The 144179-nt window shown below is 46.2% G+C and overlaps 1 protein-coding gene and 1 long non-coding RNA gene across 3 annotated transcripts; both read left to right on the top strand.

Moving 5' to 3' along the window:
- The first annotated feature begins 46167 nt into the window (after nucleotides 1-46167).
- LOC120381215 (small nuclear ribonucleoprotein Sm D1-like) lies at nucleotides 46168-46600 on the top strand. The gene has a single exon (XM_039499356.1). The coding sequence runs from the start codon at nucleotides 46168-46170 to the stop codon at nucleotides 46525-46527; it is 360 nt and encodes a 119-aa protein (XP_039355290.1). The 3' UTR covers nucleotides 46528-46600.
- A 10518-nt stretch (nucleotides 46601-57118) lies between these two features.
- Nucleotides 57119-128249, top strand: LOC120381131. 2 transcript variants are annotated; one of them, XR_005587944.1, is made up of 6 exons: nucleotides 57119-57249; nucleotides 119045-119146; nucleotides 123122-123228; nucleotides 125617-125703; nucleotides 126250-126912; nucleotides 128135-128249. It is a non-coding gene; the product is annotated as an uncharacterized LOC120381131 (long non-coding RNA). The 2 variants fall into 2 exon arrangements; XR_005587945.1 differs by lacking the exon at nucleotides 57119-57249 and adding an exon at nucleotides 113737-113873.
- Nucleotides 128250-144179: the final 15930 nt, after the last annotated feature.

The following is a 144179-nucleotide window of genomic DNA, read 5'->3' as shown; positions in this document are numbered from 1 at the left end:
AGGTGCTGCTCTCCTTATGTCTGATCAGTGGCTGCCCATATAGTCCAAGGTGTGTATAACAGTCCTATCCCCTCCCACTGGTCATCAGCAGCTTTTGAATCCAGGACCTTCAGCCCTATACGGAGCGAGTTAAGGTAGTGACTCCATTAGCTGGTAGCAGTAGCAAGCTTTTATCCTTAAGTAGGGCAGCCACATTAGTGAGGGGCACAGCACACCCTTTGACAGTGTCACGTGTACAACTGTGTGCCTAATTTGAACATACAATTACCTTGCTTCTGTATGTAAATTAGGTAGTTTGTATATGCCAGGGACCAGAATTAGCTATTCACATGCTCATTTGGTATGTACAATCATAATAATTGCGTGCCCCACAAATTAGGTACACAATTGTGCATGTGAAATTGAACCTCTAGGCCTATAACATATAATATTTTTGCAGATGTTTCTGATTTCTATATTAACTATTGGTACAGCTTTTGTAGCCTACAGTTTTGTCAAATCTGCTTGGTAAATTTCTGAAGAAAACTGATCTGTTATCAGTGCACTTTGAGGATAATCAATTGAACTCAGAATATGCATTAAAATGAAAAACTTCACCAGGATCAGTCAGAAAGAGGACATTAACCAAAACCTGCACTGACTCTTAGAACCTACTTCTTGCTTTTAAAGCACATGGTCTTGCCCAAACTCCTTCCACAATCTGCGCTGATGATGACAGTGAGATTGTCAGAAGTAAGTGTTTGGAAGGACAGAGGACCACCAGCATAAAACAACCTTTATTTTATGTTGTTGAAGTGATTTTAATGTTGGTGGAAAAGTGCCAGAGAAAATGGTGCTGCAGACTGAACTGTAGCCATCGTAGTAAGTATTTATATTGTGGGAGCTCTCAAAGATCCCAAAACAGAACTGGCCCTGTTCTGCTGGGTGCTATACAAACATATAAAAGAGGCAATCCTTGCCCTAAAGGGTTTATAGGTACAGCAAAAAAAGTGGCAGTGAAACCTTCCCCTGCATTATTCTCTGCTATGTCCCTTTGTGAATCACAGAGATTATTACACTGAGTAATATGGGAAAGGAAGAATGAAAAAGGAAGTCAGGGAAAGGACAGGAGAGGGCAGTGGTGGCACTTTCCCTGCAGCAGAGAAGTTGCTGAGATCTAACTGGAGTCAGACACTGTACCCAGGGTAGTAGGATTTCTGAATAATCAGTGATTCCAAGGTTGATAACAAGCCGCTCCCCAGTAATAGCCATGATTCCACAAGGACAGTGAGCAGTTCCGTGTGCCAGGTACTCACCTCTTGCTGTCCCAGCCTGCTCAGTGGAGCCTGGCTTTTCCGATCTGTTAAACACACCAGCTGCACTTCTCAAATTACAAACATTAGCAGCAGTGATTAACAACAAGAATGGAGAGTTTTGTCTCACACTACACAACAGAAAACATCAGGTCCCTGGTTTCCTCCTACTCTGCTTTTTTTGATGAGCTATTGGGAAGAAGATCAGAAGAGCAGGAAACATTGAACATTCAGAAGGAAGGTAATAAAGGCCCCAAAGTGTTACAGACTGGAGCTGAAGTAAGAGGGAAGTAGGATTAAGTAACAAACTTGTGGTGGGGAGATGGGTATTGGAGAGAGGGAAGTGGATGTAGGTGCAAAGATTGGGGTCAGTTTGGATACACGTTCAAAAGCTCAAATGCTTTATACATACTGTCCAATCTTGTAGACCAAATTTTTAAAGGGGCCTCAGACTGGCATCCATTTGTGCAGCTGCCTGTGCCAATCACATGCATTATCACTTGTCAGCACAAATGCACATGCAAAACCCCATTTGACTGTGCTCAATTTATCATTGTGAATGTATTCTCCCATCTGTGCACACAAGCAGCAGTGCACAGAGTGAGGCCATGGGCTGGACATTTTAGTCCCTTAAATCAGCAACATTTAGCCAGAAATCTCTCAAGAACAGACACTGGTGAAATTTCTGGGATCCCCTCTTTCTGATTAGGATTTAATTACTATGAGAAGAATCTACTTCCGATCTTCCCAGAACTTTCAAATCTGGCCCTAGCTGAGAAAAGAAACTGCAGAGGCAAATGTCAATTAAGGCTGTTGTTGCTTATTATTTGTATTTTGGTAGTGTCAAGGGGCCTAACTCAAGATTGGAACCCTGGTGAGCTGAGTGCTGCGCAAACACATAGTGAGTGATTGTCCCTGACCCAAAAAGCTTAAAGTCCAAATGAAAAGTGCCAAACATTTCTGAGCTTTCCAACCTGGTCAGTGCAACTCAAGTTCTAAAAATGGTCTGGATTTTGTTCTTGCCTATAACTGTGTGAGGAAAAACACCAATCACAGCAGAGCGAGACCAAGGGGAGAGAGCCAAGGAATAAAGAGGATTTCAGCTATTTTGTTGATTATTTAGTTCTTTAAAACAAGCTTTTTTTAAGCCTAGGAGGTGACTTGCTTAGTGGTTACTGGTTGCTCACTCCCTGTCCTTGATAAGAGTTCCCATGGGACATGCAGTTCTTTCCAGCTTCTCCTGCGTGAGTTTATCTGTGAACATCAGTACAAAGCAAAGGGGAAAGAGGCCAAGTAGGTTTGTTTAATCTATGCTGTGACTAATAATGGTGTGCCGGGCTGGCTGCTTTATAGCACAACGTGGTACAAACAATCTGACAGGCCCTTTGCAAGATCCTTGGAGGAGGCATGATGCTGATAATTGGCCAGCCCAGCCCGTGATTTTAAGTGCAAGACTCAAATAAGTTTTATTAGCACCAGGCTGTGAAAGGTGCAGAGTTGTGTGCTATCCAGTTAACAGTGCTACGGGCGTCCTTGGCTAGATAGCTACTGACACCGGGTACAGTTCCCCCTTCTTAAGCAGTGGCAGAGTTTTGAAAGGCCCAGTAGGAGCAAGAGTCTCCTCCCAAGGCTCTGTTCTATTCAGTTTCTTATGCTGCCTTCATCACCGCAGTAGCCAAGCCCCTTCCAGTGGCCTGGCCCATGAAGTGATGTAACTAACATGTGTCCTATAGCATCAGGAGTGGGACCCTCTTTCCTGAGTGCAGGGATGGGCATGCATCTTATGGCAAGCGAAGACAGCTGTGCACCCCAGAGTGGTGACTCTGACTGTCCTAGTCCAGGTGGCTGTGGCACACTTCCAGGGCATTTAAGAATACTTACCTTTCATCCAAAGATCTCAAAGCTCTTTACAAAGCCAGTGAGGCAGTTTATCACACTGAACATGGTCACCGCGAGTTCCCCCATCTGCTTGTTGTACATGCCTGCTGGGTCCCTCATACTGAGGGATTGTCTACATTGAGGATGGTACAGATGCACACCTACAGCCTCTGTAATGCAGTAGTATGGACTCTTCCTACAGTGACGAAAGGGATTTTTCCATCGCTGTAGATAATCCACCTCCCCGAGCAGCAGTAGCAGCAGCTGGGTTGACAGAAGCATTCTTCTAGCCATGTTTGCCCTAGGGTTAGGTTGGCCTAGTAGAGACAGTGTTCAGGGGGTGTGAATTTTTCATTCCCTTCAGCACCATAGGTTTGCCAGCCTAATTTTTAAGTATAGGCCAGGCCTAAGATTGTAAGCTCTTCGGGGCATGGGCCACCTTTTTGCACATGTCCAGTGCCTAGCACAATGGAGTTAAGATCTCTAGCGGCTACTACAGTACAAATTATAAAGATGGGTGGGCATTATTAGTTCTATTTAAATGGGAAAACTAAGGCCCAGAGGGCTTAAACTGACTCATCCAGGATCAGGCAGGTAATTAGCAACTGAGGAGTTGGGAATCAAACCTAAGTCTCCTGGACCATGTCCTGTGTGTTAACCACTGGAGTTCAACACTGCCCCTCCTCTTCTTCTGCAATCTCAGAAATGAAAGTGTCAGTGCAAGTGAAATGAAAGTGTTGGTTAGAAATGAAAGTGAAATGACAGGGCCTGTATGTCAGGCCAGGGCAGCGAGACAGATAAGTGCCCTCTCCCCACAAATGCTTCAGTAAAGAAGTAAAAGGACTCAGGTGGTACAAATCTCTCCAATAGGGTCTATCCCCCTACCTGCCCCCTCCCCCTACTGAAGGACAATTAAATCCTTGTTATTTCTAATAGGGATTTGAAGGACCCTGAAGGCCAATCCCCCATGAGGACAGAACAGGTGGGTTAGGCTGCAGTAACAATGTAGCCACGCAGAAAGAAATAAAATGCTCTACAGAATGAGGTCTGGCGCTGGTGGTCCCTGCAGCACTCAATGACCCATTTCTCTCACCCTAATTACAGCACAGTCTCTCTGTGGGCTGGATTGTGACAGGCCCTTACGCAGGAGATGGTGGGGATAGCAGAAGGATCCTCTCCAGCCTTGTACTTTCCACGAGAGCCTCCCAGAACTGCAGTCCCTATGCTAGGATTACACAGGGGATGCACTCCTGGGCTCAGAGGACTTCTGTGTAGATAGGGATCCAAGTGTTGATACCCTGGGTTGGCTGGATGTCAGGAAAGTTGACACTGTGTTGCCAGTTCTTGCCAGATATTTTGTTTTTCATGAAACCCCAGCTCCTGGAGTCATGTGATTACAAGAATCATTTTATTTTAAAGTCACTAGCCCTTATGGTTGCAGAGAAAAGCTTGAAAATGTGAACCCTAAAGGCTCAAACCCAGCTGGAGATGAACTGAGTACAAAGTTTCTAGGCTGTGGATCAAAGAGTTTGTCCCAAGTGGGTACAGAATAATTTAAATTCCAAATTTTTCAAACAGCTTTTGTGTTGAGTTACTTAGTCTCCTGCACATAAGGAATAATCAGATATCAGAAGTGGCTCACTTATTTCCTACTTTCAGGATCCGTGCGCGGCCAGTGAGATTTGATGCTGCAATGCTTCTCTTGTGTTTCTCATTAGCTGAATACGTTGTCACTCTGTATGCTGCTGGGGAGCTGTATGGCCAGATGTCTTGGACACGACAGATTGGGCCTGCTCCTGTAGTTTGAATTCAGTTTGGATGAATTATTAATGAAAGCAGATGTTTGATTCTTTTTCCTTAACTATACTCCAGACTCTGTTTTGTTCACTCCAAACAGCAGGAGGGCTGCCTGGTCTAGCCACAAAATTGTGGCCTGGATTTTTCCTGAAGTTCAGGGCTTCTCCGATCCAAGGGTGGATCTTGTTTTATGCAGAGAGGGAGTCACAAGATTAAGGTATGAATCTGGGTTTCGATTCCAGCTCCCACAAAACTTCTTGGGAATTCATAGCTGGGGGTCTTGTTTCAGGCCAACCTCCACTCTTAGCACAAGACTAGAATTCTGGTCTGAAATGATCATTAGTCAGGCAAGAAGTCTGAGGAGTCCTGGGATTGGGGAAGGAAACCAGGGGCTGAGAATAGGAGTAATAATGAGGAGAGGGAAGGAAGCTAGAGGATGAGGTACAGAATCAGCAATGTTCCCTTATACAAAAGCTTCTTCTTTCTGCATGCCGTTCTCACCAGCTCTCCTCTCCAGTCAATGTAGGTCACTGTTTTTATTTTTAAATGTGTCATTGATTCATTGAAAAGGCACGATTATGAAATGTTGGAATCTTCCACCAGGAAGTGGAACCTCCTGCAGTGAGTGACTGTCTGAAATCCTAGACAGGGAAGGGGTTAATGCTTGTGCAGCTTACAGCTGGGAATTGCCAGTAACCAGGAAACAACACAGAATGTAGAAACCATGGGACCAGCTGGAGCCTGCTGGAATTCCATTCATTTGGGCAAAAGTGCCTGTGGTCTCCGGCTCTGACGTCACTCCTTTGTGCCTCACAGAGGAATGCCTCAGCTTTGTCTCTCTTTCTATTTTTTTTTTCCTTTCTCCTTTCAGTCAGCTCAGTGACGAACTCAGTGTTGTGAGTGCTGAAAAGCGGTGAGCAGTGTTTCATGTGCCACATGCTCTGTGATAACATGAGAGGACACTATGTTTCTAAAGCTAAACTATCTCTTTATTAAGAACTATTTACAGGGGTGCAGCACCTGCAGCTAGCATTCTAGCCATGTGCACACAGACTGCCTTTCTGGTGCCTTTTCCAAACTCTTGGCAACCTATGCTGCTCCCTTTGAGTTCCTTGCAAATCGCTACAAGCAGGGGCAGTTTGCACACACACACAGGGCTTGGTGCACTTCTCCATTGCATCGGCGTCAATGGTAAGGAAATCCACTGAAGCTGATTGGGTTACACCAGTCTAAGACTTTCAGTATGAGAGGATACCCAAGACCAGGAAGTGAAATATTTCTGTTGTTGCCCTGAAGTAACACAATGTACCTCTGAAGAGGTAACCCACTGTGCTGGACTCACATGAGGAAGCATGGTCCTGGGGTTAAGGTACTGGATTGTGATTCTGAAGAGCTGGATTCAATGCCCAGCCTGGTCACAAGCTTCCTGTGTTATCTACTTACCTCTGTTGTATCTTTTGCACTTTACACAACAGAACAATGTGAAGAAACCACATGGGCACAGTTGGGTCCTAAATAATGGTGGTCACTAAATATGTACAACATGCAAGGTCTGGCTACATACATATTGTGGCTCTGATTGGTTTCTGGCAGCTTCTAAAACACAGGGAGCACCAATAGAGGTCTCACAAGCTATTTACAGTGATACTACCCTATTCCTATACCCTACATTCTGTGTCTCAGGTTCTCCAGCTGTAAAATGGGGATAATAATACTTACATTCTTCTGCCTTTAGTCTGTCTTGTCTGTTTATATAATAAGAAATACTGTCTCTTGCTCTATGTGTATGTGTACAGTACCTAGTACATTGGGCCTTGACCTCAACAGAAGTCTCTAGGTGCAACTATGACACAAAAAATAATGAAAATGGCTATTTCTCCCCGTTTTTGGTACATCTACAAAGTCTCCTAATTAAGTCTTAAGCATACTTTTAATTGATTGCGGAACAGTGTGACAATTTAAGGACTCTTTTTTGTACAGCGTATGAATTCTGGTTGATGTTATGAAGTTGTTATGAAAATTGTTGAATAGGAGAATGCTCTGTGTGTATGTGGAATCCACCATTTGTTGACATAGGTGAGAGCACTTTGTCTCTTCCAGACTAGATAGGAAGGAGAGTCATTAACCTTAATGACTATGTCCTGGATGGAACAATTGCTATGCTAAGGACTTGGAGGTTGTGTGGAGCTGTGAGAAGCTACTTCCCCCAGCTTGTCTTCAGGGGATTGGTGAAATGTAGAGTGAAAAAATGCCAGCAAGGGAATAAAGGAATCAAGTGTTGAGAGGGTGAAATGTAGACTTGAGAGACTCATAGGAAGAGAATGCTTTGGGGACAAGAGAGCAAGAGATGGACAGACTTTCTTAGGGGAGAGTGTGATTTAACTGCAGGACCAACCCAGGTCAGAGAAGGCTAGCTGGGTTAGAGAAGGCTCCATGTTTCAGAAAAGAAGTCTTGAGCTGCAAGAGATGGATCCAGGGCACCCTGGAGGATTCTGTTCATGCCCAAAGAACTCTCCAGGGTGGTGAGGAAACTGAGGCCTAGATCTGTGTATCTCTTGTGCTTCTAAGTAAAAAACAATGATGTTTTACAGTCCTGTGCTGAGTCTGTTTGCGTGTCTGTTGGCTTTCACTATTGCATGCCCCTGAAGAGGTGAACTGTAAACCAGAAGGCTCACACCTTCAGTGGGTTTCTGGGGAACATGGAAGAGCGGCTGGGGAGGCTTGTTGGAGATGGCACTAGTTTCAGGGCTGAAGCCGTTGGATGCGGGGTACGTCCCCCCTGCCAAGAGGGGTGTTGGATACAAGGTCTGCACCTGGACTGCACACCTACAGGCCCAAAGCCAGGCACAGTGCCTAAACTTTGCCCAACCCAGCCCAACAACAACAAGAACATGAGGGATTCAGTGATTAGATCCCTCACAGCAGTCTGGTGAAGGAGCTCAACTATAGCTAGGACAATCGGCGCCTAATCTGATGTAACTGAAAACTTCTATAATTGCTTGTTCTGAACGGGTTGTGTGGGGGTGGTTGTTGTTGTTGTTGTTGTTGTTGTTTTTTTAAATTCTCCACAGCATCATAAGTTTCACAGGATATGCACAGCCGCTTAGAGTAGGGTTGCCACCTTTCTAATGGCTGGTAACCAGACCCCCGAAGCCCCACCCCTGTTCTGCCTCTTTCTCCACCCCACCTTCCTGAGATTACAAAAAAAAATTACATCTGGGCTTGTCAAATGGCACAGAGACACACAAGCCAAAAACCGGATGGGTGGCAACCGTAGCCAAGAGTCCCCCCCCTCCCACCTCCAAACTAATAGGGGCAATGCATTGTTGTTAGTATTCACTGGTTATTAACCGATTCTCAGCTACATGGGCATGAGGTATGGTTTAGTAAACTGTGTCTCTAACCAGTTAGTTATGGTAAAATGCTGCTGTGCGGATGGAACCATCATGGGAAACAGCTGTAGCCTGCTATAGTGTCAGAAATGAATGAATGAAAATGGTTTTTTCAGAATTTTGCATTGCCTGTCACTGAGCTAATTTTGGAATAGCCAGAATATTAGATGTCTGCAATAGTACTCTGCCTTGATATGCAAATGTTAGCCAGAGACGTAATCTATAAGGTTGTTTTTATGCAGATTTTTTCTATAATTATTTAATCTCAATTTTTCAGAGTGCCTTTCTAATTAGCTCAAAGATTCTCCCTTTCTTTACTTATGTATACACGTGCGTATACACACACACACAATCTTTATCTATATAGAAATAGACCAGTGCATCTGCCCATAGCTTCATTGGCAGACCCTAGGAAGGTTTCCATGCCTATGCAATCCCCAGTAGTGTGTGCACATAGAAATGTGGATACCCGTCTAGCCATGTGATCGTGCAAATCAGGGCCTTACGGCTGGGTGACCAGACAGCAAATGTGAAAAACTGGGATGGGGGTGGGGGGTAATAGGAGCCTATATAAGAAAAAGACCCAAAAATCAGGACTATCCCTATAAAATCAGAATATCCTACCTGGTCATCCTACCTTACGAACACCTACAGAGCTGCTGGGACAGCACAGTGATGGTCTGTGAAACGTGTAGTTGATCTGTTCCGTGTTTGCCCCTCCAATATGGGTTAATGTGGTACAAACAGCAGATCACAAAGCCTACTGAGGAGAGCAGGAAAGGGAAGGCAAATACCAGCACAGCTTGGAATGTATAACAATGCTATCATGAATACTGTGGCACATAGGCCGGATTTTCAGCAAAGCCCAGCTCAGCACTCGGCATACATTCAACATGCTGAGCTCTTGTCAAACTCTGTCCTTTAGTGGCAAAGTCCTAAGCAAGCTAACAGTGTTAAACTAATAAAACCATTAGACACCTTAGAACAACGGGATTAAGAAACAACATTTTTCAACCTAAGTGCTTAAGATCCTAAAGAAGTGGCCTGATTTTTAGGGATTTGAAGCACCCACATCCTTCATTGAGTTGACTGGGAGCTGCTGGGTGATTGGCCACTTATTTAGGTACCTGCCATTAAGTACACACAGCCTGAAGATGTTGGTCTTGGTTTTTAAGGTTTGTAAGCGAGTGGCTCCTCATTTCACTGGGCCTCTTTCTGGAGCAGGAGTAGATGGGGTCTGTCCCTGCTGATATCCTGAAATTCCAAATGGCCTTGGGAGTGCAGCCCAAGGACAGCAGTGACGTTCCTAAAGGGCCATGAACTTCAGACGGGAGGCGGTTGGTAGGCTTTGCCTTTGCAAATCGCTTTGGGAGCCTCAGTGGCTGCCCCAGACCTTAGACCACAGCTCAACGGGTGCAAATTGGCATAACTCCATTTGTGTCAATGGCATGGTACCAATTTACACCAGCTGAGGTTCTGGCCCTTGTTTTTAGGTGTCTGGCATGAGAGGAAAAAATGAAAGCAACAGAAGAAAAGGGACCAAGTGCAGAAGGGGCGGCAGCTGTCTGTGTTTGTACAACATCTACCACATTGGGGTCTTGGTCTGTGACTAGGGCTCCTAGGTGCTACTGCAATAGAAATAATAAATAGTGCTGGGTTTGCCTCCCTAGTCCCAGATTTTGCCACCTTGCACTGGATGGGGGTGTGCTATCCAAGGGAGAAGTATTGTCATCATAGGAGCTAGAACTGGGGAAAAGACTCATTAGCTGTGCAACTTCAGGATCTGGGGTCCCAGGCATAAGTACATCGTTTGGAAATCCAGAGCATCTTCACAGCTGGTGTATGTTCTTAAATATGCTATTTAAGGTGGATGGAACAGACACCTCCTACCTCTGCTGTCAGTTTAGCTTTAAAAAAAAAAAGTCTTCACGTTTATACACTGTTCCCTTCTGCCCTCTCCTTGGTGTGGTATGAAGGAAGCCACAGCCACTGAAGAATGTCTTTAACGTCAGTCAGGGACTGATCAAAAGGCATCCCCACCTTCCTCCTCATGGTTTGGATGTGTCATCTGGACAATAAATATTAGCCACAACTAGTCCACGGGATTTTTTTTATTAGCATTAGTTAAAGGCTCATTTGTCCTTTTCTCCCTTCAAGATCTTTCCCTGTTTATCTCTCTCATAATCCACTCATACAGGAAAAGCGAGGCTCATTCCAGCCCCTCAAGTCATCCAGAGTTCTGATGCTTTCCTGCCTTCTCTCCCATCCTCTCTCTCTCTCTCTCTCCTCCCCGCTTCTGTCTTCTGCCAAAACTTCCCCCTATGACAAACGGCTTTCACAGCTACAGTCTTGATGTTCTAGTTGAAATTCCAGCACAAACTTAGACCAGAATTATCCCCAGGGGCTACAGCTTACAGCTACTAAGTCATGTATGGCTAGCTCTGTGTATGAGATTTAGCATTTAAGGAATGTTTGTGGATCTCCTGAAGTGTGCAGATGGCAAATGATTGAATTCATATTAATTCTGTGGAGCAACAGAACAAACTACTTACCGATTAGGGGTCAGTCCAGCAATCATTATGTGCACAGGACTCCCATCAAAGTCAATGGATCACGTGTTAACCTTTGTTTATTTTCAAACACAAACCTGATGAGTTATTGCACCTGTTGTTAACACTGCAATCTGATGTGGCAACAGGATAGCCAATAAACCATTGGCCATAAATGTTCAAACTTGGGTGCCCAAAGTTAAGCATCTAAATAAAAGTGGCTTAATTTTACAGTCAAGGAGGTGCTATAAGAACTCAGTTTGTGTTTGAAAATGAGTTGTGTTATACAAGTAAAAGCTTTGTTATCCAGCATATTGGGGGGGATGAGGGGGGGTGCTGGTTAGTAAAAATTCCAGTTACCTAAGAGTTATACTTACCAATGGAATACCAATTTTCAAAGAATTAGAATACAATAAAATGAATAAAGTATAAAATAGTATACAGGTACTCACCAATCCAGTAGTCGTACTGCACTGCCGAGTGGTTGGTTTCTTGATGCACTTAGATGTATACAGGTAAAGTAGGTTATCTTATGACACTACATATCACTATGGGCAGTGCATGGCATACACCCGGCTCACTAAAAATATACTTAACACTAAAAATATACTGAACATAATTTAATCTTTCTTTGGTGATTCAGAAGGCACTTCAGGATCTTGCAGTGCCTCGGAGTCATCATTATCAACATCAATTATCATTGTAGATGTAGAAGGTGTAGGAGATTGGGCTGAATCTGTACTGACCCTATGGCATACCCTGGAAACTGCTTTTTTGAATAAATCCCTGATATCAGCTTACTTGTCTTCTGCCACTTTGGCATAAAAGTAGAGTGCAGAATGTGCAGTTGCATAACCTCCTGGGCAGTATAACACGGCTGCCTTTCTGCAAATTTAATTATTGTATCACAAGCTGAAGCAGCCTTTCCCCCAAGTTATTTTGTCCTCTTCACTAAAATCTGCTTCTTTGCTGTCTTTATCAGTGTCCTTTGACTTTTCAGGTTTCAAAACATTCTCTATTTCTGTATCAGTAGCAGTATGTGTCACTTCAACCTCCTTGGGGTAAAGTATCAGAGGGGTAGCCGTGTTAGTCTGGATCTGTAAAACCCTCAACTGCTAGAACAGGTCCTCATCCTCCCTGATTGAACTAACCTCGTTATCTCTAGACTGATTCTTGCCTGCATATTTATACCTGCCTCTGGAAATTTCCACCACATGTGTCTGACGAAGTGGGTATTCACCCACGAAAGCTTATGCTCCAATACTTCTGTTAGTCTATAAGGTGCCACAGGACTCTTTGTCGCTTTCAACCTCCTTGTCAGCTTCAACCCACTCTTCTCTCTCACTTTCATGAAGTTTGTTGACTGGGTGTGAAGAAGGAATATCCTTCACCATTTCAAGAATTTGTGGTAATGTATTTTTTTCTAACTCTCACTTTAAAGCCCTCAAATTCATCTTCATCAGAAGACACTTCTGCAAACATAGCACTAGGCCACAATTTTATCCAAGCTCTCCTTAATATTTCACTTTTAACAGAATTCCAGGCACAAGCAACATTAAAAATTGCATCTTTTATGTTATAACGAGAATGAAAGTTCTGTTCTGTGCTTTCATGATTGATCAGTTTTCTCAGGGAATCTCTTCTGCAATAACATTTCATATTCTGGATGACGCCCTGGTCCACAGGTTGAATCAATGAAGTAATGTTGGCAGGCAGGAAGATGATAAAAATATTACCAGACACTAACTCTAGTTCATGAGGGTGAGCTCTACAATTGTCTAGTAATAGACTAGCTTTTCTATCTTCAGGTAAGTCTGTTTTTCTAAAATGTTTTTTCACTGCAGGTACAAAAACATGATGAAACCAATCATAATTTTTTTTTGTCCATCCATGAATTACCTTGCACTTTGGGAACAACAGGTAAATGTGCAACACCTTTGAAAGCTCTAGGATGATTATATTTTCCAATCACCAAAAGTTTTATTTTATGCTAGTCTGCAACATTAGCACACGTAAGGACAGTTAGTCTGTCTTTATTCTGCTTAAAACCAGCAGCCCTAGATTCACTTGCACCTGCTAGGGTAGAATTTGGCAAGCATGGCCAAAATAGGCCAGTTTCATCAGCATTATACATTTGTTCAGGGGATAGATCATGTTCAGCAATTAAATTTCTAAAAAATTCACAATATTTTTCTGCAGCTTCATGGGGTCAGCTGATTTTTGTTCACCAGATGCATCTAGCTTTCTAATGCCATGAGGAAGTTTAAAACACAAAAGCCATCCATCAGAAAATGCACATGGGTCAGTCAATTGCATTTGCTTATAAAAAAATCTTTTGCCTTTTCAACGAGCATTGGGCCAGAGATAAGGGCATCCGCTGATTGTTTCAATGAAAACCATTCATATAAAACACCATCTAGCTGCTCTAATTTAGGCATATGCAGAGTACGGCATGTTCAACACTTTTATTTGACTCACAACTATCAAAAAATGTGAGCAATTGTCCTTTCTGAGCCTTGATGTCATATATTGTGGACGAGCCAACATTGTACTCTTGCGTCAAAACATTTCTATCCTTGCTCTTTTCAAGACATGCACAAATATCTATTTTCTGTTTTAATGTCAACACAACTCTCTTACATTTCTCTCCTTTGCTTTTCGCTGGTATTTTGGATATCATAACGGTAGGCTGGCGTTGATATTTTACGATAAACACAGGACAATACACTGAGTAATAAACCGACTGATCACAATGGTGGATACAAACAGAAAGAACAGCATTCGGCTCTTCTCAGCCTACTTGAGCATAGTCCGACTGCTCTCCGAAATACTCGGGTCCTGAATAGCTTTGGCATCGATTCTGGTTAGCTTCAGCATCGGTCCCGGTTACTAGATTGAAGATTTGTATTGGGAGATATCAGAAATGCCAGTTTCTAGAGCTTTCCGGTTGGCAAAGTGCCGGATAACACAGTTTTTACCGTATTATCACTTCAAATATCTGTGCACAGTTTTCATATTGCTCCTTTGCCTCGTCTTGTCCATTCAGTAGAAAGTGCTTGTCACTTTGCCTCGTTATTCATTAACGTTTAATAATTTGGCTTCCAGTCGGAGCTAGAGGCCCTGACCAAGATCAGAGTGGAAACAGAGGCACAGAGAAACAATGTGTTTAGCCCAAGGTCACCCAGCAGGTCAGGAGGGAGGCTTTTAAAATCCAAATAAATGAATGTCGATCATATTATTCCTGACATCAGAATAACGTTAAAAAAATCCTAACACAAATGCTTCCCGTGACATTTCAGACAAGGCTACAAAGGCTATATGCAGGAGCTACTGGTGGTAGTTGTGTGACCACACATTTTGAAGTAAGTCCTAGAGGAATATAACGTAGCTGAATGATGACAGAAAACTCTGGCATGTCACAGCTTCCCGTCTACCTCCTCAAAGTCAAGAATGAATGGCCTGTTGGGATCATGCAGTCACACGGGGTTAGGGTTATTCCCTGCATTTGCTCCCATTGTTTCTCCTCTGTTGTTTCTTAGGAGGTTCTTAAAATGTCAAAACACAATAAGAAATAATAATAGTGAAAAAGAAAAACCAACCCTTTGTGTTATGTGGGAAATAACAGATCCACACAACGATCAGAGAGTATCCTGGGGAATAACATTTGCAAATCTACAGCCCCTGAGTCTTATGGAGCAATCTGAGGCCTAGTACACACTTAAAAATTTTGCTGTTATAGCTGTGTAGGTTTGGAGTCTGAAAAATCCAAGCCCTCACTGACTTAGCCATTTTGGCAAAAGCTCTAGTGTAGATGGAATTTATATTAAAAAAAGTGCTTTTGTAGAGCTTATTTAGTTCAGGGAACTGGTATAAGCTATACTTTACTGGTACATAATGTGTCTCTACTAGGAGGGTTTGCCAGTGTAGCTATACTTGTTAGCTGTACTGGCAAACCCTTTCTAGTGTAGACAAGGCCTGATCATGTTTGCAGCAATAGCTGTAACATACACCTGTAAGAGCTGCTGTTGCTATTGCAAGTAACTTCTGAGAGGGTGTTTATATGCATGGGACACTGGGTGAGGGGTTATGATAGCTTCTTAACAGGTATCAGAGGGGTAGCCGTGTTAGTCTGGATCTGTAAAAGCAACAAAGAATCCTGTGGCACCTTATAGACTAACAGACGTTTTGCAGCATGAGCTTTCGTGGGTGAATACCCACTTCTTCGGATGCAAGACACTTGCATCCGAAGAAGTGGGTATTCACCCACGAAAGCTCATGCTGCAAAACGTCTGTTAGTCTATAAGGTGCCACAGGATTCTTTGTTGCTTCTTAACAGGGGCCATTATAATCCAGTAGTATGCTCATGTATATGGTAATATCTAGGAACATAGACACTGCTACTTTCAGGAAATGCTTGATGGGAGAGGACAATATATATATGGAGGAAGGAATAAAGCCTGAATGTTGCACTGTCTTGGCTCTCCATTGAATACGAGGGTTTAAAGCTGTGTTGTTAAACGTTAGCTAAGTTTAGACAAGGTATACAGCGTTTAGCATGTGCTAAGCTGGTCACATTTGGCCACGTCTACACTAAGAAAAAGGGTATTTTTTTAACATGTGTTAGCTGGCCAAGTAAGCCCTAAGAGGAGCCTAGAATTTAACCAGCTACATTTGTTAAAACTACAGTTTACCTTGTCTACACTAGGATTTTAACATGTTAGCCAACACCAGTTAAAAATGCACCTTTTTTTCCCTAGTGAAGACAAGACCTTAAAGGGGGGAGCCTAGGCTTTAATTTGACCAGTTTCACATATATTGAAGCCTACATTACCATGTCTCCACTGGGGTTTTTTAAGACCTTGTGTACACTTGTGGCAGCATGTAGGGTACATGTAGCTACATGTGACAGTGGCAGTGAAAGGCAGGCTCCATCCACACTTGCTGCGATGTGTAGCTACACGTGGCAGAGAGAGTCTCCAGCAGCGGGGAGGCTATGCTGCTGAATATAGCAGTGTAAATATGGCCTTGTAGGATATATACCTAGGATTCAGGTGTGTAAGGCACTATACTCTATTTGCCTAAGCAGTGCCTCACTGCTTACACTGCTATTTATACCTGTGTTAACTGGGCATGCAGTGTCTGTGCCCTCCACAACCCCACAAATGTAGACTTATCCTAAATATGTTAGATAATATGTGCTAACACCACACCTTTAAATCCTAGCCTAGACGAAGCCTGGGAAGAAAAATGAGTTTCCAACCTGCAAGCAGGAGTAGTCCCACTGAAGTCTGTGGGAAAAGGGCTTGGTTCTGTAAGGTGCTGCTGGCCTCCAACGCACACTGACGTCACTGGTTGATGAGGGCACTCGGCACGTTATCAGACTAAATCCTGAAGCCACACTTTGGATTCTATTCAGTCCATTCTCTGGGAAAACTCCCTTTGGCTTTATTGGGAGTTTTGCCTGAGTAAAAGCAGTAAGGGCTTCAGGATTTCATAGACTATCAGTTTTGGAAGGGTCCTCAGGATGTCATCTAGTCCAACCCCCTGCTCAAAGCAGGACCAATCCCCAGATAGATTTTTACCCCAGTTTCCTAAATGGCCCCCTCAAGGATTGAACTCACAACCCTGCGTTTAGTAGGTCAATACTCAAACCACTGAGCTATCCCTCCCTGGTTAGAGTTGGTCCTATACCAAATGGTGCCCCAGGTGAGGGGCATCTTCGGCATCCCCCATCTCCATTTGTTTCACTTTTGATTTCCTTATTTTTATTGCATTTGTAGCCCATTTCGCAACTTTGATGCCTGAGTTGCATGCGTGATTTGAAGGGGACGCATTTAAAGAAAAGCAAAGTCTTAAGGCTCCGTTCATGTAGTGGACTTAACCTTAAGGGTGAAACCACCAAATCCATCCCTGTGTGTGTTCTAAACTGAGTTGGAACCCCAGCCTCCAGATACCGGGGAATCATGTCTGTGTTATTGTAACCACACTCATTCTCTGGTTGGTGGTTTTTCTAAATCCAGCCTGAGCATTGTTATTGTTACTGGCCATTTCATTTATTTTTTAATTTTCTCTTGTTTTGCTTTTAATCCCCCCTTGAATTTGTGTGGCTCTAATGAACTTTGGAAGCCTGTTGGCTTGGGCCTGGGAGGGCCAAGAGTACTTGGACAGAAGTCTCTCTTGTTGAGCTGAGATGACAGACAGACTGTGCTATTCATTAGAGCCTCAAAGCGGGAAAACAATCGTTAAACATTGTGCTTGCTGTTTGATTGCTGGCTTCAAGCCCACAAGGCGGGGACACTGCACTGACTGATGTGACTTTACTTATTTTTACATACATGAAATTTAAGAGGCAAAATAAAATGTGAAGATCTTCTCTAGATGTGTTTTGTGTTTACCACGGATATCCAGAAATACCACGGATGTGTCTGTGCCCACATCTACAGGTATTTCACGTTTATTAATTTTCAGATATCGGTAAGTGTCAAAAATGGTTTATTGGCAAACAAAGCCTTCAGTACTCCCCTTTTTAATCCGTGCCAGTTGGCTGTTTGCCACTAACTCTTTCCAAGTGCTCTGTGCCAAAGTCATCAGAGCCCAAGGAAAATGAGAGACTTAAAGGAGAAAGCCAAACTCAGCATTACAAATTTGACTTGGAAATTATTTTTAGCTAAATATTACTTTATTTAGGTTATACCAAGATGATACACCCCCCCACACACATCTGCATCCTACAATAGGCCTTGCACACACCCTGATCCAGTGCATGCACAGTACAAGATATATCAGATACATAGCCAAAAACACACATTGTCCACAACACACGTACATACGTACGTACGTACACAAGCATGTGGATGCATGGTATTAGGGGTAGAAGAAATTTTCCAGGGCCCCATCACTCCCACAGAGCCCATTTCCTTATTCGCCTTGCTACCCAGCCTGCCTTCCTTGCTCTTTGGGAGGCATATGTGCAGGAATAGAGAGGCAGCATCAGAAAACAGCTGTAGCAGGTGGATCTGAGCACTTCCTTCGGCCCACCCTGGTGTAACTCAATTAGATTTTCCTGAATTGAGAGGAACAGTCTTTATTTGTTCAATCTGAAGTTTCAGTAGCGGCCTGTGTCTGAGGTACTGATATTATTGATATCTGTATGTATGTGTGAGAGCGCGCTTTGGTGTTCATGTGACTATACTTGCTTAGCAAGAGGAATTCAAAGAAGAGTGACAAAATGGCAACATTTTAAAATGTTTTCTCTGCAAAAAGTGAACAAATGCTTTACTGAAAAAAAATGCCATCGAACATTGACTTGCCCCTTCAAGAGTTTCAAAGCTCTGTTATGTAAATCAGAGGGATTTTGGTCTTTCAATTATGGAGCCCCGATTGACAACCCAGTTGTAAAGATTGTGCTCTGATTTCCTCTGAAAGCAGAACCGAAATCCTTCTGCTCTTTGCTTTCATGACTGAGTTTAATTTGCAGACTTGGCGTGCAATGAAATGGTGTTCCTGTGCCCGCACACATGCACACGCATGCTCAGGGTTACTGAGAAGGATGGGCGAACCTCTCAGAGTTAAAAAGTTTGCTGGCCTCTTCAATTCCTTGTATATCAACTAGCTTGGCAAACCCTACGCCATATCTTTTTGCCCCCTGTAATTAAAATCCTTCTTTTCCCTGAGGGTGATTCAGTTTAAACATACGCACACGCACCAAATAAACAAACATATTACTGGAGCTAAGAGGAAGCATGTGTTATGGATTAGTGAGAGAAGCACACTTTGAAAGCTCAGCTGGCCCTGTACATGGTAACTATTCTGAGTTAATTTTTCCATGAGATTGCCATTGTCTTCATCTCTGCTACTTTCCCAAGTTGGGCTGTCTCTCTTTTTCTCTCTGCGTCACTCTTTGTTCCATTTTTCCTTCTCTTTGTCACTGGATGTTTTTCTCCTAGGTGCCAGCTCCGTGGCTGCTCTGGGGTGCTCAGCACCTGCAGTGCTGGATTATTCTTTCGTGGGCCCCTGCCCCTGGACCATGGCCCCACCCCCACTCTGCTCTCACTCTGCCCTGAGGCCCCACCCACCGCTTGCACGGCAGGGGGAAAGGGGGCGGAGAGGAGCACCCACCAGCAAAACCAAAGTCAGCCCTTGTGGTATTTCTCCCTCCTAAGCCTTGTGTAGACTAGAGTTTGGAACCTAATATGTGTTAACACCCTAGGGTACATCTATATTTTGAGCTGGAGGTGTAAACCTCCACTATCTCGATCACAGCTAGTTCGCTAATAACAGAAGTGTAGCTGTGGCAATGCGAGTGGTGGGAGGGGCTTGCTGCCCCAAGCATGTACCTGGTGTCTCAGACAGGTACATACTCAGGGTGTGTCCCCCGTTCTGCTGCCTGTGCTCTCTCACCCATACTCTGTTTTTAGCCTGATCAGAGCCCACGCAGGTATGTCTCCTCAAGCTGGAATTTACACCTCAAGGGCAAAATGTAGACAAGGCAGTGGGTCTTTAACACATGTTGGACTGGTTGTATTAAAGCCTAGGGCTTGTCTACACTGTCCCACTGTTCCGACGATGGGGGTGTGAATAGCAGTGCCAACGTGCTGCTTGATAGATCCCATGTGGATGCTGCAGGCACGTCTTACTTCGCATTGATGTAATCCTGTTTCAAGTCCCGTTACCAAGAACGCGGAACCTTTGAGTTCACACCCGCAGCATCCATACGGGGGAGTTACAGCACAGCACTGCGCTGCACGCTGCCATTCAGACCCTCAGAGTCCGTATTGAAGGGCAGTGTAGACATAGCCTGGGAAACACCTTCCAAATCCCTAGATAAGCCTGTAGTTTCTCGTACATGGAATATTTACCCCCACTCCATTTGACCTAAGCTATCCTCTTCTATATAGGTTCTTATACCACCCCTATTACCACAGCACTTAAGCACCTTTCAGTAGTACATTGAGAGATGTGACTAATATCTGTTGTGTGGTTCATTCTGTCTCTCTTATCCTCTTCCCAGGGAGAGAATTGGGTGTGCAATGGAGTGTTTTGTATCAGAGGGATAGCCGTGTTAGTCTGGATCTGTAAAAGCAGCAAAGAATCCTGTGGCGCCTTATAGACTAACAGACGTTTTGCAGCATGAGCTTTCGTGGGTGAAATCTGAAGAAGTGGGTATTCACCCACGAAAGCTCATGCTGCAAAATGTCTGTTAGTCTATAAGGTGCCACAGGATTCTTTGCTGCTTTTGGAGTGTTTTGGTCGCAGTTTTTTAGGTTTTCTTAAATGCACCCACTGCTGTATGTTTACGTTAGAGAAGGCAGGTTCAAGAAGCAGGTGGCAGTGAGGTTTGTGATGGTCTTGCGTTCCTGTAGGAGTTCATTGCACCGTCTCGGCCCAGCGCCAGAGATAGCTCTGTCTCCTGCACAGATGAGCTTTACCTGAACTGGATATTTGAACCCATGATGTTTGGCTAACAATAAGAAGTTTGAAGGGAGATATGATCGCTCTCTATAAATACATCAGCGGTATAAATACCAGGGAGGGAGAGGAGTTATTTAAGTGCCAGTGTGGACACAAGAACGAATGGATGTAAATTGGCCATCGACACGTTTAGGTTCGAAATTAGGCAAAGGTTTCTAACCATCAGAAGAGCAAAGTTCTGGAACAGCCTCCCAAGGTGAGCAGTGGGGGCAAAAAACCTAACTGACTTCAAGACTGAGCTTGATAAGTTTATGGAGGGGATGGTATGATGGTATGTGGCCCATCAGCGACTGCCAGTAGCAAAAATCTCCAGCGGCTGGAGATGGGACACTAAATGGGGAGGGCTCTGAGTTACTACAGTGAATTCTTTCCCAGGTGTGTCTGCCTGGTGGGTCTTGCCCATGTGTTCAGGGTCTAACTCTTCACCATATTTGGAGTTGGGAAGGAATTTTTCCCCCGGGTCAGATTGGCAGGGACCCTGGGTGTTTATCGCCTTCCTCTGCAGCATGTGGCACAGGTCACTTGCAGGTTTAAATTAGTGTAAATGGTGAATTCTCTGTAACTCAAAGTCTTTAAACCACGATTTGACAACTTCAGAAACTCAGCCAGAGGTTATGGGTCTATTACAAGAGTGGGTGGATGAGGTTCTGTGGCCTGCAAAGTGCAGGTCAGACTAAATGATCACAATGGTCTCTTCTCGCCTTAAAGTCTATGAGACTCTGGGGGGAAATTAATTTACCCTTCCCTAGTGTAAATACCTTGGAGAGGACAGAGAGAAGTGGGCAAAGAGAAGCTGGGGGTTGGGAATGAGGGAGAGCGAGAAGGTCATTGATTGATTTTATTTACCCCTTTCCGCATCCCAGGAGATGTGTTTTCCTTCCCCCTCCCCCGATCCCCAGCATGCTATAACTCTAGTGAAATCAAAGTGATTAGCAAAGCAAGGAATTGGATAGGGGCTAAATTCTGTCCCCACGTGTGTGTGTGTGTGTGTGTGTTTACATACGTCTACAACTCCTTCTGGGACTAACGGGAGATATGCATGTGTAGCGAAGGGCAGAATTTGGCCCTTGGAGTGTAGCAACTGTTTGAATCAATTCAGCAGTCATTCTGGTATTCTTGGCAGTAGCTCACACGCAGCCATACCCAGCGGAACCTGGTTAATTGCATGAGGAACATTCGGCTGGACACAGGGTTATCCGTGACTTTAAAAAAAAAAAAAAAAAAAGCATCATGGAAATTTTTAATTTTCACTAAGAGTATCCCCGGAGCCAGGCAGGTACAGTCTGTGGTGACTCTGAGTGGGGGCAGGATGTACCTGAAACCAACTCCAGCTTTGCCCCCTTTGGAAGCTGGGACTCAACTTCCCTTCGAAATTCCCTGGCTGTGTTCAGCTATCTTGAGAAGAGGTGACTGAATAGGAGTGTGCTAGGGGGAAGCGAAAGGGCTGGGGGAGTGGCAGGGAAGAAGCCAGAGACACTCAGTAAGTGCTGAAACAGGCCAGAGGGAGAGAGGAAGGGTTGGAGACGCCTCCGGGTTAAAAGCCAAAGATTTCCAGTCAAAAGCCAGGAAGGCTATACACATAAATGAGTGGGCGGATAGAGCACGGCAGCCATGTGTTCAGAGGTCCTCCAATTCACTGCCCCACGTTAATACTGAACTTGTGCTTTTTAATCCACAGCTGGCTAGCAAGGGAGGTTTTCAGTGTAAACAACAGTGGGGTCTGAATCTAGAAGCCAGAATGGAACGTCAAGCCACATGTCAGTACTGTACTTGTTCTCACCGAACACCAGCTAGAGGCAGACCTTTTTGATCATGTTCTGCACGCTGTACTGTATTCTGATGATTCACTTCCTGCCTTTGCCCTTTTTGCTTGCTGCTGCTTCACGGCAGCGCTGCTCCAGGACTGGATCCTGCAGCCCCAGCTGAAATGTTTATGTGCGCTGTGCTCTGTCCTGGCGCCTGCTTTAACGTGAGGGGCGGCTGCTGTGTGTCTAAACTGCTGTGTCATATTCAGTTATTAATGACCAAAGAGCCACATGATACAGAGTTCTGGGAAACTCAGGGCAGATTCCAGGAAAGGGGTCAACAAGTTCAGTAAACAGATTTTGTTAGAACTTGAACGGAGACCAAAAAAAGCTTCACTGGGATTCTTTTACTTTGTGAGCGTTACTGAGTCTCAGAAGGTCTATGAATGGCAGAAAGAGCAAAGCATTTCTCCCAGAGGATCATCTTTTTCCCCCTCAATTGATTTTTATGTCATTGCTCGTTTTCAAGACTGTGCTTAATAATACTCCCCAGGAACTTTATTCATTTGTATTCTTCAGTTACTTTTGCTGTTTGCTGCTGAGCAGCTGCAGTGTTCTATCCCAGAGGTGGCTGCATTTCAATTGTGGTTCACTGTATGGAGGGTCAGATTCTGCACTCAGTTACGTTGGTGTAAATTCAGAACGCTGGATTTACAGCAGTGTGTATTACACAATGCTGAGCACATTGTTGGCATTTCACACATCATCATTGGTAACCTAATGTAGTGATAGAATCTGGCCCATATTTTGTATCTGAGCTTGCTTGGGGATCTTTCAGAATACAAGATGCTATATACATTCAGGATGTTACTGTTAGAATAGACTGGAAATTCTGTGTGTATCAGTGCAGAAGAATCAGCGGGTTTTGTTACCAGCTGAGGGCCGTTTTGGTGTTCTGTATGAAAGGAGCTGGTTTAGTCTCAACAGACAGGTGGCCACATTGCAGTAGTAACCCATGGCAAGTGGCACTAAGTGGTAATGAGCCCAAGGACTGAATTGGCTGGTACTCAATAAAAAATATTATTTTCAGTAAATTGTTTCTCCTAAAGTAATTGATTTTACATTCACTTTTTTGCACTTGAGTGAAGACCCAGCTACAGCTCTCTCTCATTGATCATGCTTTTCTGTGCTGTGGCTGGCTTTATTTCTTTTTACTCCAACACTCCCAGTTGCCTGGCACTGGATCCGATATAAAGTATTTGATCAATGTGCTGGTCCGTTGATTTAGATGTGTTGAAAGAAAAGAGAAATTTGAACACATCTCCCTTTGAAACTGACCATTATGATACATATTATTGATACTTAGCTGGGTATGTGTCGTTATGCCCATTTTAGAAATGGAGAAACTAAGGCACAGTGGTTAATGGCCCAAGCCAACTCCCACAGAAGTCAAAGGAAAGACATCCACTGAGTTCAGTGAGAGCTGGATTGGGTTTTAAGTAACTTGCCCAAGATCACATGGCATATCAGTGGCAGGGCCGGAAACAGAACCCAGGACCTCTCCCTCCTCATCAGCGGCCCTATCCACTGGCCCATATTTACAGGCTATTATAGAAGCTCAATCTCCCCTTCTAACGTCAGTTAGCCCTTTATCATGGAGTGCTGCACCATGTGATAATGTGTAACAGTCTTTACACATGGTTGGCACCTTCCATCCTCACAGAGTCCAAAGTACTTAATGGATTTTACTGATTTCCCCAAGTGTTGTCATTCGTTCCACTGGATTGCAGCTACTTCTGGAGTGAAACACAGCAAATGGTCAACAGAACACAGCAGTCTTTTAGTGGGGGAAGTGAAGAACGTTGCATCTGTTTGAAACTAGTAGGGGAATTTTAGAAAGGCAGAGTGGAATTACCCAGTCTGGAATCTGACTTCAGTACAGACATTAACTCTTGCAAAAGGAGCCACAGGATTTTTAAATGACCACACTGGTCAGGAGTTCAGTTTTGCATCCCATCCTCAAGATGGCATTCCCAGCACCACAGTGCCTCCTACCGCCATGCATGGGGATTGGCTCTCTGCTGACTCAAAGGGTCATCACATTAACACCATTCCCAGCAGCACCTAGGTATAATCCTAGTGCTCAGAACTCAGCATTCTAAATGGCTGCTCCCAGGTTACCAGTGCAAACCTTTCCAAGGACCTCTGTTCAGCATAGCCAGCCTACTGAACACTCCTTGGCAAAGGCAACATTCTTTAGCAGTTCTGTGGTATCGAGTATCAGTAGTTCTAGGGTGACCAGACAGCAAGTGTGAAAAATCAGGACAGGGGATGGGAGGTAATAGGAGCCTATATAAGAAAAAGACCCCAAAATGATACTAAACTACAGATGATACTAAACTACTCAAGATAGTTAAGACCAAAGCAGATTGTGAAGAACTTCAAAAAGATCTCACAAAACTAAGTGATTGGGCAACAAAATGGCAAATGAAATTTAATGTGGATAAATGTAAAGTAATGCACACTGGAAAAAATAACCCCAACTATACATACAACATGATGGGGGCTAATTTAGCTACAACGAGTCAGGAAAAAGATCTTGGAGTTATCGTGGATAGTTCTCTGAAGATGTCCACGCAGTGTGCAGAGGTGGTCAAAAAAGCAAACAGGATGTTAGGAATCATTAAAAAGGGGATAGAGAATAAGACTGAGAATATATTATTGCCCTTATATAAATCCATGGTACGCCCACATCTCGAATACTGTGTACAGATGTGGTCTCCTCACCTCAAAAAAGATATTCTAGCACTAGAAAAGGTTCAGAAAAGAGCAACTAAAATGATTAAGGGTTTAGAGAGGGTCCCATATGAGGAAAGATTAAAGAGGCTAGGACTCTTCAGTTTTGAAAAGAGAAGACTAAGAGGGGACATGATAGAGGTATATAAAATCATGAGTGATGTTGAGAAAGTGGATAAGGAAAAGTTATTTACTTATTCCCATAATACAAGAACTAGGGGTCACCAAATGAAATTAATAGGCAGCAGGTTTAAAACAAATAAAAGGAAGTTCTTCTTCACGCAGCGCACAGTCAACTTGTGGAACTCCTTACCTGAGGAGATTGTGAAGGCTAGGACTATAACAATGTTTAAAAGGGGACTGGATAAATTCATGGTGGCTAAGTCCATAAATGGCTATTAGCCAGGATGGGTAAGAATGGTGTCCCTAGCCTCTGTTCGTCAGAGGATGGAGATGGATGGCAGGAGAGAGATCACTTGATCATTGCCTGTTAGGTTCACTCCCTCAGGGGCACCTGGCATTGGCCACTGTCGGTAGACAGATACTGGGCTAGATGGACCTTTGGTCTGACCCGGTACGGCCTTTCTTATGTTCTTATGTTCAAAATCAGGACTGTCCCTATAAAATCGGGACATCTGGTCACCCTAAATAGTTCTGGTCTAATGCAGATTCATTGCAGATACTCTTCAGGTTTTTCAGTTCATGCCAGTATAGAAGATTCTTTAGTCTTTGTTTCACGCCGGAACTGCATATAGGCAAAGATCCTTCATCTCCACCTCACATTTACATACCACACAGGTTGCATCTAAGGGCTTGTCTGTACCAAAACTTAGTGCACAGCAAGCTGGGATGTAAATCTACTCCACACTATTGTGCCCTGCAAGCAGTATCCATCTGGATGCTGCTGCCATGCGCTAGAAGTTCTCTAGTGCATATTAATGCACTAGATCAAAGGTAGGCCTGGAAGTATTCGGTTTCTATGATAAATGCCAATGAACGTCGATTTCTCCATACAGACACAAACCACCTAAAAATATTTCCATCGGTGAAAACTGAAATTTACAGATGGGCAAAGTTTAAAAAAATAAAATAAAAAAAAGGCTGCTTGAGAACTTTAAATGAGAGTTTGATTTAAGGTATATTTTGACATGCGCTGTTGACGGCTTGTGTTTTAATGGTTATAAAGCTTTTACTTTTTGACTCTGAACATCTACTGTCATTAAATAATTATTCTCTGACACCCCGCCCCCCATTGTCTGACCTCCCGATAGTTTCCTGCAGCTGTGAAAATTTAAAAAAATAGGAATTATTAAAACAAAAAACAAAAAAAAATGTAATTCTGTCAAGTCTAGTCACCGCACACTAGGGAACTTTCAGTGGATAGCAGCAGGGTCCACATGGACAGGTAGAATGCAGCAGGCTAGTGCAGGGTAGATTTATACCCCAGCTTGACACACAATAAATGTTCCTTTAGACAGACCATTTGTAACAATTGCCAGATTGGCTCATGAAACATACAAGCTTCCCTGAACTATTCAATTTTCTCTCACACACAAAGGAAACAGACACATTCAATCAGCACAGTCCTTGTTTAGAAGAAGGGAACAACAAAAACAGAAAGAACAGAAGTAAATGCCTTATAAGTGGAGCTGGGCAAAAAAATGTTGGCAAATAGTAAATTTGGTGAAAAATGATTTTTTCAGGCCACCAAAACTATTCACAAATTTGGGTTAAATTTGGTGAAAAGACTGGGGGAAAAAACAGATCCCCCCCCCCCCAAATAGCTAAATGTTTTGAATTTTTGTTTCAAAACATCTAGTTTTAAAACCAAACAAATGAAAAAGCTGAAAAAAAATCCAAAAAATTACCCCAAACTAAAAAAATCTGAAAAAAATAATAATAATTTGGAGTTGAACTAATGTTTCTCTTGAAACTAATTTTCTTTTTTCAGTTTTGTGTTTCAATGAGAAAAACAGGGAAAAAAACAGTTTCAGTTTGAACTGAAATGAATTTTATTTTTATTTTTTGGTTTGGTCCATGGAAAGCTGTTTATTCACACATCTTTACTTATGAAAATAGTGTCTGTCTGTCCGTCCGTCTGTCCATTGTGGCAGGCTGCGCTGCACTGAATTGAACACAAAATGACTCCCCAACTTAGCAGACAGCAGAGTCTTCAGAGGTTTAAAGGTGCAGTACACTGTAAACAAAAGCATAAATTAAGGATCTATCTAAATACATCACACTCTTCCCCTCCAAAACTTGAAGTAAACGCTAACCAAACCTTTCTGGTGTTTGGGGGAAAAAAAGACTAGTAGGTTCTGAGTTTCAGCTAGCTCTTTAAGGGGAAGTGCCAAGATATCAAGAGAGGCTGCTCCTGCTGGAATTACTGGCTTGTCTGAAACAAGAAACAGCAGAGGTCCAGTGAGAGAGACCCTCATCCCTCAAGACCCCCAGCAAATGCGAAGGGGCTGGAGATAGAACTAACTGGAAAATGGGGGAGGGGAAAGGGTGTTCCATGACAAATTTTCAAACAAAAACACCAAAATTTGTGACTGAAAACTAGTTTTTGGCCAAACCCAGTTTTCAGTTAAATCTCAAAATTTCTGGTGAAAAGCACATACTTTTCATAAACAAACAACCTCCCTTGTTTTTCCATTTAAAAAAAAAAGAAATCCAGTTCTCGGGAAAGTGAAGATTATGGAATGAATTGCCGTGATTTGGTGCTATACTGAAAAAAATATGCAGAAGTGATCCAAGCAACTGCGTCCTGTTTATATCTTGTGGTCTTATGAGTAACCAAGTGGAAAAAAACTAGAATAAAAAGATAACAGTTACGATGAAATTAAATTAAATAAGCCAGTGACTCATTACAGGGCACTAAAAACAAAAACAAGATATTTTAGGGCTGAATAACGACAGCAAAATTAAGAGAAATAACAAATCAGAAATGGCTGATTAGTTTTGCTGTGTAAATAATCAACTACAATGGGATGATTAAAATGAGGGAACTGAACATGCCGATATTCAATGAAAGGTGGTTGAATTCAGAATGTGGTGTTCACAACATATCTACCGTGCTCTGGGAAAAACACTGACTTCAGTGGGACCCTAATTTGATACTAGATCCTTTGTAGGATCAAATTCTGCTCCTATATAAGTCAACACGGTTATACACCAGAGTAACTGATGGTGGTATTTATCTTACAGTAATTCAGTGTTTTGTCCAAACAGGATTAAATCCTACATATTACACTGATTCTGGACCACAACACCTGTAGATTCATTTGTGACCTGAATCCTAACTTTTTAACATAAAAACCTTACTGAGCTTTAACGAGATGTTTGCAAACCTCCCCTGCTTTAGTGTTTTGTTATAAATTCAGTGTTCACCCCACGGGCAGGGATAGTAGATTAAGGCTCATGAATCTTTTGAGTAAACCAGAGACCAGTTTCGTATGAACCATCTGGGGCAATTTGTGGTTGTGCATTAAGATCATGTGAAATGTGATATGAAACTCATGGGCTTTGACTGAGCTGTGCTTGAGATTTTTTTTATCTCCTTTGCATTCTAGGGCTTGTCTACATGGGGACATTTCAGGAAAGTTAATCTGAATTAACTAAAGGTGTGAATTTAAAGTGGGTTAGTTAAACTGCATTAAACTGTTGTGTGAATACTCTCATTCAGAATTAAAGTGGCCTTAATTCGGTGTTTCTTAATTCACTTTTGAGCTAAGGAGTTCTCTATTTGAACAAATAGTTCGTGGCAAGCTGGGGTGTGAATCTACCTTCCTTCCCCCCTCCCCCAGCCTCTGTGAAACAGCACAAGATCGAAGCACATTCTTCTTCTTCTTAGTCTATGCGCAACATGCCTCAGGTGGCACGTGACCAGGATTCATCACCAAATTTGGTCCGCTGGTTAGAAACTGGAAATGCACATTAGCAGATTCCACACAGACAGTTAGTCCATGGCGGGCTAGTGTGGGGTAGATTCATACCCCAGGTTGCTGTGAACTAAATGTTCATGTAGACAAACCCTATACAGTAACTTCTCATTTAAAGTCGTCCTGGTTAACGTTGTTTCGTTGTTACGTTGCTGATCAATCAGAGAACATTGTGCAATGTTCCCCTATAACATTGTTTGGCAGCTGCCTGCTTTGTCCACTGCTTGCAGAAAGAGCAGCCCGTTGGAGCAAACTGGTGGGGGCTTGGAACCTAGGTGGACCGGCCGCCCTGCTATCAGCTCCCCTCTCCCCTAAATTCCCTGTGCGACAGCCGCCCAGCAGGCTATCAATTGCTGGCCGTTCAGCTGTCCCTCCCCGCCACTGCCATGTGCTATTCCTGGGAGCCTCCTGCTTGCTGTGCAGGGCAGGGGAAGAGGGGGACTAATGTCAGGGTGCCCCTCTTCCCCCCCAGCTCCTGCCCCCCACTTACCCCATCTCCATAGAGTGTGGGGGACACAACAGGGCTCAAGACAGAGGGAGCTTGTTCCCAGCAACTGCTGTCTCAACTCGCTGATCTACTTAAAAAGGCAATGTACTGAAAGTGCGGTCAGCGTACTTAAAGGGGCAATGCACATCTCTCTCTCTCACACACAGGGTGTGTGTCTCTGTCTCTGTCTGCCATGCTGTCTCCCCTCCCTCCATTTGTGCTGCCTTGCAGAGTGTGAGGCTACATTAACAATGTGTTAACCCTGGAGGGCTCAGCTGTTCTAGTTCATCATTTAGCAGCAAGGCATCCCTGGGAAATATCCCACCCTCTGACTCCACCACCTCAACCAAGCTTCACAGTCAGCATTGCTGTGCACAGTATTACATTGTTTGTTTAAAACTTATACTGTGTGTGTGTGTGTATGTGTGTGTGTGTATATGTGTGTATATATATATATATATATATATATATATATAATAGTCTTTTGTCTGGTGAAAAAAATTTCCCTGGAACCTAATGGGGAAATTGGATTCGCTTAATGTCGTTTTGCTTAAAGTCTCATTTGTCAAGAACATAACTACAACGTTAAGCGAGGACTTACTGTACTGAACTGAATTAAGGCCATTTTAATGCTGAATGAGAGTATCCACATGGTGTAATGCAGTTTAACTAATCCACTTTACAGTCACACCTTTAGTTAATTCAGATTAATTTTCCTGAATGTCCCTGTGTAGACAAGCCCAAAACTCAAGGGAGTGGGGAACACAAGCCCAACCAGAATGGCTCAGCATTATTTGCACAAGCACCTCTTCAGAGAAAATGCCATTTTCCTCACATTTTGTGCTTTGAAGCAGCTGTGGATTTCACTTATTTTTTTTCTATTGCGATTGTTGAAAGTTTCCCTCCATACTTTCCAAAATAACAAACCCCAATCAACCCAGAACAGCATTCTTGCAGTGAAGCAGATATAATTTAAGCACTTTGAACCTTTCGGATACCCAGTGTTGTCTGGGTTACAGAATTATCTCCAGCATGGTATGAAGCTGTTACCATCTGCTGGTTGTTGAGCAGACTATATGCAATGAGGTGGTGGTCTCCGTTCTAAAGATAGGCCCAACCAAGTTTAAATATAAGTGGGTGGGAATAGGATTTTGGAATTCCCATTTCACATGGAATCTATTAAACAACAATCAATCTGCTTAATTTTGTTTAGAGGTGCAATTGCTGTCTCTGTAATTGATGAAAAATACATCTAACAAGCAAGGTGAAGGTAATGAGGTCCTGCCCCACTGTTCTTTAGCTGTGCATTAAGTCATAACTAAAATGAATGTGATCATCCACTCATCACAGCATGCATTTATGACACTTGGGAATCTCTGTTGAGGAGAAGACTGATATTGGAATAGCATTTAGGTTGTTGCAAGTTACGACTGAGCTATGTTGGCAGGGCTGTGTGGGAAAGCTCACATTGTTCCTGGCTGTAATATACATGATTGTAGGCAGGGCTCATACTCTCTCATTCCTATGTGCGATATACAATTCCTTCTTTCCTCTTCCTTCCACTTTATTCCTTCACGTGGGTTTGGTGTTACTGCTTGTGACTAAGGTCAGGTCTACACTTCAGACCTATATCAGTATAGCTACATCATTCCAGGGTATGAAAAATCTACACCCCTGAGCGATGTAGTTATACTGATTTAACCCCCACCTCCTGTGTAGACAGAGCCAAGTCGAGGGGAGAGCTGCTCCTGTCAGCATAATTACTGCTTCTTCCTACCCTGTTCCGCCCCCTGGCTCCTCTCCCCTCTCCCCAGAGCCTCCTGCCTGCTTGCAGTGAAACAGCTGATTGCAGCAGGCAGGAGGTGCTGAGGGTGGGTGATGGGGGGGCTGCTGGTGTGTACTCAGCACCCAACATTTTCCCTGTGGGTGCTCCAGCCCTGGATCACCCATAGAGTCGGCGCCTATGCTGACAAGAGAAGCTGTCTCGGTGCAGGAGCATCTAAAGTGCTACAGCAGCATAGCTGTCACAGTGCGCAAAGACAAGCCCTAAGAAAACAAAAGTTTTGAAGAATTTATTGCACAGTGGAAACATACCATATAAATAAGCTACCTAGACTTGAAAAGCAAAACTGCCAGGGTAGATTTTCTTTTGAGGCCTCCCAGCCTGCACCCTTTTAAATACTGAGATGGACTCAAGCTGCAAAATTCATATCAGAATTTAAAGATCACAAAGTCTGGGGATCCTTGGATAGGAAATTTTAGTTAATCCCTGGATAAGATTAATCTTGATCTCTCTCGAGCCACATGTTTCCAACATGCCCTCCAGGGTAGCTCATGACAGATCAGAAGATAGGGGTCAGGCCTTTATAATGTGAACACCTCTAGAATGGAGATTCAGTCCTGCCTGGAATATCATGAACCAGAGATGAACACAATGTGAACTGGCTCTTTGGACAATTTTCCAGGTGTTGGTGAGAGGCTCTCTACTCCTGCTGCTTCCATGCATAAAAGAGACTGGCCTGATCTGCTCTCAAAGCTTTAGAAATGGTGAGGAATTGCATGCTATTTTGTTCTGCGTTAGCACCATAGAAACATGAACAAACTAACCCTCCTAGCGCCTCTGAAGTAGCAATGTTATCCCCATTTATGAAGACAGGGGAAAGTGAGGTGCAGAGCAGTTAAGTGACTTCCCCTTGGTCACAGAGAGACCTTGTAGCAGAATAAGGAACAGAATCCAAATCTCCTGCTTGCCAGTCCTGTTTAGCCTTGGGACCATCCCTCCTCTGACAGATACTGAGTTCTAGTGTGTGCGTATTGTTTTTCTGCACAGATGGTAAATCCTTCCGCAGAGTAAACAGCCTGAAAAGGGAACAGCTGCAGATGTCTCTTTGACAAGCTCCTTGCCTGGCACTGTCTGTGTGGAAGATTTCTACACGTCAGATATGTTACACTGTTCCAGTCCTAGATTGTGTGTTGTTGTTTACAGTTCAGTTCCCTGGAAGTCAAAGCACTTCACACAACTAGTCTTTCAATTCCTGGAGGGACATGACATACAAATGTTTAACCGTCTCACAGTCAGGTTTCTAAGGGTACGTCTACACTACGAAATTAGGTCAATTTAATAGAAGTCGATTTTTTAGAAGTTGATTTGATACAGTCGATTGTGTGTGTCCCCACTAAGCGCATTAAGTCGGCGGTGTGTGTCCACAGTACCAAAGCTAGTGTCGACTTTCGGATCGTTGCACTGTGATAGCTATCGCACAGCTCCTGCAGTCTCCACCACTCATTGGAATTCTGGGTTGAGCTCCCAATGCCTGATGGGGCAAAAACATTGTCACGGGTGGTTCTGGGTACATGTCGTCAGGCCCCCCTCCCTCCCTCCATGAAAGCAATGGCAAAAAATTGTTTCTCGCCTTTTTTCCTGGGTTACCTGTGCAGACAACATACCATGGCAAACATGGAGCCTGCTCAGCTCACTATCACCATATGTCTCCTGGGTGCTGCTGGCAGACGCTACACAGCAGCAGCCCCTTGCCTTGCGGACAGCAGATGGTGCAATACGACTGCTAGTCGTCATCCCGTGGGTGCTCCTGGCTGACCTTGGTTAGATTGGTCAGGGCGCCTGGGCAGACATGGGTGCTCCTGGCCGGCCTCGGTGAGGTTGGTTGGGGGTGCCTGGACAAAGATGGGAATGACTCCAGGTCATTCTCTTCTTTAAGTTTCATCTAATGGAGATTCAGTCCTGCCTGGAATATCATGCCATCTGGAGGCTACTGCCTCCGTCTGCTCTCCCAGTCGGCAGCACAGTGCAGTCGCACCTACCCCAACCTACTTGCTCCTATGGCTCATGAAGCCTGGACATTAATCAGGAGCTGTTCAACTATAGGCTGAGCAAGTGCATAATGGTGGTAGAATGTGCCTTTGGACTTTTAAAAGCTCGCTGGCGCAGTTTACTGACTCAGTTAGTTAGACCTCAGCAAAACCAATATTCCCATAAAAAAGAACAGGAGTACTTGTGGCACCTTAGAGACTAACAAATTTATTTGAGCATAAGCTTTCGTGGGCTACAGCCCACTTCATCTGATGCATAGAATGAAACATACAGTGAGAAGATATTTATACATACAGAGAACATGAAAAGGTGGAAGTACCCATACCAGCTGTAAAAAGCTAATTAATTAAGAGAAGCTATTATCAGCAGGGGAGAAAAACTTTTGAAGTGATAATCAAGATGGCCCATTTTGGACAGTTGACACGAAGGTCTGAGGATACTTTAACATGGGGAAATAGATTCAATTAGTGCAGGGGTCCACAACGCGGCACCTGCGGGCGCCATGGTGCCCGTGGGGGCATCTAAATGCGCCCGCGTCCAGGCCGGCGGTCGAGCATCCGCCAAAATTCGGCAGCATTTTGGTGGCGATGCCTCTCAATGACGCCGCTTGCCGCCGACAAGCGATGTCATCAAGAGGTGTCGCTGCCATGGTCCTTTGTCTGGCGCCCGCCAGACAAAAAGGTTGGGGCCACTGAATTAGTGTAATGACCAAGCCATTCCCAGTCTCTGTTCAAACCTAAGTTAATGGTATCTAGTTTGCATATTAATTCAAGTTCAGCAGCTTCTCGTTGGAGTCTGTTTTTGAAGCTTTTCTGTTGCAAAATTGCCACCTTAACATCTGTCCCTGAGTGATTAGAGAGGTTGAAGTGTTCTCCTACTAGTTTTTGAATGTTATGATTCCTGATGTCAGATTTGTGTCCATTTATTCTTTTGTGTAGAGACTGTCCGGTTTGGCCAATGTACATGGCAGAGGGGCATTGCATTCTATGCATCTGATGAAGTGGGCTGTAGCCCACAAAAGCTTATGCTCAAATAAATTTGTTAGGCTCTAAGGTGCCACAAGTACTCCTGTTCCTTTTGCTGATACAAACTAACACTGCTGCTACTCTGAAACCTGCCAATATTCCCATCGTTATTACTGCTTGCGGTGTGCTCCACAATATCTGTGAGAGTAAGGGGGAGACACTTGTAGTGGGGTGGGAGGTTGAGGCAAATCGCCTGGCTGCTGATTACCCACAGCCCGACACCAGGGCAGTTAGAAAAGCACAGCAGGGCGCATTGTGCATCAGAGAAGCTTTGAAAACCAGTTTCATGACTGGCCAGGCTACGGTGTGAAAGTTCTGTTTGTTTCTTCTTGATGAAAACCCGCCCCCTTGGTTCACTCTACTTCCGTGTAAGTCAACCGCCCTCCCCTCTCCCCTTTGATCTCCACTTGCAGAGGCAATAAAGTCATTGTTGTTTCAAATTCATGCATTCTTTATTAATTCATCACACAAATGGGGGGATAACTGCCAAGGTAGCTGGGGGGTGGTGGAGGAGAAGGGAAGCACAGGGGTGGGGTAGTTGTAGGGACACCCCCTAGAATGGCATGCAGCTCATCATAGAAGCAGCATGTCTGGGGCTCTGACCTGGAGCGGCCATTTGCCTCTCTGGTTCTTTGGTAGGCTTCACGCGGCACTGCTACAGGTTCCTGTTATAACCTCTGTCCTTCATGTCCTTGGAGATTTTTTCAAATATTCCAGCATTTTGTCTTTTGGAACGGAGTTCGGATAGTGCGGATTCGTCTCCCCATACAGCGATCAGATCCTGTACCTCTCATTCGGCCCATGCTGGAGCTCTTTTGCGATTCTGGGACTCCATGGTCACCTGTGCTGATCAGCTCGCTATGCTGGGCAAACAGGAAATGAAATTCAAAAGTTCGCAGAGCTTTTCCTGTCTACCTGGCCAGTGCATCTGAGTTGAGAGCGCTGTCCAGAGCGGTCACAATGGAGCACTCTGGAATAGCCACCGGAGGCCAATACCGTCGAATTGCATCCACACTACCCCAAATTTGACCCAGCAGGGTTGATTTCAGCACTAATCCCCTCGTCGGGGAGGAGTACAGAAATCCATTTTAAGAGCCCTTTAAGTCGACAAAAATGGCTTCGTTGTCTGGACAGGTGCAGGGTTAAATCGATCTAACGCTGCTAAATTTGATCTAAGCTCGTAGTGTAGACCAGGGCTTAGGCTATCCACTATGTGGCTGTTCTCTGCTACCATTTGTATGTATTAAGCAATCATCCACGGCCAGGTGGCTAACGCTGGGCTGGACGAGTCTCCCCTTCTCTTACTGAGCCATCCATTTCAAAGCTCACAGGATTTCAACCATGTTCCTCACAGGACAACATTCAAAGCCCTTTCAGGGTGGACTCTGCTTAAATGATACCATGTGATGCCAGTCCACCACCAGCCTTTCTGTATTGCATCAATGGACTTTTAGAGAAGAAGCTGTCTCATCAGCCAAGATAGCGTGTATTAATCCTTGCCTTGCCTCTGGCAATCGCAGTTCCCATGGCCAGCTGAGGAATGGTCACAATGTTCATTCAGACGACATGAATAGGTTTGTACTCAGTGTGCCTCTTTTTCACTCCTGCCCCAAAAGGCCAGTTTGCATGGTCCACACTGTGCCTGTGGTTCCGATGACGATGCCATGAGCTTTGTACATGTGTTGTGAAGTGCTGACCATCCACCTGGATCAGTAGGCCATCCCCACATAGGGTGATCAGATAGCAAGTGTGAAAAATCAGGACAGGGTGGCAAGTAATAGGATCCTGTAAAGACAAAGCCACTAATATTGGGACAGTCCCGATAATAATGGGACGTCTGGTCACCCTACCTCCACAGCAGATGCCAACAGCCAAGCTGACAAGCCAGGTCACTGTCTATCCTTCAGAGGGGTCGTCTCTGTAGCAAAATGTGCCACATCTTTCTAAATGATAACCCAGGGGATGTAGCTCCTTAGAGTCAGGTGAAACGCAAGGCCCTAGGCCTGCTTTGGATTGTGTCCCAGATTGTTGTTGTCATTTATTTAGAGCTGGTGATGTACTTGGTGCCATACAAGACACACACAATGGAGCCAGTCCCCTCTCTGAAGAGATTACAATCTAAAAGATGGAACAGAGGAAAAACGATGAACTGAGGAGTCCAGAGCAGAGGTGTTTACCGGGAGGCTGTTGGGAACACACATCAAAGCAGTGAGGTGCAAGCTAGCAGCTGCAGCACTCCTACCATGCAGTAGGCTCAGTATAAACAGATTATCAGGGCCAGCCTCTTCCCTGGCTGTTCCAAAGTCCTGGATGGGGAGCTGGAAGGGCTGTCACCAGGACTTGGCACATGGCACAGCGGATAGGATTGCGGGCTGTCACAAGATGGAGAGCATCTGACAGAAGAGAAAGAATGTTCTAATAGGACTTCCAGTCTCTGACTTCTGTGATCCTAAGGGAAACAAACTGTCCTGCATCAGGCAGAACATGTCATGCTTGGAGTATGAGTAGTCTCTGAATGGAATGCAGAGGGCAAGCACGAGGGAGACAAAAATACCCAGCAGGCTGGGAGATGAAACAGTGGCACCAGCGTGGATGAAGCAGGGGGATGCCTGGGTCTCGGGGAACTGAGGGGAAGATGCCTGTGACCTGGGTGAACTGACAGAGAATCTCCTCAGACAGGTGAACTGAGGACACTGGGCAACAGAGTGAAATATCTCCTGCTGTGATTCCACTGTGACTAGGGAGCTGCTGGGAATGCGAGACTGTGAGGGGAGAAGAGAACATCTTAGGCCTAGGCTAAGCTGGAAAAGGTTTGCTGGCATAGCTGTACTGGGACATACAGCTTGGTAAACCCATAGTGTGGATGAGGCTTATACCAAGAAAAAATATGCTTCTGTGGGTATAGCTAGTATCAGTTCCCTGAGCAAAATAAATGACATTGGCAAAAGCACTTTTATTCTGATATAACTGCGTCTACACTAGGGCTTTTATCAGCATAGAAAGGTCATATAAATCATAACCCTAAAGCGCATTACTGCCAAAAGGTTTAAGTGTAGACCTGGCCTTAGAGTGAGAGCAAATATTCCTGAGCCCTGCAGGTTGCAGGGGTGTCAGAGAAACCCCCAATGAACTCCCAGGGCTGGTCTACACCGGGGTGGGGGGATTGATCTAAGATACGCAACTTCAGCTACGTGAACAGAGTAGCTGAAGTCGAAGTATCTTAGATCGAGTTACCTACCATCCTCACGGTGCGGGATTGACGTCCGCGGCTCCCTCTGTCGACTCCGCTACCGCCGTTCGCGTTGGTGGAGTTCCGGAGTCGACAGGAGCGCGTTCGGGGATCGATATATCATGTCTAGATGAGACGCGATATATCGATCCCCAAGAAATCGATTGCCACCCGCCGATACGGCCAGTAGTGAAGACGTACCCTCAGTCATTTCTCAATGGCCCATGGAGAGCCAGAGTAGTTTGTGACAGCACTAACTTTTGTTTCCTGCAAGGAGGGAGGGGGAGAAGCTGCAGGCGCACATCAAGTGGTCTTTAAGCAGCTAGCCCCTGCCAAGGGAAGATAAGGGGAAATGAATTAGCTACTCTGGAACCAACTCCATTTCTTGTGAAATCGCCTCGGCTTTGTGCCTAGTTAAAGCGCATCCTTGCTTTGAACGCCTTGTTTCCATTCCATGTCGATTTTCCGGTGTAAAACTAATTTGCTGAGGCTTTGCTAATGTCCCTTCCAGAGGAGCTTCTATACGTCTTATCTCTATTTACTTGGAAACATCAGAACCAAGCTCCCACCACCCTCCCAATTATTTTCAGCATCACTCCCTATGCATCCCAGAAAGTCACTTCCTATATGGAGAAACATCTTAGTGAGAGTTCAACAAAAACTAAGGGATAATGTCTTCTGCTCGTGTTGCACAATTAGATCACAGGCACTGCCAGCTGGTAACCCTGGGTGCATTTCCAAAAGTATGGCAATCAGTATGCTGCAATGTCTCTAGCACGATAAAGCAGCACAAGAATATAGATTCATCAGAACCTTCCCTGTAACATTAGTACCAACTGAGCTCACACCTGTGTGGCTTAAGCAGGTTCACCTCTGAGCTTTACTGATTGTATCTGAGCTGCCTGGGTGTTCATGCAGCACCAATTAAACCCCCAAGTCCCAGCGAGCATGGGGTCAAGCGCTTCTTTGGTTCTTCCAAGCCCCGATCAGGAATCTGGAGAAGGCCTGGCAACCCCTTTCTCAGCTGAGGCAGCTGCAGGTTTTGCAAACTGGTAGGACAAGCCTTGCTGCAGCTGGCTGCTTGTCTTTGTTTCATCTGAGATAATGTTCAAGATCCAGATCATCAGGTGGATTTAATCCACGCCAGTGTCTGGCCACTGTAAAGACGTGTCCCTTTAAGGCTGCTGTATCAATTCCTTATCATCACAAGAGTGTTACAAGGATTGCCCACAAGCCCCAGTTAGGATTGGGACTCCTTTGTACAGGGTGCTGGACATATGCTTGGTAAGAGACAGTCCCTCCCCCAGTCTAGATAACAGCTCTAAACTGACTACTACTGATAGCATCCGTCACCCTGGAGCTGGAGCCCGAATAGGAACTGATCTGAAGTCTGCTTTTTGTCTAATCTCTTCACAAAAGCAGAAGTGGCCTTTGTTTTGATTCACTGAATAACTGCAATGGGAAGAAAAGGATCTGCCGGTGAAGCCCCATCTAATGACATGCTGTCGGCAGGACTATTGTACGGAGACACCAGATCCAACTACCTCAAGTCTTGAGGTCTCAGAACCTTGTCGCCGTGGCTGGCTGTCAAACCCTAACCCAGGATCGTACAACTAAAGGGCTGCCCAGCTCTCCCCAGGTTTGCCCACTTTGCTTATGAATCCTTCATATTTCACCCCCTCCATTCCTTCCCTCCTTAAGGCCCCATCCATGCTGGGCTGTCTCCACAGCTTGCTGGGTTTGACTGAAGGAGGTTACTTGAGAGCTAAAGGGCTGATCAAGGGGCTGAGCAAGCAGGCTCCCTAGGATAATAATGTGGGTGATTCCCTCCCCCAGGGCTGAGCGCAATGGTCCCTTGTCAGGTGAAGTGCTCCCTCCCAGGAGTTGAGCATAATGCTTCTCCTAGATAAGGATACAGGGTCCTTCTTCCCCAGGGATTGAATGTTCTGTCTGCAACATAGTGACGATGGAGAGCCCCTCTCCCCTAAGGATGGAGGATGCTCTCCTCCCCTCCAAAGTGCACTGCCTCTCCCTTTTCCCCACCCCTTTGCCTCAATCATTTACCGTACTTGTAGACATTTAGTCACCACCAGCCTATCCCATTAGTCACCTGCCCAAATGTGATCAGACGCATTATGCCCAACACCCCAAAAATTCCTTCTGTTTCACTCTCTCTTTGAAAGCAGCACATGGTTGGTTTTATTAAAGGCTTCCCTTATCGTCCTGTTAAATCTAATTTAATTAAAAATTAATTTGTAATCACAAGCTCTTGGCTGATGTTAAAAGAGAACGTGAAGGCTCTGGAAGCACAGCTGACTTCCCAGGAGTCTCAGTGCAACATGGTGCCAATGCCACCCTTTGAAAGTAGGACTTGGACTGCAACAAGCAAGTGGCTAATGGGCAAGGATTTGTCTTTCTTGCTGCTGCTGTCCTGTGGTGCTGCTCCCAGTCTTGGCCAATAGGGGCCACTGCAGATGCTGGCAAAGGGAGGTTAAGGAGAAGTTAAAGTGTGGAATATTAACAGGCAAAGATTGAAACATGAGCATGAAATGCCACTTGCAACTGAATCATTCACTTTTCTCAGCCTCTCATTAATACACACACAAAATCAAAGCAAAAATGAGAAGTACAACAAAAAGGAGTAAGGATTGCAAAGAGATTGGCAAACATTTAGTTAAGCCACACACCGCCTTTGTGAAGGTGTTACCCTTCTTTTCCAGATGGAGACATTGAGGCAAAGGGAGGTGAACTGGCTTCCCCAACGATAAAAGGGTGAGTTACTGGCAGAACCCAGGAATCCTGGCTGCCATTCACCCTGCGGTAAGCACTAGACACACTCCCGCTCAGGAACAGAACCCAGGCGTACTGATTGTTTCCAATTTCCTTCTCTAGCAGACCAGACGGCTCAACAGCTGAGCTGTTTTCTTTTTCATTGTTTTAATGATCAGTGAAGTGGCTGCCCTCTAGCCAAACAGTAATATCGATACTTGAATTATTATGTATTTGGGTTACCGTGGCACCCAGAGGTCCCAATCGAGAAGAGTTTACACTATAAATAGATAAGACAAAGAGCAGGAGGGGAAACAGAGGTGCCATAGTTTGCCCAGCAGCTCACCAGCAAAGCCAGGAGCAGATCCAGCTCTCCTGAGCCAGTACTCAATCCACTAGATAACACTGTTCCCTTCCTTAGTGCATCAGGACAAATGTATTTATCCACAAGTTATAATGACAAATTACAAATTTAAGATTTTTTTTTTACAAGCTTCATAACTGAGCCATTTAGACTAGGTGGGCTGCTGTATGATGTCCCAGCACGGTATAGCAGAGAGCCATATGCTGCACTATTAGATGAAGTCACTTGTCCCATCAGCACTTGGATGGAAAGTCAAAATATTTCCCCTTTTTGGGATAGTGGGGGAAGAAGGGGCTGAAAAAAACACTCCTTTACATCAGAATTCTGACAGTCTAAGGCCATATCTACAATCCTGAATAATGTTGCTCCAAGTTCCATCGGCATGCAGCTGCCACGATTATTACATTGCTTGTGCCTGTCGTGTGCATAGTTGGCTCCTTGTGTCGGCGGTGCGCATCCTCATCAGGAGCACTTGTATCGATGGAGAGTGCAGTGCACCATGGATCAGTATCCTGCTGTGCAATGTGCCACGTTCCAGTGTAGGGTCTCTTGGGAAGTTCTTGCAATGCCTGGTGGGGCCAAAAGGAGCAGGGCCAGCTCTGGCTTTTTTGCCACCCCAAGCAAAACAAAAACCAGGGTGCAAACTTTCAGTGCCACTTACTTGGTGGCTCGCGGCTGCCTCCTCCGGCTGCGCTGGCGAGCCTCTGGGCAGGTGGCGGCTGCACTCTGGCTAGCGGGACTCCCTGCGCTGCAGACATGCCCCGGGCAGCGGAGTGTGCGCCCTGGCTAGTGGAGGGGAGGGAACAGGGCAGGAGAGAGAGAAGGGGGGCGGCCAGGGCTTCCTTCAGCCGGGGTGATCACCACTCGGCCCCTCCCACTGCGCCGCCTACCGGGAGGGCTCCGCACCGCTCCCGCCTGCAGGTGAATTGAAAGTCGTTGGTCGGTGGGGAGAGAAGGATGCAGGCTGCCGGGCTTGCTGCAGACCTGGCACCGGCTGGGGCAGACGGAGTGCGCAGCCTGCTCCCAGCAGGGCGCTCCCCTCCTCCGTGCTGCCGTCCCCTACAGTGGTGCACTGAAAGTTGTTGGCGAAACAAAAGAAAAAACAAACAAACAAACAAACAAAAACCACCAGGGTGCAGGGCGGCTGGAGCAGCGAACCAAAAAAAAAAGAAAAGAAAAGAAAAGGCGGATGTGCCACCCTAGAATTGGACGGAATGCCACCCCTTAGAATCTGCCACCCCAAGCACAAGCTTCCTCGGCTGATGCCTGGAGCTGGCCCTGAAAATGAGTCACGCTGGGGTGACTGGGAGCATGGGGTGAACTTCCCATAATGCAGTCTTCTCCAGCCCATAATTTCATCAGCATCCCATAATTTTCACGACTTTTTTTCAAAATTCCACGAACCCGTGTGTTCTTCCTTGCTGTCAGCCGTCTCTGACAGAAGCATGGAATCTGCACAACTCTGCACTATTGTCATGAGTATTGCAAGCACAGAGTGCATGATCCTGCAGTATTTGCAGAGCTACAAGAGGAGCTGCGGGGGAACATGATGATTCCTTGGAGGCTAGATTGCTGTGGGACAGAGAAAGAAACAAGTAAAGGTTATTGGTGGCGTTCACAGAGCAGCTGGAGATGGTGGAGCACTGGCTCTGGGCCTGAGAAACAAGCACTGATTGGTGGGATCGCATTGTCACACAGGTTTGGGATAATGAGCAGCAGCTGCAGAACATTTGGATGTGCAAGACCACATTCCTGGATCTGTGTGCAGACTTTGCCCCAGACCTCTAGTGCAGGGACATCAAAATGAGAGCCATACTGACAGTTGAGAAGTGAGGGGCAATTGCAGGGTAGAAACTTGCAACACCAAATTGCTACTGGTCAGTCGAGAATCAATTTGGAGTCGGGAAATCCATTTCAGGGACTGTTGTCAGGCCAGTGTGCAGGACCATTAATCACCTCCTGCTATGCAGGACTGTGACTCTGGGCAATGTGCAGGACGTAGTGGATGGTTTTTCAGCAATGGGCTTCCCAAACTGCGGTAGAGTGATAGATGGCACACACCTCCCTATTTTGGCACCAGACCACCTTGCCATAGAGTACATCAACAGAAAGGGCTATTTTTCTATGGTTATACAAGTGCTGGTAGATCACTCGGGATGCTTTACTGACATCAATGTGGGCTGGCCGGGGAAGCATCTTTAAGAACATAGGACTGTTCAGAAAGCTGCAAGCAGGGACTTTGTTTCCTGACCAGTGGATTATCATTGGGAATGTTGAAATGCCAATAATGATTCTGGGCAACCCAGCCTGCCCCTTATTCCCCTGATTTATGAAGCCGTACTCCAGCCACCTTGACAGCATCAAGGGGCATTTCAACTACAGGCTCCGAAGGTGCAGAATGACAGTTGAATGTGCCTTTGGTCGTTTGACGAGACACCGGTATTGTTTCCTTACAAGATTGGGCCTCAGTGAAAAAAATATCCCGATGATTGTAACTGCCTGCTGTGTCCTGCATAATATCAATGAAGCAAAGGGGGAAAAGTTTCCTCTGAGGTGAGGGCGGGAATGGAGCGGCTGTCTGCTGAATTGGAACAGCCAAGTATGAGGGCTATTAGAATAGCTCAGCACAGAGGTGTGTGGCTCAGGGAGGCTTTTAAAGAACATTTTAACAGTGAGCCTCAGTAGTAGGGGTTTCTGTAGTGTGCTCTACCTGGCCTTGCTGTTTTAGGGCCTAGTTTGAATCTTGTAGTGATTGCTGTGTGTGTAGGACTATAACATTGTCAATGCACCAATGAATATTATCTGAGTGATGTGATGGGTACTGTGACATAGTGAAATAACAGGAAATGAGCAGGTCTGACAGCCCCCAAGCACCAGCCAGCATATGTTGTGAAGTAGTAAATTAAGGGAACAGAACTTAAGAAGGGGAAAGAATACACACTTCCATTTCAGGTACACATACACTGAACCGTGAAAGCCGCTGTTAGTGTATGTGAAGCTCTGATTGCCTTTAATCCCCTCCCCCCTCCGGGTGGCGTGGTAAGGGAGTGCACTGACCCCTGATGCCACATGGAATGTGGAGGGGGGTATAGGGACGTCCTGATATTGAGTTCCCTATGGGCTACAGCTTGAGGCAAGCACAGGTTTGCTGAACCTGCAGGTCTGCAGCATCTCTGTTTGATGGTCTGAGAAACACAAGCATCTCCTGCTGCACATCCCTCTCCTTGGGTGAAAATCAGGACGGGGGTGGGGGGTAATAGGAGCCTATATAAGAAAAAGACCCAGAAATCAGGACTGTCTCTATAATCTTGGGACATCTGGTCACCCTACCTGCGCCTTTCTCCTCTCCCCTCTCTCCTTCTCTATGCTGTCTGCAAGGGTGATCCTCTGGGTCCTGTGCTCATTCTCTGAGGGAGCACTGGCTTGTAGGATCTCATGGAACATGTCATCCCATGTCCTCTTCTTTCTCCTCCTTATCTGGCTCAAGTGTTCTGTGGCTGTGGAGGGGAAGACCCTCAAGGCCACAGTGCCAGCAGCTGAAGATACAACACACAGAGGTACCCGTGTCAGCGTATACATGACAGAAATCAAAACTTAAGCTACTGAACTCACTCCACTTGATCCATACACGCTGTAAGCACTACATTCTCACTTCTCCTTGGGATTGATGCAGCCTGGTGCTAGTCACAGCACCAGTCATGGTGAATATGGCTCTCTGGAAGGTTTGGGAAATGAGAGGGAATAGCTCGCTTGCATGATTCTAGTAATATATGGCAATGGAACTGAATACTGGCACTGTTTTCCACAGGGAACAGTGATTTTTAGCTGACATCTCCCTCCTGAGGGTAGCAGAGGCAGAGAGAGCACAGTGGCTGCTGGCATTCCGATGCCGCCAGGGCCTGTACACTGCTAGCCTGGGTACTGCAATGGTGCCTGCTGAAGTAATCACTGAGTGGCATGGGAAAGTGTCCTACAACAGATGGCTTGCAGATCTTTGTAAGACTAGCAGGTCTACAGCTCAGCCCCAGATTGATTGTTGACCTCCCTGGCCTTCTGGTGTGCCTCCTTGCCTTTCCTGCAGCATTGCTGCTGGGCTCTGTTGTAGCCCTTCTCCTGTATCCCCCAAGCAATCTGCTCATAGATGTCCATGTTTCTACATCTGGGTCAGAGCTGTGCCTGCACAGCCTCTTCTCTCCATAGACCCAGAAGATCCAATATCTCCTGTCTACTCCATGCAGGAGCATGTCCGGAGTGTGTAGCTGGGCAGTTGCCCTCAACAGTGGAGAGCGGCTAGATGTGCTCACCAAGCCAGGCAACCAGGAAAAAGAATTCCAAAAATTCACAGGGCTTTAAAGAGGAGGGATGGCTTCCTGTCAACTAACCCTAGGCAGCAGAGTTCACAACCGTGACCAGAGAGGCCAGGGTGGGGCATTGTGGGACAGCTCCTGGAGGTCAGTAAAAGTCATTGAAAGCAATGCAGTGTCCGCGCTGTCACTTCATTGGCCTAACAACATCGACTATGACTCGCCGCTGCTCGGGGAGGTGGTATTTTTAAGTCTGCATAGTGGGGCACTTATGTTGGTGGGAGCCAAATGTAAGTGAAGACACATCCATAGCTAGGTTGACGTAAGTATGGATGTGAACAGCTGTGCTGCTGCAGCACTTCAGTGCAGACACTACCTACGTCAATGGTGGGGTTCTCCTGTCGCCATAGATAATCCACCTCCCCAAGAGGAGGTAGCTAGGGTGATAGAGGAATTCTTCCATCGACATACCACTGTCTACATGGGGACATAGGTTGACTTAACACCTCCACTGAGGGGTGTGGATTTTTCACACCCCTGACCAACATAGATAAACCAACCTAATGTTCTAGTGTAGCCCAGGCCTCAGTCTTGGCATTTCAAAGAACTAATCTGCTATTATGCTCCAATTTTAACAGAAGTGTTATTCATATAACCTTGGCGTGCTTTCCTTTATGGTGTTTCGCATGTTAGAGAAACAATAATGAACTCTGTTGTTCAATATTATTCCTTCAGCTCCCATCACATGGCTACCAGCCAGCACAGTACCTCTATTGTTGGGCTGTGTCATGCTCACACAAGTGCCATGTGCCTAAAGGGCTACGACGTGGGAAAGCAAGAAGAGATTGTGCTTTGTCCTATCAGAGGCTGGTTGAGTGGTGGCATAATATATTTATACAAAGGACAATGAGGACTGTAAACCTGTCAGATAGAGACAGAATTAAGAGCAAAGAATCTGCTTTCTTGAAAACAATGGCAATAAAGATCCATTTTCACCTCCTATATAGAAGGATCCTCCCTACAATAAAATATTGAGGCAGCATCAGAATCAAGCCCACAAACCCTGCCTCCAGCAGTGGCAGCCCACACATCGCATGCATGCACTCTTGTGCAGTACCCTTGTGCAAGGCCCCCTCACTGGGCAAGAGTAAAGAGGTTTTTGCCCATCTTTCACCGAGCGCTGGAGCGGCCTGGTCTGAGGCCTCCGCACCGAGCTCAATTTTTTTCCTCTCCCCGTTGCCGGAATTGCCGCTCTATGGTCCCGGCCGGCTGGCCTGACGCTCCCGCTCCGCCGCCATGAAGCTCGTGAGGTTTCTAATGAAATTGAGTCATGAGACTGTGACCATTGAACTGAAGAATGAAACACAGGTGCATGGAACAATCACTGGAGTGGATGTCAGTATGAATACACATCTTAAAGCTGTGAAAATGACACTGAAGAACAGAGAGCCTGTACAGTTGGAGACATTGAGTATTCGGGGAAATAATATTCGATACGTCATTCTGCCAGACAGTTTGCCTCTGGATACCTTGCTAGTGGATGTTGAACCAAAAGTCAAATCCAAGAAAAGGGAAGCAGTTGCAGGAAGAGGCCGTGGCAGAGGTCGGGGCAGAGGCCGTGGCCGTGGCAGAGGAAGAGGGGGACCTAGGCGATAACTTCTCTCAAACCACAGATACATGTTACAAAATTCTAAGCAGTCTGATATTTTTTGTACAGGTTTTGTTTACAATGTCGCTTTTTAATAAACACAAATGTGGAGAAAAAAAAGAAAAAAAACCACTCTGTTTCTGGAGTTAGCTCTGCGGTGAGGTAATCAGCAGGTTTCTACACGGGCAATCCCAGTGCTTTGAACTTTACCAATCTTCCTTTTATCCAATATGCCTTTGAGTCGTTCAGACTAATATAATAGCAACATTATTAGAATAATACCTGACTGTCTGAAACCCTTCTTTTATTAAGGCTTTGGGGTCCTCTGGCATTTTTTGTAAAATCAATTCTTTAAGTGGCTCGGTGAATAGGGCACTGGATGAGGACTCAAAAAACCCACGTAGGCTCTAATCCTAGCTCTTCCAGCCAGGGGCAGCTCTAGCCTTTTTGTGGCCCCAAGCACGGCAGGCGGGTTGCCTTCAGTGGCTTGCCTGCGGGAGGTCCCCGGTCCCACGGATTCGGCGGCTTGCCTGCGGGAAGTCTGCTGGTCCCGCGGCTTCGGCGTACCTGCTGCCAAATTGCCGCCGAATCCGCGGGACCGGCGGACCTCCCCGGGGCGGCTCTAGGAATTTGGCCACCCCAAGCACGCCAGTCCCACGGCTCTGGGGGACCTCTTGCAGACGTGCCTGCAGATGGTCGGCTGGTCCCGCGGCTCCGGTGGAGCATCCGCAGTCATTCCTGTGGGAGGTCCACCGGAGCCGTGGGACCAGTGGACCCTCCGCAGTCATTCCTGCGGGAGGTCCACTGGAGCCACGGGACCAGCGGCTCCGGTGGACCTCCCGCAGGCATGACTGCGGAAGGTCCGCCGGAGCCGCCTGCCGCTCTCCCAGCAAAATGCCACCCCAAGCGCGCGCTTGGCGCGCTGGGGTCTACAGCTGGCCCTGGACCTCCCACAGGCAAGCCACCGAAGGTTGCCTGACTGCCACCCTCGCAGGGACCAGCAGGGCGCCCCCCATGGCTTGCTGCCCCAGGCACGCGCTTGGAGTGCTGGTGCCTGGAGTCGCCGCTGCTTCCAGCAAGCTGCTGCATGACCGTAGGTAACTCAGTGTCTGACTTTGTGCCTCTGTTTCCCCTGCCTTTACTTGTATAATCTGTTTAGATCGTGAGCCCTTTGGAGCAGGAGCTCTCTCTGGTTGTATAGCACTTGGCCCAACAGGGCAGGAATTAGATTGGGGCTTCTTGGTGCTACTGTAAAATGGTGATATGGAGAAAATCAGGACATATGTAGATATTTACTCAACAACATTTATGATATATATGTAGGCCCTGATCCTGCAAACAGTTACTCCTGTTCTTAACTTTATGCATGGGAGAAGTCCTGTGGAAATCAATAGGATTCCTCCCACAGGTAGACTATGCACATGCACTACTGGCTGTAGGACTGGAGCCTGTCTTAGTACCAATGGCTTTGGAGTAATAAATGTTTGAGGCACTGAGCTTACAAACATGGAGAGGGATAGCTCAGTGGTTTGAGCATTGGCCTGTTAAACCCAAGATTGTGAGCTCAATCCTTGAGGGGGCCATTTAGGGAACTGGGGCAAAATTTTGTCTGGGGATTGGTCCTGCTTTGAGCAGGGGGTGGGACTAGATGATCTTCTAAGGTCCCTTCCAACCCTGATAGTCTATGAAATATTTATGCATATGGTTAACTTGACCTCTATGAATAATCCCATTGACATAGCATGCTTAAAATTAAGCATGTGCTTAAATCTTTGTAGGATCAGGGCTCCAGACTGTAAGCCCTCTGGGGCACTTGCCTGCACATTGCCTTCCACAATGGGGGCTTTGAGCACTGATTGGGTCTCCAGGTGTTACTGGAATACAAATAATAATGAGTAGGAGCTTGTGAGGCTCAGTGAAGAATCTTCTTGCCTTTGCTTCCCAAAGCCTGTTTCAAATCTCCTGCCAAGCCTTAGAGCTCAAACCCCATACATAGAGAGAGACAAATGGGTTTTTCCCACCAGCGTCATCAAACTACAACTATTCTGTGGTTCCACTTTATAAACTCTCCACAGAAACCAATTATTGCTGGCGAAGAGCTAACCACCATTGGCATATGTGAAAACTTGGCTCACCTCTGGTTCTGTATGCAGTGCTGAGCCTGCAATGCAGTAACAGGGGAGCAAGGCTGCAGTGCTTTCCATTATATGCCAAAAGGGTATCTGCCTGGGGGGAAGTTAAAGGTCCTGGGATTTTTTTTTTAAACAAACAGGAAATAAATCCCAGCATCCTTGTCAACATTCCCTCTCTGGACAACCCTGATCCTAATGTCCAAGGCTGCCTGGAAGCTACCGCTGAACACATAAATGGTTGATGTGTTTGCCTATGTATTCAGTGCACTTAACTGCACTGACATGCATTTAGTATGGAAGGCACCACCTAAAATCCAATGATAGTCTACTTCTCCTGCCAAGATTTTCATAAGCACCTGTACTGATTCTGGGTTCTTCAGATTTTGGATGCTCAATTTGCGACATTTAAAGGAGCTTGATTTTCAGAGGGCAGGTGATCAACAACTTCTACAAATCAAACCCCTTCAAAGTGTCTGAAGCTGGGCATCCAAAATTGAGGCATCCAAAATAGTTAATCACTTTTGAAAACTGTGGCCTACTTTAGTTGCTAGGGTTTTTTTTGTTTGTTTTAAATAAGCCCAGAAAGTCAGAAGTAATAAGAGATGGAGGAATCCCAGGGGGGGAGTGATTTGGGTTTTTCAAGATCATAGACTGGGTTGAAGCTTTGCAAAATCCAGACCAGAAATAGTTTTGCTGGACCCTGATTGCATGTATCAGAACCCCCTTCCTCCCCTCGCCCCTTCCTCAGTTTCCAGGGGTGGCAGAGAAATCGGGTAAATGGTTCTGTTTCTGCCCATCTGAATAAATTAAAACTTTCCATTTTCTTCATTAAAGAAATAGCAAGTGTATTGCTCTGCACCTTTTCCCTGCTTCTGTCACCTCCAGAAAAGCTCTTACCCAATACCAGGCACTATTTGAGGAAGCAGAGATTAAGTAAGAGGCAGCAGCCGGGGACATATGATGCTGCATTTAGAAACTGCCTCTCTGGTTGACAGCAACTCCCGTAAATGACCCCCATGTACGGGGGGAACATCAGCTCCCTCCCTCTCTGAAGTTCCCTTGCAAACGCTTGCACCATTCACTTTTTGTGTCTACAATGCTCCTTCTTGCGCAACAGCAGGGGAATGGAGAGGCGGAAGGAACAGGCTGGGCAGGGAGATCTGGGGGTGGGGTGGACTAAGGTATCCAAGTAAGTGACAGGAGACCCTCTTTGCAGCTTGTGCAACCAATGTGTGTGCCGAGAGATCCCAGTGCCCGGGCTCAGGATGGAAGCAGCTTTCCTGTTAGCTACATGCCGTGAGAAGGAAAGGAGAAGTGAAGCCCCTTTGGTAACAGGAAGACATTGAGGAGAAGGCAACGCCCAGCCCAGGCTGCACAGGCCCTGCCCCTTCCCCTCATTGGATGCACCTTCTGCATTGCGTGTCTCTGTCGGTCACAAAGAGCTCGCAGTCATCCACCACGGGGCTAATGACTGGTATCTGTGTCTCAAGTGAGGCAGTCTCAAGACGCATTCTTGAGTGCCTTACCCAGCAGCCCAGGGGCAATTCCAGAGGCCAGTTTCTCAACCCAGGTGCAGCTATTATTTTTTTTTGAATGAGTCTAATAAAGTAATAATTAAGTTCATGTTGAACAATGGCAGGAGATAAAGAGGCAGGCAGAGCCCCCTCTGAATCTTTATTCCCATTGCATCAAAGATGGCCTGAATTTAGTGCAAGGGAAGGGTGCTGCTTAGCCAGGGAGACTGAAGCCCACAGAACAGATGGCATCCAGCCATATGGCAAGTTTTTGCCCCATTAATGTGCCTCCTCCCTGATCTTAAGGGATCACGCCTAGGAATGAGGGAATAATTTAAGGCTTGATCCAGTTCCCACTGTGATATTTCCATTGACTTCAGTGGGCACTGGCTCAGGCTCCTAATCTTTGATCTCTGCTGTCAGCAAGGAAGCCAGTTATTGCCCGCTGAGCTGGTGGATGTAGTGATGTGTGATACTCATCCCCTAGGGAATGGATGGAGATCAGCAAACGCTTGTCATATATGCCACTGAACAGCCGTCATGGGGTAAAACTTGTTGTCTACTAAATGCAGGCATGTTTCTGGAAATCTGCCTGTAATTGGATGTGCAAAATGTCCATCCAATTTTCACACAGAATTTGTGCTCATTGCTGCAGTTGTGGTTGTGAATGGATAAATAAATGCATTCAGTGACCCGATATACAGTCATCATCATATTTTTGGCACTTACTTTTAAGCACCCTAAGCGCTATGAATATCAGGCCCAAAATATGCCAACCCTTCACTAGTTTACGATGTACCACAATGAGGTTTAAAGTGGACTTGCTCAACATTTTGGGGATAGGACTAGGGTGACCAGATGTCCCAATTTTATAGGGACAGTCCCGATATTTGGAGCTTTTCCTTATATAGGCACCTATTACCCCCCCACCCCCTGTCCCGATTTTTCACACTTGCTATCTGGTCAGCCTAGATAGGACTGCAGGGCTGACATCGAGATGAAAAATGGCAAACCTCATTGTCACTTTTGTCAGCTTTCTAGATGTTTCCTCAAGTCTTTTAAATACAGCAATTCTCCTCCATTTAGTGGGCACTTTTTGAGCCTCCTTTGGTATCTAATTGTCATTGACAGATGTGATCTCCTGATCTCCAGTCCTGAAGGAGCACCCCTTTCATTTATGAAGCAGACTGGGATGTCTTGCTTGAGGGGTGTGTGTGTGTGTGTGTGTGTGTGTGTGTGTGTGTGTGTGTGTGTGTGTTCTGAAAGGGGCATGGCCTGAAATCAACTCATCAGCTGCTGAGCAAACGCCTGCAACACAGGGCACCTTCAACTCTCATTTAAGTGGGTGGATGTTGAGAGCACTCAACCCCTCACAGGAGTACTCAGATGTTGCAGGATTGAGCTCCAAAAAAGCTGATTCCATTGCTGTGGCTGGACAATCGATAACATTCCCAGTTAGCCCATGGCTGCACCAGGCACATTATTATGATTTATTAATTTGTGTTACCATAGTGCAGTGGCTCTCAAAGTTTTGTATTGGTGACCTCTTTCACATAGCAAGCCTCTGAGTGAGACCCTCCCCCGCCCCCGCTTTATAAATTAAAAACACTTTGTATATATTTAACACCATTATAAATGCTGGAGGCAAAGTGGGGTTTGGAGTGGAGGTTGACAGCTTGCAACCCCTGTGTAATAACCTCGCGACCCCGAGTTTGAGAACCCCAGCCAAGTGCCTGTTTTCATGAAGTGCAGGCTGTTTCTGAATGTGTCGGCGCCAGCATTGCGATGTGACTGAGTCAAACATACAGACCCAGTGGCTGGATTTTTTGCAGAAGTCTTGGCTAATTTTTAGACCATTAGTAACATGTAGCCGTAGAAGATAAGATGATGAACAGGGCAATCAAACCTCATGCTGCAGGGTGCAAAGAGTTCATCTGCCCATCTTAAGGCAGAATTATTTTCCCCATGTACAGGTTGCACAATGACAGAGGTGCATTATTGAGGGGGCGTTTGAAGTGGCAGGTGTGGGTCACTGCAGGAAGCAAGATATCAGTGTTGACAGACCCGTGGTTTGACCCAGACGAGAATGGCAAATACTTTGTTCCGGTATTTTATAAAAGGAAATTATATAATTATCCTGCAAACAGCAGCCTCACCCCTGGTTTACACAAATTTCCACCAAGAGTATCAAGGGGGAAATCATGGTCTAGTAGTTTATAGCACAAGACTAACAGCCAGCATTCTATTCCCAGCTCTCTGTGCTTCAGTTTCACCATTTGTAAGCAGCATGCCAACATTTTTACGGCTGACTTAGAACAACGCTTCCTCAGCTCTCATCCCCTAATGCCCCTACTCTACTTGTGCTACATTGATGACGTCTTCATCATCTGGACCCATGGGAAAGAGGCCCTTGAGGAATTCCACTAGGATTTCAACAATTTCCACCCCACCATCAACCTCAGCCTGGATCAGTCCACACAAAAGATCCACTTCCTAGACACTACAGTGCAAATAAGCAATGGTCACATAAACACCACCCTATACCGGAAACCTACTGACCGCTATACTTACCTACATGCCTTCAGCTTTCATCCAGACTGCATCACATGATCCATTGTCTACTGCCAAGCTCTAAGATACAACCACATTTGCTCCAATCCCTCAGACAGAGACAAGCACCTACAAGATCTCTATCAAGCGTTCTTAAAACTCTGGTGAAGTGAAGAAACAGATTGACAGAGCCAGAAGGGTACCCAGAAGTCACTTACTACAGGACAGGCCCAACAAAGAAAGTAACAGAATGCCACTAGCTGTCATCTTCAGCCCCCAACTAAAACCTCTCCAGGGCATCATCAAGGATCTACAACCTATCCTGAAGGATGATCCCTCACTCTCGCAGACCTTGGGATACAGGCCAGTCATCACTTACAGACAGCTCCCCAGCCTGAAGCAAATACTCACCAGCAACTAAACACCACACAACAAAAACACTGACCCAGGAACCTAACCCTGCAACAAACCCCGTTGCCAACTCTGTCCACATATCTATTCAAGGGACACCATCACAGGACCTAACCACATCAGCCACACCATCAGGGGCTTGTTTACCTGCACATCTACCAATGTGATATATGCCATCATGTGCCACCAGTGCCCCTCTGACATGTACATTGGCCAAACCGGATAGTCTCTATGCAAAAGAATAAATGGACACAAATCAGACGTCAAGAATTATAACAGAGGTCGGCAACCTTTCAGAAGTGGTGTGCCGAGTCTTCATTTATTCACTCTAGTTTAAGGTTTTGCATGCCAGTAATGCATTTTAACGGTTTTAGAAGGTCTCTTTCTATAAGTCTATAATATATAACTAAACTATTGTTGTATGTAAAGTAAATAAGGTTTTAAAAGTGTTTAAGAAGCTTCATTTAAAATTAAATTAAAATGCAGAGCCCCCCGGACCGGTGGCCAGGACTCAGGCAGTGCAAGTGCCACTGAAAATCAGCTCGCGTGCTGTTTTTGGCACGCGGGCCATAGGTTGCCTACCGTTGATCTAAATGGACCGTCCATATAGATTTTGCCCTTTCTGGCTTCCATCTCTCCCTGCAATATTGATCCACACAAACACCCCAGATACTTTCCAAGTTCAGAAGACGGTAGCGTGTGCATTTAAGGAAAAGCAGCGACTGTACCAGCAACAGGGCGCCGGGGAACGGGGGACACTGCTACCACAAAAAGGAGCATTAGGAGGTTCTTTCAAATGAACCTGTGCACTGAATACTCTTATTGACACAGTGCCCAGGGGAGTTTCAGCTTCTCCCTTTCGGTGATGCCAGTGGCTCAGAGAAGCAGCTCAGCTGCAACTCCTGACGTGAAACTGACACAGCAGGGACTGGAGCTCTCAGAAGTGGCCCTTAAGACCCAGGTCCCTGCTGCCCAAAAACCTCATATGGCTGCTTCTAGGGACCACTGCACTCCCCACTGCCTTCCCCTTTGAGATGCAGATCCCCTGTGATGCAAGACCTACCCAGATCACTCTGCAGTTTGCACATTTTAAACCTGAACTCTCCTGGGGGCTGAAAGCTGCCCAGACGGGGGGCCACTCTCGCCTGAGCTGAAGTGCCACTGTGTTAGGATGCACAGGCACAGCAAGAGCCTCCCTGTCTCCATCTGCTCTTTCCAGAGGCTGCAAAACCCTTCCAGCCCCACCGCTGCCCGGCTGGCTCAGGGGCGCTGGGGGCACAGCCCCCTCCTGGGCTGATGAAGTGCCAGAGAAGGGGAGAGGAGAGTGGGAGCATGAGGCGGCAGCGGGGCCATGCAAAGACGGGGGCCAGTTGCGACTTTCAGCGCCTTGCACCAGTCCAGGCTCCTCTTTTAAAGTCCAGGGGCCAGGAGAGAGTCGCACAAGTCACTCATGCAGCATCTGGGAGCCCTAACACAGCTGCTTCCCAGAGCCCAGTCTCCCCGAGCCCCGTGGGCAGGGGCTTTGGAACTCACATCCAAGATCACCGAGGTGCCTTTCCGGTGCCCCATGGGAAAGAATCCCTGGCCGGCGGCTGCTTACCCTTCCTGGAGGAACTCCCTGTCGGAGAGCAGCAGGCTGAGTGAGGCCGGTAGCCGGGACCCCAGACTGGCAGTGGGCTGAGCCGCTCAGCCCGCCGCTGCTCTGGGGTCCTGGACGCCGGCCCCACTCAGCCCACTGCCGGCCTGGGGTCCCAGCCACTGGCCCTGCTCAGCCTGCTGCTGGGCTGGGGTTTCTTTTACCGGGACCTTGGCTGGCAGCAGCGTGCTATTAAAAATCGGCTCGCATGCCAGCTTTGGTAGGTTGCCGACCCCTGAATTATAACATTAAAAAACCAGTCGGAGAACACTTCAGTCTCCCTGGACACTCAATAACAGACTTAAAAGTGGCAATTCTTCAACAAAAAAACTTCAAAAACAGACTCCAGTGAGAAACTGCGGAACTGGAATTAGTTTGAAAACTGGACACAATCAAATTAGGCCTGAATAAAGACTGGGAGTGGATAGGTCACTACAAAAAGTACTTTCCCCATATTAATTTCCCCCTACTGTTACTCACTCCTTGTCAACTGTTTGAAAGGGGCCCCCCTTATTACATTGGCCTCATTACCACTACAAACGTGATTTTTCCTCCCTTGGTATTCTACTGTTGAGAATAGCCCACTTCCACTTTAATTGAATTGTCTCGTTAGCACTGACCCCCCCATCACACTTGGTAAGGCAACTCCCATCTTTTCATGTACTGTGTATATATACCTGCCTACTGTATTTTCCACTCCGTGCCAGGGCTGCCCAGAGGATTGAGGGGGCCTGGGGCAAAGCAATTTCGGGGGGCCCTTCCATAAAAAAAAAGCTGCAATACTATAGAATACTATATTCTTGTGGTGGCCCCTGTGGGGTCCAGGGCCTGGGGCAAATTGCCCCACTTGCCCCCCCCCCCCCCGGGCAGCCCTGCTCCGTGCATCTGATGAAGTGGGTTTTAGCCCATGAAAGCTTATGCCCAAATAAATGTGTTAGTCTCTAAGGCGCCACAGGTACTCCTTGTTGTTTATACTGTTCTTGTTAGTTTTGCAGAGGTGTTTTGAAGCATAATTAATGTTTGTAAAACACTTTGAGATTTTCAGATGGGAGGCACTAGAGAAGGACAAAGGTGGTAGTAGTATTATGAACATGATTGCTTAATAGTCAGATGTACATGGGTCAACCATAACAGTTAAAAGAGGGGAGCTTTTCCTCAGCAGTCTTTGGAGGATCAGGCTATCTGGTGAAACAGGTGGTCTTCTCATTTTGGCCTCCTTAAAACATAACATTGGGAGTCAGTTTCAGAGTCAGGCAAAACTAAACAATCCTGCATACGAGTGAAAAGTACAGAAAGCTCTTTGCTGTATTTCCCATTCAGTCTTTAGGCATTTGCCTCTTAATATGTGTGTGCTTATTAGCTGGAGATGGGAATTAACATGCATAATTGTGAGCTATTTCCCTAGAGAGTAAAAATGATGGCATCTACCTTTGAAATAATTTTACCAGACAGAAGGTGAAGCTGAATTTTGCAAAATTAGGCCCTATTTAGTAAATGTTGTGGGTCAGTATTTTTAAAGCAGCCACCATCCAGACTCTACGTTTGTGTCTATAATTTTTTGTACATGCAAAGCCCACATTTGCGCACACAATCCAGGCCCATATTTTCAGCATAGTGCATACACAAGGGTTTAGACATTTGTTTACACTGCTCCCAGTTTTGCTTGCAATCTAGTAACAGCCCACCTAAGTGACTAGGTAGCCATGTCTGTATACATGCAAATTACTAGTTATGCAAGTGCACACCATTACTCGATTTGTACATGACATTGCAGTAATTGCAGATGCAAATTAGATGCACAAATGCATGCATATAGTTCTGAAAATTTGGGCCTACATTTTTATGTGCAAATGTGAGGTTTGCCCACATAAAGGTGCATGTGAACATTTGAAAATGTGCCTCTTTACAGTTGCTGTGTACATTTGCCTTCAGTCTAGGAGTCAATATATGTCAATCTGATTTGGGAAGCACTCCTTGAAAATCAGGACTAATTTTTCCATTGCTCATTAACCATGCCAGGGTTAGGTGAACAATCCACAACAAACAATTTGTTAGGTGCTTTTAACCCTTTTCCTCTTTACAAACTGAGCTGGACTGTGGAATCTCACAGTGCTCCTACGCAGGCTCTGCCACCTGTCAAACTACTCACCCAATTTTTCACTAATTAGTTCCCATAGCCGGGTGGTTACCCCGTTCCGGCCCTGACGGGCTTAAAACAGCCCTGGGAGAGGGCTGTGGCAGGGGAAAAGCTGGGCTGATTGGGAAAGCAGCTACAGCTGTAGCCAGTACAATCAGGGCCCAGCTGGCCCTTATAAGAAGGGCCGTGAGCCAAAAGGAAAAGGCATTTTCCCTTCAGCTTCAGAGGGTGAAGGACTTAGCTGCCTGGGAGCTGAGGGTGCAGGCATCAGAGCAGGGCTGGGGAAAGGTGAGAGGAGCTGGGGAGCTCCTGCCTGTCAACTCTGCAGGCTCTGTGCAAGGCTAAACCAGGTATGAGGGTTGCAGAGGCAGCAGGTCCAACCCCCCCTTTACCAATGATGAATGGCGTGTATGCTACAGTCTGCCTCAGTGAGCGGGGGGCCTAGATGGTGATTGGCTGTAACCATAGACTGAGGTGAGGTGGGGATAGAGGGTTGGGGGAGGGGAGGGTCTCCTGGGAGGGGGGACCCAGATTTGCAGGGGTACTGCCAGGGGGCAGCACCCCCAAGATAAAGGGGCACCGGGATCTGGGAGGGACACGGGGCCAGTGGCAGGTGAGATGCCAGCTGCAAAGGGTGCTCCAAAGGCTGGAAACACTAATTCCCTGGATGACCAGCAGGAGGCACTGTGCCAGTGAGTTGTCACATTGCTACAGTTCCCTATTCAGGATGACTCAATGAATGGATTTCGGCCTCTCTCTGGATCACCTGTGAACCCATCATCCTGAGTACTCTGAATATTGGATATTCAATAACTGAGCAGTGTGACTGGTCATCTATAGCATATTGTATTGTTTCGGGTTCATTGATTTGATGATCTAACCTTAAATGATTTCCACTTTTGCACAAAAATAATTTTGTTTCATCCATTTGTTTTGTGTTGAAACAAATCTCCGGCCCAAAATTTCCTTTCCACTATCAAAACTTTGTTTGTGGAAAAACAAATCCAAAGTGCAGCAAGCACACTCAAAGCAAAGCCACAGGGAGAAGTTGTGCAAAATACTGGAATAAAGTTTCTGTGACACCTCCGAGCTCTAAGCCATTCCAGGGCTGGACATGAGTGACTTTCTCAATGAGAGCAGCAGGTTGCTGTTGAAGGTATTTACTGTACAAGGCCATACATGCCAGATCAGCGGGGATTTTACAAGTGTTAAGACACTGTTTTGTTTTTGAAAGTCGGGACTCAAAGCAGCTGGGAAAAGCTATGCAGCACCAAGTGCCTGCTTGCAATGTAGGTCAATTGAATGCAAAAGTGAAAGCAAATGTAGATCTTCAGGTTCCCACATCAAAAAGTGATTCAGGTGGGGGGATGGTGAGGTTCAGTCTGCATGAGGGTGGAAACCAAGACTCATGTGTCACTAGCATTTTGGGGCAGAAATGAAAATCTAGCTTGGTGGTGCATGTTGAGTGGCTTTTACATCTGAGCCAGTGCATGAGTGTGTGAAGGTAATGACTGTGCATATATGTATATATGAGAGTTACTTGTGAGCAAATGCGTGGTGAGAGTGGCTGTGGTGTGTATGTTTGCAAATGGCTGTTTGTGTGTCTATGAAGGTATGAGGTATGCGAGCCAAAGGCGACGCGTGTCAGGGGAGGGGGCAGGTGGGGTCACATTAGGGTGACCAGACAGCAAATGTGGAAAATTGCGACGGGGTTGGGGGGTAATAGGAGCCTATATAAGAAAGACCCAAAAATTGGGACTGTCTCTATAAAATGGGGACATCTGGTCACCCTAGGTCACATGCATCCCTAGATTGCTCAATCACATGGTGCAGCAGGGAGCTGCTTTGGGCAGGGAGAGGCAGAGGCATAAGGAAGAGCTGGAAGTTGCAGGGAGGGGCTGCTGCTTTCTGGGAGGCAGAGACTGCGGGTGTGTGTGTGTGTAACACTTGAGCTGTTCCAGGGTTGTCCGTCCGTCCCCCTCCCCCCCATATCAGCAGGCACAGGTCGTCTCTGATGCAAGCAGCTGCGTGTATGTGCATTTGGAGGGGGTATCTGTGTTGGTCTGTGTGCTTGAACTACTGAACTCCACAGAGAGTTTTGCACTTTGATTTGGGGTTAATCTCTGAAATTAGACGCAGCGCTACCTACACAATACCAGGAAAGAAGAGCTGTGGTAGAGCGTGGGCCCTTGTACTTTGCTGTGGTGTAACAGGGCCGTCCTATTCAGTGGAAGGACAGCAACAACAGGGCTGCAGATGTCACTAAGTTCAAAACTTGGATCTCCTCCCCGGGCTGCCTCTTTCCTTGTGGTTACTCTGGTGATGCGTGCTCCCCTCTCCCCCTCCTCCAATGTTCAGCCTGGTGGGGCAAAGAGCTCTAGTCCACTGCTGATCTTCAGCTCCATTCTCAGGGTGGTGGGTGCATTTCTGGGGTGGGGTGGGGAGACAGACTCCAATGACATCTCTTCCCTTCCACTCCCCAACCAGTGCCAGTGAGTCTGAGCTGCCTGGTTTGTTCCTGGGCCGGCCTTGCTGGGTCTGATGAAGGTGGGACATTTCCCTGCACATCTCTCACTGGAAACACTGTGGCAGCAGCTCGGAAAAACTAAAGCTTCCAGAGTTGGCCAGGCCCCCGGGATCAGATTACAGGGAGTTACTCGTACAGCTTTAATTATGTGATGCAGTTTCAGTTACCAACAGACTTAATTGCAGTAACAGTAAGGAGCTTGAACAGTCAGAGTCATGTGTTTCTGGTTACAAGAAGCTGAGTAGTGCTCCGTCGAGGGAAATCCCCTCAAAAGACCACTGCGCGGTTCTGCGCACTGCACTGTGGCTGGGCTTTTCCTGTGTGTGAACGAGCTTGTCATTGGAGTACGCAGAGTAGGCTCAGTGCTGACACACTGCCTGGGGTGGAGCTGCACAGCAGTAAAGCCAGTTCTGCAATGTTTCTCTGCTCTCACCAAACAACTTCTGACATAGGAGCAGCGCCTGCTTTAACTCCTTCACTGCTGCCCAGTTACTGCACAGGGCCAGCAGAGCTCATGTGGTGACTTTGGTTGAAATCCCCCATAGGCCACAAGTAAAGCTGAGAGTAGTAGGTTTGTCCTTGTCTCCTCCCTCCCTCCCCCCCAGTGGATGCAAACAACTGGCCTGCACATCCTGGGATTGGCACACAACGGGGTGCTGCAGTGCAGATCTGGACTGGCAGGGCTCTGCAGGTGGAGTCCTAGACTGGAACAGCAAGGAGGGGAGTAGGTCAAGATTGCCATTGGCAAAGCTGTGTGGAGGCCTGGGCTGAGGATCCACAGCTGGGGCTGGGGAAGGGCTGAAATAGCAGGACACTGAGGTAGCTACACTGTGCATGAGCAGCCCAGGACTGGAAGAGCAAGGGCTGCTGTAGGGCTGGATTGAATTGCACTGAGTGGACGTTCGCACTACTCCTGAGCACGCTGTGCTCGCCTGCCCCACAAAAATTCAGTGGGGCTCCCAGTTTCTGAGGATTGAAGTTACCTGGAAAATTAATTTGGAAAAAAGTCTCTTCTCCTGTGGCTGAGTGTAATTCCCTCAGTGCTCCTGGGGCCACGGCAGCGGAGTAATGGGGTGTCTGAAATCTCAGGTCACCCCAGGACACCCTGAATGTCAACGTGTTCTTGCCGTTAAGCCAGGGAAGTAGATCTTATTTCAAACTGCTTGTAGGCCTGTGTAAAGTGCTATTAAAAATTCCTGAGCAGGAGACTAGAGAATCTTTATTAAGAAGCTCAGATCAACTGCATGGGCAGGAAGGAACGAACTCCAGTTCAGTCCAGTTCTATATGTTCTCCACACACACAACTCCCCTGGTGGGGTCACAAGGGGCAATGTGCTAAACCAGCGACATAAGCAGGAGGCATTACCCCAGCAGAGCAAGCTGTCATTGGCTGATCAGATATTCCAGTGATTCAGGCAGGACATTGATACCTAGTGAATTCTGATGGAGGGTTTCTGCCTTTCAGAATACTAAAAGCTATCAGAGCATATTATGGACTCAGTCAGCGTTTGCCAAAGTTTTTTTTTAATAAGTTAGCTTTGAATTCCACAAAATGATTTAAAAAATGTGAATCTCCTAGACTGATCCTCAGCTGGCTTCAGTGTTGAAGTCCATGGATTACACCAGCTGAAGAGCTGGCCCTTGTGTTACACTGGTGTCACTTCAAAATATTCCAGCAACTTAAAAAAAAAAGTTATTAAACAATTGGAGGGGCTGGATTGTGCACAGAGCCGGGCCTATAGTTTTCAACATCTCAAGCAAGAGTGGAACATGTGAACAGCAATTGCCATGTGGGACTGGACCACATATCCGAAAGCGGCCAATACCAGATGCTTCTGGGGAATGTTCAAGAAACCCCATAATGGGACTTACCTGCCTATAAGGGAAGTTTCTTCCTAGCTCTCGAGCTGTGCCCTGAAGCAGAAGAGTTTAAAGCTCTTATACATTTTAAATCCTCTCTACTGTCATTAGGGATGTTCCCATTACTTGTATATATTTGTCCAATCCTTGAATCCCATCAAGCTCTGGGCCTCAATACTATCTCCTGGAAGATAGATCAGGCCAGTCCATAATGGGTTCTCAAAGCTACAGGCTGTTGCTTGCATTACTTGGACTCAAGGCAAGCCCCAATCAAGACTGACTGATGATGGGTTATGGAGCTTTTCCCTTCTGCTGTAGTTCGATGGTTCCAGTCTGATCAACGTCAATAGGGACAAATAGTCTCTAGCATCAAGCAACAGTTTAGTGACTAGCGTGACTGAGTTTGTGGTCTCAGTCCAGTTGCTCACAGAGATGGATGCAAATATAGTACTTGCCCGTGGTTGGCAGCTAACGCTGAAACCACAAACTGTGGGGAGGGGAAGGTGTGAGACCATTACAAGGAAAGTGGGTGTAATTCTCTCCCAACTCCCACCACCCATCAGATGCCTGTGAGGTGCATGTGATATCTATATGGACAGCTGAGACCAGTGTCATACAGTCCCCATGATTCAACCACTTCCTAACGCTGGGGTTGTGTAAGCGAAATCTTACGTAGCAGTGAGTGGCAATAATCTGCTGCAGCAGTGACTCAAAGAAGAAATTGACTTGGACGTGACCTAGGAAACAGAACCTGAGCCCCCCTGGAATTACTGAATGCTGCTCTGCAGAGTCACTCAGCTAATGACTGAGACCTCATGGATTTTTACCAAAGACAAGGCCTAATCTTGGTGTGTTTGGGAGGAAAGGGGGGAGCGACATTGGTGCATATGAGCCTCATCCATACGAGCAGGTTTTGATGTTGCCTGCGTCGTTGCAATCCCTTAGCACACGTGTAACACGCACAACACACACAAGTCCATGCAATGGTGCAACAATGTGCACAGAGCCTTTGTGCTTATTCTTTAGTGAGCAAGGCTAAGAGCCATGTGCTCTGCCACCCTGTCCCCTCTGCACTGTGGCAGTGCCAGCGTACACAGCAAGAGCTGTGATCTCAGCTGCAACAGTGCCATTAGTCCTTCAAGTGGGGTGCACACAGGTCTGACTGCAGCCGAGCTTGCTTGGCCTCTCTCCTGGCCTGCTACCATGCAAGGTCATGAGGCAGTACAGCTAATGGAAAGGAGAAGGGAGGTTCCTCAGGCATGGCTACACACCCATGGGGTTTCCCTTTGCATGCCTGAACCTCGTGCCTCGTGGTGGAGTGGGGAGCTAAGGGTCAGTGGCCATTTGCACTCACCGCTACAGGAGCGGGAACAGTCCTATTGTGCTCGGTCGGGTTTACACAGCCACTGGGGATGGCGCTGAGAGTCAGGGCTGGCTCCAGACCCCAGCACGCCAAGCGCGCACTTGGGGCGGCGTCCTGCGGGAGGGCGGCAGGCGGCTCCGGTGGACCTCCCGCAGACGTGCCTGCGAATGCTCCACCGGAGCCGTGGGACCAGCAACCGCCAGAGGGCCCCCCCCCCCCCGCGGCGTGCCGCCCTGCTTGGGGCGCCGCAAATCCTAGAGCCGCCCCTGCTGAGAGTGCAGGGAGTTTATTGGGCAGGGGGGAACAAAACTGCCAAGAACCTGGTTTTGGGGGTACTGCTGTGAATCAATAGAGATGCTACTGACTTCCTCATTACAGCCCAGAATTTGCCCCTTGTTTTGGAACCGGACACTCATGGGCACTGTGTGGCATTTTATTTTCAATCAGACAACGGCGGGCATAAGAAGGAAAAGCAGCCACAGCAAGGGGCAGGAATGAGCCCAAGCCCATGCAACCACAATGACAGCTAGAGTTGGGAGAATGGTACATACCCACCATTGGTCAGCCAGGTGCAACCCACGTGTATATCACAAACCCACTAGTGGTATCACCCAGCAAGACATCCTATTGTTTTATTCAGACAATAATATGTTTAAGGAACCTTTCAGCATCCTTTTTCAGGTGGTGGTGTCCATTCCTTTGGGCACCATGCTAGCAGAGCGTAGCCAGAGCCATGACCCACCCACTCCTATCCCCTCACACACCAATAGTGCTGGGAGACAGCCCTGGAGGGAACCCAATCTGTGCCTGTTACACAGGTGGTGTATCTGGAACAGTTAAGCTTGTTCCCTCCAGCATCCCTGGAGGAATTATCACTGCTCATTATGCAGGCAAAACACCTCCAGCTACCACTGCTTGGGGAATGTGGTACCTCCTCCTTCCCTGAGCATGGCTCCAGCTCCTGGAGCCATCACTGAGCCTCTAGTATTTACTGCTCTGCTGCAAATGCCATTCTGGGCTATCTTCTATTCTAAATACTAGCAAATACCTGGGAACACATTCTTCTGTCTCCTATTTTAAGATACCCATCAATATCTTGGGCCAGAATGCAGGCCAGCAAGTGCAGATGCAATGAGCACCAGGGTGCACAGTTGCTCATGTACATGGCTGATTAGGCACATGGTATGTGCTGTTACCCACTTTCTGAACATGTCTGTTTGAAAATCTTGCCCCTGGGGAGTGGTAAATACTGAGCTTTCAGCGGCATCAGAAGAGTCTGGATGAAGCTTTATGAAACTTAGGGCTTTCACTGCTTTTTTCTGGTTCATGCAAACGTTTCCATTCGCTATGGTCCTTATGGTTTCCCACCACCACACCTCCCCTCCTGTCGCCTCCAGCCACCTAAGAGATTCGCTTTAAGTTCAATTTTCCGGTGAATTCAAAATTTCAAAGCAAACCTGATGGAAACTCGAGACTGGCACGCAAACCACAAGCTGATATTTCCCTCAGGTCAGATTGGGAGTGAGTTTGGGGTTTTTTTGTTTTTATTTTTGCTGCCTTCTGCAGTGTGTGGGTGCAGGTCACTTGCCAGGATTATCTGGGGATATCTCACTGAATCATTTCCCTGCCATTGTGGAAGTCTCAGGCACTGGTGCACCTCAGTCCCTCCTATTCCCTCTGCCTGTGGCACATAATAGTCTAGTCTCCTGTGGCTTGTAATGTTTTGGTTTCATGTCTGTTGGGGTTAGTGTATGGGTGCTGAGAGGTGCTGGTGCCCTGTGATACAGAGGAGGTCAGACTAGAGCAGTGGTTCTCAAACTGTGGGTCGGGACCCTAAAGTGGATCACGACCCCATTTTAATGGGATCACCAGGGCTGGCATTAGATTTGCTGGGGCCGGGGGCTTCGGCTTCAGCCCTGGGCGGTGGGGCTTGGTCTTCAGCTTCAGCTCCCCTGCCTGGGGCTGAAGCCCTTGGAATTCAGCTTTGCCTCCCATCCTCTGGCCCGAGGCAGCAGCTCTTGGGCTGGCTCAGGTTTCGGTCCCCCATCCTGGGGGCGTGCAGTAATTTTTGTCATCAGAAGAGGGTCCCAGTGCAATGAAGTTTGAGAACCCCTGGACTAGATGATCTGGTGGTCCCTTCTGGCCTTAAACTGTATGACTTCTATGAGGGAGACATTTCCTCAAAAAACCCATCCTGTCCCAGGACTCTGAACCATGGTCCTATCAAGAACAAGGAGAATCTCAGCCCATTCACAGCCCTGAAATTTGATTCCGTAGTAAGACCCCAAAAGCGGATGAGTTTCATGTGGTTTGGGGCTTTGCAGCAAACATTTAACCTCGCTCCCACCCTGGTGAGTCCCATGTTTATATTTTGGGAGCGTGCCAGAGGTGACACCCCACTAAATATGAAACCCTCCTGCTCCCTCTCCCGTGCCATTGTGTTGTTTTGTGTGAAGGGGCAGCTGACTTTTTCTTGTTCCGTTTTTTTTTTCTTTCTTCTGTTTAGCTTAAAAATATGTTGTTGTCATTTTCACAAGGCATGACCCAGCCTGAGGCCCTCTCACTTCTTTGTTTTGCTCTGGACTGGGGCCATGATTTCCCCTTTCCAGCACTGCTCTGCTCTCCCAGTCTTGGCTTCGGGCGTCTCAGATGAGAGGAGGTTGCCGACTGGATTTGTTTGTGCAGCTCACCCTCTTGAAAGCTGTTTGTTTTAGCTCTGGAGACACCGATAACAGATTGGTCCCCATCTTCCTTCTTTGCCCTGTCAACACCCCGGATTGTGACCTTTAGGCCCACCGGCCGATACACGGCTCTACCCCAAAACAGCACCAAATTCCTTGCTTGTTGATGTTTCTTTTTTAACTTGTTTTTCAGGTAGTTCCTACCCTTCATACTCTGGCATTGCCCAGACTGTTAGACAAACAAATACTTGGGAGGGAGGGAGGGAGAGGAAGAGGCCTCAACCCAGCCTGGAAACTTGCCCTCACAGTTTGCGTGCACATCATTTGTGGGCAGAGAGTGGGTGTGATTTTCTGAACTGCCTAAGAGAGTTAGGTACCTGTCCCATTGACTCTCCATAGGAGTTGTGCACCTAACCCCTTTGGGCCTTTTGGATCAGGCCACTCCCAGTTTGACCGTGTACCTGTCTTGTCTCCCACAGATAGTGACAGACCCTTTTTGAGAAAACCTGGCCCTTTGCCACCCCCAGAAATGGCAGGAAAATGGGGAATCTCAATCTTGGGGTTAACTTTGCTTTTGGAAACCTGGCAAAGTGTCATGGCAGTGTCCAGCTTTGCGAAATTGAACCTGTCTTGCAGCTCTGCACAGAGCACCAGGGGGACAGAGCGTGCTGCACTGTGTCTAATGCCTGCGGGTTCCTCCACCTTTTTGTGTAGGGCAGGTGAAATTAACTGAGATTCTTTTACTGGTGCTTTATTGTTGCTGAAATTATGGGACGCTGGTGAAATTCCAGCTCTTTTGGGAGAAGACATGTAGTAAGCAACAGAATATGGTAAACTCCCTATAGGTTTTTTGAAGCATCTTCTAGAATTGAATAGGAAATTATGCCTGGGATTTCCAGAGAAGCCTAAGGCTATGTCCACACTACAATCAGAGGTGTGATTGCAACTCAGGTAGGCATACCTGTGCTAGCTTTAATTTAGCTAGAAGTAGCAGTGATGATGAAGCAGCATGGACCCCAGTGTGGGCCATACAAGCTGAGACAAAGTAGGAATGTTCTTAATGTTTTCTCTGAACACTGTGTGGGTGCCTCAGTTTCCCTTGTGATACTACCCCTTGATACTAGTTTCCCCTATGCCTTTCTTAAGTATCTAGGTGGTGGGATAAGGATGTGTGGTTGTTGCAGAGCCCTCGAGGGCCAGTGTGATGCTATCTGCACAGAGAATGTCCGACACCTTGTCTCCTGGCAACTGATGGCCTGGGCTCCTCCTCAGCAAAGGTACCAACTGAAGGCGTTGGGAACAAAGAGATCAAGTGGCCTCCTGGCCCCGGGAAAGAGACAAAGGCCAGAGGATGGGTTGGAGGGGGATTCAGTTTAGAGCTGGCTGGGGAAATGGAAGGAGGCCCAGAACTGGGTTCTGGGCTCCCTGGCCCCCTCTCCCCCCACAAGATGGACCTGACTGAGGGGTCCTGTTCTCTGTACCTACAAGCTCTGTTTTAGACCATGTTCCTGTCATCTAATAAACCTTCTGTTTTACTGGCTGGCTGAGAGTCACATTGCTGTGCAGGGCCCTCTGGCTTCCCCAGGAGCCCCGCCTGTGCGGACTCGCTGTGGGAAGTGCACGGTATGGAAGGGGATGCTGAATGCTCCGAGGTCAGGCCCAGGAAGGTTGAAGCGGTGTAAGCTTCTTGCCCTGGAGACAGGATGCTCACAGAGAGGATGCCTGTAACCCCAGAGTCCTGGCTGGTTTTGTATGGAGTAGTTCCAGAGCATTGCCCGGTGACTCTGTGACACAAGCCCACCTGGAACCCTGGGCATGTACTTGTGTTGCTAGCTCACACTAAATCCCATGCTGCTATCTCTTCACTGCTATTTTTAGCCATGCTAGTGATCAAAGATAGCCTGGGTATTGCCAGGATCATGACCGGGACATGAGTAGTTGGACCTAACGGTTGGAGCTATGGGGGTGGCCAGGCCTGGAGGTTAGAGGGAGTGAAGCAGAGCTGGAGTCAAGAATCAGGACCATGGGACACCCAGGAAGTGCAAACAGTCAGGCAGCCTCTGCCAGGATCAGCTGTGTCCAGTGTGTTGCTAGGAGACTGAGCCTGATGCAATTGGCTTCCTCACAGGTAAATACCTACCTGAGTTGCAGTCACACCATTGTGGTGATGACATACCCTAGGTGAGTTAGGCCTCCGCATCCCACTGAAATACAATTGAAGTAGGGCATTGAACTCCCCTACACTTAGGGTGACCAGAGGGCAAGTGTGAAAAATTGGAACGGCGGGTGGGGGGGTAATAGGCGACTATATAAGACACAGCTCCAAATATCGGGACTGTCCCTATAAAATTGGGACATCTGGCCACTCTACCTAGACTCCTTTGCAAATAGAAGCCTATATCCCTTTAGAAAAGATATCTTCCTCTACTAAATCCTACAGGTTCTTAGGGCCATTTCTATAGAGCCCTCCTGGTTTCATCCCTGTTACATTTTTTAGGAGTGGTCTATAAGGGACTGAAGATATTCATAAATTCCAGATGGCTTGTTAGTATGTGGAGGCCCTGGACCCTTGATTTAAAATCAGATGGAGTCTGGAGTCCAAGAAGCATCCCCCATGTTAGGATGTGATGGCATGAGCTTGCTTCCTAGTCACTGGCCATTGAACTGTGAGCATTTGAATAGCTACCGGAACTGCTTGAAATGAGAGGAGAGATTATAATATATTCCCCTCCTCCCACTCCACCTGAAATGCCATAAGACTTTAGCTGGCTTTACAGACACAGCTTTCCAGAGTCTCTGGCCGCTTGTTCCAGTGTGCCCATGTTAGAAAGGCTGCTAGGAGGGAGTTTGTGGTATAACAACCTCCTTGGCCCTGCCAGCATTTGGCACGGTCCCCGGAGTGGGCGGTGCTAGCTGGCGAGAGGGCATGACTGATTCAGCACATCCTCAATAGCCCACCACTAGAGGGGCTTCTATGGAGCCTCTTGCTGCAACCTAACTAGGAACACCAAGGAAGGGGGAAGGGACAGGTAGTGGCAACATGCCATGTCTCCCACTGTCCTTTGCAGTGAGTCCCCTTGAGAAAAATCCTTTTTTACACAATGCTTAATTAAACTGGGGAACTCATTGCCACGGGAGGCTGCTGAGGCCAAGCATTCAGCAAGATTCAAGAGGGATTGGATATGTATAGAGATAACAAGAATATCCAGAATTAATAGTTAATTGCTAACTAAAAGGTTTGGGAAGAGAGATAAAATCTCAGGCTTCCAGGCTTAAACTAATCTCCACCTTTAAGAGATCAGGATAATATGTTCATGGGTAGGCAGATTATCTCACATCTGCCTGCTGTGGGATTCTTGTACCTTCCTCTGAAGTATCTGGTGCTGGCCACCATTGGAGACAGGAGGCTGGACTAGATGGACCTTGGGTTTGAATCAGTGTGGCAATTCATCTGTGCCTATGAGACCTAGAGGTCTAGGATGGGGCATGGAGCCATGAATCATTTCCTGTCCGTTGACACTGCTTTGATTTCACTTCTGCATGTGGATATTTAGTAGCTCTTTGGTTGGTCTCCACCCAACAGATCAGGGCCGGCTTTAGGAAGTGCGGGGCCCGATTTGAATACCCGGCGCTGGTCCAGGTCTTCGGTGGCACTTCGGCGGCAGGTCCTTCACTCGCTCTGGGTCTTCCGCGGCACTGAAGGACCTGCCGCTAAAATACTGCCGAAGACCCGGAGCGAGTGAAGGATGTGCCGCCGAAGAGCCGGACCGCTGCCGGATGAGTAAAAATTAATACGTTAGGTGCTCTTCTTTAGGGCGCGAGGCCGTCTTAGGCGCGGGGCCCGATTCAGGGGAATCGGCCTAACGCCAGCCCTGCAACGCATCATGCTGCTTGCTCACTCAGGCTAACACTGGCCTTGACAGTGATGTAGGGTGGATTGGAAAGAAGGGAAGTTGGCTGCTCAGATAGATACTGAGGTCTTTAAATGAGGTGGAATGAAAGCTGAAACTGGGCAGACACAGAAATGACGTACTGGACATACCTGTGGGAAATGGCTGAGAAGATTAAAAAAAAACAACAACTGGAAACCTCTTGTGCTGAGAGAGACTGAGTTTCTTTTCAAAGCAGTTTTTCATGTTAGCAGAATGTTCTGTATCAACAAATAGAGCAGGGAGGGGCTTTTTGCTGGGCTATACAGATGGGTAACATCCGGCCTCTGCATAGAATCTGAGCGATGGCTCATTGGTTGGATTTTTATCCTACGAGGGAAGAGCACTCGTCTTAGGGCCACCTTTAGCCAAAGATCTGTTCTGGTTTAAACCCGGTAGTGGAAAGTTCTCCACCATGGCAGGGAGCTTGCACTGGCAGAAGTAGATGGTAGCAAAGTTTACCAAGCCATCCAGTAGGGACCTGAAATGCTGTTACCTTCATACCCTGTCCTGCTGATGACACAAGTGCATTCTCTGGGTAACTGCCTACCCAGATTCATTTGAGCCACAGGCACATGCCTACAGGCACTGCAGACATTAGCTAACTCCTGGGTCATCGAACTCATAACCTTCAGCTCTAGTATGACAAACATCTCTGTCTGGTAAGTGAAAGGAGCAGCTAGCTCAGCCTGGAAAGGGAACCTGCAGTCACAGCTGAGTAGCTTTGGCATAGTCCACCTAGCCCCAGTGAAGGAAAGGATTGTACCCCCATGCATGAGCCGTGGAGGGAAGTAACGTGCCCCCAAGGGGGTGTGTTGCCCCAGTGTGGTAGAAAGCAGGGGTACAGATGAGGCTATCGGCCCCCAGCCCAAGACTGAGCTACAAGGACAGCAAGCACTGCCAGCTGTTCTCTGGCACAGGAGCTCAAAGGATGCTGCTCAGGGGAGCCAAGCAGAGGTGGGACACAATCCTTTTGGCACCTGGTTTAGGTATGGTGAATAGTATTTCTCAGGCAGCTGTGCTGAGAGAGGTGAGGCTGGCTCTTCCAGAAAGATTGTCATCCTTGTATTGCTACAAAGACCCACAAGATCTAGGGTGACTTAGGGCCTGGATAAACAAATTCGTGCTAACAAGGCTCAAGCTAGGCACTAAAAAGAGTGGCCTGGATGTTGCAGCTCCAGCAGCGAGTCAGGCGAGACACCCGAACTCAGGCCTAGGGAGTCAGGTGGGTTTGAGCTCGGGTCACTAGCCTGAGCCTCCACCAGAGCCACAGTGTCCACACAGGTATTTTTAGTGTGCTAGCTTGACTCCCACGAGCATGAGTCTGTGTACCTGGACTGGAAGGCTTGCTCCCAGCTGTAGTGTAGACACATCCTTCTGGGCTGTGTTTAAATCAGCATTGCTGTCCTTTGATCCTGGGGCCAGTTAGTCCCTAGTATAAACCACAGCAGTCCTATGGGGTCATTCCAGCAGCCGGAAATGAGCTTGGTGTAGGAAAACCCCAGCCACGTTTCCCTCCCCTGCTGTGGTCTGCTGACCCCATGGGCATGTTGTAAGGTCCCCGTGGTTCTCAGGCTTTTGCCTATGTGGAGAACCTGTGAGGAAGGCATTTGAGCTCAGCGCTGCAGGGTGGGGAGGGGCAGCTTCTTTATTCACCCTCTTCTTAGTTAACGTAAGCTGTGGTTTTATAAATTCCTGTACATGTGCTCAGACTGTGGGCAGACCACAGTGTTAGGAAAACAAATCCTGGAGGCTGATTCCTTTGCTTTCCCCATCCTCTCTACCTAAGTCTGGACAGACATCCAGCATGCGGCCCTGGAGGAGCAGCGGGTGGAGGGGGAAGCATGGCCTCCCTGTACCTTGTGGAAGAAATCACTTTTTCAGTCAAATCAAGGGAAAATCTGAGCATTGCTGGGCACAGGCAAGGATAAAGCACTTTATTCAGCATGTTTCTCTTTGATAGAACCTGCTCTCTATCCTCCACCAACTGGAGGCAGAAATCGTCTGCTCTGAATGCTGTTTTCTGACGTACCCACTTGATTTGTAAGCTGATTTGTGGGGGTTTAAGACAATGGTTTATTCAAGAAGTTCGTAGGTGAGATTGGAGGGATAGCCACAGATCTCAAACCTGTGGACCAGTACAAAGAGCAAGTTAATATATTTAACAGTATTTTACACTTACATGGCATCTTGTGCTTTGTAGAGAGCAAAGCATTTTACAGCTGGGGAAACTGAGGCACAAAGCCACTAAGTGACTTGCCCAGGAAGGCAGAGGTGGTGTTGTGGCAAGAACCCATGACTTCTGACTTCCGTCTTGCATTGGAACCTCTAAGCAATGTTGTCTCCCAAATAATGATGCAAACCCCCAGAAAAATATAGAAAAGGGTAGATCCATTCCCTGGCTGGAATATTACTGAAAGCTGAGAACCAAGGAACAGTTAAAGGTCATTTTAGCTGGGGAAGGGGAATTTCCCAGACTCTCCCCTGTAAATAAATGAGTTTAAGTGCAGTGTGCAGTACGTGTATCATCTGGAGTTTATCGCTTTCTCCTTCCCTCTCCTCCCAAATCCTTAGATTAGTTGATCTAATTTGCATGAGTCTGTTCCTCGTGCTCAGAGCATTCATCAGCAGTTCTGGTCTCTTTGTCTCTTGTTAGCTTTGCATGTGGTTGGTGTGCTGATTCCTTGTAACCTGCAGCCACGCACCTTTATTTGACACCACATAGTGTAACACTTGGGGAGTCGGGGGACAGAGAGTCCATGATACAAGAGGGGGTGGGGATGGTATACACTTAGCACATGGTGAACAGCTCCTCACCTCCTTGCCTCTCCTGCCAATAACGTTTGTGGTTTCATTGTTTCATTCTGGCAAAACTCCAGGGGTGTAAAATAAACACAGGCCAGGGAGCTGGCAGATGGCATGCATGGTCAAGGGCAGAGGTTGGCTGTGTCTTTATTTTGTCTGCTGAAGGATGACAATTTTGTCCTTCTTTTCCAAGCCAACCACCACTAAGCTAACCCACTCTCCAAGTCCTGATTGCATCATGCGTCCAGGAAAGCTGATGTTTAAAGTATCCTGTTGCCAGGGGGCATTTGACAGGAAGTTGTCCATCGTGAAATTCAGCTCTAGGCACCAGCAAAGCAAGCAGCTGCTTGGGGCAGCCCATTTGCAGGGGCGGCAGTTGGCAGGGATCCCGCCTAGGAGCTGAGAACTAACAGCGGGCCCTGGGAGCTGTAGTTCCTTGGTTAGCTCCCTGCCTATAGAGCCAGCTCAGGAGCAGGGAAAGAACTACATTTCCCAGCATTCCCTTTGCCGCTATCAACAGGAAAGGGTGGGAGAGGGAGTATGGTAGCTGAAACCTCATGCTGCAGCTTGCTGTGAATGGAGAGCGCACTGCTAGAGCTGGGTGGCACCAGGGGCGGTTCCAGGCACCAGCACACCAAGCGCGTGCTTGGGGTCGGCAAGCCACGGGGGGCGCTCTGCCGGTCGCTGTGAGGGCGGCAGGCAGGTTGCCTTCGGTGGCATGCCTGTGGAGGGTCTGCTGGTCCCACGGCTTCGGTGGATCTCCCGCAGGCGCGCCGCCAAATCCGCGGGACCGGGGACCTCCCGCAGGCAAGCTGCCAAAGGCAGCCTACCTGCTGTGCTTGGGGCGGCAAAATACCGAGAGCCGCCCCTGGCCGTAGATCATTTTCAGCTGCTTTTATGACCTGCTTTAATAGATGAACGTCAGGGAAAGTGTGCAACCCCAGACAGGCTAATCTGACAGCTGTATGTTTGTGCAGTCCCCAGCACAATGGGGCCTAACCTGGTTGAGGCCTTTAGCCACTACTGTAATATAGAAATGTCAAATAATACTTATAATAATAGCACCTGCTAATAGGATACAAAGGTGTTTGTGCATAGAGGGGCCTGATTTTTTCAAATGCTCCCATTCCGAATGAGAGAGGTATTGGCAGCATAACCTGCTACAGTGCGGTCAGAGGAGATCTCCAGTGACAACTTATTATCCCAAGTGAACAGCGCATCTCAGGCTCTGTAGCTGGGGCAGCTCTAGCCATTTCGCCACCCCAAGCACGGTGGCACGCTGCGGGGGGCGCTCTGCCGGTCGCCGGTCCCGCGGCTCCGGTGGACCTCCCGCAGGCATGCCTGCGGATGCTCCACCAAAGCCGCGGGACCAGCGGACCCTCCGCAGGGACGCCTGCGGGAGGTCCACCGGAGCCGCCTGCCGCCCTCCTGGCGATGGGCAGAGCGCGCCCCGCAGCATGCCGCCCCAAGCACGCGCTTGGCGTGCTGGGGCCTGGAGCCGCCCCTGCTCTGTAGGTGTTTTTGTCCTAAAATGATGGTTCTCATTCTTTTCCATACTGGGAAGCCTTTCTCCATATTAAAACCCCCAGGGGTTCCCCTCCTACCTAGCCAGGCTCTCCTTCCAGTTAGCAATATGAAAAGGACACAGTGGTCGTTACTGAGAACCCTGTTCTAATGTGTTCTCTATGACTAGCTGAGCAAGTCCTCCTCCCCGCCCCCGACACTTATCTCTGAATTCTCTAGGTGCAGGGATACAATAAGGGGCCCCGTTCTAAAAGCGATAGTAGGTTCCTGGATCCTTCCCTTAAGTCTTTGGACCCAGAGAACTCCTGATCCTAGTGTCTCCAGCAGCACCTTGAGCCTTGTTCTCTGGACAAGTAGAGGTGGATGATCATCATTCAAACCCTTGATGTGTGACAGTGGCAGTTTCAGGAGCCTCAGCCTGAACACACTGAGTTGTAGGAGTTTTTCCATGCTGCCCTGAGACCGACCGGTCCCTGAGCATTATAAGCCCAAACCAATGCCCCATGAGAGTTGGTCTGTGGAGTTCAGTGGGTGTCAGATCAGGCCCTAAACAATAGGAATCTGCTGTTTATTTTGAATCTCACTACAGAGCTCTCTGTGTCAGTGCAGCTCAGGAAGGTGGGATCTTAGATGCATATTTCTAAAGTCTTTTTGTTGAATACAGGGCAGAAGGTCACATTCCTACTATTGCATCAAAAATGAGCTCATTCGAGGAGGTACTGGGGTGAAATTCCATGGGTCTGTTATACAGGAGGTCAGACTAGATGATCTCATAGGTTCCTTCTGGCCTTAAAATCGCCAAATCTGTGAAAATCTACAGCAGAGAAAAAAAGATACGGGGTGCGTGGATACAAATGAAGGGCCCCCTTCTGTGGCATGCTCAGCAACTGGCAGGATTGGGCCCCACTATAAAAAAAAAAAAAAGAAAGGGTGTTTATTTTTAAGTATTGAATAAACTGAAACAATTCTGGCCTGCGCTGTATCTTGGGAATTGGGATTGCAATTTTCCAGCAGGAATAAGCAATTGAAAAAGACCAGACAAGGGACTGATGGGAAAAATGAGCACCAATACCCCTTTTTTTGGATTTTTTTTTCTTTATTTCTCTAAGAGCCTAGTTATGTGTGCAGACGGCCAGTGCGGCCATTTGATCCTCTGGACTCGGTGACGGTTTTGCTCCCTTTCTGCAGCGTCACTCCTTTGTATTTACGCACATGACTGCTTGTGCGTTTTCAAAGATTACTCTCCCTTTTCAAATAGAAAGCAGTGACTGAATAAACATGGAGCATTGTCTTCGAGAAGGGCCCAGGGCGCCGTGCATGTTTCTTGTAAAAGTTAAAGCTATTGTGGTCTTTTCTGCAGGTAAAAGATAACTTACGCTGAGGTCTCCAAGCCTCTTTTATGGGGCTAGGACAGAGAGAAAATGGAAAAGTTGGTCAGTCACGTGCGCTTTCTCTTTTGATTACCCTTGTCTTGTGAGTGCTTTGCATGGAAACCTCACTGAATAGGGATCAAGTCCCTCTAGTGAGTGGGGTGGAATCCTGCATTAAGATTGTATTTGCTTGTGTCTGTTCTCTAAAGTCATCCCTTGAAACTTGAGTACCTAAGGCTAGGCACCTAAGTCTACATAGAGGCACCCTAAAGAAGTGGCCTGATTTGCAGCTGGGGAACCACTGAAAGACTTGCCAGAAACAGACAGGAATGGAGGAGCTTCGTCACTGCCCTAAACGGCAGAGGCGTAATAGGAACACGATGATGATGATCTCATGTGGAGAGTGGTGGGAGCCGAGCACATCTGAATAGTAGACTCCCTGCTTACCTAGGACACATGTGAAGCTGGCAGCAAAGTTTTCCATGCCAGAGGCTGAGTGGCTGGTCTGCTCTTGGTGCCAGGCTCTCAATAGAGCGACCTTCTCCTTAGATAACTGTCCAGGTGACAGCAAGACCTGTAGGGAAAGCTGAGTATGACTAAGAAGTCCTTCCCACTGGCTGGAGGGAAAGGGGCTTTCAAGGAATTATTCTGGGATGTTTTTCTTTGTAATAACTAGTGTGAGGATATTAGTAATGAATTGCTTGGTGGAGTGAAGTAAGTCTGTGCCTGCCAAAAAGCCATGTGGCGAGTGGCTTGCTACCCTGTAGCCAAATGCTATAGTGTGCAATGGTACTTATCTGAGACTGTAGATAAATCCCCCAAAAAACTGGCTTGACAACTAAGGAGCGGGTACTCCAGCTGTCTCCCTTTTCAGGTGCTAGTAGTGACAGGTGAATGACACACACAGCCATTCAGAGCAGAGCTGGTTGGATGTTTTTGGACAGAACCCTGTTCTGTTGGAGAATGCCAATTCGCCAGTGTTGAAACGTTCTGCGAGAACATGTCAATCTGAGGAAAATCCCATGAAAGCCAGGCAGGTTTCTGATGGAGCACCACCTGCAAAGCAGGAACCAGCCTCATTTTCTGCCAGCTCACTTGGTTGGTTTCTTGCAGGCTGACAGGGAGCCAAGAGCTTGGAAGTCTTAGGATCCCTACTCCCAGGCTTGCAGATCCTCAGCAGACTCCCAGGGCTCCCAAATTCTTGGCTCTGGGACAGCCTGCTAGGTGGACTAAAAGCCTAATCCTGTATTTTAATCATCAGAGATTAATTCTGAGCTACTGGCCAGGTGGCTGAGCAGCCATTCTGTGAAAAATTCAGAGAATGATTTTTCCCCCCCAGATCTTGGAATTTTTCATAGAATGGAAAATCCGGTTCCAGCTCAGCTCTAGTTCCAAGTAAACCATGTTGATCCTTTCAAGAGTGCAAACTTGACCAGTGGGATATTTCACCAAAATAACCCAGATGACAGAGGAGTGTCTTCCAAGTTGCAGTGACCTTGTGATGTAATGTGGCACCCAGAAAAGGCATCATTTGGAAAAGGCAGCTTTCCCACACTTGGAAACATCTGAGTTTCTCTGTATCATCAACCACAATGAGAGGGCAACAATGCTAGCACAGATGAAGTTCCCATAATTCACACCACCTTGGCTGATTCATCTGGAGCGGAACAACTTCTGTGAAAGACTCTAATAAGGAAGCCAGGTTTCAGGGAAATGCAAGCTATTGTCACCTCATACATGTCAGTTCCAGGTTCGTGGACATTGCCTGATGGAGACCCCTGGAGACCAAAGTCCTCTTCTTACTTGCTGAGTAGGCATAGCATAGGCAGCAGGAGTATAAGCTTTCCCACAACCCACTCACAATGTACTGCAACTTCTAGCCTGGCGAAGCCACCTCTGTGGTGCCAGAGGAGTTCAGTCTATGGCCTCGCTGCTGAGACCGCTGGCTGTGCAAGCAGCCTTGTCATTTCTTAGGGTTCTGGCCTGGGATCCCACTCACTCACCAGATGGTGACGTTACTGACCTGGGTTAGATTTTAAGGAACAGCCAGGTGGTGGAAGGTTCCGGGAACCACTACGATGCATCCATGAGCCCATGTCTGAGATTTTTTTAACAACCAATAGGGCTATTCACACCTGAAACTCAGATGCTAGAGAGCTCTCAGAGAGTGGGAGCTGGGTGGCTCTAGCTTTTACTAAGCAAACGCTTTTAGTAACTTGTCTTAATAGGAAAGTCCAGTGGTGGCTATTGAACTCTGGAATGTGCTGTAGGGAGGCATTGGGAGATTAGCGTGTGTGGCTAATCAAATAAATCTGCTTCACTTTGCAGTGGGGCTCGATCTGCCCTAGATTCACAACCAGAACTCTCATTGCCCTGATAGGGAGCTGCATGTGTGGACTGACCCTTGGTTTGCTGAGTTTTCCTGCAGGGCAGATTCTGCCAGGACAACACTCTACTTCTCAGGGACAGAGCTGTAAAAAGCATTCTGATGACATGGACTTGCAAATAACAGAGACGTTTGCTAGGGCTGAATTCTCCCCCCATTATTGGAAATGGGAGCTGAGGACCCAATAACTCCCAAATTCGCAGTGGTTGGGAAACCCTATCTTTGTATTTGTGGTTGGTTTTTGTTTTGTCAGCAGTGAAAAAGGGCCATAAATTCTTAGGGTAAACAACAAATTGGGAAGCTCCTCCCTGGCTCTACACGATCTACCCTTACAGCTTTCACACAGGGACATGTCAGCAGCAGCTCCAGCAATGCTCTTGGGAGCCGTTATTGGCCAATGCAAATTAAAGCAGCCTTGGGGTTGCTCTTACTTGTGCCAGGGGCCAGATTGGTCCTGTTTAGTCCCAAAATCAGGGGGAGGGGGTCAGAAAGATGCCAATAACCCACCTTTGCTCCCCCTTGGCTCCTGCACTAAGCTGAACTTGACCAGACCCCGAGGATCAGAGCCCAGACATACAGAAATATTTTAAACACCAAAACATGCAGAACTTCTAACCCCCATGCACATCCCTGTGGTACGAGGTCTTTTAAAACGCAGCCCTCTGCAGTCTTTTACTACAACTACCAACTGACTTCTTATCACCCTCATTCTATCAACATGAAACTGGTCAGAAAAAAAAAAAGTACTCAACCCATACTCCTCGTTGTTATCTAAGCTACACCCAATCTGCTTTCTGCTTGGGGACATATGCAACAAACTGCAGTAACTGTATGTCAGAAGGTTAAAGAATACAGCCAGGGGACAACTGTACAAATAACTAGCAGGGGCTCGAGGCATTTTAAGTTAAAGCAGATTTTAAAAGCCTCTTAGTAACGAGGATGTCTCCCTATGTAGGGCCCTAGCAAATTCACAGCCATGAAAAAACGTATCACGGACCGTGAAATCTGGTCTCCCCCTGTGAAATCTGGTCTTTTGTGAGCTTTTACCCTTTACTATACAGATTTCGCAGGGGAGACCAACGTTTCTCAAACTGGGGGTCCTGACCCAAAAGGGAAGTTGCACTATTTTGGGGGGGGTCACGAATTGCCTCCCTTACTTCTGTGCTGCCTTCAGAGTTGGGTGGCTGGAGAGCAGCAGCTGTTGGCTGGGCGCCCAGCTCTGAAGGCAGCACCCTGCCAGCAGCAGCGCAGAAGGGTGGCAATACCATACCATGCCACCCTTACTTCTGCACTGCTGCCTTCAGAGCTGGGCGGCAGGAGAGCTGCGGCTGCTGACTGAGGGCCCAGCTCTGTAGGCAGCAGCACAGAAATAAGGGTGGCAGTACCATACTATGCCATCCTTATTTCTGCACTATGCTGGCAGCAACTCTGCCTTCAGAGCTGGGCTCCCAGCCAGCAGCCGCTGCTCTCCAGCTGCCCAGCTGCGAAGGCAGCGCCGCCACCAGCAGCAGCAGCACAGACGTAAGGGTAGCAGTACTGCACACACACACCCAAAAACTTTGTGACACATACACACACACAACTCCTTTTTGGGTCAGGGCCCCTGTAATTACAACTCCATGAAATTTCAGATTTAAATAGCTGAACTCATGTAATTTACAAGTTTTAAAATCTTATGACCGTGAAATTGACCAAAATGGACCGTGAATTTGGTAGGGCCCTATCTATGTGAAAATCAGCCCTTTTGTTAGTGTTCCTGGCTTCTCTCAAAGCTTCTTACTCACTGGAATGTTTGTCATTAAAACCATTACATGAAAATAACAGAGCATAGAATGAAGGTGAGCAAGATGTTTCTTCATAGTGAGAAAACCTTAAACCCTGTAACTGTATTTCGCAGGTGTGTCTCATGCATACACCAGGGCAAAACGGTTTCAGACAGTTTTTATTTGTCAAATAAAAGTTGTTTATTTGATTTTGCTCATAATTTCCCTTCATTAATAGTAATTCAAACCTTGAATGACTTACTGAGGAGCTCAGATACTCCAGTGCTGGGGCCATATAAAATTTAGGCACAGAGAGAGTATGATTGATAGATTGATAGCTAGAGAGGTTGATGAATAGATATTTGCAAAAAAAAGTTAATTTTTAATATCTTAAATGACACTAGATTGCTACCAGCCACTCAAGATACGCTGCATCCGTGTTCTCAACACCAAGCCTTCAGTCTCCCTCTGGCGCCTTCTCTTGGGAGAGATTGTGGTCTCCAGAGAGAGGCCAGCCTGGTGCAGCACAAGGATGTTAACACACCTGTTCCATCCCCAGCTATGGGGAAGGAAGGACCTAGCTATGACTTGGCATAAGTGGGAAAATATACATCATTTTCCACTCTCCTGAAAGGGGAGTGGGAGGTAACAGTATCCCATGTGCCTACCCTCAAGGCATTTTTGACTAGCTGAAACAGATGGCACAAATTCTCTCCTGCATCCCTTCCCCCTGACCGTGGGGTTGCTTTAAACCTCGGCAATCTGATTACCAGTGTTAATCTGATTATATTAGTGCATTAAGCATATTATTTGAAGAACATGTAGGTCCTGTTAGCTCAAATATGTACTGGGCTTTGCAAATTAGACAGAGTAATGAATTTGGAAACTGGTGCATTTCAATAATCTATTTACAAAGAGGGTAAGGAGCATCCCTGGTAGACCTATCAGGAGCATCAGTTTAGACTGAATGTTTTCAGAGTAATCTTCCCTCCCTAGATTATGAAATTAACTAGTTCCTGTCCACTCGGGTTTGGGGGCTGCCCTAGAAAACCACAATGAATGTTTGAAAAGGAAGGATGGTCTTGTGGCTTCGGCACTGGCCTGCAGGCTGGGACTTCCGGTGCTTGAATCTTTCCTGGGCCTGCCACAGACTCAGTGTTACTTTGGGCAAGTCACCAATCTTCAGAAAACAAGAGGCTCATTTATGTGCCTACTTTGCATATTTAATTGCTACTGTTTCATTTCCAGTCCCAGAGCTCCATGTTCACAAAAGGCAGGTTACACATCTAACAGCGTGTGAAATTACAGTGTCTGAATGTGCTGATGTGTATCTGTAATTTTCTGAATACTTAGGCCTTGCTAATCCCTCTTTGCCTCAGTTTCTGTATCTAGAAAGTGAAGATAATGACACTTACTTACAGCCCAGGAGGGGCAGGTGAGAGGCTAAATCCACTAATGTTTTACCATGATTTGAGCTCCCTGAATGCAAGGTGCTCCGGGATAATAGTGCATTATTATTATGAAGTCTTGTGCACTTTTTGTACATGGTAAGTAAGGACTCCAGCTTTATTGTACTTGATACAAATCCATGATCAAGTGGCCAGTCAGCCAGCTGAAGCCTGCTCAGATGCTGCTGCGTTTCTGAATCTTGAGGATGAACACTGAACAGGCTATCAGGACACAGCTCAGTACTGTAGGTGATAAATCTGGTAATCAGCCAGCGTCCCAGCAAAAGAGCCCAAGGCCAAATCCTGCTCACTTTACTCATGAGTAACCTCACTGCAGTCAAGATGTGAGTAAAGCATGCGAGATTCAACCCTAAATGTAAAAAGATCCAGGAGGCGCTTATCTATGAAAAGAAATCATTGGAAAAATTACAGAAACTGATCACAGGCATTGACCAGGTTTCAGTCAGGAAATATGTTGACATGAAAACAGCAACCACAGAATCTGACTCTTACCCACCCTTCCTTCCCATGTACTGAGGACACCTCTCTCTCTCTCTCTCTCTGAGATGTATTTTAATATACACTTACTGAGAAAATAATTGCCTCTATAAATTTGCAGATGGTAATTGCTTTAGGAGCTTGTATAGGCAGGAGAAGAAGAAAGACAGACAGACCTAGAGATCAGTCCCGGATTTACAATGGCTCCAGTGGCCCCCTGCTCAGAAGGGGCCCTGGCCTGCTCCGCTTGCACTGTGCCCTGAGACCCCTCTTGCTCCCCACCACCACCATTTGCTCCTCTTGGCCTGCTGCCTCCTCGGCCCCACCCCCCTGCTCCTCTCTGCCCCCTGGCCGGACCCCAGTGCACCTCCAGCTCTGGGCAGTCTCTGCTTTCCACCACCTGTCTCCCCGGAGCTGAGCTGACTGGGTCTGGTGCAGAAGCCTGGCCAGTGTCAGCCAGGGTTGGGGGTGTGGGGGAAGGGACAGTGTGGGGAGCTTGGCTGGGCCCCTCCAGAGGAAGTGCGTCTTGAGGGAGCCTGGCCGGGGCAGGCCCTGGTCTGGCTAATCACATCACTCCCGAGGGACTGGAGCAATTCCCCACCCCAGGACCAGCTCTGGCTGCACTGCCGCTCACCCTGGCAGACACTGCTGCCTCCCAGCAGGACCAGTGAGTGTGGCCGGGAAGCAGGGTGTGGGGGAGTGGGTTTCTTGTCGGGGGTGGGGGTTCTGGGCTCCGAGGGGCAGGGAAGATGTGTATGTTGGGGCACTAAGGAGTGGGGGTTCTGTGGGGGGTGCTGGGCAGTTGTGGTGGGGCTGTGGGCAGGGGGGCGGTGGGCAGGGATGTTATTGTGCAGGGCGCTGTGCATTTATGTGGAGAGGGTTGGGGGGGTGCTGGCCATAGGGAGTTGGGAGGATGTTGGGGGGAGGGGGGCTGTGTGGCATGGCATGGGCCTGCCCCCGGAGGGGAAGGGGCATGTTAGCTGCACAGGGCTGGGTGGGCCACTGTGCATCTGGCAACTGTAAATAGTGCTTCGCACTGGGCTGGGCGGAGCGGGGCTGCCCCTGCCATGCCCTTGGCTGGCCCCTCGGTCTGGGGACTGACCTCCTCACACCATGCTCCATTGCCCCTATTGGGGCTCACAAATAAGTTTGGTGCCGGGCCCACAGAAGGTTAATCTGGCCCGGATAGAGATGAAAGACACCCAGAAAGGAGAGATCTTAAACATGAAAGACTTGGCTGTTTAGAACTGAAAGGAAGCTGAATTCCAAATCTTTCTGGAGCTGCTGCTTTTCAACCCTGACAGCATTAATAACAAGGCTCCTTAGGGTATTCTACACAGCATTTCCGTGCGAGTGCGAGAGAGCCTCCCAGCCTGTGTTGGGACTCATGCTGGCGCTCTAAAAATTCCTGTGTAGACAGTGCTTTGAAGTTGTGGCTTGGGCGCTGAAGCCTAGGGAGTGGGTGGGCTGCAGAGCCCTGGCTCCAGCCCAAGCATGAGTTCTTCTAGCCCATGTGTGTTGACCCCTTTGGGAGGCTCGCTTCCAATTGCTCCAAAATGCTGTGTAGACATACAAGGGTCTACATTTGAAAAACAGACTCTGGAAGAGCTCTCAGTTGAGTCCCATGGTTTGTGGTGGGTAAAGCTAAGAAGCAATTTCTTTGTTGGCATATTGATCAAGAATTCAGGGAGCCATTGGGGGATTATTGTACATTAAAGGAAGGCAACAACAGAGGAAATCACTTGTTTTTGTTACATATAGTGATCTCTATAGGAGTTTTGCCTAAGGAAGGATGGTTGGAATTGGTGGTGTATGTTCCTAGATGAGAGATACAGCAAAGGCATAGGGGAGATGCAGCATGCACTACAGGGAAAGGAGAGGGCATGGCACTGGGAATCAGAAGATGTGGATTCTCCTGCTAGCTCTGTCACTGACTTGCTGCATGAACATGAGCAAGTCACTTTATCTTTCAGTGCCTGGTGTCTCCAGCTGCAAAATGCAGGTGGTGCATATGGACCAGTCTGTGCCTTTGTAAGGCACTCTGAGCTCCACAGATGGCAATAAGTATAAAAGCCTTCTTACTATAGAGGAGGACTATTTGTAGCACAATATGTACATCCAGATGTGTTTGGAACAATAGCTTTGGGGGGTGGGGAGGATATTGATTCTATACTAGAAGTGAGAGCAACCTTTACTAAACAAAACCACAATCTTTTTAATTAGAACATCAAGAGGTCATCTATTCCACCCACTGCTCAAAGCAGGACTAATCCCCTGACAGATTTTTGCCCTAGATCCCTAAATGGCCCCCTCAAGGATTAAGCTCTCAACCCTGGGTTTAGCAAGCCAATGCTCAAACCACTGAGCTATTCCTCCACCCAAGAGGTTGTTTCTAGCTGGGCCTTTTACTTTATTTTTTCTCACTGTCTTTTTAGTTATATAATTATTTCCCTTCTTTATATCACAAAAACTTACCAGCTAGATGCAGGAATGCCTATGTGTCAGTACTGAGGATATTTAGATTTCGCAAACACTCAAACTTACACAAATTGTCTCCACGTAAATCACTGTTTGACAAGGAATTTTCAGCCTGCGTAACAACCAGTAACATTCACTTGGACTAGCTAGCTGTGTACTCACTTCCCTTCTAGTGGTTAAGTTAGTGGTTGGCTTGCCTCTAATACAGCTATGGGAAGCACATCTTAGTAGTGTGTTACTTGAAAATCCCTAGAATTGTTAAAGGTTTTTCCTCTTATTCAGTATTATGAAACCTTTGTGGAAAGCTACTGAACTCTGACAAATCACAGAAGATGAGGGTTGGAAGGGACCTCAGGAGATCATCTAGTCCAACCCTCCTGCTCAAAGCAGGACCAATCCCCAGACAGATTTTTACCCTAGTTTCCTAAATGGCCCCTGCAAGGATTGAACTCACAACCCTAGGTTTAGCAGGCCAATGCTCAAACCACTGAGCTATCCCTCCCCCTTGCAATGTAGCTCATGTATTAATAATAATAGCAGCCTACGGTATATATACCACCTTTTCTTCAAAGATCTTAGGGTTCTGTAGACACAAATGAAAGAAGCATCACAACCGCTCAGTGAGCTGGGCATGTATGTGGTATTATCACCATTCTACAGATGGAGAAACAATGACACAAGGGTTGAAATTCTGGCCTCATTGAAGTCAATGGCAAAGCTCCCTTTGACTTCAGAACAACCAGGGTGTCATCCAGAGAGTCTAAGGCCCTGATCCTACAAAGACTCATGCATGTGCATAATGTCATCTATATGCACTATTTATGGATTAATTTGTATTGCAGTAATGCCCCGTGGCACAAATCAGGATCAGTGTCCTATCATGCTCAGCACAATATAAATATATGGGAAGGCACATCCCTGTCCTGAAGAGCTTATACAGGCTAAGGGCATTTTACCACTTTAATGATAGAAACTGATGAAGTTAAAGCTGAGCTCCACTTTACTGTGCCCACAGTTGTATTGGTGTCAAAGTATGTATATCACTGTAGCTTACTTTAGTAGGTTAATTTAGGCCTTGTGTACACAGTTTTCATACTGGTATAACTATGTCCATTAGGGGATGTAATTTTTTACCAGTCTAGTTATACCAGTACAACCCCTAGTGTGACTGCAGTTATACTGGTAAAAGGTGCCTTGAATTGGTATAGATTATTCCCCTTCCTGTATGGGAATAGCTCTAGCAATAAAAAGCACTTTTATACCAATATAACTGCATCCGCACTAGGAGGTGGCAGACACTACTGTAACTGAACGGGTATCGTTAAAGCAGTACAACTTTTGCATGCAGACAAAGCCCTAGGCCTGGTATACACTAGGACTTTAATTCGAATTTAGCAGCATTAATTCGAATTAACCGCGCACCTGTCCACACCAGGAAGCCATTTAATTCGACCTAGAAGGCTCTTTAGTTCGAATTCGGTACTCCACCCCGACGAGGGGAGTAGCGCTAAATTCGACATGGCTATGTCGAATTAGGCTAGGTGTGGATGCAAATTGAACTTAGTAGCTCCGGGAGCTATCCCACACTGCACCACTCTGTTGACGCTCTGGACAGCAGTCCGAGCTTGGATGCTCTGACCAGCCACACAGGAAAAGTCCCGGGAAAATTTGAATTCCTTTTCCTGTCTGGACAGTTAGAATCTCATTTCGTGGTTGGACATCGGGGCGAGCTCAGCAGCACCGGCAGCAATGCAGAGCTCTCCAGCAGAGGAGTTCATGTAATCTCTGAATAGAAAGAGGGACCCAGCATAGACTGACTGGGAACTCTTGAATCTGATCGGTGTGTGGGGCGAGGAGTCTGTGCTTTCGGAGCTGCGCTCCAAAAAACGGAATGCAAAGACCTACGAGAAGGTCTCCAAAGCCATGAGAGACAGAGGATACAGCCAGGATGCAACGCAGCGCCGCGTGAAAATCAAGGACCCCAGACAAGGCTACCAAAAAATCAAAGCGGCAAACGGACACTACGGAGCCTGCCACCACTGCCCCACCAGTGACCATGGACTCTGACGATGGGACAGTGTCGATGGCCAGTTCCTCGGCGATGTTCGCGGACGGGGAAGATGAGGAAGGGTTTGTGGAGGACAAGGCAGGCGACAGCGCTTACAACGCTGGTTTCCCCGACAGCCAGGATCTCTTCATCACCGTCACGGAGATCCCCTACCAATCCTCCCCGGCCATTAACCTGGATCCTGAATCAGGGGAAGGAGCAGTCGGTAAGTGCTTTAAACATGTAAACTTTTATTCTTAATATAACAGGAATCTGAAGTATGTGAAAAGGAGGTCTCTCTATATATGGGGATAGAACAGAAATCCTCCTGGGAGATCTCCACGAAGCTCTCCTGGAGGTAATCGAAAAGCCTCCGCAGGAGGTTCCTGGGGAGAGCTGCCTTATTGGGTGCTCCGTGGTAGCACACTTTTCCGCGCGAGGCTTTCATGAGGTACTCAGGGAGCATTGCCTCCCTGAGCACGGCTGCATAGGGCCCTGGTTTGTGCTGGCTTTCATGCAGCATGCGCTCTCTATCTCCTTCAGTGACCGTCCTCAGGGTGATCTCGCTCGGAGACTCCTGCATCTAATTAGGGGAATTACTGTAATGTTACGCCTGGTCCAAAGTATTTTTAAAAAATCTCCGGACAGACGGCATAGCAGAGACTCAGCACGCTGCTGCGTGACAAGCGTAACGGAAAGCCAAAGAATCAAATGGACGCTCATGAAGGGAGGGGGGACTGAGGACGCAAGGTATCCTACAGTTCCTGCAGTCTCCGAAAAGCATTTGCATTCTTGGCTGAGCTCCAAATGCTTCTAGGGTCAAACACAGTGTCCGCGGTGGGTCAGGGCATAGCTAGGCAATTTACACACACCTCCCACCCCCAGAAGTGAAAGGGAAAACAATCCTCTGTTGACTCTTTTACATGTCACCGTATCTTTACTGAATGCTGCAGATAGATGCGATGCTGCAGCACCCAACACCAATATCCTTGCTCCCCCCCACCCCCGCCATGGGTGGCTGACGGTACAATATGACTGATATCCATCGTCATCATCAGCCTATTGGCACATGGGGCAGTGCAAAAGGACTGGTAACCATGCCGACTAGCATCCGTGAGATCAATCAAGGGCGCCTGCTCCTAATTTTTCCTGGTAGATGGTGCAGTATGGCTGGTAACCGTCCTCATCATAGCAACAGGGGGCTGAGCTCCATCAGCCCCCACCCTTCATGTGTAAAGAAAAGATTCAATTGCCCCTGGACTAGCAGAGGGATGCTGGGCTCCTCTCCTCCACACTCCTTAATGTCCTATCTGGACTATCATAGCAACTGGAGGCTGCCTTCCACTCATTTCTCACTAACAAGTCACTGTGTCTTATTCCTGCATTCTTTATTACTTCATCACACAAGTGGGGGGACAATGCTATAGTAGCCCAGGAAGGCTGGGGGAAGAATGGAATGAACAGGTGGGGTTGTTGCAGGAGCACCCCCTGTGAATAGCATACAGCTCATAATCTATGCAGGATCTGACACAGAGCAGCTGTGCTCTCTGGTTCTCTGATACAGTGGTTCTCTAGTACACTTGCCCATATTCTAGGCAGGACTGATTCTATTTTTAGATACTAAAAAGGAGGGATTGACTCAGGGAGTCATTCCCAATTTTGGCTTTTGCGCCCCTGGCTGAGATCAGCCAGGGGCACTTATGACAGCAGCAAATGGTGCAGTGCAAAAGGACTGGTAACCATGACCATCTTATTACCAATTTATGGTATGGTAGATGGTACAGTATGGCTGGTAACCATCTCTGCTATCATGCAAAAGCAAAAGCATGCTGCTGTGTAGCGCTGCTGGACCACCTCTGTCAGCGGCATCTAGTACACATACGGTGACAGGCACAAAAGGCAAAACAGGCTCCATGGTTGCCACGCTGTGGCGTCTGCCAGGGCAATCCAGGGAAAACGGGCTTGAAATGATTGTCTGCTGTTGCTTTCCCGGAGGAAGGGATGACTGACGACATTTACCCAGAACCACCCGCGAAAATGGTTTTTGCCCCATCAGGCACTGGGATCTCAACCCAGAATTCATAGAGACAGACTAGACTGTGTTCATTGTTCGCAAAAATGTATCTTTGCAAGGAATTCACTCCCTTTTTTCCCATCACACAGCTTCGACTGTCTCCAGACCTGCCACAGCATCCCCCTCACAGAGGCTGGCAAAGATTAGGCGGCGAAAGAAAAAGACACGGGACGAGATGTTCGCTGAACTTATGGGGTGCTCCCGAGACGAGGCGGACCAGCAGAGCCAGTGGAGGGAGACCCTCTCTCTGTACCAGTGCTCACACAGCGAACGGGAGGAGAGGTGGCGTGAGGAAGACAAGCAGGCGACTCAAACGCTGCTTGGACTAATGAGGGAGCAAACGGACACGCTCCGGCGCCTTGTGCATGTTCTGCAGGACCTCAGGCAGGAGGACAGAGCCCCCCTGCAGTGTATCTGCAACCGCCCTCCCCCGCCACAAAGTCCCATACCCCCCTCACCCAAAATAACCAGAAGGAGGGGCGCCAGAGGCCGTGAAAACTGTCACTGCACCCCAGCAGAGTGCTCAAGTACCCAAAAGCTCTCATACCCTAAATTCTGAGAAGTCCTTTCCTTCCCGCCTAACCGAAGCCCCCGTCCCAGTTTCATCCCCTAACTGTCTAGTTGATAATAAAAAATACTTTTCTGTTAATTACTGTTTCCGTCATGTTCTTTTAGAGGAGACTGTGTTTGAAGGGGGGGAAGGGGGTTGGTAATTGGACAGGACAATCACCTTTACCAGGGTACAGACATGGGGGCAGGATCAGCAGCAGGTCACACACACACTGCAGTCAGTAGGCACCCTGGTCGGTATGGGAGGTGGTTTGCAGGTTCTGTGTGGGTGGGGGGGTACGTGACTTTGTAGCGGGGAAGGGGGGTTACAGATCTCATGCAACGGTCCCTGTCCTGGACCACAGAGCCACGCAGCAGAGGAATCTGTATCCGTCCTCCCCCGCCAAAAGGCCACATAACCCCCGCACACAGAGTCCCAAAAAGGAGGGATGGCAGGCTCCGTTGAAACATCCAGTCCGGCATTGCAGACTGCTCTGGGAGCAGGAGCCTGTCATTCCTCGAGTTTACAGGCGGTCTTTACATCACTGCACACCCTACCCAGCAAAGTCCGTGTCCCAGTTTCAACCCTTTAACGCAAAGTCATCAATAAAGAAACCTTTGTAAAGTTACAGTGGAACATGTATTTTATTTTTAAACGTGTGTTGGAAGTGGGGGAAGCGGGGTGGGCGGGGTATGTAACTGCAGATGCTAGTCAACAGTAACTTGGTAAAGAAACAGGGGCAGGTTCAGCTTCTCTGTAAAGAAACTGAACAGTCACAGGTCACGCTGCTCACTGCTCGCTGGTACTTGAAGAGTTACTTGTCGCTGTGCAAGGCGCCTGCATAGGGCTTCACGAGCCAGGGCATTAGCGGGTAGGCTGGGTCCCCGACGATCACTATAGGCATCTGCACATCCCCAAGAGTTATTTTGTGGTCCGGGAAGAAACTACCTTCCTGCAGGCGTCTAAACAGACCAGAGTTCCTGAAAACACGCACGTCATGAACTGTGCCTGGCCACCCGACGTTGATGTTGGTAAAATGTCCCCCATGGTCCACCAGTGCTCACAGCACCATTGAAAAGTAGCCCTATTTCTCAGCAGCTGACTGTGGAAGAGGTGGACGATAAGGTGCGAGGAGTTGACAACGGCCATAACTGCAGCGGGATCCGTGCTCAAAGTGCTGTGGCGCCTGCACTGTCACTGAGCAGAAAAGTGCACGAACAGATTGCCCGCAGGCGCTTTCAGGGAGGGAGGGAGGGAGGGCGTGATTGACGGTTCAATGATGACAGTTACCCAAAACCACCCTCGACACATTTTTCCCCCCAGCATGCATTGGGGGGAAATCCCAGAATTCCAATGGGCAGCGGGGAGTGCGGGAACTGTGGGATAGCTTCTCACAGTGCACCGCTTCCAAAGTCGACGCTGGCCCCGTTACTGTGGACTCACACAGTCGAACTAGTGTATTTAGTGTGGATACACAACTTCGACTTCATAAGGTCGATTCCACAAATTCGAATTAAGTTGATTCGAAATAGTCTTGTAGTGTAGACATACCCCTAGTTAAAGCGGTATTAAAACTGTGTGTTGTTAGCCCCATGAAACTGTTTACATTTATCATGCTGGGACAGTTGTCCCTCCAACCAGAGGAGGCAGCTGCATACAAACTGCCTGCATCCAGACCGGGTCCTGACAACCTTCCACTTCTGAAATCACCACGAGATTTTGGGGCAGCTGAGGTGAAAAAAAAGCCAAATGAGGATTAGGTGCTAAACTGTTACATTCCAGCTTTAATTAGGTCTTCCTCAAATCGGCTCTGATGTGAGTTAGGAGCCCTTTGCATGGGTTCTTTGAGACTATGCCGGAACCCTGAGCTTGTGTGGTGGTATGGAGCTTGGAAACACTGCCCGGTCAGTGGACACTCCCGCAGAGAGCAGTGTTAGGTGCTGCTCGAGCTTCAGTGATGAAGCAGGGGCCTAGTTAACAAACCAACCTGGCCCCCAGGTTTGTAAAGGAATATTTATTAGCGTTTATTGTGAAAGGAATGTCCAGAAAACCTCAAGAGGTGAAAGGCCGTGATCAGCCGCCCATACCTTTCGTATCATTTACACACAGTCACTGCAAAAACAAACAAACAAGACACAACTGGCTTTCCCAAGGTGATTGTGGATGTTGGTTCAAAGCAGCCCAGTGCCCTGGCTGTAAACAAATGTTAAAATATATCAACTGGAAACTTAAATGGATTGATGCAAAGAGCTCTGTGTAAATAAAGGATTAATGGGAGGAGGAGCAGCAGGCAGGGTGCACAGCTCAGTACTTCTGGAATGTGTATGCGGCGGGACATGGGTGATTGTATGCTCTGTGTGTGTGTGCGTGCGTGTGTGCGTGCGGCGCTGCTGCTGCTGAATGTGAGCATGTGCCCACAAGTGTATGCATACAGGGATATGAATGAGTGTACGTATACTCAAGAATGAATGTTTATGGGCATGTGTGAGCATGCTGCATTGATAACCTGTCTGTGAGTGTGCTGGTTACGTGTGTGTGTATAAACCTATATGTGAGTGTATGTGCCTGTCTGTGTGTGTATGCTCTGTGGCTAAACGTGAGTGTATATGTGTTTGTGGGCATATATGTTGATGTGTCTGTTCAAGCACAGTGTTCGTGAGTGCACGGGAATTGTGTGTGCATATGGGAGTGTGCGACTCTATGTGTGCACATGTGTATGCATATGTGCACAGATATGACGTCAGTGATACTCCATGACAGTATGTGCTGGACCATTGTCCGCAGACCAGTAGCAAAATAATGATGAGAATACTGAATGAAAAGCCTGTGCAAATCCCAGCTATTGACATGAGTGGACGAGTTAGCGCCATTCTCTCTATTGGCACTTCTCCTGCCTTTACCTAACTCCCTGCATAAGTGCAAGGTGGCAATCTTGATTCCATCCACTTTGGATTCACTTTATCTGCTCTAATACAAAATCGAATGAACTCCCTTTGGATACAATTAACCCTGAGGACTTTAGTTGAGGATATGTCTTTTCTGCACTGTTTATAAGAGCCCTGTTTGCAGAAACTCATTGGCTCAAAGACACAGGGCAGGCAAGCCCAGAGTAGGAAGAAGGCCGGCGCTGATTCCAGCTGGAAATGAAAGCATGCACAATTGGAGCACCTTCTCATATAGTCAGCGCCATCTGGGATGTGGGCATGGAAAATTCTCAAGCTCCACGAGAGTAGCAAACATACAAACAACGACTGAGCCCTGAAGGGGTTTGATACTTTTTAAACAGTCACATGTCTCAACTCATCCATCTCTCCTCTTATAACTGATTGCGTAATTGTAATGCCCTGGATAGTCTCTCCCTTTTGACACCTTCGTCATGTCTGTTCGCTGCTTAGACTACTAAAGAAAATCTTACATTGAAATACAGTTAATTTTTAAAGCAGAACCCTCCCTGTGGCTGGCAAAACTGTTCTCCCCTTTGGATGATGCTGTGTTATAGCTGAGTGTCCTTTTATCCAGGCTTGGCTGTGCCCTATTGTACCTGAGCGGTGTTCTGTGTGTTTGGACAATGCTGAGCTGCCCAGGAAATGGGGAGTTGTGGTATCCAATTGGTCTGTTGTACCTGATAAGCGCTGCACTGTCTTCTGTTTGGGCTGTGAAGTGCTATATTGTCATTGATTGATCTTCTGCCATGGCATTGCGGTGGCATGTGCCATTCTGTCCTGAGAGCTCAGTGTTCCATTGAGTTTTATCCAGAGGGTCAGTGTGCCATGGTGTAACCAGTGGGATTTTATCCAAATGTTAAAGTGTTTTTGTAGCAGAGGATTCCTCTACTTGGGCAATTCAGTGCTGAGTTTTACCTGATCTGGATGGACAGTGTAACATTGTGCTGTATTCTCTCTGGCCCATTGAGTCCCATGTTGTCTCTGAGAATCCTTCCAACCAAGGTGCACAGTGATGCTATATTGTTCCTAGCTTTCTATGAACCATCTCTAATTTCTCTGTAGCCAGGAAGAAATCTTCCTTAATTTACCTGGGCAATAAAATGAAATGGATGCTCAAAATAGCTGCACAAGATAATTGCCTAGTAGTGCATTGCACACACTGTCAATTTTTAATTGGCATTAGATCCAGTGAGTTTGTATTTTTTTTATTTTCAGGTCTAAGGCACCCATCCCTTTTGAAGTAAATTATGGAATTGTATACATGGAACCTAATAAATGACTTTGATGTGCAGTATCTTTCGTATATAATTTAATTGCATCATAACTTCGTTAATCTCTTACCTAACTTTTAAAGCCTGCCAACTATTGTTAAATATTTTTCAGTGCACAATGACCATGACTGCACGTGCAGAGCAAGGAACTGTGCACACTAATTACCCAATGTGTATGAACAGTTGCACGCACAAATTAAGTGCACTGTCACACTCATGTTATTGTCGTCCTCAGTTGCCTGTTTATTTAGTGAACCGAGTTGGCATAAAAAGTTCCAGACAGTCAGCTCTGAAGGTTGAAGTCTTTTATTTGCCAACAGGACAGACACTGTACAAGCACACGCTGCTATACAGAATACCTCCCAACTGACCTGAAGGGACAAGTTTGGGGGGCAGAGTGGAGTTCATTCTCCAGGGCATATTCAGACTCTGACATCTCATCAACAAGGGGACTGATGAGTGTTGAGCCCCGTGAAGGTTTAGTGATAGAATCATGTGTCCCTAAGGAACAGACAGGGTCTATCTCTAAACGGTTTAGTATCGGTTACGGTATGTGCTCTGTGGTAGGTGGCTACAGCCCGCACTGGTAGAGGAATGTCCTGGGTGACCTATTAGACCATTTTCATCTCTGTCTCCTGATGCGTGCTCTAAGCCACTCCCGTGTGTTATTCGATCTGTTTACCTGCTACCTTTAGCCCGTATTTTGTTCAGTTCTCTCATGATGTTTATTGCTCCTCTAGTCTAACATAGTCAGTACTTTTCCTCTCTCTGGCCGGAAGGGCTTTGTTCACACTAACAACTCATTGACTCTTGACCTGGCCTGTCACAAACACAGCACAGTAGCCAAAGTCAAATGAAATCACTGGGTTTTTCTCCCATGCTAATAATCATTCCCTGGACATCTGTGTGCACCATGGGCACCCCGCTCATTGAATAGCCTCTTCTGTGTGTAGGTAACATGCATCGTTTTTCATCTCCGGATGATGCCCGTTTGTACCGAGGTCATTTTGGATGCCTGCTTACCCCATCTGCCTACAGGCTGACAGAGGTGATCATTCCTAGAGATTTTTTATTTTCCTTTTGTGAGTGGTGAAGCGTTAATGTATAGATATATTTAAAGATTTGAAGATAAGCCCTGTGATGTCTGAATTCTTCTTCAGATCTTCGTCTTGTTCTTTTCTAAGCTGCAACCCACAAGGGGTTAGCTCAGGCCCTTAATGACCCCCTTTTTACCTGTCCCTGTCACATGTAAATCTCAGCCCAGTGTGTTCCTAATGGGACATAAACCCAAGGTCCCGATCACCTGTGGTTATTGAAAGATCCCATGGTACTTTTTGCAAGAATAGAGCTGTTAGCCTCAGTGCACTGCCCAAATGCCAGCTCAGGTAATTTCCTACCTACCTAAAATCCTGCCTGCAGTTTGTGTTTGGTACAAAGTACTCTTCAATTCCTCTCCTAGACTGTTGTGTGAATTCTCTGTGTAGTGTGAAACAACGGTTCCACCACTGAGGTGGCTACATTGCAGCAGTGGATAGGATGTGCTATGCATATGTAGCTGTAAAGCGATTTGGGATCTATTGAGATGAAATCCTGCTCTAAAACTGTAAAGTATTACTATTTACTTTGGCCATTTTCCCCCTTCTCCCTCTCTCCCCCTGAAATAGATGTTAACCTTGTCCTTTCTCTTTCTATTTTCCTTTGTGTATTTTAAAGACATTAATTTTGTTCAGAAAATAATATGTCCAGGATTGGACAGCCATAGAAATATTTTCTGTTAGTTAACTCAGGTGCAGGATATCTTCAGAGGGCGCAGTTGTATGTGCTGATGCGGTCTGGTTGTATTTGTGCAGAACTCCTGATGAGAGTCTGTTCCAGTAACACCAGACTAGGGTGACCAGATGTCCCGATTTTATAGGGACAGTCCCAATTTTTGGGTCTTTTTCTTATATAGGCTCATACTATCCCTACCCCCTGTCCCAATTTTTCACATTTGCTGTCTGGTCACCCTACCCCAGACTGATTCTGTTTCTGCAGAGGTGTTATTAGCGTGTTGTCTCAGAAACTTCGCACCAACAGCCCTGACCTTCTGCTTTTGGCCCCAAAATTCAAATCAAACCCGGAATCTTGAATCAAGAATGCAGGGATCTCTGGTGCCAGTATAATGCCAACAGACCGCAGTCATTGGTGGGTGGGATTGAACCTGAGACCTCTGGAGGTTAGTGTATGAGCCTCTACAGCAGGGGTGGGCAAACTTTTTGGCCCGAGGGCCACATTGGGGTTGCAAAACGGTATGACGGGCCGGGTAGGGAAGGCTGTGCCTCCCCAAACAGCCTGGCCCCTGCCCCCTCCCCCTCCCACTTCCCACCCCCTGACTGCCCCCTCAGAACCGCCAACCCATCCACCCCCCCTGCTCCTTGTCCCCTAACCGCCCCCTCCTAGGACCCCCTGCCCCTAACTGCCCCCTGGGACCCCACCCTCTATCCAACCCCCACTGCTCCCTGTCCCCTGACTGTCCCGACCCCTATCCACACCCCTGCCCTTTGACAGGCCCCCCGGGACTCCCATTTATCCAACCCCCCTCCCCTGTTCCCCGTCCCCTGACTGCCCCCCCCAGAACCTCTGCCCCATCCAACTGCCCCCCGTCCCCCTGGACTCCCTGCCCCTTATCCAACCCCCCGGCCCCCCTCAGAGCAGCATGTCTGGCTACCACGCTGCCCGGCTGCCGCGCAGCCCTGCAGCCCCACCGCCCAGAGCGCTGCCCGCGTGGCAGCGTGGCTGCGGGGAAGGGGAGACAGCAGGGAAGGGGCTGTGGGCAAGCCTCCCCTGCCGGGAGCTCAAGGGCCGGGCAGGATGGTCCCGCAGGTCGGATGTGGCCTGCAGGCCATAGTTTGCCCACCTCTGCTCTACTGCATGAGCTAAAAGCCACATGGGTCTTAGTAAAGGCTGCAGCAGACTCATTATCTCTAAGTAGTCTCGGTGCCACTAGAGGGGACAGAACAATACACACCTTCTGGGTGTGGGGGTAACACCAGCAGGGTGCTTAATGAGTTAGGGTGTGCGATCACAAAACGATCTCCCACCTCCATCTGGGACAAGATGGCAGAAGGCGGTTATTTGCCTGGGAGAAGGATGGAGCTGCATAGTCTCTCCAACCTTGAGGTCAAGCCTAAGGTTTGCAGCCAGTCCGTAATTTGGGGTGGTTGGTGTAGCAATTGCATTCATCACTGGAGCTTGCAGCAATTACTCACCCCTCGCTAGGGCAAAACTCCCACTGACCTTTGTCTGTTGGTGACTGGCCCTTCCCTGCTCTCTTTGGTTAAGCTCCTGCTCCCGCCAGCATCTACCACAGGGAAAGATTGTTCTCGGGGAGTGGAAGGATCAGGATTGTGATTATCCCTTGCACAGGGACAAAGGGGAAATTCTTATACCTTCCACTCCACTAGCAAACCTGCTCCGACCTCGTCCTACCAGTCTAATGACCCCCAGCTTCTCACTCTGGAGTGCAGCGACAATGCCCGCCTGTCATTTGTCCATATGCAGCCACCCTCCTCCCTGCTTGTCACTGGCATTACACTTACACCTGCATGCTAGGAACACACAGGCATTAAATGACAAAGAAATTCCAACAGCCCAGTTCAGTGGGGACAGCGTGAACTGTGAGGCCCAGGCCGTGGATCCAGGAGGGGCAAGGTGTGTTGCGGTGTTGACACACACTGTCCTAGGGGTAGGGTTTGCCATTTGTCTCCTCACCACACCGTGTCAGGTGAGTCATAGGACAGTGCTGTAGGTGACAGTTGTGAAAGAAGCCAGCAAGGGAAGGCAATGCAAGAATAGAAGAAGTCATTCCAAAGAGGCAAGCAGCAGACAAGTTGCCTGTGGCTGGGAATGTGAAAGAAAGACACCCTCGTAGGAGGTGCACTTGCTGCTTGGCCTTGTCAAGCAATGACTCCAGCTCCAGGTTACTCATTTCACCAGCAAAAAGGTATTTTTCTCTCACCGCCAGCCCTGCAAACTTACTCTGGGCTCTGCAAGCCAAGCTCTGCCCTTTCTGTCTCACACAATGCGATGCTCCCCGGGGGCATCCAGAGTTGTGAGGCAACTCACCACCGCTGTGCCTGCCATGGGGGCAGTTCCGAGCACCATCAGCCTCGGGCAACACAAGCACTGCCTCCCAGGTCTCTGCAGCCTGGTTAAGGATCCGCACACTCCAAACCCCCTCTCCCCCCAGCCCTCTGAGCATTCCTTGGGAGTATCTGGCACCTCTTCCACTGGACACAGACAGAATTCACAAATCTGCTACTCCCAAAGCTTCCCAGCCACACCTCAGGGTCAGGGCTCCATTCCAAATGCAGCACTTAGGTATGTGTATTTAACGAAGAACAGAGATTGGAGAAGAAGCAAGTCAATGGAAGTATTGGAAACAAAGGGTTCCATCTGAAATACAATCATAACACACATTCTAGTATTGCTCACTAGTGTTTTTCCATGAGGTAGGCAGTGATCTGTCCCAACGTCATGACACAAACCATGCTCTCAGCTGGTCCCCTCAGTAAAGGATGCAGGGTGTAGATCTGTCTGCATAGTTATAGTCCAAAAATGTATTGTCCTCAACTGCAAACAAGGCTCCCTCCTGCTGGTTTATTTGTTCCTGTAAATTCCCCCTCTTGAAGATCTCACAATCCCGCCATTAGCATTCAGCTCAGACTGTAAATAGACGTCCATTGTGAACCATACAACACAATACTCCATTTACATGTAGCCACCCCTCTGTATAAAGATCTCTTGCCTGAAAGAAACCTGGTTCTCACCTTTTGGTGACCAGCCCCAAGTCACAGGCCTTAAGAGTATAATTTTCAGTATATATACATAATTCCTTACATATTATCTGTACATGCATTTTGCAGTGATTATGAGGACCAGCGTGACACTTTCAGTGGAAATCTTACAGGACACTCTTTGGCAAACTAGTATGTAGATACCAGATGCAGGAGATCCCTGAACCCTTATGCACCCATGTGTCCTCTGCCAGTTGGCACCCAGAAGTCCCTGGGTCACACACATACTATCACAAAGAATACAGATTCTGCAACTAGAATTTAGTGACTGCATCTGTGAATGAAGTACAAACTAGGACAGAATCCAGCACTGCCTCCCAGAGCTGTGTTGGCTCTGTAGAAATAGCAAGTAGCAGAGGGGTACATGCTTCAGTAAGGTCAGCAGATCTAAGTAACCACAGAGGGTGGATCCTTGAGTAAGATGATCCCATTTTTTACCCTAACTATCCACGTTTCTGCCCATAACTGCACTTTCAAACAGGGTGAAGAAACATGAGCCCAGTTTGCACAGGTCAGACCAAAGCTGCTCAGTATAGTCACAGTATTCTAGTCCTTTTTCTTGGGTATGAGTTTGATCTGGGAAGTCCTTAAAAGACCAGTCTACATTACAGACTTCTGTTGCTATAGTGATGTCAGTCAGGGGTGTGAAGAGGTGTGATCCCTGACCAACAGAATTAGGCCATCAAAAGCCCCTAGTGTAGATGCAATTATACCATCGAAAGTTTAGTTTGGCTGGTATAAGCTGTGTCCGCACTAGATGCACTTTGCCAGTGCGGTGTACCCACGTACCCAATGTACCCAGCCAGGCCCAATAGCGTCTGAATCAGATGTCATGGGTTTGTTTGCAAAATGGACCACCCAAAGTGGCTTTGCCTGTCCATTGTAGTCAAGGAAAAAGGCACCTGGTGAATGGAATCATTTATTACTATCTTGTATATCAGTTTCTCACCATCAAAGTCTGGCCTAGCAGTTTATTTACCAGGACTCTGACCATGATCTAATGCTGAGAGTGCTTAGATACCAGGGTGATAGGCACCTCCGAAATGCCTAAGGCATAAATAAACAGAACACAATTGTATTGAGTGAAATGCGCAGAACTGCCTGGCCCCTTCACAAATATCCTGGGTAAACAATAGCGATCTTTGTACTTGGGCTGTAGGCGTGTTGTCAAGGTGAATGAGACCTGGCAGAGGGCTCCATTGTCTCCTTTCCCACAACTCATTAAGATTTACTTGTGTTATCATCAATGAGTGTAATAACCAGAGCTCTGATCATGTCACAAGGCCACCCCATTGCCGGTGATTCATGTAACAGAGATTACGTTAGTCACCACAAGGATCTTCTCAGCTCTTGCCTCTTGTAGGTATAGGAGCTGGGGGCAGCTTCTTGAGTTTAGACTGCACAGCGGGGAACCCAGCGCTGGTGTTGCACATTTCCATGAAATCCCATTATTCTTTTATCTGTCACTCCCCCCCATCCCCCTCCTTTTGTTGATTTGCTGGTGACACCCTTGCTTAATGCACAGCATCAACACCCACTCACAGAGGCTGGGTCGCAATAGGACTGGAGGCGGCGTTCCTTCAGAGGCCTTGCCAACAGGGATTGCAGCATGATGTGAGTCAGCCAGGCTGAATTATGGTTACCTAGAATAGGGCTGCTGAAAACACTGACCTGATTTCCCCCACATTCACATGTCAGCACGGTAGAGTCAAACGCATCCCTGGATTCACTGGCGTGCCACCAGACATGGCTCCAACCCATAGACTTTCCCAATAACTCTCTGTCCTTCTGTAGCACCTTTCATCAGAGGGTCTCAAGGCACTTTATGATCATTGCTACATTAATTTTTCAAAGAGCCTGTGAAGGCAGTAAGTGTTATTCCCTGACTTACAGAAAAATGGAGTGACTTAAGAAATCAGTGGCACAGTTGGGAACATGATACACAGCTTGCTGGCTGCTCTAACTGTTTGGGAGCACACGCCCAACAATTCCCAGTTGCAGAAACATGAGCTAATATCTCATTGCAATGTTTTATAAAAGCCCTACTCCACCATTCTCATCTGAAGCAGGCAGCAGGACAGCTGTGGTGACTTAGGGCTTATACACACTACCATTTATGTCAGCATAATTTATGTCACTCTGGGGTGTGAACAGGCCACCCCCTTGAGTGACGTAAGTTACATTGACCTAAGCACCGGTGTGGACAGTGCTATGTCGGTGGGAGAGCTTCTTCTGCCAACATAGCTACTGCCTCTTGCAGAGGTGGTTTTCCGGCAGCACAGAGCATCTTAACCAGATGCACTAGAGTGGCGCAGCTGCACTGCTGTAGCGCTTCTAGTGTAGACGACTCCTAATGCTCTGGGGCCTGTTCTTTAGTCTACTGACCTCAGTAGCAAAAGACTCAAGCATGTCCTTCTCTGGAACTCGCTTCTGGAGTCCTGCTATCATTGGTCACATAGAGACGTTACTCTTCTGCTTGTTACACGTACATCCCTGAATAAAACCCTTTCTAGAATCCTATGATGGATGTTGGGAAACTACATTTAGAGAAGACATTATTTTTGCTTTTAAAATATAGTGGAAAGGTTTTAGTAGGACCCCTAAGTACTTCAGTTTGCTCAACTCTACTTTAGATGCTGGTTGCTACTCTAGTGTGCGTAATTTCTGCGTACAGTAAAATATAATATGGTTGTGTGTACTTAAATCTCTCCTCCTAGTGTCTCCCTCAGCACAGTGTAATGTACTGGATGCCTTGAAATGTAACAAACCTCTCTGGAGTTGAAACAGGAGGAGAAAACTCAGGACAGTCTAGGCAAGAAGTGACTCTCCACTTTACGAAAGGAGGTTTGAAAACATCTCTTAAAAGCTGCTGCTGGAGTGACCCGGCTTCCTGGCTGGAGTTCTCTCAGGGACAGCCATTAGATGGCCTTTGGATTTCTGAATACAAGCTTTTCCTCTCTGCTACAGTAGAACCTCAGAGTTTGGAACACCTCAGGAATAGAGATTGTTCATAATTGCAAAATGTTCGTAATTCAGAACAAAACCTTCTGGTTGTTCTTTCAAAAGTTTACAGCTGAACATTGACTTCGTACAGCTTTGCAACTGTACTATGCAGAAGAAAAATGCTGCTTTCCCTTTATTTTTAGTAGTTTACATTTAACACAGTACTGTACTGTGTTTGGTTTTTGAGTGTTTTTTTTTCCTGTCTCTGCTGCTGCCTGATTGTGTACTTCCAGTTTTAAATGAGGTGTGGGGTTGACTGGTCAATTCGTAATCCGGTGTCAATAATCTGGTAATCTGAAGTTCTACTGTATTTAAGAAAAGCAAATGGTCACCTTCCTGTATTTCTAGGAAAATGGCTCCTTGTCAGATTGGGCTCTTGGTTATACTGAAGTTGGTCTTCTAAGCTGTGATGAAAGGCACTTTGGTTCCTCATCCTGACAGAGGTGTTTCCCTCCGCATTCATGAAAGATCGGAGCGGGTGTTCTCAAACTTTCATATTGTGGACGCCATCTTTGAGCTTGTTGGTTGCTCTGTGAACATCTCCTCTCCAATCCACAATTGTAAAGTGTCCCTGTAGCCACTGTGATTGTGTAAGCCACCACTCCTTCTAGGTGTGGTGTTCTGTCCCATCTAGTGGCACTGAGATCACTTAGGGCATGTCTACATTACACGCTGGATTGATGGGCTGTGATCAGTCCAGCGGGGGTCAATTTATCACATCTAGACACGATAAATCGACCGCTGAGAGTTCTCCCGTCGACTCCGGTACTCCACCAGGGCAAGAGGTGCAGACAGAGTCGATGGGAGAGCGTCAGCCGTCAATTTACTGCAGTGAAGACACTGTGGTAAGTAGCTCTAACTACGTTGACTTCAGCTATGCTATTCACGTAGCTGAAGTTGCGTAACTTAGATTGATCCCCCCAGTGTAGACCAGGACTTAGAGTCAGTTAAATGAGTCTGCTCTACAGCCTTAGCTAAGAGCCCGTTGGGTTTTAGCTCATGCAGTAGAGGCTCATGCACTAAGTTCCAGAGGTCCCCAGTTCAATCCTGCCTGCTACCAACCGGGGTCTGTTCATGTTACAATTGTTCAATATTAATGTGATTGAGCAAGGAAACAAGGAGGAGGAAGAGCCATATGGCCAACCAGTTGTCCACGGACCCCCCCCCCACACACACACAAAAAGTTTCCATGATCTCCCCAGTAGCATCCCCCATCCTTTGAGAATGGCAATGCTAGTATGTGGGAACTGTCAGTCTGTATCATTAGTGTTCTAAAACTGCAGTATAAGTAAAGATCTATGCCAAGGTGTTAGCAAAACTGCTGGAGTCAGAAATAGTCATAACGGTACGACAGCCCTTACAGCTCCAATTTGTGAGAGAAAAGAAATCAATGTAAGATAGGGAAGGACTTTTTTATATTCACAAGTGTGCATGCATGACTCCTCCAGGCCTCTTGTTGCTATGTCTCTGGATTCAGAGAAAACACTTAACAGGATGGAATGGAAAGATCTAGATCATGTATCAAAACTGTATATTTTGTCTCAGAAACAATTAATGGGCTAAGATTGTTAGAGTTTCTCCCAAACACAGATCTATATGGCACTACAAATGGTCTTTCACAACGGGATCCTTTTCTCCAGTGGGATGAATCAGTTCCTATTCAGATACTTTTGGAAGCTCTAGAAAGAGCCCAACAGGCACATACACAGATTTGTGTTGCATGAAAATTAATCTCTCGTCCATTCATCTGAAGTAGCTCTGGGCCATCTATTAACCACCAGTTATGTATGTGATGAATCCAGCAGCATTGTCTGTCTGTGAATGACTTTGACTTTCACCAGTTTATTCCTTCTTTGATATTATTCATTGAATGGTTGATATGAACATACTTCACCCTCTGGATCACTCACTAGCTATATGTGGCAGCTATTGCTTCAAGTGTTTGCTTGGTCACCAAGTCGCATGGTATTGTGCCTGCTTCCTGAGTGGATGACTCCCAAAGAGCTTTCATGATGTCTGCATGAACACTGCTGGGAGGAGTATATGTCAGCAAGAGTATTTGTGGCATTTGCCTTTTCTGTGAATTTTCTAATGAGTATGACTTGTTCTGCAAAGTTAAACTAGTTTAATTAATTCAGGGAGTCAGGGTTCGATTGGAACAGAAATAGGACATGTGAGTGGGGAGCTGGGGCTAATTTTGTGGGAGGACATTTCAGACTGCTGACTCTTCAGAGTTTGGCATGTCCAGTGTGCACTGTTGACTCTCTCCAATGCCTCCTTCCCTAACTTTTGTATGTGAAACTTAGGGAAAAGTTCCTTCATTAGCCAGTTTGGTGCCTGCTGAGTATGCCAGGCTTGTGTGCCAGGTCAGCTTAATTACAGACCACTGGGAATTTTAACAGTGACAAGAGGAAAAAAAAATTTTTGTTGCGGGGATGTGAGTGCCACGCTTGTGAGTGGTGGCAGATTGATAGACTGATAGTGCAGGTGGCTATTTAGCCTCAAGATGGAGATGATCTGGGCTGGACTGGAGCTGATGATTGTGTCCCTGAGCCGTACAGTTCCCTTCCCACATGCCTGAATCACTCTGAATCCCAGAAAAGTCAATGAGGTCTAATTCCAGCCACACAAGTTAGCTCTGTGCATGGACTTAGATACCTCAAGATGCGGGATGCCATGTGGGAGGTGGAATGAGGCAACAGGGGCAAGGGAGAGGAAGGCTGGGCTGGGCGGGGCTGCACTGACTCATCATTGTACAGCAGATTGAGGAGATGCACATCTTGCATGCGTCTGGCCGCCTGATTGTTCTAACATCAGACCCCTTCCTCAAGGGTGAGTCCATTGCCTAAATCCAGGCCCCCCATTTCTCACCCAGCTGGGATCTGAACTCCTCTCCTGACATAAGCAAAACCTAGAGGGCAATGCCAACCACCCCAATAGAATAGACCAGGCCCATGGCTGGCATATGCAGGCAGAACTCAAGTGACTCTGAGCCACACTTGCTTATACCAATAGTGTCTTTTATTTTCTTTCTCGGTATGGGCTTGACCCAACTCCTGCTAAAGTCAGGGCATGAAAGCTAAGCCTGCCCTTTTAATCAGCCCTACTCCAGCTGGGAATGCCCAGGCTTGTAAATTTCCCCATTGTGCCAAAAATAAATTATGTTCAAATTAGTGCCTGAGTTCAGACCAAATGTTGTTTCACTGACATTTGTTGCCAGAGTACGAAGGCTAAAGCACTTGAAAAAGGAAGAGCTGAGTGAGTAGTAATTAGCCTTTCCTTCTAGGTCATCTGCTCACATATAGTGTAGTTGAGTAGGGATCCGGTCACTGTTTGGTGGCCCATTTGAGAGGAATGTGGTGGGTCTCAGTTCCATCAACAGATGTCCACATTGCACAAAGGACCAGTCATGAGAAGCAGTCAGGACAGAGCTGCAAAGGACTTGGAAGGCATAGACAAGAAGGTTAGGAAAGAGGACACCCTGGGTGCAGCCTGGGTGACAGGGAAGATAATGGCATTGTCAACAGAGATGGAGAAAGCAAAGCTTAAGAGGAAAGGTACTGAGTTCAGTCTTAGTGAGGTTGAGCTTGCATTGTCAGTGAGCCATCAGGGAGGAGGTGGTAGGCTTAGAGGAACAGGACAGAAAGAGGCAGGACCAGTGTGGAGAAATAGATTTATGAGTCACCAGCATATTCGTGTGAGTAGATTGTTCACCCAGGGATAAGGTGGAGAGTAAGAAGGGGAGGGGGCTACAGCTACAGGGAAAACAGGGAGAAGGAGATGCTGCGGGGGTTGATGGAAAGGTAGGTGGAGGAGCAAGAGAAGACAGAGGTGAGGGAGGTGGCTGCATTTCTCTGTGGGTGATGTGAGCCCTCAGTATCCCTTCCTCTGTGTGCACAGGGGGGTTAATTAACTGATATCTGTAAAGGGCTTTGAGATGGCTGGATGAAAAGGGCTATAGAATCCAATAATCAACAAAATACTCAATGATATCCCTTAATGATACATACACACCCTGTTCTTGATTTTCCTGGGATTATGACAGCTTTAAAGCAGATTAGATTTAGCCTTTGAAAAAATCTCGTCAGTGTTTGCTTAGTATATCTATCACCAAATGGACAGAGACCAACAATAGGGCATTAGGATTTAGAGAACTGGATGGAATGTAACCAGCAGCTCTTCAAAGTGTTATTTCATTTACTGGGAATCTGTTTTCATTTCCTTTTATTAACTGTGAATTCAGTCGGAGGAAGAGTTCATGGCTCAGAACTTCAGTTGATGTTAAATTGGCCCTAGGCACCCCTCTCCCACACAGGAACACAAAGGACCTAAAGTGTCTTTGTTTTGTTTTGGCATGGTTAGGGTGTGGTTAGGGATGATGCTGGCTGTATACAGGGCATATTGATGTTGGGCCTTTTGGGTGAGTCTGTCTGGAGACTGAATAAGATGGCCTGAAGTCCTCGCTCTACCCAGATTGTCTAGATAGGGAGGGATATGTAGGGATTTCTTCTTAATGGAGAACATTAATTATGAATATTACTATTTCATTTCAAAGCTACCTGCCCAGCTAATGAATTGCAATATTTCCCACTTGCCTACGCTGCTCAGTATCCCACAGTGTCAGATGGCAATGGGAAACTCAGTCCGGGCAATGCTACATACAAGAGAAAGCTCCAGGCCCCTGTGCTGTGGCAGCATTCAAGAGCCACCAATGCCTCCATGAATCAAAGCAGCTGCTTTTAAATAAAATGAAATGAGTTGTGCAAGGGTCACACTCTGCCGTTCTCTCATGAACTGTAGGCTGGTGCTCTGTCTTGTGTTTGACTGTCTTGGCTTATTTAATGCCTAAACTCTTCGGGGCAGTGTGTCTTATCTATTTTGTAAAGCGACCGGTCTTTTATGATGCTATATAAATGTTTTGTTGCAATAACACGAACATCAATTAGGGCTGTGAGAGCCCTGTGGCTTTGGTTCATGAACTGAGCCCTGCAGTTTGGGATGTAAGGGCTGGAAAGGAACCAGACCCTGCAGGTTCACTTGCGAATTCAAGTCTGACAAGTTTGAACCACCAAGCTTTGTTCTCCCGGGCTGCCCCTCTTTTGCCCCTCCTGTCCCCTGCCCTGCCAGCCCCCGCCCCCTATTTGATCCTTTATGTATCTGTTGAGAATGGGGGTGTCCTCTGGCTTGTTAAGGGAGCAGCCATTTGCTATCTGGGTGGATGTGAGAGAGCGGGGTGAAACTCACTGCACTTTCATGAAAGTAGGCTGAGGGTCATAAGACATTGGGCACCAGACCCAAAGCTCAGCTTGAGTGGGTTTGAGGTGCAGTGTGGACAACTGAACTGCTAAGTGTTAAGGACAGCAGCTTGTCAGGGCAAACCAGTAACACTAGTCCTCCTTTTCCTTCACTAAGAGCATCCCGGTATAGGTAGGCAGCATGGTCCAGGAGCTAGGGCAAGAGACAGGGTGTCAGGAAGCCTGAGTTCTAGTCTTGCCTCTTCCATGTGCTCTATGCCCCCTTTCCCACATGGGGAATGGGACCAGTAACAATAACCCACCTTTCTAGAGTGCTTTGAGATCTATAGGTGAGACGCAACCATCTAAGTGCTACTAAGAACTCCGGTAAAGCGGCTGATGATAATGCACGTGAGTCGGTGTTATTCATGACAGCAATAGATATCTGAAAACTCAGTCTTCAGACCATATCACCAGGACCCTGTGTCTGACAGAGATGGGAACTGGAAAGGATGCTGAATGAGAGGAGAAGGAGAAATGTCCCCCTCCCCCAGAGACGAGAAACATGCTAGGAAAACCCAAGTGACCGTGAGAGGAAAGGTGTCATTGGGAGATCACTTTGCAGAGTGTCTGCCCTTCTCATGTCCAAGTTGCTGTGCAGCACTGAGGCACCACACACACTAGCTGAAGGAAGATGAGGCAGTCTGGTGGTCAGAGCTCAGCCCAGGGGTCCAGGCACTCCTGAACTCTGATCCCAATTCTCACACGGCGTCTCAGTCTGCGTTAATCCCTCTCTGCCTCATCTTCCCCCCTCTTTAAAGTGTGCGTAACAGCTATACCTACCTCACAGGGTGCTATCGTTAATTAGATGATGTTTGAGAAGTGCTTTGAAGATGAAAAGCCCTGTATAAAAGGTGAGTATTATTACTGCTTAGTTGAGTACCTGCACAGCCATAGGCAGGGCGTGTCCACAGGAGGCAGTGCTATAGGCTGAGATTTTATGGTTGGTCTTATAAAAAATGTGATATGTAAATGCTTTGGGAGCCAGCTTCCCCCCGCCCCCCCTTCCCCATGGAAGGGATCAGAGATCAGATCCCCTCGCCTTCCCAATGGAAGGGACCACAGCGGCCAGCCCCCACCCCCCCATGGAAGGGACCAGGGGTCATCTCCCCCCTCCTTCCCCAAGGAAGGGATCAGGGATCAGCTCCCCTCTCCTCCTCCTCCACCGATGGAAAAGACAATAGAGCTTTGGTGGCAATGAGGCAACCTAAAGCACTTACACCCCATTGTGGAGGTGTTGAGAGTAGGGCCCCTCTCACAGCCATCTGCTTCCAAACCAAACAGCTGTAGTGAAGCTGATGGGGTGAAAGCAAAGTCCTGTCCTGTCCCTGCTGCTACCAGAGAGCATGGGGAGCATAGACTGAGCAGAACAGCATCACCCATAGGCCTACATTGCCAGAAAAACGGTGTGTGCATTTGCATGTGCAAAGACTGCAACTGCATGTGCAAGTGCTATCACTGCCTGAGCAAACAGACAGTTTATCACGCAGCTGGCCGTTCACGTGTACATCTCACGGCTGCACGTGCATTCATGTGAATTACACGCACACTTTAGGCAGTAAAAGCAAACACATCTGTGCGTTCCCATTTGCACATCCCTTTTAATGAAAATGTATACTCTAGGATTTTTTCCCTGGGAGATCTGGTATTTAATACCCATCTGACTTGCCAGAAAAAAAAGTGTTTTTATAATTAGGTTAATGATGTTTTTAATGACAGACAGCCACATTTGACAGAATCCCATTTGTAGAGCCTCCCTCACAGACAGGCTTACATGTGTGTGTCTCTCTGCAGCAGCCAACATAAAACTCCAAATTGGGCAGGGAAGTCATGTCTATTGCAATCTTGCCCCAATTTAATATGGAGAGGCCCTTCTAATGTGCTTCTTCTCATCATAAAACCTGCCATGTATCCTGGCCTCCTGGTTCAGTGGACTGAGCACAGGACTGGGAGCCAGTAGCACTGTCACTGACATGCTGCGAGACTTTAACCTCCCTGTGCCTCAGTTTCCCCATCTGTTAAAAGAAGATAATCCACTTCATTGGAATGCTGTGATGATTTTTTTTAATGTCGGTGATGTGCTTTGAAGATGAAGAGTGCTATTCAAGGGCTAAGGATAATAATTACCTCAGACTTGTGATGAGATACTAGAAGTTACATAATGAATCAATGGGGAGGGATTTGGCCTTCTCTGCTGAACAGATCCTTCCAGTTTTATAATCTGTATTATTAGTTTTTTAAATCTTTCTTTCCATGGGGAACTTGCCCACAGAGCAGACAAGCAGCACATGGTGTACACGATACTCCAGGGATGGCAATTAGCCATAATACCTCTGCTAATTTCAGCCCCTGCCCAGCCCATGAAACTCACCTCACCCAGAACTTGTTTCAACTTCTCCAGCTGCTCTTGGCATGTGCTGAGATTTCATAAAGTTGATGCCATCAACTCCCACACACGGCAAGAGATATACAGAGAAAAAATCCGCACACAAGAGGTAATTTATGGGGAGAAGAGGCATTTGCACGGAAGAGCACGAATGTGAGTGTTTGCCCCTAATGGCTATTAATTTCTAAAATGGAGACACAAAGGGACATGTGCCTCAGGAATGATTCTGAGAATCTCTTACGATGCACAGTTCAAGGAAGATGCATGATGATTTAGAGATTTTACCTCCAATCGTCCCTCTTTTTGAAACACAAACGCCCCACGCTTCACAAACAAACATTTCTATTTTACAGCCTTCATCTCAATTTCAAGAGGACACCACATGAAATTGTTTGTTAGGGCCTTTAAATTGGTGCTCTCACTTATTTGTGTGGGTAGAACCTTCCTCACAACAACAGGCCAATGGGGGCCTGTATGTGCAAATGCAACTTGGTTTGCAGGTACGGACTCCTATTTACACTCTCAAATCCAGGTCAAGTGTAGGATTTTCCAGAGCAATCAGCATTGGCCTAACTCTCCTCCCCCTGAAGTTGGTACCTCAATGGGAGCACACTGATCAATTTTGAAAATCCAACCCCACCGGCCAAAATATAAGCGGGCAAAAATGTAAAGGCCAGGTTGAGACCACTTTGAACACCTGGCCCGTATTGTCTCAGGTAAAGAGCAGGTATTCTAGTTAGCTACATTCACATGCAGATAGCTCCATTGATTGCTGTGGGGTTACTTCTGTTTTAACACTGTAAGAAAGATCAGAATGAGGCCCAGGCTTTCCCTTTTGCAACCACACAAACTCCTCTTCCCCCATCAGAAATGTCAGAGAGAAAACTGCTCTGTGGACCATGGACCCTTTCCCATTCATTGTGTCTCAAAGCAGCTTCAGGATTCAGTCTCAGCTGGCTTGCCAGCACCACGCTTTTATTTAGAGTTAGATGTTTTCAGCAGCTGTCAGCATGAAGAGATGGAATACTTCTCACATAGGCTGAGATCCTGCAAACTCTCACAGGGTGTGCTGCACGTTCTTGTTCTCCAGCACACATGTGAGTGGCAACAGCAACAAAGTGCTAGGCATAGCCTTCCGCACTGAGCAGGAAAGAGTCTCAAATGCCCCTGCTCATCCACTCTGAAGAACACACAGTAAAATAATGGGTGGGATGTGGACAGAGAATGGACAGATCTCAGGAATCAGGGCTATGGTGAGCCACTTAGCTTTGTGCTCCTTTTGCAGGCCTCATTCCTGCTACTAGCCAAAAGTAGCTTGGCAGCCATGTGTGGTATTCAATAATCATGCTGGGCTGTGAGGTGCTTGAAAGAGCCACCCAACAGATTGAAGGCAGCAACAGGGTGGAAGCAAGTCCCCCACCAACAGCAGAAACGCAAACAAGGAACAGGAAACTGGGTTGAAGACCAGCACATTTGAAGGACCATTAGGCCTAAGAGGCTGCAACGGACTGGTGGAAAAGGCCATGTCCCTAGGGTGAGCTATGTGCTAGTAACCTCTGGCTCCAGCAAGTCAGCAAACAATGGCACAAAAGAGACAACAACAAAAATTGTTCAAAAGAAACATGTAGCCACCTGCATGGAACTTTGAGGGAAGAGCACAGGTTGCAGGAGGGGAGAGTTTGGAGGAGACACCAGGGACTCAGTCTGTGTGCACATGGCTGGAATACTAGCTGCAGTTGCAGCATCTCTGTAAATAGTTTTCTTAAAAAGTGTCATTTTAGTTTTACAAGAGGACTGCATACTCTCATGTTATTACCCAGCTTGCAGTACATGAAACAACCCTGAATACTCCGTCTATGCATAGTGCAAGATCAAGCTCCCAGTGTGATTAGTAAATTGTAATTCACTATTTGCTACCCACTCCAGCTCACAGACTGCGTAAGTGGAGTGGATGATGTATATTTTCAGGAACTGGGTGGCAGTATTGCCAGTTTATTAACGGTTCACCCCATACATAGATGCCTTTAAATGAGCAAGGACTCCGTTTATTTTGGGGTTTATCAGACCTTAAATTTCCTTTTCTCTGTACGTTTCATTGTTTTAAAATCATGAAATGAAAGCAGCAAATCTTTACAGGTGGTTTGTTTATTACATGAATGCAATTATCATTTGCATTTATTAATTTTGTAGCAAAACTGGTATTATCAGTTGCTCAAGAGTGTAAATACCATCACAGATTTAATTGGATACTGTACCAGCTATGAATCTGGGTAATACGATGCACCAGACACTTTGTTGATAATAAATGTCCTATTAATTCTGCAGGCGCTCATTTGGGGTTGAAAAGCCTATGGCCTGATTTTCGGAGCTGTGGAGCACCTTCAGCTTCCATTTGTTAAGTGTTCTTCTCTGGGACAGAGAACCATAGGAAGACTCATAGGACCAGCTTTACACGTATACAAACTTAATGTGGGAGATTTGTCGCATGCTAAGTGTGACTATCTTTCAAGAGTTCTTAAGGTGAGTAACACGTTGTGCAACAAGAAACACATGCTGCAGACTATGAGCAAGCTGCATTCATGGCTCTAAGCTGATTTACACCCTGAACATCTTGAAGTCTGATCTTACAAATGTCTTACTCTTGGAGGAATGCAAGACCATGGGAATCTCTATTGCTGCAGTAAGAATCAGACAACTGACCATAACAACCATCTATAAACCTCCAAATCTTGAATAGCCAAAACCCACTTTACCATCTTATCTCCTCTCAGTAGTGTATTTTGGTGCCTTTAATAGCCACCCCTCACAATGAGACTATAGTAGAAATGAGCAACTGCAGCTGGTGAGCAACTCACAGATTGGGCCTCATTCACAGACGTTCACTTTCCTTTAGACATTTCACTCATCCGGCCCAGACCTTTGCTTTCTGATGAAGGACAATAGTGGTGGTCCTCTGTAAGCTACAGGAACAGTGCTTGGAAATTTTCCTCACAGCCAACATCCCCCCACTATTTCTGCATGTTGACTTTGGAGTTCCACTGATTGAATCAATGCTAAAACCACAGTGGAATTTCCACAAAGTGAACTGGGTTGCATATACTGCAGAAATTGAAGATGATATGCACCATATCAAGGCTATTCCAGAAAACTGTGACTGCTTTGTTCACCTTCTTATTAAAGTTGTTGTGAAACAAGGTCTATACTCCCTGCTGGCAGCTGGAGACAGAAGCAAAGAGTTTGAGAAGAGTAGTGATCCCGCTACAGCAAAAGCATGAATACAGTCATTGAACTCTGCCCATCTGAAGAGATGGAATGAGACAGTGGAGGGTTTGATTTCACTCATTCTAGTTGCAAAGCCTGGGCTCTCCTCTGTAAGCTTAGAGTCACTGACCCAGTAAGACACCATCAGTCAAAAGTGACTGCCAGTGTCAGTACAGGGAACTCAAAGACTGCCACTTCATAGCTATCATCTCCATATACTATACAAGATATAAACAAGGCCCGCATGGCCACTAAGGCCTGGACCTAACTACAGGGTTAGGTCGAATTTAGCCGCGCTAGGGCGATTTAAAAATGACTGCGTCCACACAATCAACCCCGTTCCATTGATCTAAAGGGCTCTTAAAATTGACTTCTGTACTCCTCCCCAGCGAGGGGAGATGCAAATCGATGGTATTGGCCTCTGCGAGCTATCCCAGAGTGCTCCATTGTGACTGCTCTGGACAGCACTTTGAACTCCAATGCGCAAGCCAGGCACACAGGAAAAGCCCCGGGAACTTTTGAATTTCATTTCCTGTTTGGTCAGCCTGGTGAACTCAGCAGCACAGGTGACCATGCAGTCCCCCCAGAATCGTAGAGCGTAGAATGTTTCTATGCTCCCCCTATCATCTCCGTCCCTGAGGTTATCGCAGATTAGAAGGCGAAAAAAACGCACTCGCGATGACATGTTTTCTGAGCTCATGCAGTCCTCCCACACTGATAGGGCACAGCTGAATGCATGGAGGCATTCAGTGGCAGAGGCCAGGAAAGCATTAAGTGAGTGTGAAGAGCGGAGGCAGGACATGATGCTGAGGCTAATGGGGGAGCAAACGCACATGATGAAGCATCTGTTGGGGGAGCAAACAGACATGATGAAGCGTCTGTTGGAGCTGCAGGAAAGGCAACAAGAGCACAGCCCCCCGCGCGCCCTCCCACCCCCGCTGCATCCACTGTATAACTGCCTACCCTCCTCCCCGTGGTCCATAGCCCCCTCACCCAGACACCCAAGAACGTGGGGGGAGGGGAGCCAGCCACTCCACTCCAGAGAATGGCCCAAGCAACAGAAGGCTGTCATTCAAACAGTTTGCTTTTTAGTGTGGCTACAGTAAGTAATGTGGCCTTGTCCTTCCTTCCCTCCTCCCCCACCCCACCTGGGCTACCTTGTCCGTTATCTCATCTTTTTTTAAATTAATAAAGAAAGAATGCATGGTTTCAAAACAATAGTTACTTTATTTCAAAGGGGGAAAGGTGCCGTGGTATGGCATCTGCACGGGTAACCCAGGAAAAAAGGTGTGAAACGATTGTCTGCCGTTGCTTTCACGGAGGGAGAGGCGACTGACTACATGTACCCAAAACCACCTGCGACAATGTTTTTGCCCCATCATGCATTGGGAGCTTAACCCAGAATTCCAATGGGCGGTGGAGACTGCTGGAACTGTGGGATAGCTACCCACAGTGCACTGCTCCGTAAGTTGATGCTAGCCACAGTAGTGAGGACTCACTCCGCCGACTTAATGCACTTAGTGTGGACATAGATTTTATACAGTCGATTGCCTATTTCTAAAAATCGACTTCTATAAAATTGACCTAATTTCGTAGTGTAGACGTGCCCTAAAAGTGCTGCTGGCAATGATAGTGTTTATCCCAAATTCCATAAGAATTTGGGAGCAAAGGGACAAGCATGGTTGCCAGATCTATTCACTGCTGTATATTAGATGGGGAAGATCCCCAAAAGCTGGTGTGAGGCAACAGTTATTGCCCTCCTCAAACATGGGAAACCACCAAATGACTAGCTATCGCCCAATATCACTCCACTTTACAACTTGCAAGTTAATGGAGAGGATCCTACTGGACCATTTCAACCCTATTTTTAAGGCCATCCTCCAAAGAAACAGCCTGGTTTTAGATTGGGATGAAGCTGCTGCAACCAAGTTCTTGCCATTACTAGTCACATTGAGGCTAGCCACCTAATTGCCAAATGAGAACTGCAGCTTCAGACTTGGCCATTTCACCCCATTTCTTTTTGCTCCTTCTTACCCCAAATCCACCTCAGAGCTCTTGATTTCTTTGGCCAAGTCTGCTGTCATTTTTTAACTCTCCTATAGCCCTATCTGAGTGAGAGTGGAGATCTTTGGGGTGTAGGCCTCGTGTTAGTCTTTTGCACAAAATGAACTTCATCTTGACCAAGTATAAAATTGGGGCACCCAAAGCGACCAAGCTTGTTTCCTGGGTGGCGGATGGTGGAGTATCTGCATGTGGGCAGCTCCAAATAATGAATAAAGAGCCAAATGCAGGTGGACTTGGTGATCTTATCCATAACAAGCAAAGATACTGTGACTGTGGAACATGAGGACATAGTGTTGTGACCCTTAGTTGCCCAGTGACCCTGTATCATGAAGAGAAGCTCTTGGAGTTTTGCCATAATAACCATTGTGCTACTTCAGTGGAATTTTCTAACACTCTGATAATGTCTCCTCCCATTACCAGCAAAAACCACATCACAGCTTGAAAGCTTTATTATTATTATTTATTTACTTACGTCTTTATAACAAAGGAAGAAGTTAGATCTATTCAAGTTGGCAGGGCCTGATGAAGTTCGCCCTAGGGTACTTAAGGAACTAGCTGAAGCAATCTCAAAACCATTAGCGATGATCTTCAAGAATTCATGGAGGACAACAGGTGAGGCCCCAGAGGACCAGAGAAGGGAAAACATTGTACCTATTTTTAAAAGGGGAAACAAAGAGGACCTGGAGAGGACCAGCCAGCCTAACTTTCATAACTGGAAAGACACTGGTACAAATTATTAAACAAACAATTTGTAAACACCTAGAAGATAATAGAGTGATAAGGAATAACCAAGATGGATTTGTCAAGAACAAATCATGTCAAACCAGCCTAATGTCCTTCTTTGACAATTTACTGGCCTAGTGGGTGGAAGGAAGCAGTAGAGGTGATGTATCTTGATTTTAGTCAGGCTTTTGACACAGTCCCACAAACTAGGGAAATGTGGTTTAGATGAATTTACTATAAGGTGAGTACACAACTGGTTGAAAGACTGTACTCAAAAGAGTGGTTATCAGTGGTTCGCTGTCAGATTGGGAGGTTGTATCTAGTGAGGCCCTGCGGGGGTCTGTCCAGGGCCCGGTATTGTTCAACATTTTCATTAATGACTTGGAGAATGGAGTGGAGAATATACTTATAAAATCTGCATTTAGCACCAAACTGGAAGGGGCTGCCAGCACTTTGGAGGATAGCAGTAGAATCCAAAATGACTTTGACAAATTGAACAACTGGTCTGAAATCAGCAAGATGAAATTCAATAAAGACTATTACAACTTACTACACTTAAGAAGGAAAAATCAAGTGCACAACTGCAATATGGGGAATAACTGGCTAGGTGGTAGAATTCCTGAAAAGGATCTGGGGGTTATAGTGGATCGTCAGCAATGTGATACAGTCACAAAAAAGGCTAATATCATTCTGGGGTATATTAACTGGCGTGTTGCATGTAAGACACAGGAGGTAATTGTCCTTGTCTACTTGGCATTGGTAAGGCCTCAGCTGGAGCATTGTGTCCAATTCTGGGCACCGCACTTTAGGAAAGATGTAGCAAATTGGAGAGAATCCAGAGGAGAGTAACAAAAATGATAAGTTTAGAAAACCTGACAGTCTTGAGAAAAGAAGACCGAGGGACAACCTGATAACAGTCTTCAGACATGTTAAGGGCTGTTATAAACAAGACTAAAAGCATCTAAGTGCCCAATAGGTATTAGGCACTTAGGTACTTTAAAAAATTTCACTAGGCACCTAGCTGCATTTTTAGAGCTAAATACTCTGTGCCTCAGTTTACTGACCTGTGACATGGGCATAATAATTTAGGCTGAAATTGATGGGTATGTACTCAGCTGTGTCTCCTCTGCCACTATCTGTGCTACCATGGCTACACTGCTATTTATTCGTGCGCTCGCTCAGTGAGAGCTAGCACAAGAATGTACACATGAGCAGGCAGGGCCAGATTTCCAATTAGGCACAGTAGGCACATGCCTAGGGGTGCTGGCATTCTAGGGGCTCCTTACCACTCTAAAACTGTGGACAATGCAAAGGTCAGCTGTAGGCAGATGGGGAGCTGAAGATGCTGTGCCTAGGGACGCACAAGATGTAAATCCGGCTCTGTGAGCAGGGGAATCAACCCCCTAGTCTGTAGTGTAGACATAGCCTTAGCTTCATCATAGAGATATTGTGTTGAAACTTCATTAATTAAAACATTGCAAATTGCCTGATCTCTAATGAAGGGCACTATATTTATGCAATCTATTCTGAATTATTACATAACAATAATTAATACTTTACTTTGCAATAGAACTTTTACTTTCATATTGTAGATTTACCTCAGTGGTGGCAGATGACAGAACAAGGAGCAATGGTCTCAAGTTGCAGTGGGGGAAGTCTAGGTTGGATATTAGAAACACTATTTCACTAGGAGGGTGGTGAAGCACTTGAATGGGTTACCTAGGGAGGTGGTGGAATCTCCATCCTTAGAGGTTTTTAAGGCCCGGCCTGACCTGGCTGGGATTATTTAGTTGGTGTTGGTCCTGCTTTGAGCAGGGAGTTGGACTAGATGACCTCCTGAGTTCTCTTCCAACCATAATCTTCTATGATTCTACCTTACAATGGAATTCTCCACAAACATTCCCACCAAAATGATGAATCTGAGACATGCAGGAAATGTTACCCTGGCTCTGAAGCAAGAGAATGACCGGCTTTGATCAAATCTGGTCTCTTTCACTGAACACCTGAAAGAAAAATTTCCTAGGCCTAGAATCAGTTTTGTACCGGACGAGATACCATTGTGATTGTGGTTTTAAAACACCTGGATAGAGTGGAACAGACACCATAAACCCCATTGACAAACAGATTAAAATTAATAGTACCCTTAGTTTGCAGGCAGTCCAACAACTGACACTGGATCCCACCCTGCAAATATACATGACTTTTCTCACATAAGGAGTCCCACATGAGCAGCTTCATTGACTTCAACCCTTCAGTGAGGCTACTCACATGAGCACAGTCATTCACATGTGTAGGTACTTGCATTTGTTCAATGCTGCAAGTGCCGAGCACCATTAACTTCCACTGGCCTCCCTGAGAGTTGACAGTGCTCAGCACTTCATCGACTCAAGCTCATCAGCCCCGATTCAGCAAAGTATATAAGCATGTGCTTAACAGTAAATCTGGGATTTTGGCACATGTATTAGTGCTTTGCTGACTCAGGGCCATGGTGAATATCTTCGTGCACCTACAACCTGGGGTTTAATGTGTGCTTTCAATGAGTATTTTGCATTGAATTTAGAACTTTCAGTGAAAATATTAAGTGACGAATAAAACTGCCGCTAACAGTTTTCTCTGATGCTATTAATAAAGTAGGGCTGGTTTCACAGGGTGCCACTGGTCCTTTTAGAGAGAGCAAGGCCAATGCAGCTGACTGGTCAGCTCAGCTCACCCCAGTAAGGTTTAAAAAGGGGCTTTGGGGCCTAGAGAAGACAGAACCCAGGTGAATCAGCTCTGAGAGTCAGTCAGGAAAGGGGCACAGAGAGCAGACCTGGGACTCTCACTGCCTGCTCCCTGGGAAAAAGGAGACAGACCAGCAGCCAAGAGGCCTGGGTAGTGGGAAAGGGAGCAATAAGGAATCCCCTGAGGGTGGGTGCCAGGCACTGACAGACTCCCCTGGGAAAGGAGACAGTGGGACCCTTCTGGGGAGTAACAGTGCTCAGTGAAGAGAGCATGGAAGATTCCTGCAGGAAGGCCAGAGGTTAAGGGGGAAAACCCCTGGGAGCTGTAGCCCAGGCTGGCCTGAGGAACTGGTTTTGTTAATTTTGCCTATGTTGGGAAAATAAAACAGCCTGGAAGGATACTCTGGGTGTGGCAGTGGGCCCTGTGTGAGCTGGGGAGTGGGCCAGCTTATTACAATCGGGTTGGGCAATCTCGACTCAGGGTGGTGAGTTCTTGCTCACATGAGGAGTCAGGCCTGTTGACTTCAGTGAGACTGCTCATGAGGGTGAGTGCTCACCAATGTGAGTAAGGGGCCTGTGATGTTTGCTACGTAACAGCCAGATTACGAATCCCTTACTCAAACTGCTGAGCAATTACTCACATGAGTAAACTTCAATGGGACAGATTTGTGGCCCTACATTATTATCATTGTTTATTATTTTGCACCTACAGGCCAACCAGATCAAAGCCCCAGTGTGCAGACACACAGTAAATGATCATCCCTGGCCCAAAGAGCCAGTACATTTTGGAAAATGTTCATTTTCTCCGCTGTTGGACAATACAACCTTAGGGCACAAGCTTATTCAAATCAGGGCGTCTCAGAACTAACGACCACATCATCACCCAAATTATTGTTATTAATTCATTTGACTTCATTTTCATTAGCTAGAGACTTCAACGTGGCTTCACACTGTCTGAGTGAAACTAAAATCAGAAGCCACGACATTGGGAACGGAGCTAAAATAAAGGCTATTGTACAGTAAATCAAGGGAAGGCAAACTGTACGTCTGCAAGCATTGTAGCGTAACATTCCTCACAACCTTTCTGCAGGGTGGAGAGCTGTGAGCTGACATTTTTCAAATGGCCCAAAGAATGTGAAATGTAAATGTTTAGAAAAGAGTTTTTCTTGCCAAATTCAAACTGAAACAGCAGCTTCTAATAGAAACGTTTTCAAAAACCGCATTCTGCTGCCAGCTTTTGAGATCAACGCTATTTAAATTAAATTGGAGCCTTCAAAATTCCTGACGCTCTGTGGCTGCCTGTTGTTTGCCAACAATTAATGGAGTAATATAATGGGAAGCTTAAAATATGAACTGCAACTGTATAAAATGTTGCTGAAATGTCATGCAGATGAGTGATCAATCACCTGCCAGGCGTTCAAATTGGTGAAGACACAAAACTAGAGTAAATGTGGAATTAAGAGAATCATTGTTGCTAATGATTAGGTATTATTTCTATAGTGCCACAAGCATGCATGCTGCTTTCCCTGGCCAGAGGAGCTTGCAGTCTAATTGAGACACAACTCAGCAACACATGGCAATAAATGAATGAGTCCACCTTGACCATCCTCTGCCTCTGGAGATCCCATTCAGTAGATAGATCCATGGATGTGATGTAATTGATAAAATAACCGGATAAATAGCCATCTTAATATGACCCGCAGGAGGGAGCCCTGTCTATCACAAACCAAGTGTCTCTTTATTCAGTTCATGCATGCTCCCAGGCCTCTCCTTTTGTTGCATAGTGAGCCAACCAAGTCTCCCGTAGTTCCTGTGATTTTTGGACCATGATTATGAGTCTATTTTGACAAGGGCTTTGAAACAACCAAAGAAGAGACTGACCCCAGATAATCTACTCACACCTCTCCATCCCCAGGTTTTACATTAAACCCAACTCTTGCTGGAACAGGACATTGGGATTTAGGGGAAGACTTTCATAGGCACAAAGGGTGGTATTAGCACCTAACTCTTGTGGCCCAGAAACCTCTTGGTGCCAACTGGGGGAGGGTACACAGGGTTTTACAGAGAGCCCCTGGGTCAGATATTTGCATAATAGTTCACTAAAGGCGAGGAGGGGCATGTGAGGTCTCTACCATGAGCCAGTAGCCCTCTTGTCAACATAATCATTGCAAAATGTATGGACAGATAATATTAAAGAAGTTAAGTAACTATACCGAAAATGATGTTATTAAAGATTTGGAATTATGGCAGATCACCAGGAGGTGGTGAGAGGAAAGCCACAGGAAGAAACAATCAGCCAGGTGGTCCTGTTTATAATAATGATTGTTCTGATCTATCTAGGGGTACTAAGAGACACTCTAGATCCTTCACCGAGAAGACAAACTGACAGCACATTGTGTCTCTTGAAAGAGGGGTCATAGCCACCCTGGCTGTAAAGCACTGGTGAGCAATACTTTATTAGACATGAAAGTATCTTCTTAAGTAAGTCTAGACTCTAGAATGCATATTCTTATTTTATATGTGACCATTTGTTTCCAAAACTTCTACTTACTGTTACTTTTGAGTCTCTATTCTTTGTTAAACCTATTCTTGAGTTCACGATAAATGCATCTTAGTGCTGTGTGTTAAGGGGGTGGAGCAGTGATGAGAGGTGGAGCTGGTAAGATGGGGTGTACTGTGGCTTTGGAGGAGGCAGGTTTGTAAGTGCCCAGTGGACCAGAGGCTGGACACTCCAGGGAGGTGCTCAGAGGCCTTTCTTTAACCTGTAAAGTGACAGGTAGGCCTAGAGGGGTACACTTCTGTGGCTCCTGGCTGTTGGAGTTGGGGAACTGACCCCCAGCAGGCACAGCCAAGGCTTCCTCGCAATAAGGGCAGGTGGTAGCGAGGTGCCTCTCAACCCTGGGGCAGAGTCACAATTCCTAACTTAGTGGGGAGCGGGGCACCACAACTACCCTTTGGGCATTGGAAAATCTCCCCCTTAGTCACTGCTGTGTGGATACTCATGCAGTGCAGACATAGTCAGTAATTCTCATTGTTTTGTAGCCAGCATTGCCTACTACAAGCGTTCAAAAATCATGACTCAGACTCCCAAAATCTCAAGACTAGCTTAAAAATTGTGAGGTTTTTTTTAAAAAGTAGTATTTTTGGGATTCTTTTTATTTGCCATCTGGCTTCTGAGCCTTTGGGGTGCACACACATCCCATTTTAAAGACTTCAGATGTAGCCATGAGAGTTAGAAACTTACTTTTTATTTTAAATGAAAACTGAGAGTCTCATTTAATCACATGACTCCAGGAGCTGGGGCTTTAAGAAAAACATCTAATATTGTGATACTTGTGATAAAATCACAAGAGCTTGCACCATCTCACTAATGAGTCTCAGTCTCTTGAATTAAGGAGCTCCCAGTAAGCTGGGATGCAGTCCATTTGTGTCTCGAAATTACAGTGAGTCCAGCTGGTTTATGTTCCTGCATTCACACCATAGTACTTAAGAAGAAGTGGGCCAGTTATTCTGAGATCAGCTGGATGTTCCCACGAGGCTTGTAATGAAAAGCAAGAAGGAAAAACACTATGCCATCAAGCCAAGGAGATGTCCATTCAAGTTAACACAGGAGCCCTTGAGTGAATGCATAGAACAAAAATCTCTGCCTTGCTTCTTACTCTCTACAGGAGCTAATTTCTCCTCATGATGGAGAAGCCAGCCTGGGACTTACACAGTTAACTGTGTCAAAGAAAGAAAGACAGAGAAGAGGAGTGGGCCTGGATTGGGCACCAAGCAGAGAAAGTAAAGGAGGGAACCCCAGAACAGCAGCCGAGAGGGCAGAGAAAGGGAGGATTTGAGCCCAGTCCTGCTGCCATTGAAATCAGTGGGAGTTTTGCCATTGACCACAATGGAAACAGGACTGGGCCCCATGATGCTTTAATCTGTATGAGCATAACTACAAATTACAAATAAAAAATTAATATTAAAATTCAATTAAAAGGTTGAGGCAGGAAGCTGGCTTCCTTCCAGTGAGAGTCAAGAGCCAGCAAAAGGTGGGGCGCCAGATCTGGCCAATCCCAGCCAAGCTGTCTCCTATGTCGAGTCTTCACTCCCAGAATCCTGCTGAGGCCTTTTTTGCTCCCATCTCCCCTATCTCTCAGCCCTCCTTTCCCTCCTTTGAATTCTAGCTCGACTCTTTTCCCTTCCCTTCATCTGATCCAAAACCTACTGATGTCACTAGGAGTCTTTCCATCGACTTCAGTGGATTTGGGATCAGGAGCAGCGGAGAGATGGGCTAATTCTCTGGTTTATAATTTATTTCATTGACAAACTGGGGCATTTTGCCAGTATTCTTATTTAGATTTCTGGTAGCCTCTGAATGAATCGATACAGCAAAGACTTAAAAAGGCTACAGGGCAACCAGGAAAGTTTACAGGAGTCATCCCAAGTCACCCAGCTAAACTGGTGACAGGATTAGGAATAGAACCCAGGAGTTCTGACTTCTAATGCTTTCACCATGAGGTCCTGTAAACTCTCATAAATGAATGGAGGCTTGTGCAAAGGATGACATCCAACAGAGACAAGCTAATCAAGCTTCCACTAGCTTGTCAGGGAGCGTGTAGGATGGAGAAGGTGGGGGAGAGAAGAATCAGGCAGTTCATTTCAAGAGGGTTGCCCCCCCCCTTTTTTTTTCTTCCTCTTTGTGGTTGTTTGTGAAATGCTGGAAGAGAACGTTACACCGTGCAGATAATGTTCCGAGGAAACCTTCCTCCAGGCCCTTGCCCAACAGGCATCAGACGTACCAACCAAAGAGCTGGACATAAGAACGGAAGACACACGCTGAGGCCTACGTTTTCGGCTGGGCTAAGACCCGTCCTCCCTTTTGCACTCACAATGGGATGCAGCCCCAGAACCTCAGCGCTGGCACCTCCAACTGCCTCTTCTGTACACCCCCCCCCCCCCCAATTCAAATGCAGGTGCAAAATTACCAATTCCAATTGCATGGGCCTAATCAGCAGCCATGAAATGGAGGCTACCCTCTGAGCACTTGGATCTTGCTTTCCTGGGAGTTTGTGTTTAGTTCTCCTCCTGGGCTGTTTTCTCCCCTCTGCCACTTGCAGCTTCAGCCTGGCCAAAATCTCAGCCTCTGTAATAGCCCTGAATCCAGATCCAGCCTTCACATCTGGGTCTTTGTCACTAGAATGGCCCAAACCAAAACCCTGGAGCCCAACACCCTATATCGTTAGATCTTCATGGCTCTGGACTATTTTTAGGCATTCGGATAATTCACATAGAGCTAAAACCTGTGCTCTCCTCTGAGGCCTGGTAGAAGGATTCAACATGGTGGCAGGGTCAGAAATAGAACCCAGGAGTCCTGACTTCTTCTATTCCCCTGTTTTCACCAGTAGATCATGCAAATTTGGGCAAACACCCAAGACTATCTGCTTCAGATTGATGCAGGAAGAGTGAGAGGATGATTCGGGCCATATTTCAGCAAAGCTAATAGGCAGCAGCTGCTCCATTTAGAAATAATTAAGTTCAGAGCTAACAACTGAGAAATTAACTCAGATTGCTTCTGTGGTTAAAAGCTGATGTGTTTCACTGGGGAAGGGGATAGTACAGTGACCCTGGACTATATCTTTTCATGCTAACCTAACATGTTGCTTTTCTCTTCTGACCTTTCCTTCCTCCAAATATCCACACTACCACCTGTTTTGTAGGGGCTGCCATGGAGAAAAACTGGAAGGCCGAGATTTTCTCTGGTGCTGAGATATACTCAGTGCATGATGGGGAAGCAAGTTTTCTCTCCTTAATTTTCATGTTGCATCTATGTTGGCTCCAGCCCATTAATGTAAATTAGAGCAGTTTTGGGGCTGCTCTAACACCATGGGACTATATGCTAGTTGGGAATTGAGATCGGGCAGGCACTCTCTACCCTTTCCCCACTATGCCACGCCACACCACTAAGACAGGATGGGAGGAATAAGCTGATGTCAGAGCTGCCCATGTCACTCCCATGCCAGGGGAATTCCCAGCTGGCCAATAGGGCTACTTTCTACCAACATGCACCACCTGAGCAGCACAAAGTGGCTAGAACAGCAGAGAATCTGGGCCACGACATGTAAGGGCCCAAACCTGTTTCCTATTGTGAGCAGCCTCGTTGTAGGCAACAAGACTATTCAAGGGACTAAACGTTCCATCGGGGGGAGAGAGTTTGCAGATTAGGTTGTAAGAATGAAAGTCTACAACATAATGAAGAAAGGTGGGTGGGGAGCTTTCAAGGGAAATATGTAAATTAGGAGATTTTTTTTTTTTAACTGAACAAACCACAATTATTTTGCTGGCTAATATTGTGAAGACATGATAGGACACACAGCTTCCTGCAAGGACCTGGCCTGCTCTAAAATTATTGTGTGCATTAATCATGTGGGTTAGATGAAGAAGATTAGGGCTGAGTGAACTGGTTCAGATAAAAGAAGAAGATGCAAGCAAGCAAGCTTTCACCCAAAAGGCAACCCAACTTTTCTGAGCTTTGAAAAAAGGTAACTTTTCTTTATTGTTTGTTTATTTTGTAATTAAGATTTAATTTAAAGATGTAGTTACTTAATTAGCCAGGGCGAGTCCAGAGCTTGGAAAGAGTAAAATGCTCTCCCTAAGTGCAACCTACTGTTATCATTGCAAACAGAGAAACACATATTTCAATTTCCCAACGGTCCAGTTGTGCCCCATGTCCTGAACTGCTCACTAGTCTTGCTTTGTTTTAAACTTCCTTTTTTCAGTCTTTCTGGGATAAATAACAATACCTAATATCTCCAGCTACAAGAAGTTTCTACATATCGTTGTTTTTTACACAGTTGGCATGGAACATCCAGGTCTTGACTTCCTGGTAAGGACTCTAACACAGAGCTGTCAATTTAACAGGTTATTTGGCCAAAGGTTTTCAAAAACTTACATACATAAAATTAGGTTCCTAAATCTCAATTTGGATGCTAAACTAAGTGGTCTGATATTTCAAAAGCCAATGGACAGGAGCTGCTGGCTGTTCAACCCATTTGAAAATCAGGCTACTTTCTTCAGAGCCAAAACATAAACTATTTTTAGGCACCTATTTTTGAACTGTGGCCTTAGTGTGTTACACACTCTGGCCTTGACTTTCAAAGGCATTTGGCAGGCAATATGAAAGAGCAAATACAGACACAGTTACAATGACTATGCACAAACTTGGTAACTGCATGGGCAAATGTCAGTTGGATGTATAAGTAGCTATTTGCACATGCAAATACCTGATTTGTATGTACAATAGTAGCAGCCATGGGCCTGATTGTCCACTGCCTTGTACCTTGTGTTGTTATTAACAGTTATACAAATTGGGAGCAAAATGCTACCACATTGGAAAGGCAGTGTTTTACACACACTTTGTACTCCTATATATGACTATGCAATATACAAGGCAGTGGCGAATCAGGCCTTTAGGTGCGTAATTGCACACATTTTATATGTGCACTAGCGTACTTATCTTGGTTGAAAATCAGGCATTCAAAATCACAGTCTGTAAAGGTTAGACAACACTTACATGTACAGTGAAGCTGAAGTGAAACATCCAGTGATGGACACTTTCAGGTGAACAAGACAGCGGTCACAGAAACATAACCATATAAAGAGGTAGCATCAGGGCCGGCTCTAGGCACCAGCGTCCCAAGCATGTGCTTGGGGCGGCACTTTCCAAGGGGTGGCATTCCGGCCCTTTGGAGAGGGTTTTTTGGTTGTTGTTTTTTTTGCTTGGGGGCTGGCCCTGGGCAGCATACCAGACAAATAGAGGCTGGACAAGACTCTCCTAGACAAACACAGAAGGGTAAAGTGTACATCACTGAAGATTACAAGATCACAGTGTACACTCTCCAGAGAGCTGTGTTAATCAGTTTCATTTTTGTGTGCCCCTGCAGTTCTTGATTCTAGAAGGGTGAGAAGTGGAGTCACTAAAATCCCATGAGCGGTACTATGGGTCCAGAGTTTCTAACCCAGCTGGAATCTGGTTATATTATAAATGTCATGAGAAAGGCAGCTTTGAAGTGAGATTTCCATCTTGATTTATAAACCAAAGAGGCTTGGATTAACATTTGAACTTTTTTTGTTGCTTATCCAGATAAAACCACAGAATCGTCTGAACGCGTCATCCGTCACTAATTAAGACCTAGAATTATTTATCTGTGTTTTGTTTTTGTACCCAGCAGTCTTTGCTTAAGTGGAACTCAAGTGGTGCGCAGCCCTGTCGCTAGCCCTCTGGGCTAGGGTGAATGTCACCCACACAGAAATACCTGGACTAATGAACTGTACACTTCATGTTAGCTGGTTTGATCTTGTCACATTTAAGAGACAGCAGCATGTCAGTTTGGCCCAAACTTTACGTTTTCTGCAAATAACCTTCTACGTCACCTAACAGCACTTGGAAAACTCCCCGGGCTATTTTTTAAATTCCAATTAAAAAGAATTTGTTAAAAAGCAAACAAATGTCCCCCCCCCCCAACATGTGCAACCCGTACATTTCAGCATGGATGCCAGTGCGCAAGAGCTGGGTTGTAAAACTGCCCATAAACAATAGTGAAACTGACAGGTCTATTTTCATTCTTCTTCTTCTTTCTCCTCCTGGAAAATTCATAAATATTACCAGAAAAAACAGGGAAGTGCAGTGTTTATTTGTTTCATCTACTTAATTATAGAGCAAGAAAATGTCTTTTTTTCTGCTTAGTGAAGCAATTCAAATACTGGATACTCTTAATGTAAACAATTGTCAGGCTTCTATTTATTAATATGAATGACTGCTTGTATTTTTTATGAACTGTTGTTCATATTCACACATCAGTACAAGGAGATTATTTTGCTTTCAGTCTGTATCTGTACAATAACATTCAGTTATCTTTTCTGCCCTTTAGCCATTTATATGTATGCATGCATGCATGTACCCTGCACTCTGACGCGTTTACATACCAGGAACTACAAACGTCGTATTATTTGGACAGGTGAGGTGCCATTCAACTAATGAACATGTTGCCAAAGCGATTCAGATCAAAAGATGGGTTTTCAATACAATTAAAAGGCAAGTCTTTTAAAGCAGTTTTATCAATAGGATTTGCGGTATATAGATTAAGTTGTGTCAGTTGCTCTATATGATGACTGGCTAAATTAGTTGTACATCTAATCTTATCTAGCTATCTACTTGTCTGTCTGTTTTTCAGCATTTCCGTACCCATCCCCATAATAGCTAGGTACCACCGTAAGATTAAGAAACTCTGGCATCACTGTCCCAACATCATCAGTTCAAAGGGCATCAGCAGAACATTTTATACTGGGGAAGGTTGGAAGAGGGAGAAAGAGGGAAAGGGGAAGGAGATTAGTGGACAGAGTCTCATTGGTTTTGCCCATCCTGATGTGGGCTGCTTAGGTAGTGCTGAAATACAAAAACCTCACATTATGTCTCTGGTTCTGATGACATAATCACTGCAGAAAATTACCCTCATGTGGCGCTTCTCTCCCTCACACGGTTCCTTTTTCCGGATCCCATTCAGGTGGGCTGGCATGCATGGTCTCAGTACATGAAATGGCACAGAACTGGGAGTCTGAAAGATTGGTAATAGACACAACAGCTGTCCCCCACACTGGAAATGCTTGCTCCATGTTACCCGAGACTCAGAGCACTCCATTCCTGTTTTAGTTTTACCTTGCGCACGTTCTTGGAAGTAAGTGCACTTGAAGAAATAAAGAGTACTTGTTCAGATGCATGTAAAGCTGCACGAGACCCCCTGAATCAGAAAAGCTGACTTTATGCTATAAGGGCTTTATCCTGCTCCCACTGAAGATGATCACTGTAATACCACTGATTGTCATGGGAGGAGACTCAGTTTGATCAGTGGGATTTGCAGGATGCAAATGAAATGTCAGCTATATTCTACCCATTGACAAGGCCTGCAGCTGGCCATTTAAGCAAAGGCACTGGATGAGTGACAGGTTATCAGAAGCATTTTCTTCCACCCCAGCAAGTATTAGTCCCAATCCTGTCCCTGCTGAAGTCAATGGAGGCTCTGCTCCTGAATGCATGAATGGGCTCATTATTTGGTACCTTAATGGTCTTGTGCCCTTTTTTTTTACTTTTGCCTGCACACTGGAGAATAAGTGGCACCGAAGTGAGAAGAAAAGGACGAGAGTTTGGAACCTCGCGACAATATGTGGGAGTAAGTGATTAACCAAAGCTTTAGAGTAACTCTGCTATCATCAGAGTCTGGTTTTATGGGTATGGCCTCCAGATGTTTCTCTCCACTTAATTAAAGAGACAGATAAGTATCTAGGTGGAGTGTGCAGATACATTCAGAATGAGTTAGCAGCTAAGGCTGGTTCACTGTGCCTATTGTTAAAGCCAAGACATAATATCAGATTAATGCATTATATGTGCTTATTATAACACTATGTCATCATTATGTGACATGTTATAATTAAAGCCGGAGTTGGAAACAAAACTATTTGGCTTGGGATATGTTGCCTTTATGACTTTCATGGTTATGGTTTCCACCTTCTTTTAACCTCTTACAAACCACATAATAGCTATCTCTAACTGTACACACACAGAGCCAGATGCTAATCTCAGTTACACCAATGCAAATAAGATCACAATATGGTCCGTAGCCCTGCCAAAGCCTGTGCTCTTGACTAGCAGCTGGGCAAATGCAGTGCTCTAAGGGTTAAAGTGAGAACACATGTAAACTGCCCCTTCCGTTCTCCTTTTTAGTTCTGCTGTTCACATCAGTGCATGGCTCTGTACAATTCCTGATCTCTCAGTGGGGAGGGAACAACTGAGGACAGTTTTACCCTGCGTTTGTCCTTCATGGAAGTTTCTATGTGGGGGAAAAATTGACAATTAGACTAGATTGTGGACGTATCTCTTGGGAAGCTGATGCTCACAACTGCAAATATGCAAAATGAGTGTGAGATTCCATGTGTCATTCTGATAAGCAATTACCATGACTATAGTTTGAGTAACTGCATATGCAAATATGTCTAATTTGTGATTTGCATATGCAAGCATTGTCATTTCAAGCACAAAATTCATTCAATCATGTGTCTCACATGTCTCAAAATTAGGCCTTTTGTAACATTTGGGTGGCCAGCATATGCCTGCAATGCCCTTCACCCCAAAACCTGCAGAGCTAAAAACAGCTAGTGTCATGGCAAATCCATCAGGAGTTCTTGTGGGCATTCCAGTGATATAGGAAAGAGTTAAGAATGTCACAGGGCAATCTGATACAGTGTTGAATCTTTACTCTGCGGTTGTTTAGCAATAACATATTAATAAATATTTTGCAAGATCCTTACATAGTCCCACTGATCTCTAGCAAACACTGCCTTTAGTAACTGGGCTAAGAGGGTGGTTGTTATTTTTGGTTTGTTTTTTAATTTTAGGGTATGACTAGCCCTGGCACTGAAGTTTAATTGCTAAAAGAAAACTGCTTCAACAAATATCTAGGAACAATGTCCCACTCTCGATGCAACCAGTTATCCCACAATCGGTCAAGAGGAGTTTCTTTTGATGATGTTATGCTTGTCACTTGATATCCTGATTCCTAGTTTATAGGGGTGACATTTCATTGAGAAGCCATATGGATTCAGTCCCTGCAGCTTGCTCCTGCAGTTTCAGTTCAGCTAAGTGAAATTAAACTCTTAATAAAGAAAGTTTCTTATTTGTTTCTATTTCACCTGGAGGTTGAAAATGTGCTGTCTTATTACAGATGAAATTTCCCCCTTGTGCAGATGCCCAAAACAAGGCCCATGCACCAAGTATATTTCCCTTAGGCCATCAGCATAGCACTTACATGGGGCATCCATAGTACAACTGATTGGAAACATATTCTTTCCCCCAAAAAACTTTTAATTCAAAAAGACAAAAAGGACAGGGGGAGGGGAGAGAAACAACTAAAAAGTTTTGAGGTATCTGAAGAAAAGTCAGAATTTTCTGTGGGAAATCAGAACATTTTCTAGGGAGACTTTCCTGATGTCAAAAACCCAATTTTCCATTGAAAAGGAGTTTCAGTAGAAATGTTGAGACCTGGTGTAGTCAGTTTTGCATTGGCCCTTGAACTGGTCCTCTGCACAAGAGAGAATTTCATGTGCGATCGTGCATGCTTTACTCACGGGAATACAGCGGCAGATTTGATCCTGCTCCCATTGAGACTGCTTCCACTGAAGTCAATGACCTGCTCCTGCTGCCATTTAAATCAATGGGACTACTCACATGAGTAAAGTAGAATGAATTTGGCATCCCATGGATGCCCTAGAAGACAATGTGTTCCTTCCACTTGCACTTCATTTTCTGCCCTGCCAAATATTTAACAATATAAAACACTGCGTTTTGCCCAGCTAATTTCTTGGAACATTAAACCAGCTTCCCCTTGCCACGTACCTCTTAAAGCTGCATATGCTGAACTGCATTCAAACATTATTGCCCCATATTGTTTGATGAGTCAGGCAGAATTACATGGCTAGTTTAATACCATGACACACTGTCACTGCACAATGTGTTATTAGGTACTTAATAAAACTGTGCCAATTCCCACCAACATGTGGAATGTCATGCAGTATGGGGAGGAAAATTTGAAGGGAAAATTCTGAGGAGTCAGTAGAACTAGATTATCAGAGATTTCAAAAATCCAGGGAAAGAAGAGAAAGAGTTCAGCTTTGAGGGTCATTTCAAAGCACATTTTACAAATTAGGTTTGTTAAAAAACATGGCCTGTTCCAGCTAAGCCATTGCATGAAATCAAACTACATCTGTGAAGCTAGTAAATCACTCGGAATAAAATCCCACCCAATGCAGGGAACTAGCACAAGATCTTAGCTCTCAATATAGGGCTTTAGTAGGATGTAAGTGATTCCTAGGCCTTGCTGACCCTCGGTAAGAACTGACTGCTTTAACGCACGTTGTCTGTATTTACGATTTTAATCTGTAACATTAATTTTCAAAGTTGCACATTTATTTTTAGCCAGAGGAATTGATGTTGCTGACTCTCATGATCTTGTGATGTTTGGAGTTTTTCCGGGAATCATATGAACCCGTGAGAATCTCAGAGTAAGTTTCTAGTCCTCATGGTTGTGGGGAACAGCTCAAAACACCATCAGGCTAATGAAAAGATCCCAGAGTTGTTATTAAAATCTTATGATCTTTAAGACAATCTCATGATTTTGGCAAGTCTGACTCATGGGGTTAGCATTACGGGTCATGCTGCCGGTGGGGTTTTGTGCATTATGAAATGGTTTTGACATGGGAAGGTGATTCATGTTTTTCCCCATTTGTTCCGGCCTCTCTCCACTTCCTCAATGAAGTTACTATGTGCCCCGTTGTCAATGACAAATCCTTCACTGGGTAAACCCCACTTTGAGGCAGATTAGTGTGGCGAAGACCAGACACACCTATAGCTTGCTTGGAGATGAGCCGCAGCAGCTGAACAAAAAAGGGTAAAATCCTGCCCGGTGTGGTGGGGCTGAATGATGGGAAAGGCGGAAGAGGGTACAAGGCGATAGTCCCCATCTCCATCCCCAGAAAGTGCACCTAGGGAAGCACTCCCTCATGGCTAGGGCTCTACCAAATTCACAGTTCATTTTGGTCAATTTCATGGTCATCGGATTTTAAAAATTGTAAATTTCATGATTTCAGCTATTTAGATCTGAAATGTCATGGTGTTGTAATTGTAGAGGTCCTGACCCAAAAAGGAGTTGGGGTGGGGGGTCACAAGGTTATTGGGGAGGGGAGGGTTTTCACAGGGCCGGCTCCAGGTACCAGCCCAGCAAGCAGGTGCTTGGGGCAGCCACGGGGAAGGGGCAGCACATCCGGCTTTTCGGCAGCAGTTCAGCAGCAGGTCCCTCACTCCCTCTCGGAGCGAAGGAGCTGCCGCCAAATTGCAGCTGAAGACTGAAGCGGCAGCGGTAGAGCTCCCGCAGATCTCGATTGTGGCTTTTTTTTTTTTTGGCTGCTTTGGGCGGCAAAAACCCTGGTGCTGGCTCTGGATTTTCAGTACTGCTACCCTTATTTCTGCACTGCTGCTGCTGCTGCTGGTGGTGGTGGCAGCGCTGCCTTCAGAGCTGGGCAGCTGGAGAGCAGCAGCTGCTGGCTGGGAGCCCAGCTCTGAAGGCAGAGCCACCACCAGCAGCAGTGCAGAAGTCAGGATGCCATGGTATGGTATTGCCACCCTTCTGCACTGCTGTCTGCAGAGCGGGGCCCTCAGTCAGCAGCTGCCACTCTCCGGCTTCCCAACTGTGAAGGCAGCAGTGCAGAAGTAAGGGTGTGGCACGGTATGGTATTGCCACCCTTCTGCACTGCTGCTGGCAGTGGCTCTGCCTTCAGACCTGGGCGCCCAGCCAACAGCTGCTGCTCTCCAGCCGCCCAGCTCTGAAGGCAGCGTAGAAGTAAGGGTGGCAATAGCATGATCCCCTGCAACTTTCTTTTGGGTCAGGGCCCCCAATTTGAGAAATGCTGATCTCCGCCCTGAAATCTGTATAGTATAGGGTAAAAGCACACAAACAAACCAGCTTTCACGGAGGAAAAACAGATTTCACGGAATGTGACGTGTTTTTCGTGGCCATGAATTTGGTAGGCCCCTACTCATGGCAATTTAGTGAGCTGGTGTTGGTGTTGTCCCCAGTGGATGCTTCACAATGTGACCTTTTATCAACCAAACAAAAGAACTCTGTTTTATAGTTAGCATGCTAACCTTCAGAATGTGAACTCAGTGTGAACAGCTGCAATGATGTCCAATTGAGTCTACTGGCAGCCTGAAACAATAGTTCTGAGAAATGCAAATGTACCCCTTTTCTGGCCTGAAACAGCAGCTCTGAAAGACAGAACATGTTGATTCTGAAGCTTGACAGTGAGCATTTAGCTGCCAACTTTGTTAGATATTTCACTGTCTATTGTGCGTGGTATCTCATTTTGGCCTCCCAAGTGGGGTGGACCCTGGGTGGATGCTGGGAGAGTAACACCACTATTGTTTCCAATCTGACCACTGCCTTGAGCACTAACTGGATAATATTAGTGCATCTATAGGTCTTCCATGGCCACAAGTGGACTTTGTCTGTTGACTTCTTATTGACTGGACACTGCCCAGCTCCAGCGCACATGTGATGCGATGGCAGCCAATGCTAACGGGCACATACACTCATTTTGGAGCAGCAGGACAGTGTGCTGCAGAATGATGTATTTCCCCTGGCTGCCCGTGCAGTGTTGAGATGGTACAAGGCTCCCGCGCTGCATCAGCGCACTCTGCTACCCTGACCCCCCTCGGTAAGGTTTGTAAAAGCTGGAGTTTGCCCTAAAACTTTTTCTTCTTTATTTTTTTGTTTAAATCCAGACATTTTCATTGTGTTTACAGTAATAAAGTGAATCTAGGGCCAATAAAATGTGCCTAATTGACAGGCCTGAAGACTGATCAGAACAGGTAGGACAGCAATGCAAGCGTCCCCCACCCAGCCTCACCCTTCCCCACCAATGAGCCTCAACCCTGCCCTGGAGGGGCCACCTGGAGGGCTGAGAAGGGAGTTCCCTCTCCACGTGCAATAAAAAGGCTGAATGCTACAGTAAACAAGTCGATCTTATGGCTGCTTGCTCGCTGATGAGCCCGATAATAAAGTGCTTAGAGGGCTTGAACAGAAGAGCACCTGCTGCCGCTGTGAAAACTGCATGGTGCGCAAGGTGTGAACAACACAGCAGCCCATTGCTGTGGTTTTGCCTTTAGGAACGTGGCACGAAAGACTGGAGCAGCAGTGGGGCATCCCATCTAGGGTGACCAGACAGCAGATGTGAAAAATCGGGACAGAGGGTGAGGGGTAATAGGAGCCTATATAAGAAAAAGACCCAAAAATTGGGACTGTCCCTATCTAATCGGGACATCTGGACACCCTAATCCCATCTGAAGGAGGTTGGGGCTGGGCTTTCTACTGAGGAAAACGCCCTGCCAGCTCAGCCCAGCTCATGCTCTCTTGTTTCCTTCTGCCACAAACAGCTCTCTGCTCCTTCTCTTCATTCTCCCTGGGCCTGCAACAGGGTCCTCAGCCCTGTGGGCCGTTTAGCCTCACTTCTGTCTTCTCAACCCAGGTCTATTGGCCAACCCCCTTTCAGCGCTAACCCCTGTCCCGGCCCTTTCTCCACACTACCGGGGGCCTGATTGTGTCCCCCTTCCTTGTGTTGAATGCAACCTCACAAGCAGTTCCACTGAAGTCAGTGGGATCACTTCTAGAGGAAGGTACAACTTGGCATGGGCCAGGGTGGCCCGGCTGGGCTCTATCTAGTAGCTAGCAAGAGGTTAGATGGTGTCCCAAGGACACAGATGCTAGTAAGGGGGCGGCGTGCTGCTGCACTGCCCCAAGAGTGCTTCTTTCACTCTGTGGCCTTGGGCAACTCACTCCATCTCTCCAGCTGTAAAATGGGGATACTTAGACTTGCCCATCTGCATAAGGTGCGTTGAGAGCCATGGATGCAAAGCCCTACAGAATGCTAATTGTCATTATTAGCTTACCTGTACAGCATCATGCTTATGGTGCTGTAGAAATGTAATCATTATAATCATGCTTTTCAGGAATTACTTGCAACAATTAGACTGGTCAATGCACCGCTGCCACTCTCCGTACCTGCTTTATCCATTGCCTTCCAAGCTGCAGAAGCCCATAGATCATGGCACCAGCTCTTGCTGATCTAGAACGGATTATTGCTTAGGAAGCTTCTGATTACCAGCCAGGTTCTAACACTCAGCTCTGAAATATCAGCTCGCCCAGCCCTTGCCAGCATACATGATAAAGGGCTCTCGATACACCACTGACAGTAAATCAGGATTCCTTTTGGCCCATGTGAGTGCAAGTTGATCTACAACATCTCACTTAACACCTTTCTGAGCATCCAGTCCCTGCTTTACATTTCCCTCCCTGCAGACTATGCATAAACCACTGCCACATCATAGCAATAGCCAACAGGCTTGTCAGCTGCATTTGAAACTCTAAAGGCCCCAATTCAACAAAGTATATAAGCACATGGTAACCTTTAACCACAGGTTTATGTTCACTTCTATTCAGCAAAGCACTTAAACATGTGCTTAGCTTTATCATAGAATCATAGACTGGAAGGGACCTTGAGAGGTCATCTAGTCCAGTCCCCTGCATTTGTGGCAGGACTAAGTATTATCTAGGACCATCCTTGACACGTGTTTGTCTAACATTGCTCTAAAAAATCTCCAATGCTGGAGATTCCACAACCTCCCTAGGCAATTTACTCCAGTGCTTAACCACCCTGACAGTTTGGAAGTTTTTCCTAAAGTCCAACCTAAACCTCCCTTTCTGCAATTTAAGCCCATTGCTTCTTGTCCTATCCTCAGAGGTTAAGAACAACAATTCTTCTCCCTCCTCCTTGTAACAACCTTTTATGTACTTGAAAACTGTGATCATATCCCCTCTCAGTCTTCTCTTCTCCAGACTAAACAAACCCAATTTTTTCAATCATGCCTCATAGGTCATGTTTTCTAGCCCTTTAATCATTTTTGTTGCTCTTCTCTGGACTTTCTCCAATTTGTGCACATCTTTCCTGACATGTGGTGCCCAGAACTGGACACAATACTCCGGTTGAGGCCTAATCAGCATGGAGCAGAGTGGAAGAGTTGCTTCTCATGTCTTGCTTACAACACTCCTGCTAATACATCCCAGGATGATGTTCGCTTTTTTTGCAACAGTGTTACACTGTTGATTCATATTTGGCTGATGACCCCCAGATCCCTTTCCGCATTACTCCTTCCTAGGCAGTCATTTCCCATTTTGTATGTGTGCAACTGATTGTTCCTTCCTAAGTGGAGTACTTTGCAGTTGTTCTTATTGAATTTCATCCTATTTACTTCAGACCATTTCTCCAGTTTGTCATGGGCTTACGTACTTTATTGAACTGGGGTCCAATGCTGGCTGCCAGGGTGCAGAGGAGGAAGGTAGCATCTGATTCTCTCCCTAGCTGTAATATGTGTTCATCCCCTGGATAGTACAAAATGCTGCTTCCCTCCCTCATTGTACAGAGAGCCTGTGAAATCACCCCATCCTCAGACAGCTCCACATTCCTCCTTTTGATTGATTGTGTGTATGCTAGGTGCTGTACAAACAGAGGACACAATCACTTCCCCAAAGACTGTACAATCACAGGCCTCAATCCTGCAATGATTTATGCATGTGTTTATCTCTTCTTTCACGGATAGTCCACTGAAGCCAATAAGACTGCTTGGATGCATAAAATTAAGCATGTCTTTGTGGGATCAGGTCTAAGAAGATGGTGGATAGATAAAAAACACTAGACAAATAGGATCCAGTTCAAAATTCCCCTCCCTGCTTTCAAAGTCCTCCAGCTGAATTCCCTGACCTAGTTTATCTCTAGTGCTGTGTCCTTTCTCACTGGTGTAGCAGGCAAGAGCCTTCTTCTCTGCAGCTCCTGCCATCCCAAACAGCTGCTCTGGATCTTTCCAGTGCAATGGCTCATCATCAATTTTCATATCTCTCATTTCCCCTTTTATAGCACCTTCCATTTGAGGATCTCAAATGCTTTACAACCATTAATGGATTTATCCACTCAATAGCCTGATGAGGAAGAATAAATCTTATTTTTCTCCATTTTGCGAATAGGGAAACTAAGATGAAGCACAGTTAATTTTTCAGAAAACTTCATGTATTGTATGTACAAAAATGCACACACTTTTGTGTGCCTATTTAACCATGATATATGTGTAGTCATGGTAACTGCACACACAAATGACTGGTTAGATATGTATCAGAGGAGTAGCCGTGTTAGTCTATATCCACAAAAACAACAAGGAGTCTGGTGGCACCTTAAAGACTAACAGATTTATTTGGGCATAAGTTTTTGTGGGTAAAAAAACACTTCTTCAGATGCATGGAGTGAAAATTACAGATACGGCCATAAATATACTGGTACATGAGGAGAAGGGAGTTACCTTACAAGTGGAGAACCAGTGATGACAAGGTCAATTCAGTCAGGGTGGATGTGGTCTGCTCCCAATAACTGATGAGGAGGTGTCAATACCAAGAGAGGGAAAATTGCTTTTGTAGTGAGCCAGCCACTCCCAGTCCCTATTCAAGCCCAAATTAATGGTGTTAAGTTTGCAAATGAATTGTAGTTCTGCAGTTTCTCTTTGAAGTCTGTTTTTGAAGTTTTTTTGTGGAAGGTTGGCTACTTTTAAATCTGTTATTGAATGTCCAGGGAGATTGAAGTGTTCTCCTATTGGCTTTTGTATGTTACCATTCCTGATGTCTGATTTGTGTCCATTTATTCTTTTATGTAGAGACTGTCCAGTTTTGCCAATGCACATGGCAGAGGGGCATTGCTGGTTAGATATGAAACAGATCATTTGCACCTGCCATTACTGCAACTGCATTCACAATTGGAGCTACACATATGTGCATACATCTTCCTGTGAATATAGGCATAATTAACTTCTAAGTCTTAGTTAATCAGTGGCAGCGCCAGGCCTAGAACCCCCGCCTTCTGATTCACAGGCCTATGCCTAACCACGTCATTGATCCCCATTCCTTTTCATTTTTCTCCCTGTTTTAACTTTGTTAATGATTTAACTTTGCACACCTGTTGTTATTTAGCTCTCTAAGTGTCTGGGAATCCAGTGTGTCTGATGGACACTGTGTACATATACAGCTGTAGTGTTAGTCTTTTGTCTTCCATTCTGGTTTCTCAGAACTAGGGACCTGATGCAGCAAGTTACTTGAGCACACGTTTAACTTTAAGCACAGAAGTGTTCACTGCCACCATGGCTCATTAGCAATAGCTGAAGTGGCAGGCAGAGTTGTAGGAAAGATATCTTTATTGAGCATGCAGATAGGCCTGTGTTACAGGCTGAGGCTCTAGAGTTTTAAGTGTAAGAGGACTGGGCCAGCTTGCACTCTTGGGCCCCCTGATACCAACTGCTAGACTAAGTCCCTCTTGGAACGTGACCTTCTTTCTTTAGTTCCATTAATTATTCTATAGTGAGCTGTTCCCTCAACTTCATTGTGACTACTCAGGTGCTTACAGTTAAGCCTGTATTAAGGACCTTGCTGAATCATGTTCTAGATTAGCTTTCTGGCTTTTTGTTTTCTAAAAAGCCCATAAGGACATAGACAATATTTCACCTAACTGAATAAGACATCTAGACAATTAGGAGTGGAGCAAATCAGTGTCAGAAACATCCACCCTAGGGTGACCAGATGTCCCAATTTTATAGGGACAGTCCTGAATTTTGGGTCTTTATCTTATATCAACTCCTATTACCACCACCTCCCGCCCCCACTCCCATCCCGATTTTTCACATTTGCTGTCTGGTCACCCTAATCCACCCCCAGAACCATTGTCTATGGCAGATGCTGGGGAATTTAGCGAAACAGCTTTTCTATTAGCTGGCCAGCAGTGCTTTTCCCCTCTGCCTGTTGAATGGGCTCCAGGCACTTTCTCTTGTTCCTGTGATTCCCTTCCTGATTTACTTCAGCCAAGTAATTGTTTCATCATGTTGCACAGAAATATTTTCCCAGTACATCACTGTGACATTCATTTCTGAAACCAATGTTCCTCGGCTCACTGATACATAACATAAATCATGCTCCCTGAGCTTCTGCAGACCCAGATCACAGGCAGCCCAGCGTAGAAGGGAGCAGTCGATAGGGTATAAATCAGAGGGATTTTTACATTATTTTTAGAGTCCTATTTACTGTTTCTGTAATTTGGAGGCATCGTTGATGCAATACCTACCACAGGCTTCATTATCTGCTGTTGCAATATACTAATAAGCCAAAGTATTTATAGAAAAATAAACAAGCCATGATGGTGCTGGTTTTAATGGGGGGGGACAGAAACCATTAAACTCTGTAGGCCCTATCAACAACTTTATTTCCTCACTTCATTCTGATTGGCTCAGTGTGCAGACTTGTTCTGTGTTAGAGCCAATCAGAAACAGGTCTGTTCACAAAAGGTCAGTGTTTTTAAAGAGAACTGCATACAGGGAATATGTTGGATTTGTAGAGGCTATTTTTTTTTCATTGTATTAATTGCATGAAATTACAACATGGGACCTAAGTAAAACCCCAGATGCAAACACCCCTGAACTTTGAGGAAGTGCTTTGATACCCATGTGACTGATAGGTGCCTCAAAAATATCACAGATAGGAGAGGAAAGGACAGGACAGGATGAAGATCAAGACCCCCATGTGGATCCAAATTTGTATCTAGAGTCTGTCCCTTTAATGGACTGAGCAAAACTGGATCTAAACACTCCAAACTTTGGGGAGGTTGAAAGCAGATGAAGATCAGAACATTGTGGCTCTGTGTGAAATTGGTGGCAGCCAGTTGAAGGTCTGGGTCCGAATTCAGCTCTAGGGTAAATGGCGGCACCTCCATTTATGTCAGTGACATCATTTACAATCGAGCTGAATTTAACCCCTCCTGTCTCAGAATATAATCACTCACTTTTCTAGGGGGGACCAAAAGCTTCCATACAATAAAATAAAATAGAAAACAGTTGAGCAGGCAGGTGGTAACAGTTTCCAAAAGGCACTTTGGTTGTGAATGAATCATACTGATGGAGAGTCAGAATTAGGATGAATTCAGCGGTTTCACTTCACAGGAACTCATGAATACATTTCCTTTGGCTTTGGCCCAACTGGGATTACACCCCCCTAAAATTATTTTTTGAGCTTCAGGTTCAAACATATCCAGAAATTCAAAGTGCAGGTCAATTGTAGCTTCACCTAGTTTTGCATTAGGACCATATGGAACCATGGGTTTCACATGAGTTTGATGCCAATCCAAAACGGAATCTAATCTATGTGTTTACCTAGGGCACCGGTCACTATAGCAACCCGGTGCTCATCCACCCAGTCTGGATTGAAATGTAGCCCAATTCCACCTGAGAGACTCAAGAACCTCAGGAAACATTTTGAGAGATGTTATCTGAATTTGTCTCAATGCCAAGGAAATTTGCATGGCTTCGCATTCTATTGCAAACACTTCCCATGGCTCAAGTTATGAAGTATCTTTGGAGCTCAGCAAATAATTTGCAAAGGAAAATGTAGAGACTAATAGAGCCTCTTTTCCTATTCAGGGACTATCTGCCAACGGAGATACAATTTCCTCAAATATATTTTCTATTCAACCTCGTCAACTTATTTTATTTTACTTTTTTTCTTACCTTTATGGACTGATCACAAATATTCACAACTTGAGCTGATTTGTTTAGTTGTGATTGGTCAGTTAAGTTTGTGGTGGTGTTCTTGTTCCCTGATTGGATGATAAGTATTTTCAGCCCAAATACTTGTGGTTGTGTGTGAATTTAACTCTACTTTCCATTCACATTGGTTCATGCAAATTTGAAACACATCAATTTGTGCTGATAAAACTGTCTCTCCAATATTTGCACAAAGCAAACATAAAAGGGTGCAAACAGAATTTATTTAAAAATTCATAGGATTTTGTTTGCGTTATTTCATCCAGCTCTAATGTTTAGGAGGACTTGTATGTAGCAAAAGAAGTTAGGGCCCAAGCCATCACTGCCCTCTACATGTTGTGTAGTTATATCATGGCAAACTGGATGCAAATCCTACCCTTTTGATTTATTCATGTTCTACATTCACTTTGTAAGTATGTGACTGACTGCACAAGGTGCAGGGAGATAATTGGACCCTGAAGTTAAAATATAAACCTAACTGATGAGGTATATTCTGGCTTCCAATTTTTTTTTCTGGTTTCTTAAATCAGATTTTATTTTGAGTTGCAGCATCCTTCCTTCTAATTGAGGACTACTGTGATTGCAAGGGTAAATCTCAGTCATCAAAACTTAGTTATACGGCCTCATTTATAGTTTCCCTGGGCTGTTTTTTTAGATATTTGATGGCTCTCACATGATTTCAAGAAGACAAACCTGTTGTTATTAAATTAATATACGACTGACCCTTCCAATAATCTTTTTGTGCATGTTTGTAAGATTGCATTTATTCATGTGACACAGGAAAAAATGAATGCAGACACAAACAAGGGTAATTTTTAACAATAACTCCTACTGCTGCAAATTCCAGGGGTAACTAATGGAAGGCAATGCGAGTTAAGCATCTTTAGAATGTGAAGCAACAGCATATACGATCAGCAATGCAGAAAACTATTGCTAAAATATCTGTGACACGCAGATGCCATGGTGACAAGTGTAGTACAAGGTAGACAGATTGACAGATAACTTGCTTAAAAGTGAGAACTTGTTAATATTTTAAATTATGTTTATTTAAACAATACATTTTGAGGAATGGATGTTCTGTTGTGGAATTAAATACCACTGAATCCAAATGGTGTAGCACAGGGGTTCTCAACCTTTTTCTCTCTGAGGCCTCCCGCAACATACTATAAAAACTTCACAGCCCACCTGTGCCACAACACCTATTTTTATGCATCTAAAAGCCAGGGCCAGCGTTAGGGGGTAGCAAGCAGGGCAACTGCACGGGACCCATGCCACATGGGGCCCTGCGAAGCTAAGTTACTTAGGCTTCAGCTTCAGCCTTGGGGTGGGCAGGGTTCAGGGCCCCAGGCTTCAGGCCCATGCGGTCGAGCTTCAGCTTTCTGCCCTGGTCCCCAGCAAATCTAATGCTGATCCTGCTTGGCAGACCCCCTGAAACCTTCTGTGGCCGCCCAGGGGTTCTGGACCCCTGTTGAGAACAACTGGTGTAGCAGATTCAGAAGTGGGATTTAGAATCCTTTAGAAACAGAATGGCAGGGATTGTATGTTCTCATTAGGAATATTTTATTTCTAAAGATGGGGAAATTCTGCTATCTCCTACCCCAGCAAAACCCCACTGGGGTCAGCAAGCATGAGCTGGTAGAAAAAAAAAGTGTTATTGATAACTTGGGGGAAAAAGGCTGAAATCTGAATGGTACACACGTATTTCAAAGGAGACAAAATTGTGCTCACGGGTCTCATCCTGATCCTTTACTTCAATGGGAGTTTTGCTTGCATATAGACTCCAGGATCACACCCCAAAATATATTTGGCTCCTCAATGAGCGTCCTCAACACAGCGAAACAGAAGAGACAGAGCAAAGTGACAAGTGCGGTGCATGAGGCTCTGTTTTCAATCGGAAATTTATTTTTAATGGGACTCTAGATCAATATTTGAGAATGAGCTAGATTTCGATGGGGATGGTCCCCATTTCTCTGCTGTGATCATACTTCAATGGATTGCACAGATTGCTTTGTTTATTTGTTTTTTTGTTTGTTTTCCCCCAGATAACAGTCCCTGCATATATTATACTACGAAATCTTTTAATTGTGAGGTATTTTTTCTGAAGACTAATATTCCATGACCCATACACACCTAAAATCATTGCAAAGCTGCTCAACTGTAAGGTAGGTGGCTGGATAAAACACACAGAACCAGAGATTCATGAATTCTTATCCTGGCTTTGACACAGATGCCCTCTGAGGCCTATGGCAAATCACAACATTTTGCCTCAGTTTTTATCTGTAAACTAGGGGTAGTAATACTGAACCTACCTCACCAGAGCTCAGTGTTGCACTGATACATCCCAGCTGAGTTACACATGGTCCAAATTAAGGGAGGCATTAGATTCTGTAGCAATAATCCATGTAGTCTTTATATCAATCTGCATAAATGCTGGAAATAGGGATGCAGAGGAGGAGGGGGGGTGCTCCCGCACCCCCTGATATGAAGTGGTTTCCATTATATACCGTGTTTATAGTTTGATTCAGTGGGTCTGAGCACCCCCACTATAAAAATTGTTCAAGTACCCCTGTCAATCTGTCTTGATTACAGCCGTGTGGGTCCCAGTTAAATTATAGCAAGTCCAGGCTTAAAGGCAACGGGTTAGCCCATCCATCATCTGTGGTGCAACTCCACTGCTGGAATTTGGCCCACTGATTTATAATGTTATTTTAAACAAATATTAGGATCTTTAATATGTCTTCTCTTTCAGTTCCATTCCCCCTCACATCTGCCCTCCACACAAAGATTTGGATGGAAATTTTGTCCTTTATAAATGAAATAAGAAATGTTTCTGGCGATATTTCCAGCCCTTCATTCAGCAACTCTAAAGCCAGCAGTCCTCCCATGTAACTCAGAACCATCCCTTACAAGTTTGATAACAAATGGGCCTTCCCTGCAGAGAAGAGAATAGGGTCTAAATATTAGCATAAGTTTTGTAACTAGGAGAACAGTTCAACAGTGGAACCAGTGGTAATGGGAGGTTGTGGAAATCACCATCACTAGGTAGATTCAAGGCAAGACCTTACATCCATCCAGCCTGCAAGAAGCAAACCTGCCACAGTGCAGGAGGGTTGACTAGATAACCCCAAAAAGCCTGATTCTAGGGGCTAAGAAAAGTCCCTTAATTACTTTGTATAAACTGCAAAGCAAAAGGAAAATACAGGTGCACTGAATCTAATCCCTTACTCTTGCATAGCTCCTGCTGAGGGCTATGGGAGATTTGCATGAACAGAGAGTTACTTGATCAACTCCACTGTGGACTCTAGTTTTCCCTGCCTGAGGAGGATGTGATCACTGTGACTGAAAATGAAAAACAACTCCCTCCTAAACCACATATTTTGTCAGTAAAATCAGTATCAACAAACACCAAATTTAAGGCTGCTCCACATCCACTCCCAATCATTGTCCTTTACAGTAAAATATATAACAGGCAGCAAGTTCAAATCCACACCCTTAAAGAAACAGGACATTTGTGCCTTACTGTAAAGCACAGTATAGAGGGGTTAAGGAAATTCTTTCCTGGTAGTTTTCGACATCTGGATTTAGAAGATGGATGTGCTTAGAGGAGACCTAGTATGCTGGAAAATGCTGACTAAGACTTGAACATGTACCCAACTCCCTGCACGTAATCAGCTCTAGGCTGTCGTAACGTTTTACAGACACGTACACAAGAACAAACTATAGAAAGCCAGGTGTAACTCACAGGCCTTGACAAATCCCACATGGTACATCTGCTGGCAGAGCCTCTATTATCTTTGTCACAAAGTTCTTACGGCTCCATACATACATCCTCCTATACCCTAACTTTTACCCTAAACCACATACGTGACCTGTTCACTACCATCACCATTACCACACACCCACCTTTCAAAAACTCAACTGTCTCAGCAGCTTCTTTTAGAAAAACATTTTAAAAAGAAGGCTCAGTAGGAAATTATAGAGAGAGTTGTTCACACATTTATCACTGGGCCTAGTTATGTGTGAGAGAGGTCCCTCATTGCTGGCCCAAATTTACCACCATCCAACAAAAAAAATGCCATGTTATCACTATTCATTGCTGTAAACCACAGAAATCAGAAATGCTGAGTCACAAAACTGAGAGGAGACAAAAACTTGAGCTTTAAAGAAAGAATCCCTCCTCATTTCAAGCTTCCTCCTTTACTTTTTCCTTTTCCCCACCCGCTCCCACGCTTTAACCTTGTCCCTCGCTTGGAGGGACTTTATCAAACATTTTTCATGGTTTGGATGGCACATCTGGGTCTTGGCATGTTGAGAGTTATGAGTGTTGCAAAAAATCCCAAGCAGCATTTAACTCAAGGGATTAGAGGAAATTCAGTGAGGCAGCAAGGGGGAACTGGCTGAAGCTCCCACCTCTGCTCTTCTCTAGTTCTCTCCCGTTTTTTTGCTGAGTCACAGAGAAAGTCAAAAGGCCAACAGAAAGCCCTGATTCCTGACACAGCCAGATCTAACTGGCATTTCAACTGATTTCATTCTGGCTTTAAAGTGCCTTTAAAATAAAACAAGTTTCCTTTTTTTCCTAGCCATAAAGTTTATTAAAATTGTTCATTAATGCTTCAAATGTAGCAAGAACGTTTATAGATCCCAAAATATACATATGTGTTTTTCTTATAGAAATATTCTTTATAATAAAAAAAAACCCGCAGGAACATCTTTAACAGATTACTCAATTCATGACTGACAGTTACACGAGATTGCATCATGTGTACACAGCATTCCCAGCCATGTTTAAAGGATTGCATCACTCTCTGCTTTTTCTCTCCCTCTCTCGCTCTGTCTTAAATAACACGAACATTCAACAAGCTCTGCAGAGAGACCGCTTCGGGGAAAGGGGGGCTCGGTGGGACTGTAACATAAAAAAAAAAAATTACCATCTGCAACTGTCATTCCGCCACACGGTGCTGAGGACCCCGGCGCCCGCCAGGAGAGTCCCTCTCCTAGTACAAACAGGCTGCGGCGGAAGTTTCTTTCACCAAATTGCAAAGAAAAGACAACAACAAAACGAAAACCTTGAGTCTCTCCCCATGACTTCCCTCGCCCCGATCCAATCTGTCCTCATAGGGGAGCGAAAAAGCTGCCACCAATCCCCCCCCCCCATCCTCCTCCCCCAAATTCAAGCCCTTTCTCCCCCCTCTCCCCCCCCCCCCCCAACCCCAA

The sequence above is a fragment of the Mauremys reevesii genome, linkage group 13, assembly GCF_016161935.1.
Source record: "Mauremys reevesii isolate NIE-2019 linkage group 13, ASM1616193v1, whole genome shotgun sequence".
In the NCBI taxonomy this organism is placed as follows: Eukaryota; Metazoa; Chordata; order Testudines; family Geoemydidae; genus Mauremys; species Mauremys reevesii.
This window is presented reverse-complemented; position numbering and strand designations above follow the sequence as displayed.

What these genes read in the sequence shown, in the direction of transcription:
- LOC120381215 (XM_039499356.1), top strand. Translation starts at nt 46,168, where the DNA reads ATGAAGCTCGTGAGGTTTCTAATGAAATTGAGTCATGAGACTGTGACC.